Source organism: Rhizophagus irregularis, chromosome 12 (genome assembly GCF_026210795.1).
Source record: "Rhizophagus irregularis chromosome 12, complete sequence".
Classification (NCBI taxonomy): domain Eukaryota; kingdom Fungi; phylum Glomeromycota; class Glomeromycetes; order Glomerales; family Glomeraceae; genus Rhizophagus; species Rhizophagus irregularis.
Window position 1 is genome coordinate 451747 of NC_089440.1, and position 121896 is coordinate 573642.

General features: G+C 25.7%; 15 protein-coding genes across 15 annotated transcripts; 7 read left to right on the forward strand and 8 right to left on the reverse strand.

The window, feature by feature from the left end:
- Positions 1-4794: 4794 nt before the first annotated feature.
- Positions 4795-5328, reverse strand: OCT59_003690 (uncharacterized protein; the record flags this gene model as incomplete). The annotated part of the gene is made up of 1 exon (XM_025315311.2): positions 4795-5328. The coding sequence occupies one exon, from the start codon at positions 5326-5328 to the stop codon at positions 4963-4965; it is 366 nt and encodes a 121-aa protein (XP_025183081.1). The 3' UTR covers positions 4795-4962.
- Positions 5329-24387: 19059 nt separating this feature from the next.
- Positions 24388-24624, reverse strand: OCT59_003691 (uncharacterized protein; the record flags this gene model as incomplete). Its single annotated transcript, XM_025331748.2, has 1 exon — positions 24388-24624. The coding sequence occupies one exon, from the start codon at positions 24622-24624 to the stop codon at positions 24388-24390; it is 237 nt and encodes a 78-aa protein (XP_025183079.2).
- A 2675-nt stretch (positions 24625-27299) lies between these two features.
- Positions 27300-27518, forward strand: OCT59_003692 (uncharacterized protein; the record flags this gene model as incomplete). Its single annotated transcript, XM_025315310.2, has 1 exon — positions 27300-27518. The coding sequence occupies one exon, from the start codon at positions 27300-27302 to the stop codon at positions 27516-27518; it is 219 nt and encodes a 72-aa protein (XP_025183078.2).
- A 31126-nt stretch (positions 27519-58644) lies between these two features.
- Positions 58645-59479, forward strand: OCT59_003693 (uncharacterized protein; the record flags this gene model as incomplete). Its single annotated transcript, XM_025310364.1, has 3 exons — positions 58645-58755; positions 58908-59142; positions 59226-59479. The coding sequence occupies 3 exons, from the start codon at positions 58645-58647 to the stop codon at positions 59477-59479; spliced, it is 600 nt and encodes a 199-aa protein (XP_025183073.1).
- An 8430-nt stretch (positions 59480-67909) lies between these two features.
- On the forward strand, positions 67910-68958 carry OCT59_003694 (uncharacterized protein). The gene is made up of 2 exons (XM_025315308.2): positions 67910-68254; positions 68332-68958. Exons 1-2 carry the CDS (start codon positions 67914-67916, stop codon positions 68828-68830), a joined length of 840 nt encoding a protein of 279 aa, XP_025183071.1. The 5' UTR covers positions 67910-67913; the 3' UTR covers positions 68831-68958.
- A 454-nt stretch (positions 68959-69412) lies between these two features.
- OCT59_003695 (uncharacterized protein) lies at positions 69413-71265 on the forward strand. The gene is made up of 3 exons (XM_025315307.2): positions 69413-69697; positions 69767-70757; positions 70825-71265. The coding sequence occupies exons 1-3, from the start codon at positions 69444-69446 to the stop codon at positions 71005-71007; spliced, it is 1428 nt and encodes a 475-aa protein (XP_025183070.2). The 5' UTR covers positions 69413-69443; the 3' UTR covers positions 71008-71265.
- Positions 71266-71798: 533 nt separating this feature from the next.
- OCT59_003696 (uncharacterized protein) lies at positions 71799-73656 on the reverse strand (the record flags this gene model as incomplete). The annotated part of the gene is made up of 2 exons (XM_025325044.2): positions 71799-73373; positions 73539-73656. 2 exons carry the CDS (start codon positions 73654-73656, stop codon positions 72772-72774), a joined length of 720 nt encoding a protein of 239 aa, XP_025183068.2. The 3' UTR covers positions 71799-72771.
- Positions 73657-73815: 159 nt separating this feature from the next.
- OCT59_003697 (uncharacterized protein) lies at positions 73816-74058 on the reverse strand (the record flags this gene model as incomplete). Its single annotated transcript, XM_066147813.1, has 1 exon — positions 73816-74058. The coding sequence occupies one exon, from the start codon at positions 74056-74058 to the stop codon at positions 73816-73818; it is 243 nt and encodes an 80-aa protein (XP_065996480.1).
- A 754-nt stretch (positions 74059-74812) lies between these two features.
- On the forward strand, positions 74813-76123 carry OCT59_003698 (uncharacterized protein; the record flags this gene model as incomplete). The annotated part of the gene is made up of 3 exons (XM_066147814.1): positions 74813-75358; positions 75432-75670; positions 75748-76123. 3 exons carry the CDS (start codon positions 74813-74815, stop codon positions 76121-76123), a joined length of 1161 nt encoding a protein of 386 aa, XP_065996481.1.
- A 603-nt stretch (positions 76124-76726) lies between these two features.
- OCT59_003699 (uncharacterized protein) lies at positions 76727-79367 on the reverse strand (the record flags this gene model as incomplete). Its single annotated transcript, XM_066147815.1, has 8 exons — positions 76727-76752; positions 76843-76937; positions 77008-77062; positions 77151-77462; positions 77553-77770; positions 77835-78037; positions 78121-78746; positions 78911-79367. The coding sequence occupies 8 exons, from the start codon at positions 79365-79367 to the stop codon at positions 76727-76729; spliced, it is 1992 nt and encodes a 663-aa protein (XP_065996482.1).
- Positions 79368-88773: 9406 nt separating this feature from the next.
- Positions 88774-91247, reverse strand: OCT59_003700 (uncharacterized protein; the record flags this gene model as incomplete). Its single annotated transcript, XM_066147816.1, has 6 exons — positions 88774-88799; positions 88880-88977; positions 89045-89099; positions 89175-89800; positions 89866-90071; positions 90159-91247. The coding sequence occupies 6 exons, from the start codon at positions 91245-91247 to the stop codon at positions 88774-88776; spliced, it is 2100 nt and encodes a 699-aa protein (XP_065996483.1).
- Positions 91248-95953: 4706 nt separating this feature from the next.
- On the reverse strand, positions 95954-98430 carry OCT59_003701 (uncharacterized protein; the record flags this gene model as incomplete). Its single annotated transcript, XM_066147817.1, has 7 exons — positions 95954-95979; positions 96060-96154; positions 96220-96274; positions 96347-96652; positions 96866-96978; positions 97045-97262; positions 97351-98430. 7 exons carry the CDS (start codon positions 98428-98430, stop codon positions 95954-95956), a joined length of 1893 nt encoding a protein of 630 aa, XP_065996484.1.
- A 4638-nt stretch (positions 98431-103068) lies between these two features.
- Positions 103069-104959, forward strand: OCT59_003702 (uncharacterized protein). The gene has a single exon (XM_025315304.2). It carries the CDS (start codon positions 103086-103088, stop codon positions 104823-104825), a length of 1740 nt encoding a protein of 579 aa, XP_025183062.1. The 5' UTR covers positions 103069-103085; the 3' UTR covers positions 104826-104959.
- Positions 104960-109521: 4562 nt separating this feature from the next.
- Positions 109522-110599, forward strand: OCT59_003703 (uncharacterized protein; the record flags this gene model as incomplete). Its single annotated transcript, XM_066147820.1, has 5 exons — positions 109522-109552; positions 110124-110225; positions 110289-110330; positions 110405-110455; positions 110538-110599. The coding sequence occupies 5 exons, from the start codon at positions 109522-109524 to the stop codon at positions 110597-110599; spliced, it is 288 nt and encodes a 95-aa protein (XP_065996485.1).
- A 7174-nt stretch (positions 110600-117773) lies between these two features.
- OCT59_003704 (uncharacterized protein) lies at positions 117774-118085 on the reverse strand (the record flags this gene model as incomplete). Its single annotated transcript, XM_066147821.1, has 2 exons — positions 117774-117999; positions 118069-118085. The coding sequence occupies 2 exons, from the start codon at positions 118083-118085 to the stop codon at positions 117774-117776; spliced, it is 243 nt and encodes an 80-aa protein (XP_065996486.1).
- Positions 118086-121896: the final 3811 nt, after the last annotated feature.

Genomic DNA, 121896 nt, shown 5'->3' on the forward strand with positions numbered 1-121896 from the left:
TAAAGAAAGAAATCGGTTTAAAAAAAGGGAAATTTCCGAAAAAAAAAGGAATCCGAAAAAAAATAAGTGCCGAAAAAAATTCCGAAAAAAAGGACAATAATTCGGTCCAAAAAGAGTGAAAAAAAATTTTTAAAAAAAATAACAATACGGTCTAAAGAAAAAAGATCGAAAAAAATAATATAAAAAATTAATAATCAAAAAAAAAAAAATTCCGATTAAGGTAAAATTCATTAACCGAAATTGGATTAGTTGATTGGAATGCGAATAGTTTTTGACCATAAATGAATGTCAAGGTTTTAATTATATGGCGGGATTTCAAGTTACACGATTCAAATTATTTATACGGGTAATCCAAACGTCAGATAGTTATATTGATGTAAGAGAATTGATTATTAGGTTCTAAAAATTTGTTCTGATTGACTGATTTAATTGGTCAAAATACAATTTAGATCAACGTTCAATTGATCACATGTTAATCAATCATATGATTAAGCAAAGTAAGTTTGACCAGCACTATAATAATTTCGACCATGCTAGCGTTAAGTTAATCGATCAAAATTTATAACTATGATTGATCAATTTATCTACAAAATGCTCAACTTTATCTTGCTCAATGCTAGTAGTTTATCACTTTATTATTATATGTTGGACTTGAACATTGACTTGAACCAATCGATGATCTTATCATATTTAATTCACTTGTGCAAACATAGCCAGTATTCTGAAATTATATTTAAACCGATATTAGTGGTGATTATGTAACTAGAAATTCCAATAATCTAGTGATTTTTCCAGAATATATTGTTGCATAAACTGTTAATGTACTGTATAAAAAATAATAGAAAAAAAAAATATTAAAAAATAAAGATTGAATTGATGATATACAATATTAGAAAGTTTTAATTAATTTTTAGGCATTTTTAACTAAAAATCCCAATAATATTAACGATAATATCTCCTCTATGTTGGTGGCTAAATTGATCTCAATACTTCAAAATAACTTTTACGTAAATAGGTTTGTAACAATATCAAAACTGTTTATTATTTTTTTTACGACAGCAGCAAGGCATGACAGCAAAATATAACCTCTTACAAAATCGTTAGTTCTGTTGAACGAAGCTTTTAATATAAAAGTAAAGATTATATCTTACTTAACTACAATTCATTGTGAGTAAAAGGAAAATATAATGAGTGTATATGTTGTACCTCAAGCGTCGGTTCTTCAGGTGGTACTAACTGACGTGTATCAGATATAAATTGATACCTGACGCGTTGGGGTGCGCTGTTAACTATGTAAATCAAAACTATATCAAGTTATATAATAAAATTATTAATTAAGGATTTTTTATAATAATAACAATGAGTTAAAAATTTTAATGTTACAATAATGAAGCAATATCAGGCCCAAATAGCTGAGGCTGTATTTTCTGAAGTGACTCATTTTTTTGTTTTTGCACTTCCTTTAACTTTCCAAATTTTCTTTTGAAATTTTAACATACGACAAACAGAGTTTTGACTGTTTCGTTCCTTTAATTGAAAACAATGTATGATTTGCAAGTACACATTATATTATATTTCACATCCAATTAGATGTGTGGCTTTAACTATTCTGTACTTTGAGAAAAAAAGCATATTAAGATTAAGAACATGACTTTATTAGCAAAGTTACGAGGCCATTTTGTGTGTTAATAATAAAATACTTAAAAAAAATCAGACCTCAAAAAAGAAAAACTACTTAAAATTCCAATTGAAAAATAATTTGCTAGTAAATGTAAAAAATAGCTTCGTAATTTTGTAAAGATAGTTTGAAGAAGCTAATAAATGGTAAAATATTTGAGAAAGAAGAAATTGTTCGATCTGTGCATCTAAAAAAAAATGTGCTGTTTTTTATAGTAATTTATTATTAAAATTTCGTCTATCAAATTTAGACTCTAAAATATTAACTATATAAAAATCATAGGCGACTTGATATAGTTTTGATTTACATAGTTAACAGCGCACCGTGTCAACTTGTCATCTATTCTTAATTAATTTTATTATTAAATAAATGTTATTTATCGTATTAGAAAATATGTAATCTAAAATAAATCAGATTGATTAGACTCTAGCTTATGGAAAACCACTTCATAATTTATAATATATGAATTCATATAAATCAATAAGTATAAAATTTTCATAATATGTATAATTAATAGTGCTATACAAATTTATTTATAGAAAAAAAGTAATTCCATTAATAAATAAAAAGTACTATTTAATGTAGAGGACTTGATTGTGCGATACAGCTGACACGCATCGTATCAATTTACATTTGTCGCAATGTCAGTTATCATCCGACATGAAACATATATATTTATTACATGCATTCAAATTCTTTAATTTTTCATTTTAAATATTTCATGCATTAAATATGAAAAATAATTTTGCGTTAAAATAAATTCATTCTAGTTATATAAATATGAAATTTAAATAAATGACGCTTAAGCGTCCCTCTTAACTACTTAATCGATGGTAGTAATGTTGAAAAACTCATTGACTGGTTCATCTAAAGTTTGTCTAAACGGAAAGCCTACTGATATTTTTTGGACCCAGCAACCTTGTAAATATACTAAGAGATAATTACCTCTTTGAAAACTTGCAATTTATCAAGTTACTAGTTCTCAATCATTAGTGAGTGTTTTATGCAAAAATCTGTATTTATTCATTAAAAAATATATTCGTAAAAAAAAATAAGTTTCATTCTATCTAAAACATAAAAATAATGAATTATGTAGTTTCAAAGGTACTGAACTTATTGCACTATTCATTTTAATAACTATATCATTCCTAATATTGAATTATAATGTAAAAATAAATAAATAAATAAATAAACAATGGATGTTAATCTAGTTATTTTTTAACAATTTGAAAAACTTCAAAGTCATCAGCTTTAAATTTTGCTGGTATACCAATTTCAGGATAAGAAGAGTCAGAAAAATTTGTAATTGTACTGCTATACCACTCATTATTATTATTAAAATATAAATCATGACCACCGCCAAATGCTGGACCGTAAGTTGAATTATACACAGAATATTGATTGCCATTACTATAACTTACTTTCGCACTTAGAAGGTTATTTGTATCTGTAAATGAGAATAAAAAGCTATCATAAGTAGTGTTCCATCCACCAACCGAATTCCAATAAAATGGATTATATCCTCCAACTATTTGTTCTGAATTTGTGATTTTTACTAGAACAATTGTAGCACCTTTATTATCACATTTAGTATGAAATGCTGCAGGTGTATTACCATCCCTACTAGCACGATAAAGTAAATTAAAATTATAAGGAATATTTTTTTCATTATAATAAAAATGATTTTTCTTTTCAATCCAACTAGAAAAAATAGCAAAATGTTTGTCATTTACGATAATAGTATCATAAATACATTTTGGTTTCCTAGGGGGTTGTATATCAATTAATTGATTATCTGGAGTCATATGAAAAACAAGTATATTATCAATTAAATCCTCTGGCATTACTTTTTTAAAAGGATATACTTTAGCAATAAAGTCAGCAGAAGGAATATGATAAAATCTTATCAATGGAATAAATCTATGAATAGTTCTCTCCATAATTACAATTTCTTCTTTATTCCATTTCTTAACATCTTTCTGAATAGAAGGATGTTGAGAAAAACACCATTTGATTAAGTTATCCCAAATAACAATTTCATCCAATGACAAATCATCTCGTTTTAAAAGTAATTCTAATAAAGGTGCTTTTAAATTGATAAATTTATCAGATTTAAATAATGTATCTGGTTTAGCACAAATTTCTTCAAGACAATAATTCCATAATTCAGTGAAGACTTCGTGTTGATAGACTGTTTCAAGAATTTCCATAGGATTTTGTTGTAAAAATTGATGTTGATGTTTGGTCAAATATTCTTGAATACAAAGGATTAATGATTGTATTTTAAATTCATCTACTGCTATCAAAAGCTTTAGAATATCAGGTCCTTTTAAGTTCTCCAAATTAATCTTTCCACAATAAATAAACCTAAATGTTAAAAAAATATTATACTTAATTACTGCGGCGGCAATTTTGTACAAATATATGTATGCTTATTATTTATTTTTTATCATTACCTTAGAATAATTTTAAAAAATTGAGGAGAAATATTAGGGAAATTAAAAATAAATTTTCCATCTTTCTTCTTGGTCGATTCATTAGAAAATGCCGTTCGAAAATATTGAGACCTGATACGTAAAATATTTGAATGTGCATGTATTTCTTTTACTTCTTCACCTTCACCGGCATAGATAATAACATTATATTCTTCATCCGATTCAAGTAATTTTTCATAATCTTTAGTAACTTCCTGAGAATAATCAAAAGACATGACTTTTTTCTTGCAAAAGTAATATTTTTTCTTTAAGAACAAAAAGAGAACTTGTATTACACAACGTTTGATCGACGAGGAGTCGTTTTATTTTTATAATGAAAATCACATGAAAAATCACATGATTATGCAATGTTGTTATTCACGTGTTTAAATCAACTTATTCCATAGGTTGTAGGTTGTAAAAATGGTTATTTGTAATATACCAGAAATAATGCTTAACCGCAGAAAATCTTGGCACCATTTTCCAAAAATGTATTTACTTTGATGAAAGTAAAATTAAAAGTATTTATAAAAATCCATAATATGTTAATAGAAATTTAACATAAAACTTACAAACAAAAAAATATATATAATTTTCTTAATTATTTCCAGAGTTATTAAAAAATCATTTTTTACTTAATTTAGAGAAATCACAAATAATAAAAATGTATATTAAATTTTTTTATTAAATAATATAATTTGGTCTGTAGTCCGTACATACTGCTACATAATTAGCGTTATTAATTATTATAAAATGTTAAACAAAGAATAAAATTACTTAAAAACATGATAAATTATATAATAAAATAATTTAAAATTTAATTAATTGGTAAGTAGGAGACCTAGTTTTATAAGAATTATATTCAATAGCATCACTACTAAAATTCAAATATACTCTTCTAGCATCATCAGATAATTCATTCCACTTTTCAGTTGCAAGCTTGGAAATAGTTGATTTAAGAAAGGCATGTTTATGAAGTGCTTCATATTCTCTTTTAAAAACAAAACAAGCAAATCTTGACCTTGAAAATGTAAGTTTTGGACCGAAACTGTTGAATGAGAATTTAATTGGATGATTTACTGTTTGAATATTCTTATAAATAATTTTATGTTTATTATTAGCTAGTTCGACTGCAGAAGTTGCAGAAGTTGAAATTATATTCTTTTCTTGCGACATATTTTTTTAAAAAAAAATGTTAAAATTTCTTGAAGGAAAATAAATTATTGTGCACGTACGGACTAAAAATTCCTATTGTTAATCCTTTATATTATGTGTGAGTTACACAGAAAAGTGTTTCACCTTGGTTACTCAGGTTACTCAAGTGAAATTGATGATCCAAATTCAAAGAACAAGTAAAAATTGTAACTTTGAAAATCTTAAAATTTTTATCCTTTTATATTGACAAATAACAAAAAAAAAAATTATTTCCTACAAATAACAAAAATATTGATAAAAAATTTTTATTAACCATTTCAATATGTTTAAACTTACGTACATAATTTTAATCCTATATTTATTTCTAATATGTTGATAAATAACAACGAAATTATATTATCATTAAGCGTCCACTTATCGTTAAATTGTCTCCGCAGTAAAATCTCAATTCTCGTGGCTTAGACCAAATTTATTTATAATAATAGACAAGATGGATAGTCGATCTACAATCTCTTTTTCTTTTAAAAAAAACATTTTTATTCTTTTATGACCGAATTTTAATTAAATTTTCATTCCTTATTCAACTTTAAAAATATTTTATTAAATAAAATCAAAATAATCATATAATATTCTCAACACCTAAATTCAAAAAATATATTTTGGCCTTTCTGAGACAAAATAAAAACAATTATGATTTATTTATCACAAACTTGATTCAGGCAAACATATCCCATTTTTATATAATATATTCTATAAATATTTTACATATTAACATGATTTCGTATTTAACACTTACATCATTATATTACTACATCAACTCCTTATCATACACATAGAAACTTTTTAAATTTTACCCTTATTACTCCAATTAACATAGTACAATATTTACAAAAATGATATAAAATGAGTAAACAATTTACAAAATGAAATCTCTTTAATCAAAAACTAAATCGATCTCATATTACCATCATCATCTTGCGGACAAATGATCCTAATAATAACAGCACTGAGATGGCATTGAGCAAGGTGAATCTATTACGCATTACTAATTACGGCATGTATTTTATGACCTATATTTTCGCTATAAAAAATGGGATGCCTATGAAGAAATCAACATAAAGCTTGTAATACATCTATTAGTTCTTCAATTCTAATAAATTCTGAAAAGCAATATTGATAATGTTACGAAAGTTTCTGACAACATAATTCGATCACATAGAAACTACATCTCATTTCACGTTACTTTTGACTCGAGTATGCAAATAGAAATTTTTGAAAAGAAAATCCTAGCCCTAGAATGCTTAATAAAAGTTATAAAGATAGAAAGGAATGGTACGAATAACAAAATTTTCTATAGTATATAATCACGTTAAAGTGAATTTTTTATTTTTTTTCCTCTTTCATTCAATTTTATTTAATTTACTAATGTATGGACTATTGAACTCAGTATTCATCTTGTTCACAAGATCAGATTACATTACTACCGATTTATAACATAGTATAAACATTAATTGGTTCGAGAAATCCTTTAGCTTTTAGTTATTCAATAGTCCCTTACCGATACCCTTATAATTTTCACAATTCGCCCTTCGTCACCTTCCCTTGTACTGTTTTTAAATAAAGTTGGATAAGCCACGCCATTTTAATTATATATTTTTATCAATAATATAGTTTTCCAATTCAAATTTATATATTCATTTCCAATTACTTACTGATTTTGATAGTATTGATGCTGGGCCAATGTTATTAATCCCGTCAATTCTTTGAGCGCCACATTAATTGCCAATAATAATTGATGCAAAACCGCGAAAACCAAGCTGCTCAAGTGTGGAGTTATTTCATAGTCGTGCCACTTGATTTCCTTCCAATTTTCATCTTCATTTCATTCATCAATGTTCATCCAAAAACCGGTGGCAACACTAACAATATCTAAAAATTTAATAATATATTTGGATATAATATGGAATATAATAATTCAACATTCTATTCACCTTAATAAACTATTTTTTTAATTATTCCATAATGTTGAAACACTATTTATGATTCACCAATACAAATTCACAATTGTCATCTTATGATTTAATTTTAATAAATGATTTAAATTCAATGGGACACAATTTATACGGAGATATTAATATACGCACTCGGCTTTGTTTTCTTATCGAACGATTCAACAACAAACCATGAGATTTGAACCATTTTATCTCACCTATGGAAAAGAAGCGATTGAATTACGATTATTATATCCGTCTGACCGTAGTGATAATACTGACTCCATAAAAAATTTGGATATGCCGAGGAGATTAAAAATCAGCCAGGCAATAAACAAGAATGTAAAAAAAATACAGAAATCTATTATGACACATACAGAACAAATTAAGAGTATACAATATAATAATGAGCAATTTCAACTCCATTGCTTATAATCAACTGCAGCTGAATCTAATGAAAATCTCATTTATTGGAGGAGGATAACAATTCGTCATCGGAAAATAATAATCTTTCAAAATCAGAAAATTAAAGTTTATAAAATAATAAACTTTGTATTCCAATTTCTAAATACCTACAAATTTTAATAATATTTATTCAATAGATCTTAATAGAAGCAAAGCAATAATGACATTTATAGACGGATTTTGTAATCTGTTTATTTATTCACATTTTATTTTAAATTGGGTAACAACACTTAGAAATGACTTTTGAAACTCCAAAAAAAAAATCAATAACAGTAATTATAATGACATTATATAATAGTGTTTTTTATACATAATTTTCACCAAATTCTAAAGAGAAATTATGTGATAAACATCAATATTTCTTATTAGTAAATTTTAATATTGCACTTTTTTTTAATATTAACTATGATATGTAAAAAAGTCATTATGGTGTGAAAAAAGAAAAATACTATCTCACCCATATGAATTTATCATTGTAATTATGGGCAAGCGTGTATATATATACATAATCAGTCAGCAAATTAATAATCATCATTACCCATCGCTCTGAAAAGAAACATCTTAACGTCGATAATTTATCTCGGATAAAAACCTAATTATATATATATATATATTTTTACTATCACTATTCATCGCTGGATTACTCTTTTGATTATAACTCAACAATATGGATTTAGATACATACTTTGATATTTTACACAATTACCTCCACTTGAAAGAATTCATAAACAAGGATAAGATAATTCTGTAATCGTTTAAATATAATATTTATTCCTATAGATTTATTATTAATTAAATTAAACCTTAAATTTTTGGAAATTAATAATTTATTGAAAGATAACCTTGGAATTAAAATTTTATCAGATATCATACATATATCACATTAATGACATAAATTGTTTTAGAATTTTTACCAGAAAAATTTATAAAAAAACAACATATTTATTCATTTGGCCAAGGAATATCATACATGTATTATTTATAATATACATAGTATTCAAATTATATATTAGAACTTAGTAGTGAATATCACTATTGGTGATGGCTAATAAGAAAACTAGTAAAAATTTATGAAATAAAGCATATTTTTATTAAAAATTTTATTTAATACTTTATATTAATAACAAATAAATAAAATTCACTTAGAAAATTTATACTAAAAAAAAATTTATTTTAATTTTATGTAATTTTAATTAATATGTATTATTGATTTAAGCATATAGAATGTTATATTTACTTTTTGAATTACTGAAATTTTTTTAGTTAAGATGTAGCTTACAGTAAAAGATTTCCTTATTCAACCATCCTCATAATACAAAATTAAATGTTATAAAAGTGGTTTTAAATGTAAAATTTTAATAAAAAAAAATTTGTGGTTGCAGAGTAATTTTATCATCAAGATCCGAAGTATTTGATAGGTTACTTTATAATGGAATGAAAGAAAAAAACTTATTCATCTAAAAGTGAAATTATATTAAAATATATTTATAACGAATCAGTTAAAAAAGAACCTTTAACAAAAGAAAATATAATTGAAGCTTTTTATGTAGATTATTTTCAATTACCACATTTTCAGAATTTTATTATGAAAAAATTATTAAAGATATTTTGTTTGTAATAAGACGATAAAATATTATCCATCATTTGGTAAATGCACAAAAGTTTGATATACCTAAATAATTAATATCGATATTTATGACCTTAAATTCGTAATTTGCATAATTTGCATAGTAATAGTAATATCATTAGTTCTTATACTCCCTCTAAAAAATTTTTATCCAAATATTTCCATTATTTCTCTGACTTTCATAAAAATTCCGTGAAAATGATACATTCACAGATATTCGTGTTAGAGAGATGAAAATATTCATGATTTAAGGCTATAAATTTCATGAAAATGATACATTCACGGAAAAATCATGGAAATATAAACATGGATTGAATCTGATGATAGAACATATATAAAAATTAGATGAAGTTATTAAAGATTCTATTTAAATATTATGTCCTGTATATGATGTTCCTTTTTTGTCTTAACTGAGTTGTTAATAAAATTGTTAAATTACTGTACTCGGATTTCCTAATTTTTTTTGAAATTATTTGATTAAATAAATTTTCTTAATGATTTAATATACATATGAATAAGAATTGCTAATTCTTTTAGAGCTTTGAACCGGATAACCCTAATGCTGTTATGGGGTTATCCGTTTCAAAAAAATTGTATCCGAATACCCTGTGTCAGTTAGTAACAGATAAATCCGAATGAAAATTATAAGATATTCGGATTATCCTAAGCTTACAGGCGCAGCAATTATCCACACATATTTATTTATTATAATTAATTCAAATAAATTTATATTTATTACATTTTCGCTCGATTTAATTTTACTTAATCAATTAAACATCATATCAACCATGTTACCATTTCTTTTAAGAAGTATTAATGCTTCAAACAAGTCTTCTTTCATTGAAGTTCTTTTAGCTGTCATTATCAAGCCTGCATCTCTAAATACATGTTCACTTGCGCCTGACGTTGCTTGAATTTGATAAATATTTTCTAGCAATTTGGCTAAAATTGGAAACTGTCTTTGATTTGCATTCCACCATTTTAGAGAATCTTGGTCCCTAGGAATCTGAGCTATTGCAAGATATTGTTCAACCTCATCATCTCCATTTTCTTTCTCAGATAGTTCCTTTTCATATTGTATTATTTATATTATTTTGTGCTAGTGTAGTTTCTTTATTATTATCACTAGTAGCCATTTTTAGAAGAGTTAAAAGCTTAAAAATAACAATTAAGCTATAAACTATTATTAAACCTGGGATATCCGAAAGTATAATCCGGATAATCCTATATAAAAAAAAATCAATATTCGGATACTCTATAAAAACAATCCGGATATATAGGCTAATAGGATAAATCCTAGAGTATTCTAGTTACATTACCCGTTAAGGAAAGCTCTAAATTCTTTTTAATTTCAATTAACTATAATATTTTGCATATAATTCACGCTTTAGATGAATTCCAATATCCAGTACTTCTAATAAACCGAAATCAAACATCAATTAATAAAAAAATAATTTCCTTAATTCTTTAAATTACGATTCAATGAAAAAAACTACTCTAGCATTAGCCTCCAAAAAATGATTAGAAATCTCGTACATTGTTTATAATGAAATATTATATGGAAAAGAAAGATTATGGTGAATAACAAAGGATAATTAGGATCACCGTACAGTCTGTACTCTGTACACCATCTTTGTGTGACCAATTATTAATAAGCCCATAAGCCATAATTAAAAATAAGAAATTTCATTATAAATCATTTTCCTTTGACTTTACTTGCATATAGCTCAATATAAGATATCAAATTTATTTTTTTTTTATTAATCACATGCTTCTGGCCAGCATTATAACGTATATTAAGGGATTTGCGCAGATAGATGGTATGGCTGAAAATTTTTGAAGAATAGATCCGAAATTAAGCCTCAAAGTAGGCTTATCTGGATGAATACTAAATAATTTTTATCCAGAGTGGCTGTAAAAATCCGCATTAGATCCGAATGGTTCTTTATAAATAGGATTAAGGATCAATTCTTTTTTTTGATTCAATTAATAATTTGTGTAAAAAAATTTTTTTTACCAAATTTCAATAATCTTATTACCATATATTAAATATATTAAAATATTATGAAATAACCTATTTTTTAGAATACTTTTAAAAAGTGATAGTAACAACTTGATTTCATCTTATAAATAAATTATATTCCTATAAATTTAAATATTCATGTGACTTAAGAAAATTTTTTTCTCTTAATTATTGTTGAAAGATTATTTGAATCCAAATTATTCTTAAATAATGAAAAAATTATATGTTTTTATTTTTTAAAAATAGTGGTGGAAATATTGTCTCAGTGTAATTAAATGATTCACGCAGTATAAAGATGATGTTATATTCACATCAGATTGGAAGGACCAACAGGATAATGACCAATGCAAAAACAACATGAAATAGCTATTATTCCCTTGAGGAAGGAAGGGATGATCCTGAAATTTTATGCTTTCCATGTTAACTTCTTGATTTATACTTGTTTTGTGTTAGTTTTTCTTCAATTAGATATGAAAAACAAAACTGTATATTTGTGTTGACTTCAGCTTTTGTCTCTTTTCCAAATGTTACTTGCTAATATTTTTTAAGATGATCATATGATAATTTAACACATTCATGATTCAGAATAAAGCATACAAAGTATGATAATTGTTGTATATGAAATCAGATTAAGAGAATATTTTAATATAATAAAGGAAAGAAGACAACAATATATTTCATTATAGATTTTGAATAGATAAAGAAGATCAGAGCAATTTAATAATAAAGTTTAAATTATATATTACAAACAAATCAGATACAATATACAGAACTAGATTAGAATGATTATAATTCTTGCTTTTCATCTTATTCTTCTTATTCACACATTTACATTTTCTTTTGACAAATATGGTCATAAAGATTTATTACAACCACAATACTGCTCTACCTGCTGTTGCTATTGTCTTCTTCTTTTATCATTGCTAAGAAAAAAAGAAATGCAGAAAATCAAAATATCTTATGATTTTATGATAATACTACATGACCAAGAAATTAATGGATATAGTTTATTAATTGACAAAGTCATAAAATGGTTTAAGAAAGTCCTAGATTTACCAAGGAGTTCAAAATAGATGATGATCATACAAAAACAAGAAATTAAAGGCATTTATAAATGGAACATAGGACCAAATGGTACAAGATGAATAATAAAGGAAAAATTAAGCATTCCTGTTTAAAATAGTCTTTCAAGCATTTTCATGGAAATAATTTTCTAATTAAACAAATTAAATATCAAATAAAATTAATAAAATTGCACATAACTCATGCAAAGGAAATCACATGATATATATATATACTAGGAATATAGATAATTATATAGGTAATTAGAGTAACATTACAAAGATATGGAAAAAATAAAAAGTTGTTTATATCACCAAACCTTCATTATAGTTGTATATAAATAATAATATTGCCATTTACTGAAAATGAAATTAAATCCAATTTTTTGGAAAGAAAGGATGGACATTATATTCTTCACAGAAGATTTCTAAATTTATTATTATTAGGACCATATGATAATATTCAAGATTATTCCATCAAAAATGTGGCCAAGATTTGAAGACTACAAAACATTTTTGGAAAGGTAGCCAGATATTACAAATAAAAACTCAATATACAAATAAGTAATATTAAAAGAAGCAGTAATTGAAGCAAATTATATACTCAAGCAATACCAAAAGTTCCATTGTCATAGAATGATACTGGAGTTTGTCAAATGGGAAACAAGATGGATATGCAGTATTTGAATATGAAGTAATGATATTTCATCATTACATTATATATGAAATGAAAATGACATAAAAAGGTTTTATACTGCTGACTGCTCCTTTGTATTTTAACAAAAATCTAAGAATTGCTTTAAAGTTTTGAAGGCAAGAAATATGTTTGTTTAATGGAGGATATCCATAATAAAAACCTTGAGTGGATAAAAAAAATTATAAAATTCTTTTTTGATTTGTGCAGAAGAATACAAGCAGAAAAACAAGTACAATCTAATTAGTAAATAGTAGTATTATGCATATTAAGTTTACAGATTATACACTTGAAGCATTATTCTTAAGTGTTATAATCTAAGAAAGTTTAATTCTGCCAAAAAGTGATTGACTTATTTTCAATTATATGTAAAACCTTAACTGTTAATAAATATAATTGAACACTTATATATGGCTATATCTGGAGTATTAATTAATAAAGACTTTGAATTGGCCCTAGAGAAATATTTAAAATTAAGAAAATTTTTTTAAGACATATTCCTCTCAACAACTCACTTATCTGCAATGCTCTTTACATTAATACATGTTTACAAAAGTAGATGATAAAGAAGCAGTTATGTCAAATCCTCCTTCATGTCAATCATCATATTAGGGACAGACAAAGTTCCTAATTTAAACCTGACAGCAAAGATGTTATATATTTCTTACTATGAAAGCAAGAAAGAGTCAAAAACAAGTCAAAGAAACTGTAACAGGCATTCTGGTGGACGAAATATACTCCAATAATTTATATTTTATTCACAGAGATAATTCAATGATTTATTCATTACAAAAAGACAAAATGGTTTTACTACATATAATGATTTTCTGTACATATTGAATTGAAAATATTAGCAATGCTAAAATCATTGCCAATAAAATTAAAAAATAATTAACATGTATATTAGCAACACTAAAAAGTGTTGCTAGTAAAAATTAAAAAATTCCTAATTCCTTTAGTATTTAACATCCAAATTTGCAAAATCAGTTATATTTTAGATAGATTATTAATTTTAATAATTCAGAATAATATATATGAGAGCTTCAGGATTTCTTAAAACCATTAATTCATATCTATTCCTTTAAGTTCTTAATCTGACAGTCCCTGAAAAGTCACCAGATTATCTTTTATTCTTTTATTTTAGCATCTATTAATTTTTGAAAAAATTATTAGTATTTTATTTTCAAATAATTAAATTATAGTTGACTAATTTGTAGAATTAAAAATAATTAGCATGAAATATTAGTAACACTAAAAAGTGTTACTAATAATTAATATTTAACATAAAATCCAAAAATTAGTCAAATTTAAGATAGATTACAAATTTGATAATTCTATAAGATAGAGAGCTCCCTCTCCAACAAGTTTAAATTCTAAAAAGATGAATTTACCAACACGTTATAAATGTGGCTGTTGTAAAGGGCTTGGACATAATGTTAGGACTTGTAGGACTTGTAACAATAATATAAAACCATGGTTTTGTGATATAGAATGATAAATTTAAAATGTTGTGTTTTTGGTTTGTGACACAGAATGACAAAAATAACTTGTAAGTTATAACACAGCTGTAGTTTGTAGATTAAATATAATTGGTTATATTAAAAAAAAAATTGATCTTTGTTCTGTTTGGGTAATTTAGGAACACTTGTAACACATGTTGGTTATATAATAATTATGTAAACCTAAAGCATCTTAATAAGATTGAAATTAAAAATAATAACATTTCGGAACTAGAGAAAAATTATTAAAAAGTTTCTAATTATATGATAAAATCATAGGAAAACTTTCAACATGGGCCAAATATTGCTTGAAGTAATGCATATCTATTAATCAGACTAATTAATCAAATTATATTGGCTAATTTATAGAATTAAAAATAATTAGTATAAAATATTAGCAACACTAAAATGTGTTATTAATAAAAATTAAAAAATTCCTAATTCCTTTATTATTTAACAATAATCAGTTGAACTTTAAATAGGTTATGTTATAAATTTTAATAATTCAGAATAATATATATGAGAGAGGATTTTTTTCCAAATAATTAAATTATAGTTGGCTAATTTGTAGAATTGAAAATAATTAGCATGAAATATTAGTTACACTAAAAAGTGTCATTAATAAAAATTAAAAAATGCCTAATTACTTTAGTATTTAACATCAAATTTGCAGAATCAGTTAAATTTTAAATAGGTTATATTATAAATTTTAATAATTCAGAATGATATATATGAGAGAGCTTTAGGATTTCTTGAAACTATTAATGCATATCTATCCCTTTAATTTCTCAATCTGGCAGTCCCTGAAAAAGTCACCAGATTATCTTTTATTCTTTTATTTTAGTACCTATTAATTTTTTTTAAAATCATTATTTAGTATTTTTTTCCAAATAATCAAATTATATTAGCTAATTTGTGGAATTAGAAATAATTGACAACGGAAGAAAGAAATATGGTTAATTGGTACCTATTCAACAAAAATTGGAACAAGTACAACCTGCAACTTCAGTAAGACCTATGAAAACTTCATCATTTTTACAAAAGTAAATCAACAAGGAATGTGCAAGTTGTAGATGATGAAGTTACTAAATATTGGAATTCTAATGATGCTGAAGAAAGTATAAAACCATTAGAATGGTGGAAAATGGAAATATGGATAATATTAAATAAAGAGGAAAAGGAGAAGAATGAAATAAGGATCACAGCTAAAAATGGTTACTAATAATGAAAATGAATATAGGGTTTTATTGAGCAGTTTAATTATAGGAGAGATATTATTCTAGGGATGAATCAAAATATTATAAAAGTTTTGAGAGAATTTATAAACAATCTAAGTAATAAAAGGAGATTAGATAATGCATTTTATATAGAACTTATATTCATAGAAATTTTTATGAAAAAGATGAAAATGAAGATAATGGAGTATATCGATAGACAATTAAAAATTCAAGAATAAAGAAGAACTGAGATGAGGAAATCGCAAGTTTTGATGCATGAAAATAATTGGGAAAAACGAGAATTTGAAATAGTAGAAGTAGGCTTATTATAACGGAATACAATTATATTGGAAAAGAAATTTAATTAAAGTAGATTATAAAGAATGGTGGTAAAAATGTACTGAAGAAATGAGATTCTTAATAGTAGAAAAATAGAAGACTTATTTTTTTATAATCATAAGAATGAATTTGAACTTTAAAAATAATTAGTAATAGGAATAAGTTTTCTTTTTGGCAGCATGCAGAGGAAGTTACAAGAGATTGAGCGTACAAGATTAAGAATTTAATAAAAGAACTGCCAACATATAGTGCTATATGAAAGAAATGCTAACAGTATAGATGATAAAATATACCATCTTTACCATTTCCAAAGTTTAAGGCCACTCCAATTCAATAGTTTGTTTAACGTACCCCACCCCCTTGTTTTTGAAAAATTTTTAAAGATAAACAAACATATGTTATATCACATGATTTATAACAATATTGCCGATCTGTACAATGTTTAAAAGAATTTCTTTGAATCTCCCGAATCTATGTTTTCATAATAAAAATAAATAAAAATAAATAAAAAAATTTCTTTGCATCTGAATCTATATTTCTAGTGGTACAATTAATAATAGTAATATACATAAACTTATCAATTGCACTATCTGTAATAAACCAAGATATATTTTTAGTAAAATTGCAGAGTGATAAAGAAAAAACTAATTTAGAAATTTTATTAAATAATGTGATTTATATTTGTGGATTTCCTATAACTCCTGAAATACATAATCTTTACAAAAAAGTTTATGTTAGACAAAAAATATATTGTAGTAGTCCAATTGAAGCTGTATATTATTCATGTCATCATTAAATTATTTGTTTTTATTGTAGGGAAAAAAATGAGTTATTAGAGTCAGATGATAGCTTGAAGAAAAATTTACTACTATATATTCATTTTGCCAAACTTGTAAAAGTAAAGGTTATTAATTTATATATTTATTTTTAAATGTTTACTTAATTTGACCCCCTCCCATCCTCAATTTTTATATAAAGTTAGGACGTTAAACAAACTATTAAATTGGAGTGGCCTTAATCGATGATTGCAACAAATATATGGGCAGCATTGGTATAGCTGACCAGTTGCGAAGCTATTACTCAACTCAATTAATTGTTTATCATACTTCTATTATAAATTCTTATTTAATTGGCAAAAAGTTAGATATAATAAAGGATCATAAGAGTTTTAGATTGAATTTAATTCATGCAAGATGTATAAAAGAAAAAGATGATTATAAAGAAATATTAGAACAATTGATTTATGAATACAAAGAAAAATTGATTGATGAAAACAAAAATGAAGATTTGAAAATTTTGGGAGATTTCAATATAGCATTTATTCAGATCTTATAAGAAGATTCAAGGTCTTATTAAGATATAAAAGAAAATGGGAATTACTAAGGGGTGTTTATAATAATAATTTCAATTACATCTTGAATAAAAAAGAATATAAAACTCTAGATCATTTTGTTTAGTATAGATTATGTTTAGTTATAGGAAATAATGTGAAATTTTATTTTATATTATTTTCTAGGTATTTATAATAATTATGTAACCAATTTTATTAATTCCTTAATAAATAAATACGTTACTAAATTTTTTTTAAAAAAAAAAAAATGATTGATATCACAATGTGAAATTTTTCTGCGGGATACTGGGGAAGTTGAGCATGTAATGATTCACAGATTTAACAATATACAGTACATGATTTTTTTATATATTGCAAAAAAAATAAATCCTGAAAATAAAATTTTTTTAAATATATTATATTTTTTACAAATCAGGGTTAAAGTTTAGGAGGAAATTTAATTAAAACATTTAAAATTATGATTAGTAAATGCCACATGTCTCCAAGGTAAAGTTCGCCAATAAAAAATTGTATGCTTGATGGCTTAGGAAATAAAGTATGACGTATATTGCTTGATTGCTTGTTGTATGTAATTTTCTCTAGTTGACTCGCGAATCGTCAATTAATGAATAATTGTATATAAACCTACAAAATCTCTGTAATCGATTTAATTTAACACCCCTAAATTGATATAAAGTTTAATTATCATTCACAATACATTTTATTATTATTAAATCTTGCCACTTTTTGCCATCATTCTTCTATTTTCTAGTGTCAGTGGTTTGAAATTTTAGAATATTTTTTAATTATAAATGGTTTTTTGGTAATTCTTCTAACAACTCTTTGGGCCTTAAATGTAATTAGAATTTAATAAAGATTAAAATACGATTAGAACCACACACAAAATTCAAATATATACTGTATAAAATTATAAGTAATTTGTCCAAGATTCCATGTATATAAGTAGATCTGCTCATAAATATCTCTCTCTTCATCACTTTCAATAAATATAATCATTTTTACGCTCAACATTTGAATCTCTTATTTTGCGATTTTAAGAATTCTCCAACCGCTGAAGCAAAATACATTTACCAATAAGATGAAACTAATAGAATTAAATAAATAACTTATAACTTACAATCTATTTAAATAAAGAATTTAGTTAGTTTAAATTATGTGTAAATATTATATAAGTAAGTAATCATAGAATTAAATAAATAATTTACTCCCTATATTATTAAATAATTTTTTTAAATAAAGGATTTAGTTAGTTAAATTATAAATAATTTCATTGTACCTGATATCACCCTCTGAGATAGATGCGATTATGTAACGAGCAACTTCACTTTCTTTGACGATCCACCTTTATTAAAAAAAAATCAAGAAAAGATGAAAATTTAATACAAAGATTCATCTTTAGCTTTTCTTTTCTCCTTTGTAAGACACTTCTATTATTTAAGGAAATTAAGAAGTTATATATATATGGCTTCAGTGATATTACTATAGCTAATTATCCTTTCTGGATCAAGCTTTTATTTATTGAGCGAACTGTTTTAGTTCATTTCGGCATTTAAGCGCTTTTTTTAAAGCAATACTATTTACATTTAGACATTATTTGTACTTTATTTTGTTAGTTTGCCATTATGGCGTAGTGAAAAAGTAAAGGGAAGAGACAAACAAGACTTAATTGATGTACTACAACAATACAAAAAAAGGAAAGTTTGCGTAGAATGAACCAGAATAATGTGTAGATCCTTCCTTTTTTGGATAATTCTACGGCAGTAAATAAGTGCCGATTTCTTGTTACCCATTTATATATTGTCAGACAAATACTGTATAATTCCGCATTCTGATAATGGTGTAACCATGTTATTTGTTATATATACCCACTTGCCACACTGCAAAAAAAAAAATTTCATTATGGAAATGTCGATCAAATATTCTCAAGAACTTATAAATGATTATGAAAAATTATTTAAAACTGATAAAGGATATGATGTTATTATTTATGCTGGTGAAGATGAAGTTGAAATTCATGCACATTCACTTATTTTATGTACTAGGTCTCAATATTTTCGTGCAGCATTCTCTAATGAATGGGCAAATAAAAAAGATGGAAATTTTATACTTAATAAACCCAATATTTCCCCTCAAGTATTAAAAATTATTTTAAGGTACAGTATAAGAAAAGAATAAAGGAGATTTTTTTATATAAAATTGAATATAACAATAATTTTATGATTGTTAATGTAATATTTGATATTTAGATTTATTTATTGTGCAAAGATCGATTTGACGGAATTACAAGGTCCAGAAATTCTAAATCTTTTAATAGCTGTGGATGAACTTAATGTTCAAACATTAATTCAATGTATTAGGGAGTATTTGATTAAACACCAATGCGACTTTTTACAACAAAATGCCATAGAAATTTTTGAAACTGCTTATCAAAATGAAGCTTTCACTGATATATGGAATTATTGTTTTGATAAAATTTGTGAAAAACCAGCTGTATTATTGGATAAATTTATCAATTTAAAAGAACCTTTATTAGAATTACTTTTGAAACGGGATGATTTATTATTAGATGAAGTTGTTGTATGGGATAATCTGATTAAATGGAGTTTCGCTCAACATCCTTCTATTCAACAAAATGTGAAGAAATGGAATAAAGAGGAAATTACAATTATGAGAAGAACCCTTCACAAATTTATTCCTTTAATTAGATTTTATCACATAACTTCAGAGGATTTTATTTCAAAGGTAGATCCTTTTAAAGCGTTGCTTCCTGAAGATACAATAGATAATTTACTTGCATTTCATATGAATTCAAATAAGGAATTAAATATTGATTTACATCCTCCTAGAATGCCTAAATATGATTCTATTATAATTAATGGTAGTTATTTTGCTATCCTTGCTAGTTGGATTGAAAAGAAAAATCATTTTTATTATAATGAAAGAAATATTCCATATAATTTTAATTTACTTTATCGTGCTAGTAGGGATGGTGATACGCATGCAGACTTTCATATTAAATGTGATAAAAAAGGAGCTACTATGGTTGTGATAAAAATCACGGATTCGGAGCAAATAGTTGGAGGATATAATCCATTGGATTGGAATTCAAGTAACTTATGGGTGTCTGCGAAAGATAGCTTTTTATTCTCATTTACAGAAAAAAATAACTTTCAAAGTGCAAAAGTAGGTTATAGTAATAATAATAAGTATTCTATAGGTTACTTTTCAGATCATGGCGTGGTCTTTGGTACTGATTTATATTTTTATGAAGGGATTTGGCATAGCCAGAAATATAATACTCATTCTTATCCCGAAATTGGTATACCAAGAAAGATTTTTGAAGCGGATGACTATGAAATTTTTCAAGTTGTTAAGAAATAACTAGTTTTGCTATTCAATTTTGATGTATATATTTATATAATTCTTTATATAAAATGTCGTCTAAATGTTCTTATATATATATATATATATATTATATGGTATATTTCTAATCTATGTTAGGTTACTAAAAAAGATTCAACACAGTACATGGAGTATTTTAATGCCTCTTAAAATGTTAGAGTTTTTGATCTTTTGAAATTGATATACTTAGATTTTTTTACATTGTTTCTAAAACGGACTTTTATTTTACAGTACGATTACAACTAATTAGTGTATGGTGTATTTTATGGTATGTATCAGTATGGACATAGGGATGGGAAAGTAACGGTTAATTATAAATTTGGTTAATTAACTGGTTAATTAACGGTTAATTAACGGTTAATTAACCTATAGTTAACTAAAATATTAATTTTTTATAAATAATAAAATAAAACAATGAAATTTATTTATTTATTAAAATGATTATAATAAATCTTATATATTTTATTTATTCTTCATCATCTAAACTTATTACATTTGATTCAAATTCAAGTATAGTACTATTATCAGTCAGTACCACGTTCAAAAGTTTTGGAGCAATAATTACAAGTTACAGAAGGATGTTTTTTATTATTACTTTCTGTTTCAGTAACTTTCCAATGCTTCCAAACTTTTCCTTTTTTTTTCCCATAATTGCAAGAATTTTTTTTAAAAATTATGTAAAAAAAATGTATTAAAGAAAAAGAAAAAAAAGATCATAAAAAAAAGATTATCAAGTTATACAAGATATAAATTATAAAATAAATCTATACCATTTTTTACCAATAATTATCAAATTATAATTAAAATCACATGACTTAAATTCTGCATTTTTATTGGTTGATTTAAAGTAACGGTTAATTAACCATTTTAAACTAATTATAAGTAACATAATTAACGGTTAATTAACCATGGTTAATTAACGCCCATCTCTATTAATGGACAGTATGAAAGTAGAAGTTATTTTGAAAATTTTACATTTGTATATATATTATATTTGTCAGAATTATATTTATATAATAAATAATCTATACTGACTATTTAATATTACTAAGAATGAAAATTTAAATTTAAACAATTTATGCATTAATAATTTCCTTTTTAATAAAATTTTCGACATAAATTAATAAAAATAAGGCTTTGGTTCTATTTAAAATTTTTGAAAGTGTTATCTAAGGATTATGAAAATTTTGTTAAACAGAAATTGAACATGATATTATTATTTATGCAGTAGAATAACAAAATGTTAAAGGGATTCATGTCTGCTTATTCAAATATTTATTGTACTAGGACTCAATATTTTGTTCTGCATTTTCTAACGAATGGTTGAACAAAGGGACGGTCCATTTATCGTATAATATAATCACAAGAATCAGATGTATTAAAATTATTGATAATTATAGGTTAGATTAATATTCACTCATTGAATTCCTGCATTTAATAAATTTTAATTGATCATCGAACTGAATTATTGTGCAAAATCCAGTTGGAATTCTTATAATTGTTTATCAACATTTAGGAGAATCTATTGGGGTAGCGTTATACTTACAAAATTAACGTACAGATTCATTAACTAAATTGGTGGGTAATTTTTAAATTTAATAAATTTAATATGATTCATGGTTAGTGAATCATTCTTATTTCTAATGACATGAAATTATCAACCATAAAAATTTTATATACAATTTTGTTAATAATAACGTTTAATCTCAATATTTAATTTGATTGTCATTATTATTAAATTTCACTTTCTGCTGCATTATAATTATCAATGATCATACAAATTGTAATTTTTCTTTTTTTACTTTTAATCATTTAATTCATATCATTTAGTAAACTAATTCATATCAAAATTGTAAAAATTCTGCATTGGAATTTTATCTAATTTATTCATATTTTTCTTTTATCATAAAATGATTATTATCCCATAGAAAACAATAAACTATAAAATGCGGCTTTAAAATTCTACAATTTCGTATTCTAATATTATTTACTTGGTCAATTTTTACACGTAAGTCTTATTTACCGTTAATAATATTATAGCTTTTATCTCTCAACTTAAATATAATTTGCTGAAAACATAGTATTTGATAGTTACAAAAAAAAAACATGGGAAAGGGACTTGTGCGTATGCTAATCTAATTAGGAATATATACTACGTGAGAGTACATAAATATTTAAGCTCTCTTTCTTTAAAGTCGGTATTATGCAATTATGCAATTTTAAAATTAACTCATTACCTTACAGTTAATCTGTATTCTATATTAACAATTATCAAAGTGAAATTATGGTTATTGTATGTTTTCAATACTCATTTTTATTAAATAAAAAAAAATAATAATTTTTTTTTATTATTTATAAATCGTTTAATATTGACTCATCATAATAGTCATCGCATGCGTGTAATATTTAATTATTCATAAAAATATTAATTGTCTTATAATATGTATTCTTAGTTAATTAACTAATATGATCAAAATTTCAATTAATTCTCTTAGAGCTTCGATTCTGGTTTATATAACACGCCCAACTTTTTTTTTTTTTTTGAGATTAATAACGCATTCTTTATTAATTAAATCAATTTAACATAGATTTACATTGATTTTAGAAATACATAGAGGTAAACAATTAAAATTTATTAACCCTATAACTAACTAATCTATTCTAAAATAAATTTTGTATTATAAACATGTAATAAAAATGTCACATGTTACATATGTAAAACTTAATAAATCATTTTAATATTCAATAACCCCAAATTTGATAAGTTTATTAATTTATGCATGATATTAGGCTTAAACAGATAAAATTCAGTTAGTAATTCTTTAGAGATTTTGGATTTCATTTTATTATGAGTAAGCAAAGATTTAACTTAAAACAGATTCATTTGTTACACAAATTAACAGAAATACTAGTAATGCTATCATACTGTCATTTTTATATCCTAATAAAGAAATAAATCCCTACAAATAAATTATTTTGCCTAATTCGCTAATTTGAACATTAAGACATCTGAAACTACAAATTAAACAATGTAGATTATTGTAGAGTTAAAATAAAATTAAAATCTGTAAATACAATAGTACACCAACTGTTTTTATTAAAGAATGAATACAAATTAAAATTATAAATAAATCATAATTAACATAAAACATTTAGTACCTGAATTAAATTGAAATGGTGAAAATCTGAAAAATTTATTAGTTCTGGAAGATTTTTAAAATTTAAAAATCTACTGATATAAATTGCTCGGGTATGAGTTTTAATACCTTCAGACTTATTTCCATTTGATCTATTTTTCAATTTTCTTTTTCTAGTTTTATCATATTCTTCAATTTGAGAACGGATTTATCATCTTTATGTTCTTTTTCTTCCCATTTCTTTAATTTATGGTATAACTCTTTAGAATTTGGTCTATTTTTTTGCTTCAGCATCCCAAAATTTCATAATTAAATCCACAAGAAATGCTGGAATATCTTCAGAAATTTTCAGTCTAAATCCTTTCTTTACATACTTAACAGCTAAAGTATAATCATGAGGAATATTATTAAAAGGAATTTCTTCAGAAAGAGACTCATTCATAATTATTCCAAATGAATAAATATCAGCTGCTTTTGTATATTGATATCCACGTAAAACTTCTGGTGCCATATAAGGTAATACTTCATAAACTCCTTTTTTATCTAATCTTTTTTCGTTATTTGCTAGCTACACATTCCTAAATCACTTATGAATATAGCTGACATGTTAAATAAATAATAACTGAATGAAAGTCTTTATAAACATTTTCAGCATTATGGATATCTAACAGTCCGCTTGCAATTTTTATAATTTCTTAATTTTGTTGTTAATATCATTTTCAGGCTTATTTAAATAGAAATTTCTTAAATTTCCATCTTCACATTAATTTAAAACCATCATATAATCTTTGGTATTTGGATCTTGAGTTACTCCATAACAGAAAACAATATCCCACAAATAAATCTGTAGGTGAAATTTGATCTAATTTTAAAAATTTTTTTAAAGGAAATAAAATTTATTAAAAAATAAAATAATCCAATTGCAAAATAAATTAAATTTTTTATTTAATTACCTCATTATTTAAAAAATCTGTACTAATATCCAAAGAATTACCCAAACTTTTTAATGCAACTTTTTGTTCTGTAAATCTGTACCATTTTTGATTTTCATTATTCCAATAACTAGTAAATCCTCAGCTGAATAAATTTTATCACATTTGTAATATTTTGAAATTTCTCAAAAGGTATCCATTCAAGACATTTTGTATGATGTAGAGCATTAAGTTGTGAATGTTGTATTAATTCATCAATATCTTTATTTCTACTAGTCCAATTTTTAATATTTTCTTTAAATCTTTTTGCAATACAAAGTTGACACCAATATCTTTCTGTGTTAATTACATTCTCCACATATACCATATATTTTTTTTTCTTTTTTCCAAGTCTCCCATATAAATTACTTTATCATCAATCTCTTCTGATAGGGTACTATTTGAATCAACAGAAGAAATTTTAACATGTACATTTGAATAAAAGAACAAAAATATATTCTTTATTTACTAAACAGTTAAATCATATTATTTGTAATAAATTATAAAGTAAAATTACATTTACCTGATATCTATAAAGATTGACATTTTTCAATAAGTCTTTCTTCAGATAATTTATTAACACTACTAGTGTCTCTTGATCTGAATATTTTTTTCAACAATTCCATACTAAAATCTTGAAATAGATTGTTTAATCAACTACTAATAATAATAATTTTAAATATATAATATATACTATATTATAATATATACCTTAGAATTTATGGCTAATAGAACGTGCTATAAAATTTGCTTTTATTAATGAAATTCACGGAAATAAATTATGTAAATCCCATGTTACAATTCACGCCAACAATGATTTAAAATTTTCTGTTAGAAAAAGCAATAATGTGGCGTGTGAAGTACAGTGGCGTTGTATAATAAAATTATTTACAATATTTAAACTTAATATAATAAAATGTATATAAAATTTCCAGATTATTGCGCATATAATTTTTGCTATTTTATATATTTTAGGTTGCTTCGTGCAAATAATTTAATTTATTATTATTATTAAGTTCCGAATAGCGGTTATCCGATTTGAATAAATATAGTAACATTAATTTTTTTTAAAAAAAAAATGAACTTAAAAACTATATAAAAACATAAAATAATTCCTTTATTATTGATCATAATTTGAAAATGTGACTCTTCCGAATGTCATAGATATTTAAATAATACGGGTAATACTAATACGGTATACAAAATATTTTGTATATTTAATACAATACAAGTTAGTAATAACGGGTTCTAAATAAAGAAATAATGATTATCAAAAGATTATAATAGGACCCCGAAATATACATAAAAGGGTCAGGTCAGAGTTTGCGTATAATGAGTCAAAAAAATCATGTAGATCATTCCTTTTATGGATAATCCCAGCCAAAATAATATTTCCTAATTTAGATAATGGCTGAAATTATCGTAATTCCGGCCCTGAAAGAATGCGTATTTTGGACCACTTCTGGACCTGACCTCTACATATATATTTCGGGGTCCTATTATAATCAAAGATAAATATAAAATTTGTTTATCAAACCTCAAAGGCATAATGTAAAATAGATATCTATTGTATGTACAACAATAATCGATGTCAAATATCTAAATTATAAACAAACGAACAGTTAACGATTTGGATCTATATCGGAAAAAGCACATGCAATTCTTTTAAAATTACTTCACTATCAAATGATCAAATGATGAAAATCATACATCGGAATCTCAAATTGTGATTATGATCAATAGATAGGCTTGTGTTTAATACTTTATGCGCGCCACGACCATAACAATAACTCAAAACAAATTTTCGCATGAAATATTTTCTATAAAAGTATAAATAATCATTTTTTCCTTTTTCCTACACAAAATTTCTTTCTTTTACACGTATTTTTTTTAAAATACTTATAGTTTTTTATCTTAGTCTCTAACATTTATTAATAATTTGTAGCTTTTTCTTATTAACTCTCCGTTTAGAAATATAAGTATCTTATACTTTCGGCTACTCCTAGTCAAGCTATTTTTGCCTACTAATTTCTATTTAGAGATAAAAATTATTAAAATAAATATCCTAAGCAACTTCTAGTTAAAAGTGTTGTGAGTTGTGGATAGTTACGGACGGTTATTCAGCATATTTTTTTTTTTCTAAAAACCGAAATAAAGTCAAGCCTGAATAGTAGTTATTTTTATTATTCTGGTAAGTGGAAATGGCTAAGCTGGGATGTATAAGGGACAAGTGCACCTAGAGTGTTTTGGTTATCCTCCTCTTCTAGAAGTTTGGTTACCTTCAATGAGAATAAAAATATCTCAAGCTATGTCGCAGACTTCTGTATGTGGGGCCCGTCCCTTTGGTGGTGGGTCTCATGTCTTATTATCAAGCAATATGACAGTACCTCTGCACGAGTTTGATCACTCACGATATATCGTTAATGTCAGTTGATAGTAGGCATGGGGGCTTGAATCTGTCTTTTCTACAAAGCTTACTTAGAGTACTCGAGTCTTCTAACCTATTTTATTATATACTATATATTTTTAGATTTCATTCTCTCCTGTTGGATTCAGCCTTCACTAGTAAGAATTGATATATTGTAAGACTTTTTTGTAATGATAGTAAAATCCAAACTGTTTATTATTATAATGGTATTTGCTTATACATTGTTAGACTTAATTTAAAAAAAAAAATTGTGATAAAATAGGTATAATGTTGTTTGATTGAAATTATTATAAGTTTACTGAATTTTATATACATGAATATTTATTATATTCCTCACACATGATTATACATAAACTCAATTTTTATATGTATTATATACATAATTAATTATTAATAATAATCTTAATTAAAACAAGAATTTAATTCTTTAATGATTTAATTTATTTTTCTGAAAAAAAAAAAGAAATTTGTCTCATTTCAACAAAATTTATATTTTAATATTGTATTGTTGAATTGCTTGTTTAATATATTCTAATTATTTTTATTAATCAAAGATGAAGTAAATATTGTAATATAATTATCTAAAAAAATTTAGAAATTGCAATTGCTATTTCATATTTTTTGAGAGGATATTCCTTATGAAATGAACAGTGGCCATGTCGGGAAATCGGCAGAGATATATAATATAAATTGTTGATATGTAAAATTCAATTTGGCTAAAATTAATTAAATTAATTTACCGGTTAAAAATTCCTAAATTATAATTCTGGCCAAAATTTTCTTAACTCTGGCCAAATTTATAATGCCGGCCCAAATTTGGTAAAAATCGAAATTTTCAGGTTAAAGGAATCACATCGACAAAACGTGACATACTTTTTCATAATATAATAAACTGTTCTTATTTTTATAAACTTGAAAAATTATGAACTTTGCTTCATTCGGTTACATCTGGCCAAAGAAGATTGTTAAAAAAATATGCTATTTTATAAAAACATTTTGAACTTTTTACCTTACTTATTTTTTTGAAAAATACTTTGTGTAAACATTTATTTTAACGCTATTTACATGTAGAAAGAATATTTATTCTGTTTAATCAATTTATTAATTCAGACTTTGACATTTTATCATTATATTTGAATTTTGATAATTTATTTATTAAATTAAGCTTTGACACCAAATTTAAACTCTAGCATTTTATACTAAATTCAAACATCAATGACTACCATTATAATCACTATAATATTAGGAAATTTATCATATTTAACTAGTAGCTTTTCAATTAAAAAAAGCAAATTTACAACCTCAAAAATATATCTAAATAATATTAATTGGTAATAAAAAAAAGATTCTTTAGGGTTTAATCAAAAAATTTTAACAAAAATTTTAAGAATACAAAAAAATTTATTTGGATAATTAATATAAGGGTTTAAAATTTGTGCGCACCTGCGCATGTGCGCACCCCATGGATATATTATATATAAAAGTCAAAAATGACATTCTAAACCCTTCATGGCTCATTAAGTAAAGTTGTAGAATAGGCAAAAATACGCATAGTAAATAAATTTTTAAGGCTCTATAATATGTACGTGAGAGTTGCGGCATGAATATTTAAAAAAATCGGGATTTTACTAAAATCACGTGATAATTAATGATCGACAAATTTACTATATAAAAATTACCAAAAATGGAGGGGTGCGCACATGCGCGGGTGCGCACAAATTTTATTTCCTTAATAAAATTGTTTATCCTGCCAATTTACATCTATCCCTGTAAAAAATCTGATCCGTGTTTTATCTTTCCATGTTTTTTCCGTGAATGTATCAATTTAATGGATAAATCATGGAAATTTTTCTAACGGTTTTGGTACGAAATCTTGAAAATCATTTGAACGATATAATGACTTGTCGGGATTTTGGATTGTCGAGATTTTGATTGTCGAGACTTTGTTGTCGGTCTTGTGTTAGTCGTGCAAGTGACTGTCGAGATTTTGAATGTAAATTTACGTATAATTTATTTATACTAGATAAATAAACATTATACAAATATTTTTATATACTAATTAAATATATATAAAATTCTTTACTTCATATAAATTTGTATAGATTTATGTATTTTATTTAATTTAAATAAGTGTAAAAATGCTGCTTAGATATAAACTTCGCATTTAACATATTTGTATATTTTTAGTTAGACAATTTTATATAAAGTATACATTAAAATACTTTTAAATTAAAAAAAAAAATTATAAAAATTCCATTAAGAGAAACAAATAGATATTTGTATATTAAATTGCATGATATATCAATTTCAATAATTTTGATCAAAAAAAAAAATCCAATAACTAAAGAAAGAACAAAAAGTCGTTGTTAAAAAAATTCTAAGAAAATAATCAATGATAAAAATTAGCAAATTGATGTTCAACTAAATCAATAACTGAAATACCGCAATACATTTCATCAAGTATACGAATTTGCTAAATTAATCCAAATTAGAGTTTGCTGATGGTACATCCGGTTTACAAATGGTTTTTGATGATTCGGTTTAACCCAGATTCATATTACGAAAACCGGTTTGCGTTTAAAGCGGGTGCAACCGAATACTCAACCCGGTTTGATATTGAAACTTTCTACTGGCCCGAATTACGAAATTTAAATAATTTAAATCACGTGACCACGGCCAAAATAGTAATTATAACTTGGCCAGATTTATGCCGATCACATTTAATTCAGGCCAGAATTATCAAATATAAACCAGAAGCGCAAATCGGTTATTCGGATTTTGCCAAACCGGTTTGAAATAGATTGAACCAGTTGCACCCGTTTTAAATTCGGTTTTCGAAAATAGAACCGGTTCCAACCTCTACGGCTACTTCATTTCTTATTCCAAATCGTTATCATTAAAATTCTTCGTTATCTAACATGCTGTCATCGGTAGGGTATATACAGTATAATAACACCGTCTGGAGTTAGGCTCTTTGGATTCGCTGCTAAATTTTCGTGATTGATCAAGCGTAGACTGTCAAGGAATGAAATGCGTTATTTAGATCGAGTATCTGTCTGATAAGTAGGTTAGGGTCCACACGGTTTTTAGATGCAAAAACGCAAAAAGACAAAAAAAAAAATTGCATAACTGCGGAGCATGTGATGAAATCACTGATCAAAGTGGTATGGTTTCCACTATGATTGAAACTTGTCCAGTTTGCATAATATTTCCATAACATTTCCAGAAACTTCATTGAAATCTGGCCTAAACCATGGAAATTGGACAGGTTTCCACCAAATTTTAATAGTATAAACTTCATGCAAACCATATCTCTTCGACCTGTGAATGTAGCTAGTTGACGAGAGAAAGCCATTTTCGTTAGTTGTGGAGTTATGAAGTGTCGCTTGACGCAGAGACGCGCTTAGTGTCGTAAGTTTTATGTATATAGTTAGATTATATTGTTTTGTTTTCTTTTCTATTTTGTATTTAGATAGATACTTTATTGACTTTTACGAATAAGGTTTGAAATCAAAAAAAAAAAAAATCTGAATTCACTATTTTTTCATCTAAACTTACTTTTTTTTAACGATATTCTCAGAATGCTAAAAATAAATATCTTTTTTTTAGCTTTATTATTTTATTACTTAAGATTATTTAAGGAGTATATTCGTAAATATTATTTGCGATTGAAAGCTTAATTTACGGATAAATTATCAAAACATTAACAGTTAATAAATTATGACGCAATTCGTCAGTCTAATGGTCGAATATCCAACCCAATGTGTGGCTGAGATTTATGGCATGTGATTGACATACTGCATATAAATATTTATTCATGTGATTTTCCAATTATATTTCATCGTAATTGATTGTGTAATACAAATTAGTTTCTCGAAAACTTTCTTTTTTTTTTAAAAAAAAAAACGACATGTCTTTTGAACAGTCTCAAGAAGTTATTAACGATTATGAAAAATTACTTGAATCTGATGAAGAATATAATGTTATTATTCATGCGGGCGAAAATGAAAATGTAGAAATAATACACGGACATTCAAATATTTTACGTATTAGATCTCAATATTTTCGTACGGCATTTTCTAATGAATTAACTGAGAAAAAGGATGGAAACTTTATTTTTATTATTCCTAACATTTCTCCTCAATTTTTTAAAATTATTTTAAGGTAAATTTTAAATAAATCGTGTATACATATATATGAAATTAATTGTCAATTATAACTAAATATTTTTTTTTTTTAATACTTAAGGTTTATTTATTGTGGAAAAATTGATTTGACGAAATTACAAATATTGGAGGTTTTAAAACTTTTGATAGCAGTAGATGAACTCAAAATTCAAACATTGATTCTTTATATTAATGAATATTTGATTCAACATCGTGAATTTTTAAAACAAAATCCTATAGAAATACTTGATACCGTTTATCAAGTTATTCAGAATGATATTTTCTCAGATTTATGTGATTATTGTCTTGAAGAAATTTGTGCTAAACCAGAAGAATTATTTAAATCTGATAAAATTTTAACTTTAAAAATGCCTTTATTAGAATTACTTTTAAAAAGGGATCATTTGTTTTTGGATGAAATTGTTATATGGGAAAGTTTGATTAAATGGTGCTTGGCTCAACATTCTAATATTTCAAAAGATCCTACACAGTGGAATAAAGAAGAATTAATGACCATGGAAAGAATTATTCATAGATTTATTCCATTAATAAGATTTTATCATATCCCTTCAGCAGATTTTATTACAAAAGTATACCCTTTTAAAAAAATAATACCAGAAGATTTAATTGATAATGTACTTGTATTTCACATGGCATCAAGTGAACGATTAAATGTTGATATACAACCTCCTAGGAAACCAAAAATTATTTATGATTCTATAATTAATAAGAAAAAATTTGCTATTATTTCTAGTTGGATAGAAAAGAAAAATCAGTATTATTATAATGAAAAAAATATTCCTTATGATTTTAATTTAATTTACCGTGCCAGTAGGGATGGTTATACAAATACTGCATTTCATGAAAAATGTGATAATAAAGGAGCTACTATAGTTGTGATAAAAATCGCAAATTCGGAGAAAATAGTTGGAGGATACAATCCACTTTTTTGGGATTCAAGTAACACATTTAAATCTACTTATGATAGTTTCTTATTCTCATTTACAAATAAAGATAACCATAAAAGTGCAAAATTATTATTCTCACTTTTAAATAAGGATAACCTTCAAAGCGCAAAAGTAGGTTATAGTAACGGTAATACATATTCTATAAGTTGTAATTCAAGTTATGGACCAGCATTTGGTGGAGGTAATGATTTATGTTTTGGTAGTGGGACGTATTATAATAATGCATTTGGTGGAGGTGGTTATTTTAATGGGACGTGGTATAGTAATACAAATGTTAATTACTTGAAAAACTTCAAAATTATCTGCTTTAAAATTTGCTGGTATACCAATATTAGGATAAGAGTTATTAAGAGTTATAAATATGATGAAATTATTAAAAAGAGATTAATGCGCAATGTTATATTTTACTTTGTTTACTTTGTCATATTATTCACCGTTTTAGTAATTTCGATAAATTTTTTGAATAAGTTTAATATATACTAGCTGTAGCATGTTGCGTTGCGACAGGACTAAATAAGTTAAAATCAATATAACAATAAAATCTTTGTTTTATATTTAAATAAATTAGATCTTATATAATATTAACACGTTTTTATTTTAATTATATCGTTGATCAGGTGAAAGAGCGAAAAAAAGAAAAATAGAAAAAAATTAGTAAAATAAAAAAATTATTAAAAAAATAAAAAAATAATGCTTACTGTAAGACGATCTAGGATAGTAGTATCCAGATCTAAAGCCTAAAAGACGAAATAAATAATAACTGATAACGATAATATACCTGGTATACATATATAAATTATGGCGTGGCGGCCAGGATTCTCATAATTCTGGCCAAAATTGCACAATTCTGATAATTCTGGCCAGGGTTGCTTATTTTCGGGGTGCTTGCTAACCGCAAAATACGGTAATAAAAAAAATATGTATAAAAAATAAATAAAAAAAAATAAAAAAAATATTTAGTATAAAAAACCGGAATGTATTAAAATTTCGGTTAAAAGATCCGGTCTAATAAAAGAACGACCGAAAAAAAGATTTTAAAATCTGGATGATGCGATCGGCCGCAGCCCATCGGAACGTACACAACTACACATATGCAAACCATAATAATCCTCGGAATAGATCAAGAAAGGCCTAGCCCGATCTATAGCAAACGAGGTGTGTCAGGTGTGTCGATTGATTAGCATTCCAAAAATCGGCCCATACGCACAGACGAATCACAATTCAATAATATTTATGCAAGTTAATCTAAACATTATCGGTTACACAAGAAAATTTTTCAACTATATATATGTTGTGCCTCAGATTGATTCTTGCCTCAGATTAAAACTCACGCTGCGTGAGATCAACACCAGATCACGTGCATTACATATATGGTAATTTTACTATGTAGATCATCACGTGTATATACATAATTCGTCACATCCTATTGGTAGTTTTAATCTGAGGCAAGAATCAATCTGAGGCACAACATATATATTAAATAAAATTAATACATATTTCGCGTTGCAATCTTGTTGAAAAAGTAGCATATACGAAATATAATTAAATCAATTAATCATAGGGTCTTCGAAGAGACAATTAAAATTCTACCGCAGTAATGTGTTTAAGTAAAATGCTCAAAAATTGTTATCGAATATCCCATATATTGTAAATCTAATTAAGTTGATTACATGGAACGATTACTGAACGTATTTTAACTTTTCCCAACATCAACTTAACATATTCGTATGTCACGAGCTGTGGTAAAACCGATTTATCTGGAAACTTTATATGGTAACATCTGAAACACTATATTAGAATTTGAAGTAGTGTAACATTTATATTTCAGAACTTTCTACTCTTTTAGCTTTTTTTTTTTCGTAAATAATAAATAAACAAAAGATTTTTAATATTTATTTTTACAATATAAATTTCTCGAAATTTTATTTATATAATTACGTTTACAAACAAACTTTTACATTTTTTTTTTCTCACCCTAACCTTAATTTTTCTATCCTTAAATAAATTAGGAAAATAAAATAAGAAACCGGTTTTTTATCATTATGATGTAATTGGCACTTTGTATTGCCGATCATTTAAACTCAAATTACTATTGTCAAGAAAAATTTTTGGACTATTAAACCGACAACATAAAAAAATTATTCTTTTCTTCGAATAATCTGGCGATAAACTTTCGCGATTTATTGGATATAATTATTAATTATAAAAAAAAATCTATTTTTATACCTCATAGATGCCAACGAAATTATAATTACGGTTGCTAAACTATAAACGAAATAAAATTAAGATTATATTTTACCTATTGTAATCTATCACATGAGATATTGTATAACAAATGATGGTCCCGTTGTACGATGAGAAGGGTACTAGATCGTGTATAACAAAAAATCACTTAAAAAGTTCGACATTACAAATTATAATGAAAACTATTGGATATGGTGATTTATTATTATAAATAAATTATAATAATAATAAACAAATGATCGTGACACAATATTATGTAGTAGGGGGACTAATTTTGGCGAATAAAAAATGAAAAAAAAAGAAAATAAAATAATAATAAATTTATCAAAAAACATGAATAACAATAAATTGTACTAAAAAAAACATGAACAAATTATAAATTGATTTCAGAATTTAATTAACTGATAAGTAGGAGTTCTAATTCTATAATCATGATATTCACGAGCATCATCACAAAAATTTTTATATCTTTGTCTAATATCATCAGGTAATTCCAACCACTTTTGAGATGCGAATTTTGATAAATCTCTTATTTTATAAATTTTATATTTAAAAAGTGTAAGAAGTAATTCTCTTCTAAAGATAATAAAGGCATTTGGAATCCTCCAAGTTCGATTTCTATATCTTCCATTTCTTGAATGATTACTTTGATAAAGATCGTTAAATGATAATTTATTTGGAAAATTTACTTGAATATTTCTATATATCTCTTCATATTGATTATTGGTTAATTCAATTGAGTTTATATTCCCCTCTTGAGACATGAAAAAAATTTTATTTTTGAAGGAATAAATTTACGGACCAAATCCGATTAATAACCCTTTTATATACACAAGTTACACGGAAGATCGTTTTACCTGGGTTACTCAAATGGAGATGATGATCCAAAAGAATTGAATTGCGAAGATATTATTATATGACATATGACATGTAACTTTATGAAACCTTAAATTTGTTTCTTAAACCTTTTTGCAACAATATTCTATTTTTATTATTATTTTTATTATTATCTTCTTAAAAGATATTAATATGTTTAATATTGCATGAAAAGATTCAAATTCAAAACGGATCTATTACTACGACTAGTAAAGATCTGAAATCCCGACTCGAAAGTCATTATCCCAAATTTGATTAAAAATTTATGCGAATCAGTGATGCGGCAATTGCGGAATCTTACTTTATATAGCCTAAAAAATTTTGGACTAAATTTTGGGGTATTTCATTAAAGCCAATTGTAATAATATTGTTACACAGACAACAATATCAGTAGATATGATTAATTGAATCATCGCCGCAGTAAAATCTCTAATTCCCGCAACAGGTAAAGTAGGAGGCTTAGACAAGATTTATTTATTAATTTATTTATAATAAGCCATATTAATCCTTTAACTCGAGATCCAGATAGATAATTTGATCGATAATCTCTTTTTTTTTTAATAAAAATCTTTTTTCATATTTTTTTTTAGATGTATCGAAACTTTTAAAAAGACCAAATTTTTAAAATTTTATTTCTATTTCACAAATATTTAAATAACGATATCTTAAAATATTAAAAAGTCAACAACTATAAATCATTGATATTTCAACTTATTTTATATTAAAATCTCGCAAAACTTTAATCTATTATTAACAATGAAAACGAAAATAGCGAAAATTATAAATACATATTTACAATCTAATTTTTTTACGTGTATTACGAATCTTGTCAACTTATCAATAAAATAAATTTATTACATTATCTCAAAAATTTAACATTAGTTATAAATATTTTTATTCAATCAATATTTTTATGCATAAACTTTTTCTACTTCAATATTATAGACTTATATATCAATATACTACTACATCAACTCCTTATTATATAACAATAAAATTTAAATAAATATAACTAATCGATAACATGAAGTATATGTATTAATTTTATTATTATTTACCATTATTACTTTTAAAATTTCCAATACATTCATCAATTACTGCCATTATTAATTTAATATTTTCAAATAATTCATACTTCAAATACTAAAATATTGAACAATTTACACAATTAAATCACGAGGTCGCCATTATTATGTTGCATTATTTATTCAACAATTCAATATTGTTTATCACAAACCAATAGAAAACTGGTGGTAACAATATGATTCTAACAATATGACTCTTGAAAACGAAAAATGTAAAGTTTATATACTGTTAAAAGATCTATGATGCATGGACCATGTTGAATAATTATACCAAATTTTCCATGGAAAATGTATTGATCAACAACTAGTCTTTCAAGAAGAATTTCAGTACAATTTGATGCATCATGTTGAAATGACTTGATATTTGATCTCATGACATTGATTGAAATTATGATCCAACAACATATTGAATGATGATATGAATTAAATACATACTAGAAAACAATTCAACATCCTATTCACCTTAATAATCTATATTTTGATTCATCAACGCGGTGGAATTCTTCAAATATTGTCTTATAAATGACTATTGAAACTCTAAAAAAAATATAAAATTATTTAACAAGAATTACATTGGATAAATTCATCAACAGCAACTAAAGTTATTAATGGATTCTCTTCTGAAAAGGAATTTACAAACTAAAGACAGACATGAAATAATTTTAAACACTTAACATGTCATGTAACTATTTAAACAACATCCTATGGTATAAGAAATTCATAATAAGAACATCACTACATTTTTGATATAACAACAAATCCTAATAATACCTATTATTTAACAATGTTTCCCTAAATAAGGATGAAAAGCTATCATTAATCAACTTTCAAATATCAAAATGTGATAAAAGAAAAAATATTCTAATATTGACCTAATATATTTTATATGGAGCAAGCATATGTCTATGCATATTTACCAAATAATAATATTGATTATCTCAATCTAAATCAATCATACTCTATATTAGATTTTAACTTGAAATTGATCGGGGCACAGCCATATTCCTTTTATTATAGTGTATATACTACGTCCTACTTATATATCACATTCAACTTGCTACTTCAACTCAAATAAATTTCTTTGACTCATTGATAAACATCACATTGTTGTGTATAATTCTTAATACCAACTTTCAGAATTGAATGTCATCATAACAACTTTTACACCTATTATACATCTATGTCTGGTTTTAATAATTACCGTTAGGCAAGTCAAACAACAATGACCTTGAAATCACGACTTAAATGAAATGGATGAAGTGATGAGTTTGAACTTGGGTATATAAAACCACTAATTTATCAAGGATATTATGCAAATAATGAGCCTCACCCTAAAATTTCATTTAGAAAATTCATTTACACGCTCCATCTTCTTCTTCACAGCTATCTATCCCATCTCACCTTTATGGATGATTCAACACTAGTCTCAGATTAACAACGAGGCCTTGAACACCTACTTGGCATTGCGGAAGAATTCTATTTTCTTAATAACACCTCTGCCAACCACTCGAAATATGTTTTATTATCATCCTCTTCGTCTCGAACTTAAAGTAACTCTTAAATGTAACTTTTAATTAGTTATATATTAAGCATATCTTCAATCTTATTTTTATTTAATATACTTCTAATTATTAATTAAATTTAATATAGTTGGGAATATATATCTCTTATGAGAGGTGATTAAGAATCTTCTAAAATTTTTTAATTAGATTACTTTTAAACCATCTTGTGCACAGCCAACCAAAAATTTGGGGACAATTTTATCAATTATATTGTACACTCTGAATTAATTACTTGATTTAATAGTAATCAATTTACTGGATTACCTATTATTAACGATGAAAATTATAACAAAAGAAAAAAGAAATAATTGTGAATTCTTTTTCAAAATCTATTAAAACCTATGATAGGTTAACATTAATACCGAAGAATAATTATACAAATATCTCCTTTAAATACATTAAAATCTATTAAACCCTATTATATGTTAATACAAATATTTCCTTCAAATACCATACTATATTACCATTATTTATTACCATAATTTAATTCATGAATCAAGAAACAGCCTTATAATATCAAATTGTAGATGAATATAATCTTCTAAAAGTATAATCTAAAATAACTAAATTACTTCACCTTTATATTATCCCTTAACAAATATGCATAATTGAGTCAAAAATCTCAGATATAAATTATCTTACTGTATTAATCATAATGCTCATATTAGAAATAACAAATTACAAATCTCGTAGAGAAATGTGGAGATTGCAGCAGGAAGGGTGAATTGACGAATGTCACAAACGCCAACTTACGAATTCAAGGAGAGTGGAAATATACTCACAGATTCAGATCCATCCATGATTCGATCGATCAGGAGATTTATCATGATACCCAGCATCTTCCATATTGATTTGAACTTTCGAAAAAAAAACTTAAGGGAAAACTAGGAATTAGGTTCGAGGAATTTCGCCATAAGTTCTATACACAATATCACTTATATAATAGAATCAAAGAAAATTTAAAATGTTGATGTTTATTCAGTTAATAGATTAAAAAATTTAATATTTTTGAAAAACTACTAGTTAAAGTTAAATGAATTAGGTAGAAGATGATCAAAATAATATAATTTATATACCTAACTTATTCTTATATACAAACAATTAAAGTAGTTAGAACTCTTCTCTCTCTCTCTCTCTTTCTGTCTCTCTCTGACAGGAATATTAATAACCACAGCATCAAATTTTCGGTAAGCGATTCTTAAACAGAAATGAATTACAGATAAATTTAATATATACTAGTTACAATCTTTAGACCTTACATGTTAGAAATTAATTGCTAAATTTACAAAAGCTGTAGATCAATCAAAGATCATTTATTAGATCTGATTTAGGCTCATCAGAATCTAGTTTCATTTATTCTATATAAAAAGCATTCCAATTCGATAGAAGATCCTCTTTTCTTTTGGATCATAGAATGAAAACAATAATGGAGATCACAAAAGAAATGTAAAATGAAAATTTTATAGAAAATTTATCTAAAGTATTAATTCACACAAATTATTAAGCCATATAAAAGATTTTAAAGAATTTGATATATTCAAGCTTTAACAGCGGCTGTACAAGCACAAACTGGACAGATGACAGCGCCTAATCTCAGCAATGCTATGAATACCTTAAACGCCACGGTTACTGCCAACAATAACGCCTTACAAGCCCGCGGCCATAACATCGCACAAGTACCTTTATTTAATGGAGATAATCAGGATTCAATTACATGGTTAAATGAATGATGACAAATACCTTTACTCTTTTTTACCTTAAATTGTTAATTTTAAAGTTCATAATATATACTACTACAATCTAAAAAAAATAATATAATATTCATATTTTAAAAATTTTATATATCAAATAGAATGATGCAAAAATTATAATATTTATTTATTTAAACTTTTTTCAATTAAAAGAAAAACTTTTTAATGTTTTCCAATATAATAATGGCATTTAATAATATAAAAAAAAAATTGTTCAACATTTATATTAATAATAATCATAAATTCTTATATCCTATTTTTATATAATTAAATATTTATTTTAAACTTATTTTTTATATTTAATACAATAATTCATTTAACACCTTATTTAAAAACACATAAATATTACAACTTTTTAGCTAAAAATTAGATTTTTATCCTAAAACACCCATTAGAAAATTGAAAACTGATTTAACAGAAAATATTCTGGTCAAATTCAATATTATTTTGAGTATATAATTAGAACTTCTAATAAGATTAAAGCTCATCAATTTTTCATTTCAGAGATCAATTACACGATCCTGAAACTTCTTCCTCATGAATTCATCAATTTTATTCTAAAGATTTTTACTCCTAATGATGAGTTTCATATAAATTCTCCATCATTCTTCCTATCCCCAAATCCAATAATTTAATTATAACATGGAAATTATTAGATAAAATTAGCATATATCAAATGGTATAAGCCAGCACCAAACCAGTATAAACATCTAATCTAGTTACTTATGATGCATAATTTCATTCTTTTATCAATGAATGGAAAGAATATACAACTGAAGAATCATGAAAAGCCCATGTTTCTCAATACCATATTCATTGGTCTGAAATATACTAGTTGCATTATATTACTCCTATATGCTTTGCATGATTCCATGCATTGCTTTTTCTTATAGTTGCTATTTTATTATACCTATTTTTGCTTGAGTTGAATATAAAAATAATAAGCTAGAAAGAATAGAGAATAAAGATAAGAATTGAATGAAGAACGAATATTGATAAAAGAGATGAAATAGATTGAAAGGTTTTATCAGTTGGATTTTATTCAAAATTAAATACACGTTAAAAATGGCAGATTAAATAATTATACTTGCTCAAAAACCAACAATGACCCTCTCACTTCAACAATTCAATATTTTTATTTTCATAATTTTTCTAATACCACTTATACATTCATTCCAATTAATGATCAGTTTAGAAAAAATTTTACACCAATTTTTCAACTTACTAATAAACAGAGAAACTTCATATGTAAAAACTTACATAGCCAAAATGGATATGTTGATACATTGAATATATCTGACGAAACTTGGACCAGATGACTAGTTACAGGTTATACATGCTAATCATTTTGTGGAAGATATTATTACTTTATGACTTTGTGACCGAAATTATTCTAGACCAATTCAGTATTTTTTATAAATAAATATTATTATATACTCACAAATTATTGAATTCTATTGATTAGCATATATTAAAATAGGCATATGAATTTACTTATGAATATATCAGACAAATATTTAAATATAGTTTATTATACTTAGATTTAAATTAAATATTATTAATATAGTTAAAGAAAAATATAAAATCTAATAATAGATTCATGTTAAGAATGAAAAATATCTGAAAATATGAAATTGAATGAAATGCTATACCAACAATTGGATTACCAATGTTAAATACAGCTGAGTCATTTATTCTCTGGATTGGAAAAAATCGGATACACGAAAAAGTTTCACAAGCACGTGAATTCTTTTTATATTGGTGCTACTGATCCTTGATTACTTCTAATTTATACAAGCTGTGCAGCTGGTGCACTGCCACTGGGGCTTAAACATGTTAATCAAGGGAGGTTGTTATAGTACATTATTTAATAACTTATAATAAATCACCTGATAATTACAGAAAAAATTACAAACAGCATTATTTTATGGCAAAAAGAATCCTATTCATCAATATATAAAATAGATCATTGCAAAATTAGCTTTTTATTAATATCATCAAATATTGTAGATACTAATAGTTCTTATTTCTTACATTTAAATATATGCATTATGGATTGTTTTTACATGTTGATTTAATAATGATAAAGTAGAACAAATATGTAATATTATAACTATAAAAAAAAATAATCTGTTTTTAGTCAGAATCTTTTTTAAAATCAAACAAATTATAAGTGAGAGAATTTAATATCAGCCACATAATTAATATTATATACAAGAAATTAAACTACTATATTTGAGATAATATTAAAATTTATAAATTGGGCAAGGAAGTAATTGATTTAAAGAAACAAACTGTTTTTTTTAAATATCAGATTTCCTTCAGTTGTTGTAAAGTAAGTTTCATTACTATTCATATATTTTTAATAATTTTTACTATACTAACAATTTGCATGGTTTTTTGCGGAAAACTACACTTTAGAAACTTCCAAGACAAGAAATTTCTTGAATGAAAAACTTTAGAAGTATATTCCAAACTGGTGTTGTTAGTAATTCTGATTCATACCCTTGATTTAGTACTAACAAATGATTTGAACTTGACTTTAGATGATAATCATATTGATTTCTTATAATTACTTATATAAATTATTATTGAATTATTGTTTAGAAAAAGTAATAAGATGGGCTCATTATTATCATGGGCTGTGTACCTGGCTAAGTAATAAATAAAGTCTAGTTGTTATAGTATTACAAAAAGTTTTTTCGCCAACTTCCTAATTTGATTATTTATAAAAAAACAATGTGAAAGTTCAGGTGTTGATGTGGCTTTTAATGTGACTTTGACAATTTTTCTATAGTATGCACAGCCTTCTATCTTTAATATATAATAGGAACTGAAGAATATTTTTTTATAAATTTACCATGTTTTTCTTTTTTTTTTATTTTTCCATCCATAAAACTTGTTAAATAAACATTTTTTTGTTTAAAATGAAAAATTTGTGTAATAACTATATTTAAATTTAAAATAAATTCATTAAAGTTTTGCAATAATTTTTGTTTCAAGAATTCACTATCCTTTGAATGTATAATACAAATAACAGTTGATTTTTTAATAAGCAATGCCAGGAGTTGAGAATAACAATTAGCAAACTGATGCAGGAGAAAAATTTGGATTAATTAACTAAATTAGAGTTAAAGTTGATGGGCCTTCTATCTATAGTATCTATAATATATAATATAAACTAAAGAATATTTTTTATAAATTTACCATGTTTGGCTTTCTTTTATTTATCCATCTATGAAACTTGTTAATTAGGCACTTTCTTATTTAGAATAAAAATTGATGTAGCAACTATATTTAAATTTAAAATAAATTCATTAAAGTTTCACAATAATCTTTGTTTCAAAAATTTTATTATCCTTTAAATATATATAGCCAATTTTTCATGTAGAAGAGTAATGCCAGAAGTTGAAAACAACAATTAGTTAACTGATGCAGAAGAAAAATTTGTTGAAAGAGGGTAATGCTTCTTGGTGAAGGTATTTTCAAACAAATGGTGATTGAAAGTTGATAGATAATAGAGAACAACTTTTGTTTTATTATCATTTTTTTCTGTTAAAATGATTGGAAAGTATCCAAAGCAAGGAACTTGATGCATATCACATGAATGTGAAGAAAGTCAAAGCATGAATGAACATACTCACGATGATGATGTATCAACAGGTCTGTATCATGTATAATAACAAAAAACTTTCATAATTTAATCAGTAAACTATCTTTGAGAGGTGGTGGACAAACATAAGGAATTCAAAAAATAGTGGACGGATTAAATTTTATAAATCCTTTTAGGAGTATAAAGAGGAAAAGAAAATCGAATTAGAATTGCAAGATTGTAATGATATTATAGTATTTTGTTTTATATATAATTGACATTCACTTGTTTAGAACAAAGATTGGTGTAATACCTGTACATAAAAACCAGTGCATTAATTTAAAACATGGGTAACACAGTTCTTATCAAGAAATACATTGCCTTAAATGTTCATCCATAGGTGGTGTGATAAAAGAATTCTAAAAAAATTGCCTTGTTGGATTAAAGTTTTAATATATTTTATATTTTAAAAATTTAAGTTCTTTTGAATTGGAAACCACTATACAATTATTGCAATATTATGGAAGAAAATTGATATAGTAGCAATCAGAAATAATTTAATGCTTTAATAAATTATTAGGCTTCAAGATCTTATCAAGCAGAAGTTGACCATATAGTAAAGAATCAAACCAAATTAAACTTCAAAATTTAAGCAATAGAAGTCAACTTGAGATATATTAAATATATCAGCACAAAATATTATTCAAATACCATCAAATTGATACCATACGTGTTCTATTAGATATATTTGATACTTTTACTTGTAAATTGGATAATTTAATATACCACAAATGTTATACATTCTAAAACATTTTGCAAAGTAATTAAAAATCATGATCTTATATTATAAGATGCCTACAAATTTTAGTATAAGAATATTTTTTTTACTATAACTCTTTACAAAATAATTTGCAAAACTTATGTTTAGATAAAGTAACACAATTCTATACAGGAAGTGTGGCTGTAATAACTAACTTCCCACTGGAATATATTGCTACTTTCTCTGTAGTCCATCAAGCTATGAAGGACAATCCATGGATTGAACAGGATATTTTAAGAAAATAGTAAATGGCGCCATTTCTTTAGCAAAAAATGAATATTCCCAAAGTAGCATTACTCTACATTCACTTCTTCACTATATTTTTTTACTTTCATAACTTTTCAAAAATTCTTATTTTATTATTGTTGCACATCGCTCAGCTATATCCAAAAGAATAACTCAGCTCTATATTCAGTTGATATGGATAACAAAATGAAAATTCAAGTTATTTATAAATGTTTATTACATAAGCAAAGAATACAATAGTTCAAGAATCAGGCTTATTGCTGGTATTTTTAGAAATAGTTAAAGATTTCAATGATAGTTTATATTATAGCTGTGTTGTAGATTGTTAATCATTGAATGAAAAGCAGCTGACTATTCTCAAGCGAATAGAGTTCCATTGCAGTACATTATTATCAAATCCCTGAGTTGAACCACTTAGATTTTTCATTAGGGAAACTGCCAGTACAGGTATTAACATTGAAATGAATGATAAAAAATTGCATACATTGGCTATATAGAAACTACCATTTTTACTATCACACCACTTTATTAAGCACACTAAACATTAATAATGAAACATATATGATTTGTGTGTTACTTATTTATATAAGTAATTAATTGAGTATAATGTAGAAATGGAAGAAAATTTTAGAACAATCATAATTGACTACAAAAACATAATATTTATTATAAAAATATTGTCAACAAATTTTTTATTATTCTTGATACAAAAAATTTTATCTTTTGACCATTGGTCTAATGATACAAAGCAAAATGCATAGTTCACAGCATCATGATCTTTGCATATTTTTGATTTCCACCCCTTATTATATTAGAAATATTTCTTATAAAAAAAAAAATTTCAGACAATGGTCAATATTTCCTTTGTCTTTAAAATCATCATCATTGATATAAATCATTTCATCTACCTGGATCAAATAATGAACTTGAAAGAATGAATCTGGCTAGGCAAGAAATATGTTTGCAAATTTTGTTTAGATATGAAGGAAAGTGAAATGGTCCTAGTAGAGATTTCATGACTATTTTCTCAACAAGATAAAAAGTCGCAGACTAGAAAAAGTTGATCGATATAATATTGGATTTTTCATCATTAACCTAATAATTAATATTTCATATTACACTCATTTTATTTATCTTGACTAGCAAATATGTGGGTTATAATTGTTTTCTTTTGGAAATCACTGTATTAAAGAAGATAAAATTATAGTATAAGATTAATTACTAAATGAAAATTAGAAAATACATATCCAATCACATAGAGCTATTGAAAAGAAACATATATCTTTCATCTTGCATATAAAAAAAACCAAAACGAAATAATAAAAAATTTAATACCTCAAAGCACACTTCAAAAAAGATGAGGGGGATGTAAAATTAATTACCTGATTTGACTTAACCCACATCCCTTATCCCCTCTTCTTATCCTTTATTTAAGAATAAATAAAGCAAGAAAAGGGATTTTTTAAAAAGAAAGATATACTTTATTTATATTTTATTTTTAATATATGAATATAAAATCAGGTTATAAAGTCAATTTAATATAATCTGGCAAAAGTAATTGGAAAAAGAAATGGAAAATAGCCAGGAATATATGGAAACTTATGTTAATTAAATTAAGTAATATACGAATTGTTCAGAATTAATTGAGCAATTAAAACATTTTTCTTAATACTTATTCTTTTTCAAAGTAAAAGAAAATAATACAAAATTTATTTAATAAGTATAATATAATATCCAACAGTTACCAGCTTGTATATAACAGGGTTAACAACATACAGTATATGAGGAAACTGAATAGAAGACAGGTAGACGAGATGGTGCAAAGTTTACATGAATATTTTATGAACTACTCTAACTATATCATTATTATTTATCACTTAAAACAGAGGAATAGTACTATACCAGACTAATCTTGTAATATAGGACAAAAATTTCAGCTGCTCAAAACACATGGCCTGAAATAAAATTTATACAAATTGCATAATTGAGCAAAATGATATTAAGTACAAAATTTTCATATATTATGGCATTTTATTGGAAATTTATAAAACACTTCAAAAAACTCCATTGTATTTAATAGATTTTAGGGATAAATTTATATTAATATTGGTGATTTCTTTTAATTTCTGATGAGACTTCTTCAGGCACAGCAGACAATTATGCAGTAAAGTTATTTGAGAAAGATAATGATGAATGAAATTCATTAATTTGATTTATTATTATTGAATCATATTTGTATTTCTACTTAATAATTCAGTTCATAAATTAATTATTCTAAATAGAGTATGAAATTGAGGTGAAGATATCATTTGAACCTTTTGAACTTCCTTCATCTTATCTCCTCCTTTTCTAGGTGCTCCTCTCAAGAAGATAACAATCAATTCAAAAATTTCTAATTTAAGTTCCAATCCATATGACTATCCCAGCTTTATAGTAAGATGTTTTAACCAGATGGAACTCAACATATGAAATGATAGAAGTAGAACTTAGATTAAGCAAATTTATGGTTTTATTATAATTTATATTTTTTTAATCTCATTAGTATTATTTTGGGTATTTAATAGAATTCAGATCAAAAATCTCAAAACAAAGGTTGATAAACAAGGCAATTCAATGTTTGATGTATTAGTATTATATTAAGGTTCAATATAAAAAGCCTAAAATTTTTAAAGTATCTGAAAGATCTAATTTTATTTGACAAATAATTCTTCTAGCAAAACAATATACTTTAAATACTGTATGATTGAAAAAGCACCAATCCCATTCTCTAAGGTACCAACAGTTGATGTTTATCCATTAATTCATACTTTAATGATGTTAAGATATGCAGTCACAAGTACAATATATAAAATAATGCATTCTCAGAGTTCAGAAGATGAATATAATAGTGGTGGCGATATTTTATCTTTGGATTAGTAATTATAAAAAATGAAAATCTTAGAATTTATACAAAAATACAAAACATAAGTGAATAATGGAAGCACTTTTGATAATGAGATGAAGCTATGAATAGCTGATACACATCTCATTAAGAAAAATTTAGAAGGCATTGATTTGGCACTTTATGGCAAAACCCAGAAGCAAATACTGTTTTTAGTGGTTGAATTTCAATCAGTACAAGTTTAAACCTTAATATAATAGAATTGATCTGACAAAAAATGTCAAAATTGATAAAGTTGAGGATACAAGTTTATTTCGTCTAACTTTTCAAAGGCAGAAAGTTGTAAACGAAGAAAGCTATCAGTAGAGTAGTAATTAATTACAATTTAATTTGGGTATTCATTATGAACGAAGAAGATATATTCAAATTTTGTTTTTCATTAATAATTTAAAAGATATTTAACCACATTATAGTTTGTATGAAAAATTTACTTAATACTCTTATAAGGTGGAGGGTATCAAGAAGATGGAATGACTAAAAATATTCTATGGAATATTAGTCTTAAAGTATATTACTTTATTAGCATGAATTGAGATGTTTATCCTACTCAAATCCCAAGAAATACATTAATAGCATATCTTACTACACCATAATAATTACAAAGCAGAAGAGTGGACTTTATGGATAACCTTATATTCTCTACCTTTATTAAAAGATCATTTGCAAGTAAAATATCTTAAAAGCTGATCTCTATTTATTAAGACTGTTAATAGATCACCACTTGACTACACTTTTAGAAATGCTAGAAAAAGCAATAGTAAGAATTCTCAGCAATAAACAATTAATTACCTTGATGAAATTTTTGTTCAACATAAAGTTCTTAAAAGCCAGCTAGACTCAGAATTCATATCAACCAATATGCATAATTAATGAAATTGTGAAAGATACAAAAGAAAATACAATGTAAAAAATTGGAGTAGAATAACATATGAAGTGAGAAGTAGTAAAAGTAAAATTCCAAATTGGTTTACACAAACAGAAAATAAGTTGATTAAAGACATAGACACGGAAGAGGAAATTACCATCAATTGCGGAAAAATTTGAGAGATGTTTATAGTTGTTATGAGGTATATGAAGGTCATTATATAAAGAAATGTATTTTTCTTTATTTTTTTTTAAAAAATAATCTTGAGGAATGAGGGAATAGTTAAAAGTTATTTGGAAGATTTAGAAAACATATTTAAAGAAACAAATTTAGAACATTTATTAGAAATCGATAATAGGTTTGACATAATTAAAAAAGTGTTCATGAAATTTAAAAGATAGTTTAAATTAGAAGAGGACTTTATAAAAAGTTTAGAATATAGTGAGAATGAAATTTACATATTTACAATAATGCGAGTAAAAAAGATAATAAGTGTAGTATTGAATAGGTTAAGCTTGATGCTATAGGGAAAGTATTAGATAAGAATTATTTAATAGTAATGAATAATTTTGACATGGTTGAGTTAGAATTAATGGCAATATTACAGCTTTAATAACAGTTAAATTTAATAATAGAATCGAAATTTATACAGATAATCTGGGAATTAATAATATATGGAACTGAGGAATTAATATGAACAACAAATGTTAATTCAGTTTCATTATGGAAAATGGTCTATAATTTTGTAAAGAAAAATAATTTAATTGTTCAATAAATAAGGTTAAATCTCATTTAAAAAATTTTGGAAATGATATAGCAGATTGATTGTGCAAAGTGGGTTTACTTGAATATAATAATAATCATAAAATATTTATTAATATCAATGATAATGTACCATTATACCATGGAAGTATATGGTATATTGGAGAGGATTAATGGTTAAAGCAGATATAGATATTGTCACATGATTGATGATCTTGTCAATTTTGTAGAACAATGTAGATCTATGTCACCAATGTCGGGAAAAAAAAAAACTCTTTCCCCTTTCCGTTTTTTTTTTGTTAAAATTCCGCAGTAACCTATTTTCTCACGAATAAAAAATTTTTTTCAAGAGGAGAGGACCACGGGGTGGCCTCCACGGAAAGGCTTCCTCTTATCTCAACCGTCCCTTGAAAGAGTCAGAGATGGAATATAACACTATCTCTAAAGAATATATGCCACTAGAGGCTATTTCTTTCCCTACTTCACAAAATATTTTTCAAAAACCCACTTCTCACATTGAATATAGCTTCCTTATTTCGGTGAAAAAATTTCACGTGAATATTAATAATCGTACCGGTTATAACAAGATTTATGAATTTAGACGCTCAAAAAGTTACTTTTTTGAGCTGGCCGATCAATTTTCAGGCACCAATGATATTCACCTCATCATACATACAAATGATTACATCATGCAGACTAAACCGATTCGGTATACCTCAACGAGTCCATTCCCCAACAACAAATACCAAATTAGTAAAATGCTCACGCACTTCTTTTCCTTACAACGAGTCATACCACGACGTATACAACAAAGATATTTTAACCTTATCCGCCGCAAGCTATTGGATCAGTTTAATATTATCCGATCACGTGCAGGCAGTATTCTCTTACCCGATAATGAAGATCACCCTCACCCTGGAAGTCAACATAACAAATCTTCCAAAACTTTCTTCAATTTCTCGTACAAGAGATATCGTTTTCACTTCGGCTGTTATATACCTTGCCAACATTTAATGACTTTGAAAAAGTCCAAAGACCTATCTCTTTGCCATATACCTAGTCCTTTTGTCATGACTAATAATCGTCATGCTTGTGTCGATCATCAACAAGAGTTCTTCCGAACTCGACTTTTCCATTTTACTAAACACAATAGTCTACAAGATCAAGTTTTGCTTAATTCCAAAACTTCCCATGCTACACACCTCTACCATAGATGGAATGAAGGCACTGAAAAACAAATTTTTTCTCGACGCCTCGGCATTGAATACTCTATGAAATACCTGGCCGCCAGCAATAAAAACATCATACGCTCTCGTCACCGTAACATGTACCTTAAACGGTTATATAATTTCAAATTTATACCCTCTCCTAACTCAAAGACTAAAAGGAATCAACAGAAGCGTTTCGATAGAATTTGCAACAGAGTTTTTAATACCCGTTATGATTCAGCATGTATTGGTTTCGAAGTGAAACTTAAAGCTGCTCGAAAAAATCATTTTCTTTTTCACAAAAGTCAAACTATTCACAAAACCCTCTCACATCTTACTTACTCACGGAAATCAGCAATTCCTGATGCTGATGCTTACCCATTTTACATTCCGTTTTACGAACCGATTGGTGGACCTCCGGCCCCTAAAGAAGACCTCTTATTAGACGAACCCAAGATTGCGTTCTCCAGCGTATTCCACGTTGATGTTCCTATAAATGCACCCCAACTTAAATTAAATTCATCAGAAATCTCGATGAATGATTTTAACTTCAACAACTCTACAGACAATTTGACGTCAAACGATACTATTACTTTTTCACCACATCCTGCGCACGAGATGATTGCGACAGTGGAAAATTACAACCCGTTTGGAAAGTCCTTAGGTGATCAATTTACACCTTTCGTCCCTAGATCTCCCATCTACGATGTATACGGACGTTATTTACCACCTGATTCTGATGGATGGTTACGAGTTGTTAAAGACTCCTACGTATCAAGACAACAACCCGACCATGTGGCCGAGTTACTGGAATTACAGTCTAATAGGCGTACTAAACTCAAGCCTAAAGAATTTCAACGTCGGCTAACTAAGGCCAAACGTGATGCAACTTTACACCTTTATCACGGCACTAGCACCAAACACCTTCAACGTCGTCTAGACACTACGACCCACCTTACCAAACTACAAACAGTGCATGACCGGTTCATGAACTATGCAACCGGCAACTGTTCAAACAATCGTTATCAGCGTGAACAAAGACGTTACGTTACTTATTTTGACTCCCTCCCAAAAAGATACATGCTCCCACACCTCGAGGACATCGCTTATAATGACACTTCTGACGATACCAAAAGCCTCGAAGTTCGTCCCAAGAAACGGGACACACTTACTAACATCTACGATCATTATCTTCACAGAGACCAAATTAAACGTCTACGACTGGATATGGGTTACCCTATTGACTCCCCTGTTTCTAGTTTGAACAAATCTTAGATTTTGTTAATTTTAACCTATTTTATGTAAACATTTGTAATGAGTCCAAAACTTTAATAGTCCTTTTTCCTTCATTTTACACTAATCAACCTTACCCCTTATTAGCGTAAAAAGAAGTTTAACTAATTTAGAACAATTAAAAATAGTGTGAACCATTCCACCTCTGACAGTATTTACAGGTGGTCACCCTGGTGGGTGAAAAGAAAAATACGGGCTGTTTCTTTTTTATGTTTCGGTTGTTTTAGACTCCAGGTTATGCTTGATTGTTCTATAGAATAATGGGCAAGACGACCCCTTCGGGCTTCTCCTGAGAGGTTGGGTAAAACACTAGCTTAGAATTTATTGATCTTTTAGACCATGTTTATTCCTATTTAGCGTTCGACTCCAGTCGAGTCTATATCTTAAAAATAAAAATAAAAATAAAAATATGTCACCAATGTCACGAATGTTAATGTTTATTTTATTTGTTATGATATTTTTGTTATATTAAAATATGTAATAGATTTATTATAAATAACGCTCTGCTTCATTGCAGTGTTTGTGAGCATTCATTCTTGGTTTTAATATAAGAAATACTTGGTTTGTATATAATTCTTTATTCGTGTCTGATTGTACAGTACGCAGAAATAAATCACCGGCCACATGATACTGATCGATTTTAATGCAAAGTTTTAAATTTAAATAATGTGATAATTACTGCACCAAGTTTAATAATTTTATTTTTTATTTAAAAGATAAAGGCTACAACTTTTAACTAATATTTCATTGGATGACTTTAGCTTTTTATAACAGCAGCAATTTGATGGGCATACTATTAACAAGATTTTGATATTTATCAATATCTATATTTAACCATTCTTCTTGAAGTATTTCCCATAAATCTTCCTCATTTTTTAGTAATGGGATGTGTGCCCAAACCCATCTCTCTAGTTCGTCCAATTGTGCTCAGATCTGGACTCTGTATAGGCCAAGGAATACTATCAACCTCATTTTCTTCTTTCCAGCTTTTAACTATTCTTGCAGTGTGCATAGGCACATTGTCTTCTTGAAATAAATAGTTTTCCTGGTCATCCAAGTCATCTAGAAATGGTAAAAAGTAATTTTTCAATATATCTACATACACTGTGACTATTACTTTTCCATCTAATTTTCTGATGGACCAAGGTTATATTTTGTGAAGCATCACTCCTTATTGACCTGACTTTACAGTAGGAATTAAACAATTCACATCATACTTTTCATGAGGCTGCCTCCAAACCAATCTTTTGCCATTTCATCTGAACAATTTAAACTTGGATTCATCACTTCAGATCACACTTTCCCATTCACCTGTCCATTCTCTTTGATCTCTACCCCAGATAAGCCTTTTTATCCTATTTTCTCACTTGCAAATGGCTTTTTAACACCAACTCGACTATAGAAACCTTGCTTGTTCATGAAGGTACTTACTTAAAGTTTTTTTACAGACATTTTTTGTAGTTGAATTAACAAAATCTTCACGTAGTTCTCCAAAGTTTACTTTTCTATCTCTTTTAAGAATGTTTGTTAAATGCTGAATGTCTCTTTCAGTCAAAATTGGTGGTCTGCTAGGTCTAGGTGGAACTTTATATCCATGCTTTCTGTAACCAGAAATAACATCATGAACAGTAGTTCAGGAATGGTCTAAAGCTTCAGCAATCTTTCTCTCGCTAAAACTACATTTCCAGGCTCCAACAACTTTCCATGTTCAAAAGTATAAAGTTCTCTTTTTTTAATCAATCGGAAGAGTCTTGGCAATACGTGGCAAAAACTAGGGGTAAATTGATAATAAAATGATTGACTTATTATGTTTTTATTTATTTTATTTCAAAAGAAGGATAATTAACAAATAAAAGTATTTAGCACCATAGTACAAAAGGAAACAGTCTAAATGTGTAAATCTCTAACTAAAATTATAGCTAAAAAAAGAAACAATTAATCATCTGACATTTGAATTTGAAAAAAAATGAAAATATTTTTGGGTAAAATATCCCTAATTTACATTCTCTAAAGTCATAAAAACATAATTTTTTTGTAACATGTGAATAGTCACCATCATTAAAATAATGATTAATTTTTGAACGTCTTTTCTTGGACGAAGTTCCAAAGTTTTAGACTTTTAGTATTATTGGAAGTCTCTCCCATATTATTGGGAATAAATTCTAACTTGCGATTATTCCAAATCAGATGGGTAGATTTCACGGGATGATGTTAGTCCTTGAATTTATCAGGAAAGGTATTTGTGAAAAGATTGAAATCCTCTATAAATTCTTCTAGATCCTTATCATAGAAAATACCATTGTCTGTACTAAAGCGGTACCAAAAAAAGTCTTGTGGTAATATTTATTAAAATCCATATAATAACGTATCAATTCCTGTCGACGAGAATAATATTGTATTGACGTATTTGTGTCACAAGCCTGACTTATGTAATCATTATAAGTTTCCTGATCGATAATAGCTAATCGATCATGCTATAAAGTTGAACGTTTATACTTTTTCCCCAAAGTGGTCACCCTTAATTTGGGTGATTCTGATGATAAAGCCTGTTGAATATTCGATTCATTCGCAAGAGGTGTCATAGATATTGCCATAGGATTATGTACAGTCAACCCTTGTTATAACGAACCCTAAGTTCCAGACCTCAACTTCGCTATAGGGCTATAGTGAAGATTTTAAGAGATTTGATTGGTTAATTCGTTATAGCAAGGGGAAATTTATTATAGTTGTCTGAAAAATTCACTATATCAAGGGTTCGTTATATCAAGGTTTGACTGTAATTTGCTAATCTGATCATATGGAAAACGGAATAGAGGAACTGTAGGTACAGGTTTGATTAGAGAACTATTAAAACTTAAATGTTGAATCCTAGAGCGTAAATGCATGTCAATGTAGTAAGAAATCTATATCAAATTGACATGAATCTTCATTGAGGAATGCTTTTGTTTATTATAGATCTGCCAAGTGGCTCATTGAAATCGAGTCAGTTGTCTTGAAGAGGTTTGAGAATTGAAACTTAGATTCATTGTAAACTCACTATATTTTTTCATATACATATTTCCTTTAAACTCATTTGGAGTTATGATTGATGAAAGGTCACATGTGATGATGCGTGAATTATAATGAACACTCAATCTATTCAAAAAAATATGTTTTTTTGTCATTTTGATGTAAGATTCATGAGTGATATTAGCATGAATGCTTTTGTGAGATGTGACTTGAAGAGGGACACGGTGATGCCGATTGTATTCAGAAGCGGGATCCAAATTATGGATTATTTGTGAGTGATGTTGTATACAAGTATGTCTATTATAATTTCTGACAAAAAGATAAGAAATAGCACATCTGTGATTCTTCACTTAAGGAAAGCTGTCCAAGCATGGGTGATTACATGCAACATAGATACCAAAATGAAATCTGTATCTTTTGTAAGAGAAATTAAAAAAAGTCTTTGTTGTGTTGTTAGAGAAAATGATTTTTTGATCACGTGATGTGATATAATTAATTCTATCCAATAATTTGGTGCGTATTAAATTAAAATATTTATTCTGAATACACCAAGGAATGACTTTTTGTTTCAAAAAAAAGTGCGTGAGGCATTTCGATATTTGAAATCAATGATTAGGTAATTTGCTTGTTGAATAGTACCAAATCGGAGTAGTTAACAACTTAACATATAATAATCATTCGTGTAAATCTTGAGATGAATTTCATTGGCGTCTGGAATTTGATTGACAACCTCAAAAAAGAAACTTTTTGAACGCCTAAATTCATAGATCTTGTTATAACCTGCTTTGGATGCAGCGGTCATGTGAAATTTTTCAAAAAAGACCAAGAAAGAAAATGAAGTTAAAGGTGGAGGTAGTGGTAAAGGAGTGTTGACTGTAGTAGTCGATAATATATTATCCTGTGGTTGTGTATTTGTATCCAAAACTATATTTTCAGCAAGTCCGTCTTCGCTAGTATATATGATATCGGATGGAGAGTCCAACTATCTATATGGTTTAAAAGATTCGTATAAAACTGAGAAAAAATCTATTTTGATGTGGTTTGAAGAAGTCATATCCCTAGTGTATGGGTTAGAATAAGAACAAAAACCTAGTATTGTGACTAAGGGCCTCTTCCCCTTTGAAGTTTTCTTAAAAAACTATAAAAAATTACTGTGTGCTATTTACTGCAGAAAACTAACAAAAATAAAAAAAGGGGAAAGAGTTTCCCTAAATATTATGATGTAGTATAAAGTATAATAAATTTAATTAAAGTATATCCAACCTGTGAACATGATTACATTATCAGTTATATATATATATATGTCACATGTTATATATCTTTTCTAATAACCTGACTAGCCGACCTGACAATCCTAACAATAACAATTTTCAAGTGTCCACTATATTTTGTAATAGATGTCTTAACCACTTAACCATCTTAACCGGTTAATTAACTGGTTAACCTTAACAGGTTCCAAACTCCATTTGCCTTCAATAAAGTACTCCTAAATTTAAAATGAACTTTCTAAATTCTGTAATATTTCTGTGTCACTTACAGAAGTTCTATCTTTTCAAACTGTATCATTCAGATATAAATAAAAATATAAAAATAAAAAGTATAATAATATAAATAAAATACATTTTTAAAATTTCCAAATTTATTATTGTTATCGATTCTTAATTAATTAATATAATATAATGGAACTTGTAAATACAAATAATGAAAAATTTTTTGACCTAACACCAATATTAAAATCTAGTCCAATACCAATTAAGGGACAAATCGCCACTCAACCAGAGAATTTTAATAATGCCGATTTACGCAAATTATCGCTAAAAATGGCTAATACTCCTTTTTTACCGGATTGTCATATCATCATGTGATATGATACACAAATTTTAAAGACGGTAATTTATAGTGACAATCCTAGCTAAGCCACTTGCAAAGTTTGAAATCGCTAGAGTTTCACATCTTTGACTTTTCTATGTAGGAACGCAAGATTCCGACGGTAAATTTCCTATTAACCCAAATATTGGATGAAAAATTTTTGAACATTTTTCACTATAACTAAGCTATATTTGGTTTTTTATTTAGTTTTTAAATCTTTATTTAGCTTTATTTGAATCTTTTTAATATTCACATTCTTTGTTAAACTTGTACAGTTTCTACTAAAACTACATATGTATACCTATAGTGCAATATTTTTTTTGGACATGAAAGTTATTGTATACTGTTTTTTTTCACTTATTGGAAAAAATTTATAGTAAAGAACAAGAAATTCCAAAAAATTTTTTTTTATTAATTACAAAGCCCATAAAATTAATTATAGAATGTCGATCATTTTCTCCTGTTGAATGACGATCTGTCTCTTAAATTTATTTCTTTTAATGAATTTGATACAAATTGTATTTATTGTGAAGAAAAATACTTCTTTGTCATAATCAAAAATATTGCAAAAAATGTTTATCATGTTATATTAATGATATAACTGATAATAATATATATACTTGGACATATATTACACAATAGTTTTTGGATGTAATGAATATGAGATAAGTAATATAAAAGTACCACAATGCATTCTATTGAATTTTAAATATTTCGTGTACATTTCTTATGTTTATTCAAATAGAAGGATATTTATATAAATACTCTATTAATAAAATAAGGTGATTTAAATCTGAATATAAGTCACATTCACATGATATTGCAACAATTTAAACCTACAGACATAACTTTTTGAATAATTTAATAAGGTGTATCCTAATAATGTTTTCATTGATAAGTATGTTTTACCATAACATTTTATGATTAAAATACATATATTGAAAATATTTTAGTTAAGCGTGTTAGAATCGAAGTTCTAAGAGAAATTAATCAAAGTAATAAAATATCATATGTTGCATTCTATATAAAAATATAATTTTATTTTTATGCTGATCATTCAATATTACTATTTACTAATAATCAATTTAGAAATAAATCTGTATTAACCTTAAATTCCTTAAATTTGATGAGTTTATCAATTTATGCATGATATTAGGCTTAAACAAGATAAAATTTGGTTAGTAATTCTTAGAGATTTTGGATTCATTTCATTATGGACTCATTTTATTACACAAATTTACAGAAATAGTAATGACTTATTGTATTTGTAGAGTATGACTCATTATTACTAATAGTGATTTATTGATATCTATTGTTTGATCATAATACAAGCATGTAAGAATAGAAATATCAATAACTTCTGATGTAAACCATAATATCCTGTAATTAATAATGCTATTATGACTAATAAATATTAGTATTTATTAAATTTTGTATAACAGTTAAAATTATATGCATAAATGATACAATTTTAGCTGGTCTTTAAAATTTTTATAGATGAGTTTGAACTGGATTCAAGTTGATTTGAAACCTGAACTGAGCCACTTGAGTAATCTTATACAATATTTTAACTTTATGTTCTTTATGTTTCTAATACAATTATTCATATTCTTATTAAAATAAATCTGTTAATTTTAATAATAATTAATATTGATACAATATTGCAGTATCTTACACAATTTGCATAAAAGTTTGTGTAAGGGAAAATATATAAAAAGTCTGATTAAGGCCCAATTTCCTAATCAATCTACTGATAAAATTTTTAATAAATCATCAGAATCTTTACCTTTTTTCCTTTTCTTCATTACTGCCTTTCCTTCATTACTATTTCACATTGCTTGTCTACAAGCAACACAAAATTCAAAATTTGTAATCATGGTTGATATTTCGCTAAAACAACTTTATGATGAAAAATATATTGAACAAGGGAATATATTGTTATACAATAGAATTTATAAAGATGTAAAGTTTACATATGAGTGCAAAGTTTGTATTATTTATTTACTGCTATTATTGTAAACCATTATGACAAGCTTTTCTAGAATGCAAAGTTTGTATTATTTATTTACTGCTATTATTGTAAACCATTATGACAAGCTTTTCTAGATTTTGCTGAATATAATTTTTTTTTGGGTTAGATTAAAGATATCTACGAAAAGAAGTTTCTTGTTGTTCTCACTTCTGCTGAAAATATGGAAATGTTATGCAATAGTTTAATTGATCTTGAACTGTATATTCTCCATTCAGATATCCACTTTAAAGATATTTTGCTGTCTACTGAAAATCCTTATGATTGGTTTTCTATCAAAGATAAGGATGTAATTAAAGGAAGCATTACTGAGTTAAAAAACCAGTATGTAAAAGACAACACAGGTTAGTATTTTAAAATATTTGAAATATTAACAAATAAAATTATCTTCATTAACACATTATAATACATATTAAAAACAATGAAGCAAAAGAACTTGGTAGACGCAAATTATACCCAATATTAGATCCTTACCGCTCCAAATTTTTTGACAAGGTTAAAAATAATTTTCGGATGCAATTTAAGAAATTTTCTTTTTCATATGTGTGTGAGGCATTGGTAGATGATAAAGAAGCTATAATTGTCTTTATGGATCAACTGGAAGAAGCTTCTGTACATTTACCAGCAAAATTTGAAGGCTTTCTTGTATTTATTTCTTATGAAGTTTTTCAACTACATTAACTGCTCATTCTATAAAGTACTTTTACCTAATGAATAAATTATTCTTAATTGTATCTAGTGATGTGGGTGAAACCCTAAATATTTAGTCATTTTATGAAATTGAAACTAATTTAGTCATTCATAATTAAAAGATAAAATGCCAAAACTAATTTTTTATGGATTTTAACTTTAATATATATTATATAATTTGATTATTAATAACAATGAATAATCATTTATAGTAACATATTCTTGAAGTAAACTTGCAGAGCAGGCAAAAATACATCTATTATATTATTTTTTAATATTATATATTCACTCCTATGTGACTTATTTATATTCCAATTTGATAATCTCTTAATTCTTTCTATTGGGTTATTTATTATTACAAATTTAAACTAAAAATATTTTTTAATTATATAATAAATTTCATTTGTATTTCATAATTAAAAAATATTTTATAGTTTAAATTTGTAATAATAAATAACCCAATAGAAAGAATTAAGAGATTATCAAATTGGAATATAAATAAGTCCCATAGGACAGCATACTGACAGTACATTTTTCTAATAAGAAAAGCAGGATTATTTTTATATACAAGTTAATTATACTTCATACACTTTCTTGGTTGGCTATTAATAGATCTAATCTGTCTGCATCCATTTTTTTTGATTATGATGTCTACTTTGGGACATAAATTGAATGTACTCTTGAGTACTTAAACGGGCTAGTTTTATTTACAAAAGAATCTTTTGTCTATCAATACATCTTAAATAATTATAGTTTACATATCAACTGATTATAAAACTATAAACATAAATATCTGATGTCATTAAGTCCTAAAATAGGTACAAATTATATAGACATACATTTCTATTTATTCAAAGATAAAAGAAGTTGTAAATGACTTTTTGGATAGATGTTATTTGAATAAATATTTGGCATTATATTTGTAACATAACTAGACCTCAATAACATGAAATTATTAGTTAAATATTATTCAAATTTGATAATATTTACTATTTTACTATAATTTACTTTCATAATTAAATATGAAAAGAAAGAAAAGTAGATAATTTTTATTAAATTTAAAACAAATTTTTTTAAAAAAAATATTTTATAATAAGATTTATTTTTAATATTTTTGAAAATCTTTATACAAATGTTTAATTAAAAGGTATTGACAAGATATAAATGATACTTGCCAACTATAAATGGTTGGATTAGATTTCACATAATTAAATTCATTTGATTTTATAAAATCTTTTAATTATTTTTAAAAATGCCAAATTTTATATAAAAATAAAATTAAAATATCAACAATTTGTAAATGTATAATACTTAATTAAAATACATATCAAATAGTTAGTTATATATTACAGAAAAAAGTATCATGCTTTATTTATTTTTAAATATTAAACACCCACCTTATCTGAGTATATATCCTATTCCTATTATCATTTTCAAGAATATTTTAGAATTTATTATTAGAAATTATTAATAAAGACTACATGCACATTAACATATACTGCAAATGATTTCAAGGCATGTCCAATGAATTTGAGATTGCATATATAGTCTGCATAAAATAATTTAATTATAAAAAGAATAGATATATATAATAATAAGATATTCATCATATATTGAAATATAATACATAATTATTAGTATCAACTTATAAGCTTAATAAGCTAATTTATAATAATTTATGATATTAGTTATTGTTTTAATTATTTATATTTATGATCTGAGAATTATTATTAATATCAGATTAAAAAATTTTTAATAAATACAAATATCAAAAAGAAATGTTGCAATAATTATCTATTCTGATGCAACAAATTTCAATTAGTTAGGTGAGTCAAGTGAGCATTCAGTTTACTTGACAAATACAAGTATATAGAAGGAGTAACATATTTGAAAGTCAAATTTATGAACTATTAGTATCTTTCGTGAATCATATGACTAAATAATGAAAAGGTACATTATCATAATGTAAATAATCACTATTTTACAAACCCATACCTGACTTTACATGATGAGAGGTTCCATCAGGAACTCTCAGACGAGTTTTGGCAAACTCATTACAGTTTTATTAATAATCAAAACTTTACCAGTAGCCCATATATTAGAGCTAAATTTTAATTATAATGATTGGTTATTAAAATGTTTAGAATTTATGTGTATTCTGAAATATTTATAGCCAGAAATTGATGATTAGTGTAACTCAGAAAACGTGATTCAGAGATATAACTAAATGACAAATATTTATTATGCTCACTATAGTCTAAGAAAATCATTGATTATGAAAGGAAAATCAGTAATATAGCAGGTAGAAGAGTACAATAGTTCCAAAAACTTGTAATATGGTGATACTAGTATTTTTTTTTGAATGCAGGCATTTATGATAGCCTAATGAGCCATTTATATTTTATTCTATATTCTTAATTAGCAATATACTAATAATGATATTCAAAAAATTATTTTATGCATCTTTACAAAATAACTACAATTAACATTATTCAGTTTAATAATAATAAAACTTTAATTATTTATGAAAAAGTACACTAAAATAAGTCATAATAAAATTTATTATTTAAACATTATTTAGTAGCAAGATATGTGAAAACAATTCCAGAACCTCAAAAATATTCAACATTCAAGTTGACCATTATTTGTACTGATGATTCTGATGCACTTTTACTTTGATTTTAACATTAGTACTGATACTTGCAATTTTTTTGAGTTTATTGAATTGTCATTAAAGTAAATGATGGAAAGTCTTTTAGTCCATTTGTTATCTATCCAATTAGTGATTCAGCTTTAATAAGCTATTCATAAATATAGAAGAAATAAACTAGCTTCAAACCAAAGGTTTCATTAGTACGTAGTCTCCAGATTGTCCATATTCACAAGAAAATTGAGTTATGCATAATTGTTTGTATTGATTTTTAAAGACCAATTCCAATGACTTAAAATGATTTTTATTACATATATATGTTGTGCGTCAGATGCCAATTTGCATCAGATGACGCTGGCCTACATTATCGGCCCAATATCGTCCAATATTATAATGCCTTAAGTGGGTTGGCCAGCATTAATAGGCCAGCCATCACCTGATGTACATCAGCTGTCAGCTGACGCAAATCGGCATCTGATGCACAACATATATACAGGTAATATGTTACCAAAATAACTTTATTGATTTTGACTTCAAATTTTATAAAATCATACCACCATTACCATCAAGATCACTAATATTTTAAGTAATGTATTAGTATTCAATGGTATGGAATGAATTTAAAAATGTAAATGGAGTAATGGTTACCATCACGATTTAATAATGATGTTATTTACCAATGCAATATTAAAAACTTAGAATGAAACTAAACTAACAAGTCAAAAAGAAATCAGGAATTTTAAAATAAATAGAATAGGTCTGGCATGAAAAGAAAAATTTAAGAATAAATACATTTATAAACATTATCTTTTCAAATAAAAATTTACATACTGTAGATCAATACAGTAATGCATAAACTGTTAAGATTGAGTGTAAAATAAATCAAATGGTCCTTCTATTTATTAAACACTAGGAAATGGAATGATCAGGGACATTTTTCCAATCAGAAATGACGCAGCGTAACAAATGAAAAGACTCACATGACTGATCGATTTTTTAACCTAATTCCTAAAGTATAATTTCCTACACTTCACTTTGGATAATTAACTATATAATGGAACTTTCATCTCAAATGTTTATTAAATAAATATCAATGTGAGCAAGTGAAGTGGCTTACTGTGCACTACTAGCCGTTGTCAGCAATGAATTTTCAAATTATTTTATATAGATTTACCTTGATCGATTTGGTTGCATATCCAAGGAAGCGATCCACACAGATTTATTTCTGACTGCTAATCTTATTATTGATAAATCTAATAAGTTATGTGCTTGAACCTTGAATCCAGTGATCAATACCTTCGTGAAAAAAATTCCTGATCAAGAATGTTAGCAATAAAATAATAAAGAAAAGGCAATAGCAATTCTTTCCCAATGTTTGATACTCATCATGCTAAGATACAATCTCTTTACATTTATAAAATTTCCCTACACTTAGTACCTAGCAAGAAAATGTTTTCTTACCCATAATGATTTGTGTCCCATTTATAATACCAAGATCAAACATGTGCTAAGCTTTCCTTAGAAAATTTCTTTAACTATTTTGGAAAAAAAGAGTGGAAACATAAAAGCTGGCTCTCAAAAATGTGCAAATCTGCTGGAGACGTACTCACGGACAGCTGATCAAATGATCAGTACAAATGACGAATGCTTGCAGTTTGCATAGACACTTAGTCTTGCGTCAATTGACTATAGTGAAAACCAGACAACAGAACACGAATGCGCTGGAAACGTACCCACGGACAGCGGATCAAATGATCAATACAAATGACGAACTGCCTGCATAGACATGTAGCACGTCGTTCATGTGCGAAAAGGAAATAAAGTTATCATGAATTTTTTCATTTTAAATCTATATTTGATAACAGTTATATGAGATATAGACTAGGTAACAAAAACTGTTGGAGCTTCTGAAGCGTTATAAATAACCACATCATTAATGTACAATAAAAAGTATTAACACGCGTGCATGATGTAAACAAAATCACATAATATGATACTTATTGTCACACAATATATTGGTATTTAAATGAGTGCGGACAAACAAAAATCCAAAATTGGACATAAGTGTCCTACGCTTACGACTATGATGTCTATCTAAAATATATTATACTTTGTATGTATCAAGTGGAAATTACAATATAAGTAATCTTAGTTTAATTTGTTTTAGAATTTGTTTAAAAGTTAGAAATTATAAAAATAATATTGACTAGGAAAACGGAAACCGTTATTAAGTCCGAAGTAGTGGTTAAATTACAAAATCTGTTATCTAAGGAACATAGGTTCAGTTTCTGGGATGAGCAGAATAATTGGACATCCGACATGACGCCATCAAACGTAGAATTCGGAAGAAAATTAATCACGTGCGAATTTCCACATTTTTATCATGTGATTTGTCATTGTAAGAGTATATATAGGTCGATCAAATTTTGTGAGTACAATTGTTGTAATACAAATTTCTTTTTCTTAAAAAATGGCTTTCGAATATTCTCAAGAAATAGCCAATGAGTTGGAAAAATTACTTGAAGCTGAAGAAGAATATAATGTTATTATCTATGCTGGTGAAAATGAAAATATGAAAGAAATTCATGCACATTCAATTTTATTACGTATCAGGTCTCAATATTTTCGTACGGCATTTTCTAAGGAGTGGTCTGAGAAGAAGGATGGAAAATATGTTTTTAATTTTCCTAATATTTCTCCTCAATTTTTTAAAATTATTTTAAGGTAATGGAAAAATAAATATTGAAATACTAGTTATTGGATAGGGATGTTAGAATATCATCCGAACTGCGCATTATAAAATCACTTTCACGATAACTTATACTGTTGTATTTTTTTTTTTTTAATATTAGATTTATTTATTGTGGAAAGATCGATTTGGAGAAATTACAGGGGCAAGATATCCTAAAACTTTTGATAACGGTGGATGAACTTAAAATCCAATCATTAAATCATTGTATTCAAGAATACTTGGTTAAGCATCAACACGAGTTTTTACAACAAAACCCTTTAGAAATTCTTGAAATTGTCTACCAACATGAAAGCTTCTCAAATTTATGGAATTATTATCTTGAAGAAATTTGTGCTAAACCAGATACGTTGTTTAAATCTGACAAGTTTACTAATTTAAAAGCACCTTTATTAGAATTACTTTTAAAAAGGGATGATTTATCATTGGACGAAATTGATATATGGGATAGCTTGATCAAATGGAGTTTGGCTCAGCATCCTTCTATTCAGCAAGATATTAAGACATGGAATAAAGATGAAATCACAATTATGGAAAGAACTCTTCATAAATTTATTCCTTTAATTAGATTTTACTATATAGAATCGGAAGATTTTTTCTTAAAAGTATATCCTTTTAAAATATTAATACCTGAGGATATACTTGATAATATATTTGCATTTTATATGGCGCCAAGTAAGAAATCTAGTCTTAATATTCAGCCTCCTAGAAAGTCAAAAAATGTATATGGTTCTGTTATAATTGGAGCTCAACATTTTGCTATTTTTTCTAGTTGGATTGAAAAAAAAGATGCTTCTTATTATAATGAAAGAAACATTCCTTATAATTTCAATTTACTTTATCGTGCTATTAGAGATGGTAATACACCAGCAGACTTTCATGCTAGATGTGATAATAAAGGAGCTACTATTGTTATATTAAAAATTCCAAATTCGGAACAAATTTTGGGAGGTTATAATCCACTTCAATGGGATTCAAGTGATACATGGAAGTCTACAGGAGATAGTTTTTTATTTTCATTTACAAATAAAAATGATTTTAACACTGCAAAAGTGGGTTATATTCTAGAAGGCCGTGATAAAGTTGCTATATATTGTGTTCAAAATTATGGACCAACGTTCGGCAACGGTCATGATTTATTTCGAGATAGTGATGGTAACTGGAAAAACTATCCAGGCTTTTATGCTTATTCTAAAGTTGATATACCACAAATTTATAATTCGGGTATTTATAATATTTTTGGCGTAGAGGATTATGAAGTTTTTCAAGTTATTAAAAAATGAATAATTTGATTATTGAATTTTTGTTCAACCATTTTATAGAGGAATGTTTTTCTTTTGTTTAAATAAATATAAAAAACTATAAATTTTATCATGTGAATTGTGTTAACTTGTTAATGATGCAAGTTAAAATCGCAAGTTCTCATTATTACAGTATAATTTTATATTTGAATTTAACTATATATTATTATTGTTATTCAGTATCATGATGCCGTGAATGCTAATTTAATTTTTTTTTCTTTTGTTAGAGAACAGACCAGGAGTAATTCAATCACTAATCATTATAAATCATACTGCTTACAAAGCATTTTCATTTGAATTCTGTTAAAAAGAATCACATTTTTGATAAAACTATAATAAAATTACTTTATATAACGTAAATTCCTACTAAAATAATTTTAAGGCAATGGACTTGAAGAAAATCGAAAAGAAGTATCAAAAGTCTAAATGTAAAAGTCATAATATCTGGCTCGATCGCGTGAACATTAGAAAAGTTTCTTTGACTATTTATCATCAATGTTATATGATCGTTTAAATTGGTAGGCCGTCACTCGATGGTAAAAATTGAATTTAGCTTTCTTTTTCTTTAATGAGCGCTTATCCAACTTTTCAAACTTTATTTAAATCTTTTTTCATTGACTTTGTCATTTTCCTTTAATCCTTTATCCTTTTCATTTTGAATATGCAATCACTATTTGTTTTTTGTTAACTTTAATGAAAAATTCCATTCTGTATTTAGGGCGCCATCTTAATGTTTAATTTATTTTTATCTTTCTAACAATTAATAAAATAGACTCCATTATCATTCTACATAGAATTACATTTCATTGTATCTACTCAAATATATCAGATATGTAAAATCATCATATTTGAGCCGTAAAACTACTTCAACTTTGGGATTAATTTCGCCCTTAAAGTTCGATATTTTATCATAAAATTTATAATTCCGATACGATTTCAATGTTCTTCTGTGTATCATAAAATAATGTATCACGTATTTATATGTAACGCTTGTCATTATATTTTTATCATAGTTGTACAGTTGATCTTTATTGAGCAATCGATAATCTCATGTTTTATATTTCTTTTTCGATATACGTTCCCGTTTTGCAGATCTTTATATAATGATCTACTTCTGACTTTTCTAAATCTTACCGTAAACTTCCTATTTTTGGTTAATCGATTTGTTCCTTTTGTGTTCACTTCCCTTTTTTCTTAAAATAAATCTACCTCATGTTGTGCTGCGCTAAATGCGCTTGTTGCAACCAATTCTGAAGATCAGAATTTTTTCTTATAGTTGGAAGGTTTTTCCCGATATAAATCATATGCTATTTCCTCACTAACTTTTAACAATCTGCATTTAATCTGATATTTCGACTTATGTCCTAAAAAATTCCGGTATTTCTCCGAAAATTCGTCTATTTCTCAATCCTTTTATCTTTAAAAATTTTGGTCAAGTGATCGATTCCTATTTAAACTAAATTTTTAACTAGTTATGAGAATCATTCTATTTTTACTTTTTTGTTACAAACAAATTACATAAATTCGATGACCTAACCGCTAATGTTTCATCATTTTGCAGATCATGCCATGAAAAAAAATTTTTATGTGCGGAATGAAAAAATCCGATAAATGATCATCATTGGCGTTTTCCTAATAGAAATCGTATTACTAAGCAAAATAATATTGTTTGACGAAAATATAAAGTATAAATAAAGACAGAATAAAAAATAAAAAAGTTTAAATATGTTAACCATAATAAATCTTCCTCCTGAACTTTTTGCAAAATTTTGTACTTTTTTATCACCAGCTGATTTACTCTCACTCTCTCAAGTATGTCGTAAATTTCGTGGATATTTATGTGCTCCAAACTCTTCTACTACTCAACAAATATGGAAGGAATCTCGTTTACAATTTATATCAAAAGAAGATATGCCTCCCCCGGAAGGAATGAACGAAGAAAAATATGTTTTATTATTAATGACAGAAAGAGGTTGTCAAATTTGTAAGAAGAATAAAGAATGTAAAATTTATTGGGAATTTGAAGTTAGATGCTGTAAAAGTTGTTTTACAGTAAATACAATTTCGTAAGTTTTAAAATAATATTTTAATATTCATTATAATTTTATTTATTATATAACTAATAACTTCTATTTTTAATTAGAAAAGATATTATCAAAACTAAATATTCACAAGAATTCCTTGATATTATACCCTACCGCCATCATGTTGGTTTTTTTGATAATGAAATACTTTATTGGGAAAAACAAATTGATCTTATATATTCAAAATATTGTAATTTACCAAAAGAAAATTTACAATCTTGGTTAAATGATAGAAAACATACATTCAATTCCATAATGGAATATAGTAAACAACGTATTTCAAAAGATAAAGCGGATACACCATATGTACCATCATTGAATTTTTGGCCACCAATATCAATGCTAGAACCAGTAGAACTACCATCTCTATCATTTATTCCTCAATTTATTCCCATCCGGCGTAATAATACCAGTATTCAAAGTCCTGATGAGCCAAAAAGAAATCAATTCATTAAATCTGAAAAGAAAAAGAGTACAATAAAATTTCATGATAATTATACTTCGTCTCATATGAAAGGAAAAAATTTTAAAAATAAATTCGTTCATAGATATGGTTAATTAAGTTAATGTAGATCCCATAATATTTTTTTTTGGGAATTTTACAAATTCATTTGTAATTTTTTTTTATTGGTAGACTTTAAATTATGTATTAAATATTGACAATAAATTTATTTTTTGTAAACAAAGTAAACATTAAAATGTACTGTAATAAATTTGGCTAAGATTTTAATCCTAAAAATCTAAAAACATTTATTCGTTATTTTTTTTTTTTATTGATCGAGTTCCACGAGTCTTGCAGTTTTTTATACAAATTTTGAATATAACAATATTTTGCACGATTGAAAAATTTTAATTGATAACATAAAAATCTTTGATTTACAAATATAGTTACCTTTAAACCATTTATGGTTAGTAAATAAATTATAAAAAAAAGAAATTATCTTATAACACCACCCTGTGATGTCTAACCGTGATTGCCGTGTTCATATTTATTTGTCACATCCCGTAAATATCACCTGCATTACATAAACATAAAGATTATTATTTACGGAAAATCTTTTCCAATGTCAGTTAAATTTGTGTACATCATTACATCATTATAATGCCATTGTCTCAATTTTTCAATTTTTTTTTTTCTTCATTACAATTATTACAATTGTAATTTTAGAAAATGGATTATATATTATTACAAAAATTATCACAAAATTTACTTGAAATTTTGGATGATGACGAATATTACGATATTACTATTGAAGTTGGTAATGATCCTTACGTAAAAATATTTCGTTCACATATAGTTATTTTAAATTATCGTTCTTCTTATTTGAGAAGAATTTTGTCAACTAATAAAAAGAAAAATGATGGAACTTTGGTACACATTAAATTACCAAATATTTCACCAGAAATTTTTCAATTAATTTTATGGTAAGAAAGAATTGAAATTTATTAAATAAATAAATTTTTATTATTTTAATTTTTATCTTTTTTATTTAGGTATATTTATGGAGGGAAACTATCTTTGATAGATTATGATAATTTGGATATTATTAAAATCCTGGTTGCTGCCAATGAACTAAACCTTCAAGAATTAATTACCCATATACAATCCTTTTTGATTCAAAATAAAACTAAGTGGATGGAACAAAATTTTAATTTAATATATCAAACAAGTTTTGAAAATAATTCTTTTTTGGAACTTCAAAAGTATTGTACTGATTTAATGTCCAAATATCCAGATAAAATACTTAAATCATTAGATTTCTCTTCAGTTCCAGAAAAAATTTTGATCTCACTTATTCAAAGCGATAATCTTCAAATGAATGAAATTCAAGTATGGGAGAATGTTCTTAAATGGGGTCTTGCGCAAAATCCCGGTCTCCCTTCAAATCCATCTAATTATTCAAAAGTTGAATTTAATTCTTTAAAGAATACTTTACAATCATGTATTCCTTTTATTAGATTCTACAATTTAACTTCTCAAGAATTTTCGGATCATATTCTACCTTATAAGGAAGTTCTACCAGAGGAATTATATATGGATTTATTAAAAACCTTTTTAAGTTTAAATCCTAATAGCACGCCAGGTCACAAATCAAATCCTCGCATGACTAAAGAAATAACTCCTCCACCTCCTCTTAGAAAAAGAACCGCTCCACCTCCTTCTAGGAAGAAATCTATAAATTCGATTGACTCTCTTGAAACAACTTTCAACAATTTGGATATACAATCGCGTAAAGAAATAATTCCTCCACCTCCTCTTAGAAAAAGAACCGCTCCACCTCCTTCTAGAAAGAAATCTATAAATTCGATTGACTCTCTTGAAACAACTTTCAACAATTTGGATATACAATCGCGTAAAGAAATAATTCCTCCACCTCCTCTTAGAAAAAGAACCGCTCCACCTCCTTTTAGAAATAAATCTATAAATTCGATTAACTCTCTTGAAACAACTTTCAACAATTTGGATTACAGTGAGGACTACCAGGTATCAATAAATTATCTTATGTTAAATTTTGTACATTATTTTTATTTGAAATTTTTATTTTATGAAGGGAATCCAAAATGTTCAAAGATCATTACCTGCTGAATTAGGTCAAGTAATTTCAGTACAGTATCAAGAAATATTAAGCATTTTTGAAAAAATGGGATTTAATAATAAAGAGGAAAATCTTAAGGCTTTGAAAGAATTTGATGGAGATATGGAAAAGGTTCTTAGTTTTTTATTAAAAGAGTAAACTACGTATTTTATTTATGCCTACTTTACTATCAATGTAGACTTTTTTGATAACCATATAAAAACCCTATTATAAGTATGTTACAAAATTCATGAGCGTCAACCTGCTATTATAGTGGTAAATATATTAAAACACTATGTCATATATGTATTGTGACATAATTTTACAAATATGTTAATATAGTTATTTATATGATTATGACATTGCATTACAATAGATATGTTGTACACAATTGCAATATCAATATTTTATACTTATAACATATATACGTATATGTATTATAACATGAATTTTACATATATGTTAATATAGTTTTTTATTTACTTTATTTTACATTACAATAGATATATTATAAATAATTATAATATCAATGTTCTATATTAATAACATACATATTATTATTAATATTATAATATATATCATATTAATAAAATAATCTTGCCACAATAATTACATAATTAAATAATAAAATTCGTTCAAAATATACTCCATATTAGTTTTATTATGTACAGATGGTGATCAAAAGTATACGGACATTTTAATTTGCCAAAATTATGCCGATCATCACGTGATGACGTAATATAAACAATACGTCATTTAACGCCTTATATCATAATAAAAACCTCCCCAATGTTTTTTTTTTAGTAAACATTCACCAAATATGAAGCCACTCACCCCAAAAACCCGATATGCGATTATTTATGGTTATAATTGTGGACAATCGGGCCGTTTAATTGCAGAACACTTGGGGTGTAGTAAAACTGCTGTTTATGATGTACTTAAACATTTTCGTGAAACTGGCTCTTTCACACCAAAAAAAAATCAGGTCGCCCTCCACTCTTTGACTCACCAGCACGACAAGAACTCAAAGCTTTTGTTAAAGAAAATGGTGAAAATCGTCGACTTTGTTCAAAAAAGCTTGCAACTGTTTGGACAGCTCGTAAAAAGCAACCTATTTCTGTGTGTACCATACGCCGAAACCTCAAAAAGGTTGGACTTAGTGCCTGTATTCCCCGTCATAAACCTGCAATGACAGAAGCACATCGTCAGGCTCGTCTTGAATGGGCTCTTGCACACAGAGATTGGACAACAAGAAAATGGAGAAGAGTGCTTTTTTCAGATGAAAGCACTTTTACACAATTTCAGAAAGGTCGTCAGGGAAGGGTTTGGCGTGAACCAGGAGAAGAATTGAATCCTGATTGTATTGCAGTTACCGTTAAACACAGTCCTAGCAGAATGTTTTGGGGTTGTTTCTCCTGGCGTGGGCTTGGACCAATTGTTCCGTTAAAAGGCTCAGTTACAGGTCAAACTCATGCTAAAATTATTCAAAACTATGTTGTACCTACTTTGGATGAGCATTTTCCACAGGGTAATGGAATTTTTCAAGAAGACAATGCTCCACCACATCGTTCAAAAGTCGCTATGGCCACCCGTGAAGATGCCAAAATTGTGGTGCTTCAATGGCCAGCACAAAGCCCCGATTTGAACCCCATAGAGAACATGTGGGCAGAAATGAAAGCAATGGTGCATCGACGTGACCCACCACCATCTAATATCAAAGTACTTGAGAAATATGTTAAAGATGCGTGGGATGATATTCCTCCAGAATATTATAAAAAATTAATTGATAGCATGCCACAGAGAATTGAGGCAGTTATTGCTGCAAATGGATATAGTATTAATTATTAATATATAATTTTTTTTTACATAAAATTAATAAAGGACAATCAGATTAATATATTTACTTAATAAATTTTATTTTTATTATATTATTTTATATGAAATTTTTATTTTAAAAAATGTCCGCATACTTTTGATCACCATCTGTAATCCTTCTGAACAAAGACCTGTACATCTGTGTACGAAGTGTACTCTGGGTTGCTGATCAACAATTATTAACGGGTGAAGATGAAACCATAAATTATCATCACTTTCTTGCAAGCAGTAAATGGGAAGGCCTGTTGCAGGATCAACATTACCATTTTTATAGAACCAATTGACTAGGAGAAAGGGATTAATACGTCCATAATCATCTTTATGAGTTATAATTGCTCTGATTAATGCATAAGATCGTTCACCAAGACTATCAATATCTTCTACATCAATTGCTTCACCAACTCGCAATATAATATTAGTATAGCTATCAGTTTTTGAACGTACAATGAATTGAATAGAATCATAATAGTTAATATGACGCTGAATAATAATACCATTATTATTATATAATTCCTTATAAACTCGTGTGAATTCAGTCAATAAATTTTCGGCTGAAAGAGTGGCTGATAAACCTTGATTTTGAATTTTAGATGATTTCCATAATCCACGAACTTGAATATTTTGAAAATTAGAATGATTAGATGAAATTTCTAAATTATATTAAATATAAGAATTTTTGTAAATTTTTTTGAACTACTGCGATAAGAATTTAATTATAGTATTATTAATATTATCAAATACAGAAATATTAATATTTTCTTCCTTGGTATTAACAGAAGTTCCGATATACCAGCCATCAAATAATTTATACAAACTCGTATCATATGCAATGTTAGTGAATAAATTATTAACTTCATTGTACCTTGAATCTAAACCACCATCCAATAGATATCTCACAGTTTGAAGAGTATTGTCCCGTCTTGAAAGATCCATTGAAATGTCTTTTTTATTAGTATGTAAAATTACTCTCTTATTTGTATTAATTAATGTTCCAAAATTGATCGCAATTTCAGGTAAATGGCGAAGAATATGAAGATTTGGTAAGCTCAAAATGTTTCCAAAAACCTAGTGTCAAGTAAAAAACAAATAATATTATAAGTTCAAATAAAATATAAATTCAGTTGGAGTTGTATCAATATTTTGTGGAGTTAAATTAATATTTGTAGAATTAATTTGTCTGAATCCTTGATTTAAGAAAAATTTATTTATATTTATATAAGGATTAGAATAATTTTTAGCAAGAGGTTGTCTGAGATTGACTTTCTTGCTAATATTTAGACGTGTTGCTTGTCGCAAGGTTGCTCCTTGATTTATTTTACGCGTAACTTTGACCATTTTTTTTTTAACAAAAAAATTCTTTTAAAAAGAAAAGTATTATTTCAATAAATTTTTTTTACAAGATACAATAAGTTTAATTTTAACAAATTATTTTTTCGTATAAAAAATTTTTTCATTTGTTTTACAAAATAGGTTATCATATTTTTAACTTCTTTTATATTAATTAGCCTATTTACTATTAGTCTATTTATAATTCAGACATATTTTTCGTGTAAAAAAATTTTTTTCGTTTGTTTTACAAAATAAGTATAACTTTTTTTATATTAATTAGCCTATTTACTATTAGCCTATTTATAATTCAGACATTTTTTTTTCGTGTAAAAAAGTTTTTTTCATTTGTTTTATAAAATAGGTTATCATATTTTTGACTTCTATCTTTTATATTAATTAGCCTATTTACTATTAGTCTATTTAATAATACATAACTATTCATTGGTCTTGCTATTTATATATAAAGTATTGCTATTATACAAATAATTCTTTTTTTAACTTAAATTTTATAAGATTCCACCAAGAAAGAAACAAGTATCAACATCTAATAAAGTAACTAATGCAACACCTAGGATTACCCGAAATAAAAGAAAAGCTGCTGGTGATTTTTTTTTTTTGTATAATTAAAATTTATTAAAAATTACATTTAAAAAAATTAATTTATAAATATCTTAATTATTATAATAAAGCTATAAAATCGGGTATTATTCAAGATAATAGTAATGAAAAAGAACAAGTTTTAACATCCAAAGAAAATTTCATGAATATTTCTCAGGTCCAAGAGATTTCTGATAATGATGATGATAGTATACTTATCAATCATGATAAAGTTCCAGAATCTCAACAACAAAATAATTCGGATGATGATCTTGAATCTGCTCTTATGTCATTACTCTCTAAAAAGAACAAAAACAATGATTTAAAAAGTGCACTTAAATCATTACTTTCAAAAGAAAAAATTAAAGACCATATACAAAATAATCCAACTGATCAACCCAAGAAGGACTATTTTCGCTTAGATTTATCATCTATTGAAAAAGAACAACAAGATCCAAATTTTAAATCATCATCTAACAGTACTAAGCAACCTTTCAATGGTTATTATGATCCAATTGATTTAACTGTTAATAATCAGGTACATTTAAATAAATCTGAAAATTATCAAGGAATTAAACGTCATTATGATGACAGTCAAAAGGATAACATCACTTGGCAGAGAAATAAAGATTATAGATTCTCGCCTAAAATTTCAACAGTAGAACCAATAGCAAGTGAATATTCAGCTAGTAATAAAGAAACTATTGAAGTAGGTTATAATATTTGCATATTTATATATGTTTTGTAATTATTAGTTGTATTAATTAAATAATTTTATATAGGTTTCTAGTGAGAATGTTTCTGATATGTGTGATGAAATGAAGATAATGTTCCTTAGAAGTCGTAATCCTGGGTCAGCTGCAGTTGCGGCTGTTGCAAAAATTCTACTACCTGAACGAGGAAAAAACAACCAAAACATAAAATTCTTAAAAGCACGTGGTTTAGAATATATGGCTCAACACCATTCACGTTTTAATAATGATCTTAGTTTCTATGCAGAAGAATATATGAAAATCAAAAAGTAAGTTTGTTTTGGATATTATGTAAATTTACATTATTATTCATATTAAGTTAATTGACCAATTTTTATCTAAATAGCATTTCAAGCCCTAATGAGATAAATGAAGATGAAATAACTTCATATATTTCTGATGCTTTTTTTAGAGACATTTTTTTTACGCAATTTGCCATTATTAGAGATGATGAATTATTTGACGATCAAACTATTTTTAACTCTTTAAAGATGTTTTTAAAGGAGGCATTTACATTACACTTGAAACTTGAAATATCACGTTTAAATAATCCTAAAATTGATAATCACTATACGTTGCAGCAAATAAAAGAATTGGATTATTTAACCAGTAGTTTGATCATTCCGAATTTAACTCAAAAAAATGCTGCGAATCAGATTAACTTCATGGAACTATATATCGAAATTTCCAGATGTCCTTTCACAAAATCGTCGTACACGTAGATCACGTAGATAAAATGTTACTTATTATAATATGGTTTATTATAATGCTTATATTATGGATGTTTACTAATATTAGTATATTAATATTGACATGAATTTAATATATTTAGTACAATGCTTCTATCATGCATTATTTATTTAATTTTATATATTTAATGTAATGCTTATATAATGCATTAAAACATCATTTAGCCTGATATGAATGTTAGTATTTATACCAACATATATAATAAAATGATTATTTATTTAATAAAAAAAAAATTGATTGCATAAGGCCTAATAATTATCATTTTGTAAGGATATATAATATTAATATTACAAGTTAGATTTATCACAACCCTTTTAATATTTATGTTGGCATCCATGGTAACATGTATAATTATATTAAAACCCTATTAAAATGCATGTTATAAGGGTTGTAAATTACTGACATAAAAATCTATTCTGATAGCAAAGTATTATCTTTTTTTTCTTGTTTAGATTACATATTTCATTTAAAACAAAAATAAATAATGCTTATTATGAATACGTAAAAAATTAATATAATAACATGCTAAAAAAAAAAAATTAACTTCTGTAGATAATCCTATGCCCATAATTGGTTTAACTAATTTTAATACGTTTTCCTACTTTAAACATTTTAAATTTGATTAAAATAATATTAACATTAATAAAAAAAAAAATAAAAATAATCATCGTCGAGCCAAATAAACACTTACCAATATTTTCTTGGGTTTCAAGATTTAATTCTTCCTGGTTTCGCTTTTTTAAAGAGGTTGAGGAATTTTGAATTGTTATATTTTGTGATGATAAACTAAATTACAAGTTAATATCAATTAGTACATAATTAGTAATTAATTATTTAAAAATATAATTTTAAATACCCTTTAATATCTATATCAAGCTCTTTTTCTTTCGAAATATAATTGTAATTATAATCTAAAGAAAATAATATGTATTGTAAAGATTATTTTATACTATTTTCTAATTACAGTTAACTTTTGTATAGTAATACCTTGTTTCTTACCGAATGAAATTGTTGATGATGAATTTGTGGATAAACATTTAGAAATTAAAGCACTTAATGGCCTACTTGTATAAATAGCTTCTGGGTGACATTTTTCAGCAAATTCAGGACCAATCTTCTTTGATTCTATCAGTCTTTTTCTTTTTGCTTCAGCTTGTTCAAATTCTGTTTCATTTATACCTTCACGAAACCAAGAATTAAGAGCTAAATAAATTTCTTTTATTGGTGGTCTTTTTTGGGGATCAGGATCCCAACAACTTTTCATTAAATTAGCATAACATTCTGGTGTATCTTCTGTAATATTAGGACGTTCTCCATCAAGAATTTTATAAATAAGATGAATATCATGCTTAACATTAGCAAAAGGTTTACAACCTGCTGTAATTTCCCACATGATCATACCCAAACTATATATATCAGCTTCTTTAGAAAATGCAGACCCTTTAAATATTTCTGGTGCAATATAAGGTATAACTCCATATATTTCATTATTTGATGATTCACTATTTTCAGATTGTGATAATCCCAGATCCCCAATTTTCCATTGAAATACATCTAATAATATATTTCCGCTATGGAAATCTCTGCGTATAAATTTATTATCATGAATATTATCAAGTCTAAATAAACCAAAAGTTAGTAACTTAATTTAAGAACATAATAATGTATTTAAAATATAAGTACCCTGCTGAAATAAGTCGTAAAATACGTAATTTATGATTTTTCCATGTAATATTTGTAAAATTATTTTGTAAATACTTATGTAAATCTCCTTTTGACGCATATTCCATAATTAATATATAATCTTCTAATTCAGGATCTTTTGTAAAGCCATAAATTTGAATTATATAATTATTAACTTTGTCAATAAGTTGATTTGATTTTAGCTATTAAAATATAAAATTTAATTAAGTATTAAAGACTAAATTATTTAGTAAAAACACTTATGAAAATATTTAAAAATATTCACCTCATTCAAGAAATATTTATTATTATTCTTAGAATTTTCAAATCTTTTTAAAATGACAGTTTCATTATTAATTAACCAAGTTGCTTTATATATAATACCATATCCTCCTTTTGTCATTTCTTTTACATCTGTAAATTGAGAATATGGTATCCACCTAATTGAGTTACTATTTTTTCCCTTAAAAATAGAATATAATAAAGTTGATGGCTTAAAATATTTATCAGTGGTTTTTACAATATTTGCAAGCTTATCTAAATTTAATTTTTCATATATAGATGATATAATATAATAATTAAAAGGGAAATCATCAGGATTTCTGTTGTCTATAAGTGATATTCTTTTACATTTTTTACACTGAGATTGACTCGTAAGTCCAAAAATAATGTTTGTTGTTAAACAATAACTGCATCCGGTATAAAATATGAGACAATTTTTACAATACTTTTGACATTCTGATGTAAATATTAATTTTGACGAACAATTTTTACAATATATACTGTTGTACCACCATGGTAAGTAAAAAATTGGAATTCTCTTTTTGGCGAAGGTTGATTCTATCCACTCAAATGAAATTAGATAACAATCTGAGCATAGTCTTAATTGCATTATAACAGCAGTACGTTCATCTAGTGACTTTCCACATATGATAATTGACAATGTTTTTCATCTTTAATCACCTTATTGTATAATATGTTGGTATAATTGTTATTAGTAGGGTATTTATTAAAAAATCCTATTATTTGTTTAAAACATAAAATTCTTATACAATTTCTACAGCATTCTTGAATACTTTGTGGTACTTTTCTTATCTCATGTTCATTACATTCCAATTCTATTGTGTAATTATTGTATAATATGTTGGTATAATTGTTATTAGTAGGGTATTCATTACTAAAAGATCCTTTTGTATGTTTAAAACATAAAATTCTTATACAATTTTTACAGAATTCTTGAATACTTTGTGGTACTTTTGTCTTACTTATCTCATGTTCATTACATTCCAATTCCATTGTGTAATGTATGTCCAAGTATATATTATTATCAGTTATATCATTAATATAACGCGATAAACATTTTTTGCAATATTTTTGGTCATGACAAAGAAGTGTCTCGATATATTTTTCTCCACAATAAATACAAATTGTATTAAATCTATTAAAAGAAATAAACTTAATTGGTATAGGGCTAGATTTTAATCTTGGTGTTGGATCAAAAAATTTTTCATCATTTGTATTTACAAGTTTCATTTTATTATACTAACGACTAAATGTTATAAATGAGTATTGATAACAATAATGAATTTGGAATTTTGAACGTATTTCATTTATATTTCAATTATTTATATTTATATTTTTATATTTTTATTTATATCTCAATGATACAGTTGACAAGATAGAACTTTCTGTTAATGATACAGAAAATATTACAGAATTTAGAAAATTCGTTTTAAAATTTAGAAGTACTTTATCGAAGGGCAAATGGAGTTTGAAACCTGTTAGGATTAACCAGTTAATTAACCGGTTAATTTACAGTATTTGGTTAAAATGCAAATCATGCAGATTATGGCCATTTAACATTAAGGTAAAATTGTTAACAAAAAAAAAGTTATTTATATAATCAACGGTTTACATATTTTTTACAATAAAATTACACTTCAAAAAGTGCTAAAGAAAATTTATTAACAATAAATTGGAGCTTAATTCTGGCTAGAATTAAGATTTAAAATTTGCGTAATGTATTAACTCCGGTCAAATTTTAATGCCGGTCAGAATTAAGTTTTAACCGGCGGTTAATAACCGGTTAAGGTTTTTTCTAACGGGTTTATTATATTACGAGATGCATGTGATCAACCAGCGGAAGTATCTATTAAGTATTAGCGTAATTATTAAATATTTCTAGAAGATAATGATGGAAACAAAAAAATGGTACACAAATTAAGAAAGGAAATGAATGAAAAGCGATTGAGATTGATACGATAATTTGAACAATGATGGATAAAAGAATTTTCTGTTTTATCTAAATATGAAAAATTTTGTACGACCAATTGGCATTCAAAAAAGCATGTCATAATAAATGATATTATAAATTGAATCAATTAAACACTGTAAAAATTTTGTAAGTTACCAATCATATACTATCAGAATTTTTATAATTTTTACTATAGCAACAAATATCATTCAAGGTATTTCCTTCAAATGATCATTTGTACTATCACTAATATAGCTGTAGTCTGTTGCATTGCAACAGGATTAATGAGTTTAAATCAATATGACGAATTTCCGATATATTCAGGAAAATTAATTATTACATATAAAATAAAAATTGATTTAAAATTTTACTATATCTATATCTAGACTAACCTGTATAAATATTTTTGTATTGTGTTATCTGTGTTGCCTGTTGTTATTAATGTGGCATATATATCTACATAGCAACGTTGACGGCTTGTTAATGAATAACTAGTGTACTTTTGGATATAGTGAGTGAGTTTTATACTAATACTACTAATAAATTAATAAAAGATTTTTTTATAACAATAGATTGTGTTTAGTGAGATTTATAAAAAATTTAATGAGATTTCTTTTTAGTAATAGTTTGGTATAAAAAAATTTTCTGGGATTTTTTTTTAATAACAATATGTTGATAGTAGACAATTAACTTGTTAATAATTGTTTTTTAGTAAGATTTTTTTATAGTTCACAGTAACACTAATATTACTAGTAAGTAATATAAATGAAAGATTTTTATAACAATAGATTACATTTAATAAGGTTAATAAAAAAATTTTCTGAGATTTATTTTAATAACAATAGGTATGATAAATTTTTGGTGATTATTTTTTTTAGTAACAATAGATTGGTAATAGACAATAAAAAATGTTGTGAAAACATTAAAAACTGAACTGATAATGAATTGGTAAATCAGATCAGTTTTGGTCACAGTAATAATTGTCTATTACCAATCTATTGCTACTAAAAAAAAATCACCAAAAATTTTATCATATCTATTGTTATTTAAATAAATCCCAGAAAATTTTATATATTGTACTATACTAATTTGTCATAAAAAAATTCCAGAAACTGATCTATTATATTAATAAAAAATCTAAAAAATTTTTTATATCTCTCCATTATAATATAGTACTGATCTGTTGTTATCAAAAAAATTTTTTATATTGATTTATTGACTCTATTGTTAAAAAAAAATTCAGAAAATATTTATATCAATCTATTATTAAAAAAAAAGTTAAAATTTTTTTATATCTATTCATTGTACTATACCAATCTATTGTTATTAAAAAAAGTCTCAGTAAATTTTTTGTATTGATCTATTGTTATTAAAAAAAATCTCCCAAAATTTTTTTTATATGTCATTAAATATAATCTATTTATAAAAAATCTTTTATTAACTCATTAAACTAACTATTAATACCTATTAGTAGTAGTATTACTGGAAAAAATCTTACTAAAAAACAATTATTAATTGAACAAATTAATAATCAGTTGTCTATTACCAATCTATTGTTATTAAAAAAAATCACAAAAAAATTTATTAAATTAGTCCATTGTACTATACCTATCTATTGTTATTAAAATAATCCCATATCTAGTAACTATTGTACTATACCAATCTAGTATTGTTATTAAAAAAAAATCCTTAAAATTTTTTATTTCTATCCATTATACCATACTGATCTATTGTTATTAAAAAAAATCCAGAAAATTTTATACTGATATAATGACTTATTGCTAAAAAAAATCCCAGAAAATATATTCATATCAATCTATTATTAAAAAAAGAATTCAGAAATATTTTTTTATATCTATACATTGTATTATACCAATCTGTTATTATTAAAATAGATCCCAGAAAATTTTATTATATCTATCTATTGTACTATACCATTCTATTATATCTCAAAAAATTTTTTTATTAACCTTACTAAATGTAATTAAAATCTTTTATTATCATTACTTATTAGTAATATTAGTGTTACTATGTTGAAGATAGGGCCATCTGGCTAAGATAACGCATTACAAATGTTGTCTACCTACTGAGTCTAACGATCACTTGACAGTGCACACGTGGGGTACTATACATATGACGAGTGGTTTGTAGTTTAATTATATTAGAGTAGCTTTTAGAATCATACTATGTATACATATTCTTTTATTTTTCTACTTTAATAAAACTGCAAATGCGCTGCGATTAAAAAAAAAAAAAGTAATATTAGTGTTACTGTGAACTGTAAAAAAATTATTAACTTCCGTTAATAAGTTACCAATCTATTGTAATTAAAAATAAATCACAGAAAATTTTTATTATATCTATCTATTGTGCTATACCAATATATTGTTATTAAGGAAGAATTCCAAAAAAAATTTATTATATCATCTATTATATGATACCAATTTACTGCTGTTATTAAAAAAAAATTCCAAAAAATTTATTACATCTATTTATTGTATAGTTAACCCTATTGTACTATTACTACTATGCTGATATATCGTTATTAAAAAAAAATTCTAGAAAATTTTTTATACAAAGCTATTCTTATTAAAAAAATTTCATAAAATTTTTTCATAAATCTCACTAAACACAATCTATTGTTATAAAAAAATCTTTTATTAATTTATTAGTAGTACAGTCGCCACTGGTTATAACGAACCTGTTTGTACCAAAAACTTGTTTTATTGAACCAAGTTTCACAGAACCGATTTTTTTATAATTAATTGCACTGGATATAACGAAATCACATAATAAATTACTATATACCGCATCCGAACTTATTTTAGCCAGCCCAAGTATATCAGTTACATATTTAGTATACCGAACTATCACGTGACTTTAATTAGTAATATAAAAGAATGGACTACCGGAAAAATTATTTCTGCTAGTATCAGATAAAATTTTCATTTGAATAGCTGGTAAATACTTAAAAAATTGATGAACACATAAATTTTAAATAAAACATAGTGTTATCTGTTATAGTAAGTCATGTAATCATCCGAACTTTAAATATTACAGTATATGCTGCTATAATTTAATTGGATAAAATTCATATACCGAACAGTTCGGTATATAATATGAATATCATATATCGAATTCACCATATACCGAACCAAAACGCTTGGAACGGCAGGTTCGTTATATCCAGTGGCGACTGTATTAGTATGCTTTTAAAATAAACTCACCCATTATATCCAAAAGTACACTAATATAATTAAAAAAAAATCATTTTTTTTTTAATTTTTAATAACAAAAACGTCAAGTCTGACGTTTTTAATTAAAAAAATATTTTTTTTTGATTTTTAATAACAAAAAACGTCAAGTCTGACGTTTTTAATTAAAAAAATATTTTTTTTTGATTTTTAATAACAAAAAACGTCAAGTCTGACGTTTTCAATTAAAAAAAATATTTTTTTTGATTTTTAATAACAAAAAACGTCAAGTCTGACGTTTTCAATTAAAAAAAATATTTTTTTTGATTTTTAATAACAAAAAACGTCAAGTCTGACGTTTATAATTAAAAAAAATATTTTTTTTGATTTTTAGTAACAAAAAACGTCAAGTCTGACGTTTTTAATTAAAAAAATCACTTTTTTTTGATTTTTAGTAACAAAAAACGTCAAGTCTGACGTTTTTAATTAAAAAAAATCACTTTTTTTTGATTTTTAGTAACAAAAAACGTCAAGTCTGACGTTTTTAATTAAAAAAATCACTTTTTTTTGATTTTTAATAACAAAAAACGTCAAGTCTGACGTTTTTAATTAAAAAAATCACTTTTTTTTTGATTTTTAATAACAAAAAACGTCAAGTCTGACGTTTTTAATTAAAAAAATCACTTTTTTTTTATTTTTAATAACAAAAAACGTCAAGTCTGACGTTTTTAATTAAAAAAATCACTTTTTTTTTGATTTTTAATAACAAAAAACGTCAAGTCTGATGTTTTTAATTAAAAAAAATATTTTTTTTTGATTTTTAATAACAAAAAACGTCAAGTCTGACGTTTTTAATTAAAAAAAATATTTTTTTTGATTTTTAATAACAAAAAACGTCAAGTCTGACGTTTATAATTAAAAAAAATATTTTTTTTTGATTTTTAATAACAAAAAACGTCAAGTCTGACGTTTTTAATTAAAAAATATATATATTTTTTTGATTTTTAATAACAAAAAACGTCAAGTCTGACGTTTTTAATTAAAAAAAAATCATTTTTTTTGATTTTAATAACAAAAAACGTCAAGTCTGACATTTTTGATTAATAAAATCATTTTTTTTTTGATTTTTAATAACAAAAAATGTCAAGTCTGACTTTTTTAATTAAAAAATTTAATTTTTTTTTGTTTTTTAATCAAGTTTTTGACATTTTTAATCAAAAAAAAAAATTCTCACATTTTAATAAAAAATGATCAACATACTATTTCATGATCTGTCAAGTTAACATTCTTTTTGAGCAGCACAGTTAAACTCAGCGCAAAAAGTTTCCATAGTGAATGTTCACTTTCTCTGTACATGTACATGTACATGTTCATGTTCTTGCTCTTGTACTTGTACATGTACATGTACAGTACTGTACTAATATTTAAGATTAAACCGAGAGTTTTTTACGAAAAAGGCAATTTTTTTTGTATCCATGGCAACTATGCATGTGGATGATTTTCAAAAACGGAATAGAAAATTTTGGTGAAAATCTGACCGAAATGAAATGATCAACCAAAATTTTTGCCTTTTAAAGTAAAAAATCGCCTTAAAATCCTACTTGGGTGTTAAAATAAATTATAATAATTAATAATAAAAAAGAAATATTAAAATAATATTGATAATATTAAAACATTATATAGTCTAAAAATTTATTAATTTTTTAAAAATTATTTATCTCGATTTTATCGCAGCACTGACCTGATCCAAACTTAAAAGGTAAAAAAACAAAAAAGCATTATGAAAAATGAAAATATTAGTAAAAAAAATAACAAAAAAAAAATTGGACGATCCGATCACTGATCTAACCCAAGGTGAAAGAACGAAAAAAAACAATTAGGAAAAAAAGTATTACTATATAGATTATAAAGGAAAAAAAATAAATAAACGCAATGTTTTTTAATAAATTTTCAAAAAAAAGAAAGTCAAAATACTGAAAAAAATTTCAGTTTAAAAAAAAAAAATTCAGTTTAAAATTTTTTTTCTGCTGCGGCTGATCGCATCAATGAAAACTTTTTTCAACATAATATAATAAAGAATCTGCTAAGAGATTTATGTACCTTAAAAAATGGAATTCTAGAGTATTCTCATAATGTGTTTACCAAATTTTTTTTTTTTTACGAATTAAGGTCGTTTACTTCAAATAGCTGACTAATGGAGCTTCCAAGAATACTGCGACTGATTTTACAAAATTAACAAATCTGACTAATTGATTTTTTAATAATAAAAAAATAATTGGTATTATAAAAGTAATTAAAGTAAAAAATTGTTTTGGCTAACTATTCTTATGTTAGATACTTTGCCATGAATAAATTATTTGACGTAATATCATTAGGCGACACAAAGTGGTAAAAATGGTTTTCATAGTCCGGCCGGGTCAGTTTTGTTAAGTCTTAAAAAAAAAATTTTTTTATATAATTACTATGCCGGGTGAGAATTTTTTAAAAATTGAAAAAAAAATTCGCATATAAAATTTTTGAAAAAAAAATTAAAAGCCGGGTTGCCGGGTTATTGATGAAATTTTTATATTATGGAAAACCATAAAATCAAGTTTGTATGGACTTATTGGAACAAAAAAATTTTTCTGTTTTGGGCCAAAATATTTTGACCGAAATTTATTATTTTTTTATTTCTTAAACAGAAATATTTTTTTCGGTTTAAGAAAAAAAAGAATTTAAGTGTTTTGAACCGAAATATTATTTTTAAAAAAAAATAATTTCCTTTTTGATTTTTCAAAATTTTTTTTCTTTATATTTATTATTTTTTTTCTCGAAAAAAATTTAGTTTTATTAAAAAGGCTTTAGGTTCAGTCATCCACTGCACCAAGGTAGAATTTTTTATTATTTTTTGCTGATAAAATTTTTTTACTAACAAATAGGAATCTGGATGGATACTTAGATATGGATCGGGTACCAAACTGCGCCAATCTGGTAAATTGACGTAATTTAATATTGTATCATTACTTAATTAATAATTAATTAATCACTAAAATGCTTATTTTTCACTGACTGAATAGGAATTCGGATGGGTACTTAGCTTGAAATGGGTGGGTTGAGCGTTGTGATAATTCAGATAGACCAATATCAAATACACTTATTGCTGACTAGTAGCAACTTTTTCGATTATTAATCAGTTTTCTAGGCTATTTATCAATTTATTTTAAACAAACTTACTTTTTCTGATTTTTAATCAATTTTTAAGTGGATTTTACAGATTTTCTAGGCGATTTTGTTATTACTCTAAATTAAACTGTGGTGCTTTAATTTACCATATAATTTTATGAATAAATTTAATGGAAACGATAAAGTGATTCAAGTTCTAGGTATTTTTACGGGAAACAAATAATGAAAATAATTGAGTCAATATTTTCCTATAAAATAAAAAATGTTCGAAACATGTAAATTTATATGGAGAATATGCAATTTTTTGTATTGTCGTACTATATAATTTATTATCTGTTATGGCTAATTGTCCCGCTTATCGACCAAATTAGATTTTGTATTTAGTTTGCGTTTTTCATATATATGTCACGTGATGTAATAAATTGATTATGCTCCACCTGAACGGTTTGCGTTCCCTAAACAGTTAAAAAACTTTTATTATCTTTTGCATTTGGATATTTATAATACTATTTGGAAAACACGCGAAACAATCAAATTCTATTAATCAAAAATCTTTCAAAACTTATCGTCAGAACAACGATACAGCATCCCGTCGAAATTCTCGAACTCACCCTCGAAACAATAAAGATAGTTCATGGATTTATTCCAACCCATATAATGATTTCCGGAAACTGCCGGACGACAATAATTTTATAGATCCGCTTTACGTCTTATAACTTTTTGCATAATGTACCTTGGTACCACAATATCTGATATAGATTTTACTTCTGATTGTAATTTTAATTTTAATGTCTCTGTATTTTATTCTTCATTCATTTTTTTTCTAATTCCCCGTCGTGAGTAGCCTTAGCGGCGTAGTTTCATTGACGATAGCTATTCCTCTTTTTTTTTCTTTTCCTTTTTCTCACTAAGGGTGATTCCTCTATGTGTGGAACGCGTCTGTTAACTTACTTTAGTTAGTTTTTCCTTACTATGTTTTTTTGCTTTTAGTGGTTATTCTACACAAAGTTAGTCCAGCACTCATCCTTGAAGAATAAAATAATACAAAATTTGCGTTCCCTAGTTTATGCTAAGTTCAGTGTGATAATATAAGTATATCAGTTGTAAAGCAACTATTATCGCATGGCCCTATAGGATCATGCTGATTTATATTTATCAAATTGATTAAATTATTAGTAATTTCTAAGTTTGTAATATTTGTATAAATAATTCTAAGGATCGTCAAGTATTTCTTTTAAATCATTCGTTCCATACGTTTTTAATACTTCATGAATATTTCTAACCTTCATTAGCTGTAGAAATCCCTTATTCTTTTTTTGTACTATCAAATATATTAACATCTGATTCTACTAAGCGAAAAATTATATATTTTTTTTTATTAACAAAATGATGATACATAAATACCTCATTAATACAATGAAAATACTTAATCTCTATAACTTTCAAATTTTAATGAACCTAATCTAATTAGTATTATAAAAACAGATCATTTCATTTCCATGTTACGTATCAAATTATTGTACAGAGAGTAATCTAAATATCGTCAAATTTTTTTAATTATATAGATTGTAAATCAATCATAGGTTTACTAAACACATTCTTCTTTGCAGTCCATTCGGACGTGAGTGTACTTTTAAAGTATTTGAAGTATGAGCACGTAAAATCACCAAATGTGTTTGAAGTTCTATCCAACGTTAATATTAAAGAGAATCTTATGAAGACAGAAATGAAATATAAAAGTCATTAGCCGAAAAGAGGATAAAATTTCAATGTAGACCATATCATATAAATGGAAACAATCGTCATCAAGTGGTTAGTATTCTATCTGTTACGTGTTCATTCTTTCCCATTCTAACTATATATTTGCTCGCTAATTTAACAATGTCAATAATTATGGATGCTGTTTTTAAGAGCGGAATATATTATATTTCGATATCATTAATTTGAATCCTATAATACTATTTTTCAACAATTACCTGCTTTAAAGTTCAAAAATAATTTACATAGATCATATTATCATTAAGATTTATGGCACTCGTTATATTTTTACAAGTTTGATAAGAATTTAATTTTATTGGACTTAAATTTATGAAATGTTTATTTCATTTAAAGCAAAAATTGTTTTTCTTAAAATAAAAATAAATGATATTTATTATAAACTGAATAAGTAAAAAATCAATGTAATTTTACTATAACGAATATTTAAAAGTATAATTTATGATAGTATATATGGAAATGATGTATGGATATTGATAAATTTTAGAAACACGGCATTCAATATACTGTATATCTTGCGTGCGTATTCCAACTACTAGATGTCGTTTAATAGCTAACTAGTTTTAATACGTTTTCCTACTTTTAAATATTTTAAATTTGATTAAAATAATATTAAAAGAAAATATAAATAAATATGATTAAAGCAAATGAATATTTACCACCACTATTATCTTGGGTTTCAAGATTTAATTCTTCATTGTTTCGCTTTTTTAATGAGGTTGAAGAATTTTGAATTGTTATATTTTGTGATGATAAACTAAATTACAATTAAAATCAATTAATTAGTACACAATATAATACATTCAAAATATAATTGCAAATACCTTTCAACGTCTATGTCAAGCTCTTTTTCTTTCGAAATATAATTATAATTATAATCTAAGTAAATAATATTCATTTAAAGATTACTGTATATAATAATTTTTAATTGCAATTAACTCTTTTTAGTAATACCTTCTTTATCGCCAAATGAAATTGTTGAGGATGAATTAATGGATGAACATTTAGAAATTATATCACTTAATGGTCTACTTGTATAAATGGCTTCCGGGTGACATTTTTCAGCAAATTCAGGACCAATCATCTTTGATTCTATCAGTCTGTTTCTTTTTACTTCAGCTTGTTCAAATTCTGCTGCGTATTTATAAGGCCACTTACGTAAATTTGAATAAAATTCTTTTATAGAAGGTCTTTTTTTTGGATCAGGGTCCCAACAACTTTTCATTAAATTGGCATAACATTCTGGTGTATCTTCTGTAATTTTGGGTCGTTCTCCATCGAGAATTTTATAAATGAGATTATGGTCATGTTCAACATTAGCAAAAGGTTTACAACCTGTTGTAAGTTCCCACATAACCATGCCAAAACTATAAATATCAGTTTCTTTAGAAAATGCAGACCCTTTAAATATTTCTGGTGCAATATAAGGCATAACACCATATATTTCATTATTTGAAGATTCGTCATTTATAGATTGTGATAATCCTAGATCCCCAATTTTCCATTGAACTATATCAAGTAATATATTTCCGCTATGGAAATCTCGATGTACAAATGTATTTTTGTGAATATATTCAAGTCTAAATAAAAAAGAAGTTAAAACTTAAATTTCAATAATATAAAAATTATATTTAAATATAATTACCCTTCTGTAATTTGCAATAAAATAATTAGTTTTTGATTATTCCATGTAATATTTGTAAAATTCTTTTGTAAATACTTATGTAAATCTCCTTCTGACGCATACTTCATAATTAATGTATAATCTTCTAATTCAGGATCTTTTGTAAAGCCATAATTTTTAATTATATAATTATCAAATTTATTAAAACACTGTTGATTTGATCTTAACTATAAAATTTTAAGAATTAATAGTCAAAGATTAAAGACTAAATTAATTAATAAAAAATCATTCACAAAAATATTAAAAATATTCACCTCATTTAAGAAATATTTATTATTAATTTTAGAATTTTCGAATTTTTTTAAAATGACAGTTTTATTATTACTTAACCAAGTTGCTTTATATATAATACCATATCCCCCTTTTGTCATTTCTTTTACATCTTTAAATTGAGAATATGATATCCGCCTAACTGGGATCATTTTTTTAAAAATAGAAGTTAATAGAATTGATGGTTCAAAATATTTATCAATGGTTTTTATAATATTTGTAATCTCTAAATTTAAGTTGTCATATGAATTATCATTAAGAAGGAAATCATCAAATACATTTCTGTCTATAATAAGTGATATTCTTTTACATTTTTTACATTGGGTTTGATCTGTAAGTCCAAAAATAATGTTTGTTGTTAAACAATATCTGCATCCGGTATAAAATATAAGGCAATTTGCACAATACTTTTGACAATCCGTTGTAAATGTTAAATCTGAGTAACATACGTCACAATGAGAATTATCATACCACCATGGTAAGTAAAGAAGTGAAATTTGCTTTTTAGACAAGGTTGATTCTGTCCATTCAAATGAAATTAGATAACAATTTGAGCATAATATAGGTCGCCATACATTTCTTTTACATATTATAGTAGGTTGCCATATATGTGTACTTTGAAATAGTGACTTTCCACATAATTGACAATGTTTTTTACTTTTAATCACCTTAGTGTATATGTTGGAACTATTGCTATCATGATAATAATATTCATATAAATATCCTTCTATTTGGCTAAAACATAAAATTCTTACACAATTTCTACAACATTTTTGAATACATTGTGATACCTTTGTCTTACTTATTTCATGTTCATTACTACATTTCAAGTACATTGTACAATATATGTCCAAGTATATATTATTATCAGTTATATCATCAATATAAAGCGATAAACATTTTTTGCAATATTTTTGATTATGACAAAGAAGTGTCTCGATATATTTTTCTCCACAATAAATGCAATTTAAATCAAATCTATTAAAAGAAATAAATTTAATTGGTATAGGACTAGATTTTAATCTTGGTGTTGGGTCAAAAAATTTTTCATTATTTTTATTTACAAGCTCCATTATATTATATTAAGTATCGATAACAATAATGAATTTGGAAATTTTGAACGTATTTTATTTATATTTATTATACTTTTATTTATTATATCTGAATGAAACAGTTTAAAAAAGATAGAACTTTCTGTTAGTGATACAGAAAGTATTACGGAATTTAGAAAGTTCGTTTTAAATTTAGAAGTACTTTATCGAAGGGTAAATGGAGTTTGAAACCGGTTAAGGATAACCAGTTAATTAACCGGTTAAGATGGTCAAGTGGTTAAGGATTTATTAACTGGTTAAAAATGGTTAATTTAACCGGTTAAATTAACCGGTTAATTTTTTTTTTTGATAACACATTATAGTGTTACAAAGAAAACACAAATATAAATTTGGCAATTGATCGGCAAAGATTAGTTTGTCATTATTAGGACAGGGACAGAACTCTTTAAACCACAATTTTGTGATTTAGAGCTTCCTGTGGTACTTTTATGTTATATTAAGTTTAACCATCAAATCGTAGGTTTTTTGGTAGAATTTAATTTTGTTGATCATTTACAAAAAAATATTTTTTTTTTCAAACGCATAAACACAAAAAAAAATTTTTTTTTTTTTTCATAAAAAACTTTTTTAATTTATTAAAGTTTGATTTTTTAAATTCATAAATTTAAATATGAATTTTACAAAATTAATAAAATTTTACCAACTTTAAATTAAATAATGATTTCAATAGCATGTTACAAAACTCAAAGCAAATACTATGAATACTCGGTACAAAATTAATAATGAAACAGTAAAATAATGATGTTTATTGAATTTAAATATATATATATTTTTTTATTAAAGTGGTAAAAAAGAAAATTAGCAAATCTGTAGTAGTGCCGCAACATTTTTTGTATAATATTATATTTAAAAAATTCAGTGAAAACGTTTTTTCATAATAAAATATCAAAAAACTGGTGCGAAACTTTTTTTGATATATTATTATGAAAAAACGTTACTGACCAGGGGTAGGTCATGAATTTGATAATCTGACCCGTAAGTTATTAAGAAAATATTTTGATGATATAAAAATGCCGAAACTTTTTATATTCAAATTATTAAGAAAAAAACAAAAAAAAAACGTTTTTTATTTTTTTTTAATGAAAAAAAATGTTTATTTTTCCATTTCTTTTAATGAAAAAACGTCCGGTTCGACGTTTTTTAATTAAAAAATGTTTTTTATTTCTTCTAGTGAAAAAACATTGGGTTCGATAAAAAAAATATTTTTTTTTTATTTCTTTTAATGAAAAAATGTTATGTTCGACGTTTTTTATTTTTTTAAGAATAAAAAAAGTCAAACCTGACGTTTCTTATTCTTTTTTAATGGAAAAATGTTGAACCAACATTTTTTTTATTAAAAAAACTTTTTTTAGTTTTATTTAATGAAAAAATGTCAGATTTGACATTTTTTATTTTTTTTTCAATGAAAAAACGTCATATTTGGCATTTTTTATTTTACACTAACTCAACTCCTCTCTAAACATGCATGAACTCTTGTTGGTTATATATAACAACATTAAAGTAAATTTTTTTAATTAAATTCTTAATTATTAATAAATAAGCCATATACACTATGCGTTGTGGTCACGGCTGACTTGTTTCATCAAATGTATAATCTAGTACAAAGATAGATTGTTCCACGTTGCACGATCAATAAACTATTTCTCGAGGAATTCCAGTAGTACCGAATGTCGGCAGACTGGAAGGAGATGTCATCATTAATTAAAATAGCTCGAGTGATTGCCCGTAAAGGAAAAATGTCGTTGTATTAGGCCAAGCAAAAAAAAAATTTAGATTCTCGTGACCCGGCCGGGTCATTTTTAAAATTTTATGTCACGAGAATCTAAAAATTTTTTTTGCCCGGCCTTACCGCAAAACAAAAATCATAGAGAAAAATGCGTGATTGGAATAGTATTAATAATATTAATTCTGTGTAACCGTAATTATTCTCTATTCACAGTATACGTAATGATATACATTGTACTTCAGGCGTTTAGCTATTCGTAAAAGACAGGCCGTGTTGTGTAATTTTAATATTGATTGTCCTAAGAGTCCTGCTTGATTGTTGTGCTGTAAAATGTGGTGTTTGGATAGAAGATTGTTAAGTCTTTTACTCATAATGGATACCATAATCTTTCTTAGGGTTTCCAGTAGAGTAATAGGGCGTGTATTGTTACAAATTCGATTTTCTGATTTTATATTATTATTTGAGAATGTCAAAAAATCACACCCAACGTTTTTGATTGGTTACGCGTTTACGTCATCATCAATAAATGTTTATTTATTTATTATTTCTAGTACTTTTCCAACTTTAAACCCTTCGCTCAGCTGGTATGTTTTTCTTTTTTTTCTTTTTTGTTTTTTATATTTTATTTCTTGCTAACTTTATTTTATTCTCTTTAAGTTCTTACTCCTTTGCTTTTTGCAATTAAGGAGTGTTCAGTATAACATAGTCACTGTTTTTTGAAGTTTTTATTTTTTTTATTTTGTCTCATACACTTCGTTTCTTATATTTTGTTCCTTACATTTCCTTCCTAACTTTATTTTATTTTTTTTAGGTCCTTAGTTCTTCTCGGTATGTTCTTTTTTTTATTTTTTTTTATTTTGTCTATTATATTTCGTTTCTTATTTTATGGTTTTTACTTGGTCGGTTTGTTTCCTTCATTTTTTTATTCCCTACTGTTCTTTTATCTCTTGTTTCCATTGTTACTTTCATTTCCTTATTTTATCATTTCTTTTTCACTCCACTTCATTTTTTTCATTACTTTTCACTCATCCTTCATTTCTTTCACTCCTTTTCACTTCCCGCCCGTGTTTTACGATAATTCTTGAAGTCTTGTTATTAAATTAAAATGCAAATTATGGTCATTAACATTAAGGTAAAATTGTTAACAATAAAAAGTTATTTATATTATTATCGATTTACATATTTTTTACTATAAAATTACACTTCAAAAAATGTTGAAGAAAATTTATTATGCTAGAATTAAGATTTAAAATTTGAGTAATGTATTAACTCCGGTCAAATTTTAATGCCGGTCAGAATAAGTTTTAACCGGTTAATAACCGGTTAAGGTTTTTTGAAGCTCTACTGCGGCTTTATTATATTACAGATCAACCAGCGGAAGTACTAATTACTAAATATTTCTAGAAGATAATGATGGAAACAAAAGATGATACACAAATTAAGAAAGGAAATGAATGAGAAGCGATTGATACGATAATTTGAACAATTATGGATACAAGAATTTTCTATTTTATCTAAGGCCGGGCAAAAAAAATTTTTAGATTCTCGTGACATAAAATTTTAAAAATGACCCGGCCGGCCGGCATTTTTTTTTATATTTGTAAAATTTTTTCATATGTAAAATTTTTTTACGCCACATTGTCCAACTTAAAATCACGTGATAAAAATTTTTTACTATAAAAAAAAAAATTTCCATTTTTCGAAAAACTGACCCGGCCGGGTCACGAGAATCTAAATTTTTTTTTTGCTTGGCCTAAATATGAAATAAGGTTAAAAAATAATTTTGTACGATTAATTGGCATTCAAAAAGATGATATTATAAATTGAATCAATTAAACACTGTTAAATTTGTAAGTTATTAATCATATACTATCAGAATTTTAAAAATTTTTCCAAAGCAACAAATATTATTCAATGCATTGCAACAGGATTAATGAGTTTAATTTAATATGATGAATTTCTGATATAGAAAATTAATTATTGCATATGAATTATAATGTGAGTGAAAAATAAAAATTGAAAATTTTACTATATCTGTATATTATATCTAGACTAACCTGTATAAATATTTTTGTATTGTATTACCCGTGTTACCTGTTACATAGCGCGTTATTAATGTGGCTTAGCTAAGTCCCGCTTTTTTTACATGTAACGACCGACATTTGAGTTATGTGTATAGGCTAGTTAACGAATAATATAAATTATAATACTTAATAATAAAAAAGAACAATATTAAAATAAGTATTGATTATACTAATTATTTAAAAAAATTATATAATCTAAAAAATTTTTAATTTTTTTTTTGGCTGCATAGTATTTTCTAAAAAATCATATCTATTCAAATCATATAAAATATATTTATTCTAATGAAAACAAAATACTTATTTCGATTTTATCGCAACACTAACCTGATCCAAACTTAAAAGGCTAAAGAACAAAAAAGCGTTAGGAAAGAAGAAAATATTAGTTAAAAAAAATACCAAGAAAAAGAATTCGGAAAAAATTCAAAAAAAAAATCAAATACTGAAAAAAGTTTCAGTTTTTTTTTAAAAAAATTCAGTTTAAATTTTTTTTTTTCTGCTTTGCTCGCTAATTTAACAATGTCAAAGATTATGGATGCTGATTTTAAGAGCAAAAAACATTCTACTTTTGTACCATTTATTGAAATCCTATAATATACTATTTTACAACAATTGCATGCTTTAAAATTGAAATTTTTAGAAAATAATAAAAAAAAATGTCAAAAAAAGTAATTTATATATTAAAGTTTATGGTTCTCGATATATTTTACAAGTTTGATAAGAATTTAATTTTATTGAGATAATTTAGATTATATATTTCATTTAAAATACACAAATAGATGATGCTTATTATGAATACGTAAAAAATAAATTTTTAAAAAAAATAACTTCTGCAGATAACCCTAAGTCTATAATTTAGTTTAACTAGTTTTAATACGTTTTCCTACTTCAAATATTTTAAAATTTGAATAATATTAGCATTAATAAAAAATAAAATAAACATCATCAAGCTAAATAAACATTTACCACTATCGTCTTGGGGTTCAAGATTTAATTCTTCCTGGTTTCGCTTTATTAAAGAGGTTGAGAATTTTTGAATTGTTATATTTTGTGATGATAAACTAAATTTCAAGTTAATATCAATTAGTAGTACATAATTTAGTTATAAAAATATAATTTAAAATACCTTTTAATATCTATATCAAGCTCTTTTTCTTTTGAAATATAGTTATAAGTATAATCTAAAGAAAATGCATTTTAAAGATTACTATAAATAATAATTTTAATTACAATTAAATTTTTTGTAGTAGTACCTTGGTTATTACCAAATGAAATTGTTGATGATGAATTTGTGGATAAACATTTAGAAATTAAAGCACTTAATGGCCTACTTGTATAAATTGCCTCCGGGTGGCAATTTCCAGCAAATTCAGGACCAATTTTCTTTGATCCTATCAGTTTCTTTCTTATTGCTTCAGCTTGTTCAAATTCTACTTTATTTTCATTTGTAAAATACCAAATATCAATTATGAAAAAAATTTTTCCTATAGAAGGTCTTTTTTTTGGATCAGGATCCCAACAACTTTTCATTAAATCAGCATAACATTTTGGTGTATCCTCTGTAATATTGGGTCGTTCTCCATCAAGAATTTTATAAATAAGATGAATATCATGTTCAACATTAGCAAAAGGTTTACAACCTGTTGTAAGTTCCCACATAATCATACCGAAACTATAGATATCAGCCTCTTTAGAAAACGCAGCCCCTTTAAATATCTCTGGTGCAATGTAAGGTATAACTCCATATATTTCATTGTTTAATGATTTACTACTTTCAGACTGCGATAATCCCAGATCCCCAATTTTCCATTGAAATACATCTAATAATATATTTCCGCTATGAAAATCTCGATGTATAAATTTATTCTTATGAATATATTCAAGTCTAAATAAAAAAAAGTTAATTACTGAAATTTTAAGAATATAATGAGCACATTTAAAATATAAATACCCCTTTGAAATTTCCTGTAAAATATGTAGTTTTTGATTATAACGATTACTCCACGCAATACTTGTAAAATTCTTTTGTAAATATTTATGTAAGTCTCCTTCTGACGCATATTCCATAACTAAAATATAATCATCTGATTCAGGTTCTTTTGTGTAACCATAAACTTCAATTATATAATTATGAAGTGGTTTATTTTTACAATGTTGATTTGATATTAACTATTAAATTTAAAGATTTAATTAAGGCAGGATTAAAGACTAAATTATTTAGTAAAAATCACTTACGAAAATATTTAGAAATACTCACTTCGTTTAAGAAATATTTAATATTATTTTTAGAACGTTCAAATCTTTTTAAAATGATTTCTCTATCTAAATCATCATGTGCTGGCCAAATTGCTTTATATATAATACCATATCCCCCTTTTGTTATTTCTTTTACATTTTTAAATTGAGAATATGGTATCCACTTAACTAATTTTACAATACGTACGTTTTTAAAAATAGAATTTAATAGAGTTTCTGGTACAAAATATTTATCAATTGAGTTTGCAATATCATGACCAAAATCTAAATTGTAATATATCATATTATTAAGAAAGAAATCAATAAGATAACAATCTGCATTACTACACAAAGTGAGTGATATTCTTTTGCATCTTCTACATTGAGTTTTGCCTGTAATTCCAAAAATAATGTTTGTTGTTAAACAATATCTGCATCCGATATAAAATACAAGACAATTTTTACAATACTTTTGACATTCTGATATAAATATTAATCTTGACGAACAATTTATACAATATAAATTGTTGTGCCACCATGGTAAGTAAAGAATTGAAACTTGCTTTTTAAACATGGTTGATTCTACACATTCAAAAGAAATTAGATAACAATCTGAGCATAGTCTTAATTGCTTTACAGTAGTACGTTCATCTAGTGACTTTCCACATAATTTACAATGTTTTTCACTTTCAATCACCTTATTGTATAATATGTTGATAACATTGTTATTAGTAGGGTATTCATTAAAAGATCCTATTATTTGTTTAAAATATAAAATTCTTATACAATTTCTATAATTTCTACAACATTTTTGTGGTACTTTTGTCTTACTTATCTCATGATGTACACTATATTCCAAGACCATTGTGTAATATATGTCCAAATATATATTATCATCAGTTATATCATTAATATAACGCGATAAACATTTTTTGCAATATTTTTGATCATGACAAAGAAGCGTCTCGATATATTTTTCTCCACAATAAATACAATTTAAATCAAATTTATTAAAAGAAATAAATTTAATTGGTATAGGACTAGATTTTAATCTTGGTGTTGGGTCAAAAAATTTTTCATTTTTTGTATTTGCAAGTTCCATTTTGTTATATTAATTTAATTAAGTATCGATAAAATAATGAATTTGGAAATTTTGAAAATTTTGAACGTATATTTATTTATAATTTCAGCTTGAACTTTCTGTTAGTGATACAGAAAGTATTTCTAGATTTCTCATGGAATTCTAAATTATTATGGAAAGTTTGTTTTAAATTTGGAAGTACTTTATCGAAGAGCAAATGCATAATAGTAATACAATTTCTTTATTATATTTATTTATTTAGTTAAAAAGTATTTTTAGTGTAATTATTAAATATTTCTAGAAGATAATGATGGAAACAAAAAATGATAAACAAATTAAGGAAATGTTTAGAAAATCAATACTTGAACAATGATAATTAAAAAAGAAATTTCTGTTTAAATAAGGTCGAAAAATAATTTTGTACGACCAATTGGGCGTGTATCACGTCATAATAAATGATGATAAAATTAAATCAATTTAATACTATAAAATCTTAAAGTAAATCGATCGTATATAAAATCATTATAATATTTGAGCTTTTACGTGATGTTTCTACTAAAACTAAGAAACAGGAACCGTTATAAAGTTCTTTCTGTCCGTTTACTTAGCTAGAAATGTATCAATAGCGTTAACTTTGTAAAATATGTATCGCATATGTCTGCGTGAGTTGATATTTTATTTGATAATGAATAACGTAACTTTTTTAAAAAATTATAAGAAAGCGAATAATATTAATGTTACTTTGTTTTTATAAAATTAAAACCAATCTATCTAATTTTTTATCGAGGAAAATATTATTGAGTTATAATCAAGAGGGTAACCCTTTTTTTAGATAGGAGAGAATTGAAGACTATAAAGTATAAACAAATGTTCATGATGTCACGTCTGCGGTCATCCAGTAATCACTCGTGTAAAATGTATGCTCGGTAAATCAAGCTTTTGACGTTAATCTTATACAGGATATTCAATTGTGAAACATACTGTACGTTTCGCCGTACTTTTCATTTTTCGCTAAAATATTTAGCGTTAGCTATTAATTATCGCACCCTATAGGATCATGCTGATTTTATTTGCGTGACGTTAATCATATTTTCCAAAAACTTTATATGCTAATTATGATACATATATAATTTATACAGTACAAGTATTTTAAAAGATGAGTATTTCCTTATCAAAAGATTTATCCTTATTTGTTTGATCATTTCCTATCCCTTCATTACTTAAATTTAATAAAATATGATTAAATTTAGTATTTTTTAAAGTATTCTTCTTTACCTTTTTTATAACTTGAAAAACTTCATAATCAACCACATTAAATTTTGAAGATATACCTATACTAGGATATGAATAAGGATTACTCGTCCAAGAATTACTATAATAAGAATAAACTAAATCATTTCCACCACCAAATCTTGGACCATCGAATGGAAAACATCCTATAGAATAATCATCTCCATTACTATAACCTATTTTTATACTTTCAAGATCATCATTTTTATCTGTTAATGAAAATATAAAACTATCTTTAGTTGACATCCAAGATTTATTTGAATCCCAATAAAGTGGATTATAACCTCCAACTATTTGTTCCGAATCTTTAATTTTTGCTATAATTATAGTAGCACCTTTATTATCACATTTTTCATGAAATGCTGTTGCTGTATAACCATCTCTACTAGCTCTATATAAAAGATTAAAATCATAAGGAATAGCTTTAATATACTTTGAATTCTCTTCTTTTTTATCAATCCAATTTGTAAGTAAAATGATATGATTTTGATTAATTATAAAAGAGTCAATAACACTTTTTGAATATCTTGGCTTATTATCAAACGTTAATTCAGAAGTTGTATAAAATTTTAAAATTTTTTCTTGTAATTCTTTTGGTAAAATTTCTTCATAAGGTTTGACTTTGATTAAATAATTATCATGAGAAATCTCATTAAATCTAACCAATGGTATAAATTTATGAAGAATTCTTTTAAAGACATCAAATTTTTCATGAAAATCTTTTCCAATATTATCATCATTAAGAATTGGATCTTGAGCTAATCCCCATTTAATAAGATTTTCCCAAATTTCAATTTCATCCAAATTCAAATCATCACGTTTTAGAATAATTTCTAATATAGGAGCAGGTAAATAAATAAATTTAGAAGAATTAAATAAAATTTCAGGATCATAACAGATCATTTCTAAACAAAATTCTTGCAAATTATTAAATTCTTGACGATAAAAAATGGTTTGTAAAATTCCAATTGGATCATCTCGTAAGAATTGATGATGATTTTCAATAAGGAAATCTTCGATGGGTTTAATTAATTGATTCAACTTTAAATCATCAGAGGCGATCATAATATTTAAAATCTCAATTCCGGTTTTTTTTGTAATATCAGCGTGTCCCGTATAAAGATATCTAAAAAAGAAATACGGTTCATATTAAAAAAAAATATGTATATATTTTTTTAACATTGAAATATTTTTCAAACTTACTTGATAATAACCTCAAAAGTTTGAGGAGTAATATTTGTTTCTTTAATTATATATTTTCCATCTTTTTTATCAATATCATTTGAAGAAAGGATTTTGTTAAAATATTCGGATCTACAACTCAAGATATTGGAGTGAGCACGAAATTCCTTAAAGTCACCAACGTAAATGATGACATCATAATTGGTTTCTGTTTTGAGTAATCTTTCAAGATTTTTTACAACTTCAGATTCATGGTTACATGACATGTTTTAGAATGTTTTTATTAAATATAATATTTCGAATGATAAGAAAAAAAAATAACAAAATGAGCATAAAAGGAAAAAAAAATGAAAAATGAAAATTACTTACACTATGTATTTATTGTTCCGTATATTTCCGCCAAAATAATCATAATGTGGGCTTCTTACAGTAATTTTACTAATTTGGGAAATAATTGATGACTTCAGAGAAAGATAGAAAAACTAGTTTCATCACAGGTTATATTAGTTTTTTAAATAACGTCATTTGTTTATAATTATGTGATATTGTCATACAGCACTTGGCTGGATGCAAATGTACTACAATAACAAAGATGACCAACAACATAAAATTCATGTGAATTCAGATATTCATTGATAAAGCATATGATTTCATACCAATCATAATCTCTTTAACGAGAATAAATAAATTTTATTCGTTAAAAATATACATTATCAAATATTTTAAGTTACTTTGTTTTCAACTCAGAATAAGCAAGTTAATTAATCATTCTTTTAATTCTTATTATGGTTACCCGATCCTTGTGTCATGAATTTTATTAATTGGTCAAAAAATTGTATGTATTGTATGTACAAAATTTTATATACTTTAAAAATTAATTATTAAAACATGATTCCCCTTAAAAAATTATTTATATATAAAATATTTTATCCGACAAACCGACATCATGTTAATTCGGATGATAAAAGTTAACGAACTCCGGCTCAACAAATGTTGATTACGTATTAAAATTTTCAATATTGTTATAATAAATGGAGATTCGTTATATTAAATTTTGACCATATTTCATAGTTGGTCTCATATTATTATTAACTTCATATCTTTAAAAGAAACAAAAAAAAAAATACAAATAAAAAGGGATGATCCTTTTCATTTAATTAATTTATTTGTTTACGCTGTTATTTTTTATTTATGTTTTTATTTTATTTTATTTTATTATTTTTTTGAGAAAAAAATTTTTGAAAAAAAATCAAATTTGAATGTTGAAAAGAAATAATACTTACATCTTCTTGATTTAATGAAATGTGAATGATGATACTATCATTACGACGTTACGTGCTTAATCAATATGATATTAACGTTCTTACAAATTATTTGAAAAGATTATAAAAATATTCTCTTAAATTATATAAACCCTCAGGAAATTTTTCAAATTTTTTTCAATTACCAAAATTTTTTTGATGATTTTTAATCATCGAGATCCCAAGGATAAGTGCGTAACGTAAAAATTAGTCACGAAAACGAAAACGTAAAGAATAAAGTTTCATTTATCTTTCCTTATATAGAAATCACATGACTTACAGACTATCATTAAAGTTTTTACGCTTAAAAGTATCAATGTTTATCTAGTTGTTTATTATTTATCGCATATCGTCATTCGTCACACGAATTATTTCAATTAATATGGGAATTTTATAACAAAATTTGAGTAACGCTTAAAAAAAATAATAAGTAGTTTCATTATTCATAATTTTTTTTTTATTTCTATTTTTACTTTAATGATGAAAAATATAAAATACTTTAATATATATAATATATATAATTTTGTTTTAAATTAGAATTTTTTTTTTTAATTTAGAATTTTTCTGTTCTTATTTCTTAAAAAAAAACTATCCGCCTATTCTAAAAATAGTGGTGATATACTTACTGCACTTACTGTAAATGAAATGTGATATTTACTATATATAGAATGAACTTCCTTTTTCTAAATCAAGTTACCTTACTTATAAATAATGTCACTTGATAAATATAAAAAACTGGTATCCGTACGTACGCCAAAGTTTGTCAAGTTTGTTCATCCCTTATTCACATGTATTAATTTGGAAGTTCATTCAATTGTTCCAAGTTAATTTAAATAATTTTTAAACCCTTAAAAGATTAAAAATAATAAAAATAATTTTTTTTTTCAGCGTTAAAAAAAAAAAATGTCCACGTTCAAGAGATTCTCCTCGAAAAGAAATTCGGAAAATGAAAGTTCTAATACATCATCCACCAATTCTGTTTCTACTTCACTTGCATCTGATTTAAATAATCTAAACCTTACTGAAGAACGTCTGAAACGTTATGCTGATGAGGCAAATACCCTATCTTCTGATACAACATGTATTGAAGGTGAAACCAAATTAAGGGCCAGGGCTATATTTTTACGAGAAAAGGCTGTATCTAAAACTCTTAATAACATCAAACTTTCAATGAAAGTTGATCTTTGCTTTGTTTTAGACTGTTCTGGATCTATGGCACCTTTTATTGATGCTGCTAAAGATTGTATTTTACAAGTTTCAAATTATGTTAAAAATACAAATCCAAATATTAAACTTCGAGTTGGATTTTGTGGATATCGTGATTATTATAATAAAGATAAACACCTACAAGTTTTTGATTTTACCGACAATTATGAAAATTTTACAAAATATCTACATAATCATGTGTTGGCCATTTCTAATGATGATGATCCAGAGGATGTTCTTGGAGGTCTTAATGCAGCAGTAAATCTATTGAATTGGATTAGTACCACTCGAGTTCTTCTTCATATTGGTGATTTTCCACCACATGGTCGTCGTTTCACAAATTTAAGAGATAAATATCCAGATGGTGATCCAAGTGGTCTAACTCCAGAAACTATATTAAAAGAAATGCAATCAAAAAATATTCTTTACTTCTTTGGAAAAGTTACGGATCATACAGAAAAAATGCTTCAAGTATTTCGTGGTATAATCGGTGAATTTCCAGTGTTTGATATTGTGGGAGGTGATCCAATTGAATTAATTGAAAAACTTGTTAAGGCTACATCATCATCTATTACTCTTGCTGTTTCTTTAACTAGTACAGTTGGAAATGGTTCCAAAGATATATATTCTTTACAACAAAAAAAACTTGACATGAATCCAAATGAACCAGATTGGAAAATTCTTTCATTACAAAAAGGAGTTGTAATGTGGTATCAAATTCCTAAATATTTGAATGAAATTAAAGATCAAAAATATTTTAATAAATCGGAATTATTTTCTAAAAGTTTCTCATTCAAGATTGCCTCTCAACCATTTTCTGCAGGTATTGAAAAGTGTGCATATTATGCTCTTGATGATCAAAATAATCCATTGGTTATAAAGGAATATCATTGCGTTGGAAGAACGAATCCTTTTGAAAAATATCTCGAAGCGATAGAAATATCTACTGTAGCATCTTTTCTTTCTAGAGAATTTAATTTAATTACAAAAGGAAAAGAGATTCATAAAGTAAACTATCTTGATGTGAGTCTTTTACGTACCGGTACCGTTGATCTTCATACTCGATATTATACTATAGAACCAAGACTTCAAAATTCTGGGTATAAAAGATTTAATGCAAATACTGGTATTATTACAGAACTTCATCATACACTTGAGGCATTTGCTCATTTTACATATAAGTATACCAATGGTTATTTAGTTGTTTGTGATCTTCAAGGAATTGAACTTGATGGTGAATTCTTGTTAACAGATCCTGCGATACATTGTGTTGATACCTTAAGATTTGGAAGAACAAATTTTGGTAAAGAAGGAATTAAACAATGTTTCTTAGCAAATCATAAATGTAATGAAATTTGTGAAAAATTGAGATTAAGTTCCAATTCTAAATTTAGATTAAACCTTGAAAAGTTAAACCTTTTTAAGGGATGTTTTTAGTTTTGTATATATAAAAGTTATATGTAGTAAATATTTGATATTTCAGAAATGTATATTCGATAATTCTTGTATAAATTATTTCCCAAATTTTTATTCCCAAATTTTTTATCGAAATAAATAAAAATCGTTAACGTAAAAATTTAAAAGTATCATGTACACATGCTTGATGTTAATATAGTTAATATAAAAATTTTAAATTATATTTTAACTTGATTTAATTATAATAATTGTTCACGCTCAATAAAAAATATTTAATATAATATTTAATATAGAAGAATTTGTCTGAGCCTTATTTGACTTTTTTTTAATGATCTAAAATAAGTGTCGTATTTATCCAATGAGATCTGCGAAAAAAACATTATTTGGTAAAGCAGTGACGTACATTAGCTAATATTAGTTTCATAAGATCTTTTTTAACCAATAATATTTAATTGTATATATAATATTAATTTAACCAATAAAAATGTTTAATTTTGTGTCGCTTAAGATTCTCCTAAAATATTGGCTAATTTCTGATATATGTCATGGCCCTAAATCATCTGCCGGTAAATTAAGCGTACGTGAATTTTGTCGATCTAATTATTTGTAAGAAATAAGAAATGAAATATAAAACAACAAAGCAACTATTTTCATCTTTTTTGTATTAATTATGTACGAAATTATCTCTGCGTTGAAGTATTAAAATTTTTTATGAACTTTTTTTTTGTTATACTTTTTGTTTGCATATTAACGCTAATATTTTTACGATTTATTTTTTTTTTACATTTTATTATATTTTGTTTTTGATGATTAAATTTTCGTAAGATTTTCGTAAAATTTTTGTTTAATTTTAAAAAGAATTTTAAATTATTCGTTAAGTTATTGAAACATATTAAATGTACATCAGATTTTAATATATCAGACCATCTTATTTTTAATAGAGATAATTTATATTTTTTATTGAAAATAAAAAACGCGTAGTTATCACATTGTTTCTCTCAAATTCTATGCTATATTGGAGTTTTGCCGGAGCAATTTTTAAACCTTAAACCATATGAATTGAAAAAAAACCCGATTAAAAATTCGTTGAATTGTTATCACGTGATTAGCGTAGCACATAATTAAATGTGCGAGCGCGAACATTTGATAAAATTTTGCTTAAATTGTTTACTTTATTTCAATTTGCAATTTATACAATATAATAATAATATAATAATAATAAACAGCCTATAATAATAATATAATATAATAATATAATATCATAATAATACAAATGAAGCGAAACCCTAATATTCTTTAACAACATGAAAAACTTCATAATCTTCTACATTAAAATTTTTTGGTATATTAATATCAGGATAAGTATATGAAAGACTCATCCATTTACCATCATTTAAACAAATTAAATCACAACCGCCACCAAATGCTGGACCATAACCTGGTTCACTATATATTGAATGATTTTTAAATTTACTATAACCTACTTTTCCACTTTGAAGATCATTCATATCAGTAAATGAGAATATAAAACTATCTTTTGTTGATTGAAATTTTTCACAATTTTCCCAAGAAAGAGGATTATAACCTCCAACTATTTTATTAGAATCTACAAGTTTTGCTACAACAATCATATTACTCTTATTATCACATTTTTCATGAAATATTGAGGGAGCATTTCCATATTTACTAGCACGATAAATTAATTCAAATTCATAAGGATTATTGATTGCAGTATAATATGAATCATTTTTCTTTTCAATCCAATTAGAAAAAATAGAAAAATGTTCATCATTAATAATAGTACTAGTTGTCAATCTTGATGGTAAAAAGAAATCTTCATTTGTTTCTTTTGATAATAAATAATATTGCATTATTTTATTTTTATAATCATCCGGTAATATATTTTCATAAGGATAGATCTTATCATAAAATTCTTCAGAACCAATATCTTGAAATCTAATCAATGGTATCAAATCATGTAAAGTATTTTTCATCATCTTAATATCTTGTTGAGTCCATTTACTAAGATCAGAATCAATATTAGGATTTTGTGCATATGCCCATTTGATTAAATTATTCCAAATTTCAATTTCATCCAATAAAATATTTTTTTGATTTAAAATAATCAAAAGAATTTTTGATGATAATGTTAAGAAAAATTCTTTTTCAAATAAAAGGTTTGGATTTTTACAAATTATTTTTAAACAAGATTTTTGTAAAATTTCAAATGATTCATCATCATTATTATTACAAAGTTCAAATAATTCTATTAAATTATTTTGAACAAATTCTTTTTGATTATTATTTAAATATTCTTGAATATAATCTGATAAAGTTTGTAATTCTAATTCTTTTACGGATATTAATAATTTTATAATATCGGTTCCATTTTCTGTAGTTAAATCAATTTGTCCACAATATAAAAATCTATATAATTAAATAAAAAAAATAATTTATTAATATTTTTATTTTTTTATTATTATTAAAGTCAAATAATTTAATCTTATAATTTACCTGATAATCTTGTTTAAATTTTCTAATGTAACGTTAGGTATCTTTAAAAAATATTTTTCATTCTCTTTTTTCACCAAATTATTTGAAAAAGCGGTTCGAAAATAATTTGAATGACAACAAAGAATTATAGAATGAACGTGTATTTCTTGAATATTTAATTCCTCCCCTGAATAAATTATCATATCATAATTTTCTTTGGATTCTAATAAATTTTCGAGATTTTTCACTCGTTCTGATAAAATTTTTTTTTCCATTTTTTCTTCCATTTTTTTTAAAAAAAAATAAAAAATAAAAAATAAAAATAAAAAAATAAAAAAGGATTTAGAGGAAAAAAAATTCGAAAATTTATAAGAATTTATAAAATTTATAAATTTTATTTTTATTATTAATCGTTATCGCGTGATCATGTGATCATGTGAATACAATATGACAAATGATTAATTACAAATGACTGTAGTACTTGTCAACATTATTGATAATTCTCGTTAATTAATTGGGTAAAAAAAAAAAATCTATATCGGTCATCGTTAAAAGTTAATTATTTTATTGTTTTTTATTCTTTGATTTTTTACCCAATAAATAATTAATATTCTTTTTAATAAATTTTAAAAATCAACTAAAATTGGTGAAATCTCATTGAATTGAATTGCAATGCTCAATTTGTAATACAAACATTTTTTTTTTTGTACAATGCCTGTAAATCTATTTGAAATTTGTGAATCATTCGAAAGTTCCAACGTATTTTGGTCATTTGACATAAACAAAACATAATATGTGTAACCGCGGACATAAATATTTGTTACAATAAATAAAACTATATCTGATTTATATATTTTTACTGCGCAATATATAAAATCAATTCAATAAGGTCGAAGCGAAGGAAATTATATTTTAGAAGTTTGAATGAAAATTTATATCACTTAATGATGATTTTCATTTATCACATCGCGTCTCCACAATTTTTTTTAAAAAAATCTTCTAATCGAATTACGGTCCTCACTCGCTAAATATTAAAAAAAAAAATTTCGACATCTTGTTTTACAGGATTTGTTTATTGTTGTCATGTTCTACTACAAGTTTTATGGACTAGTTTATTTAAAGAAACTTTACATATTTCATATTCATTTTTAAATTTATATTAGACAGATTTTTGCGTGAATAAAGTTATGTGTAATAGTTATTTCAACGGGGAGTCAATGGAGTCATGAATATCAATGATTTTCAAAGCTGCGCCGTGAAAATCATGGTATTTATGCGACACGTGAAATAACTCTTTTATTTCACGTCCAGTGATGGGAAAAGGTGGGAAAAACTATAAAAACACGCAATATCATCAGGAAAATTATAGGCATGAATTATATCATCAAAAAAATCACTGGAGACCAATTAGTAAACATGATTATTTATTATCAGTTATAATATTATAGTGTACGGTACATATAAACTAACTAAACAGTGCAGTATTGAACTATTGCTGTGAACCATCTTCAGTAAACTGCAAATCCTACCCACTCTCTAGTCTATAAATTTACAACACACAAGCAACGGAGACATATAAAGAAATTTGTTGTCATATTAGTAAGCTTGAATAAGCATTTATCACGTTCACTGGTTTCTTTTAAAAATATATTATGCACTATGTTTAAAATTTTATTCTTTGTAAACAAATTGTTTTAAATACCTCGTACTAACAGTTATAATAAATATTTTAAAAAAAGTATGTTTTGATCAAAATTCGAAATATATAATTACCAAACAAAATTTGGATGTTTATAACAATTTATATCATTTTTTAACAACTTGAAATACTTCGTAATTCTCTATATCAAAACATTTATAATTACCTTCTGAAGTATAATTTGCCGGCACGTCAATTTTAGAATAAGAAATTGGATTGTTCATTGCCCAAGTATAATTATTACCATTATAATTATCATGGAGAAACAAATCATAACCATTACCAAATATTGGTCCACAATCTGGTTTATTATACAGTGACACCTCTATAAGTGCACCCTCTATAAGTGCACGCACTATATAAATTCTCTTTAAGTGCACGGTGGGCCTGATCCCACCCTATAAGAAATATGTATACGGAAAGGATACGTTTTGTATACATTTTATGTACGTTTCTATAGATTCCGTATACAAATTCCGTATATTTAATAAGCAATTCATTTTTGAACATTTTTTAAAAAAACTAATGTATACGGAAAAAATTAATCATACGGAATGTATACGGAATTTTTAAACTTAATATTTTTAGAAAATAATTTTCACAAAAATCTCGTATCAATGTATCATAACACGAGATCACGTGATTGTTTATTGTTTTGTTATGATACGTTTTTTGTTTTTTATATAAACCTCCGATCTTCCTTTCTGTCTTTCCTTTTCTTCTCTTTTCTCTTGTCTTATTTTTGTTATTTTTTCTAAATTTTTCTTCTTTTTTCGTCACCCCCCTTAAAAAAAAATTTTTTTTTTCGTACCTCACTTTAAAAATTTTTCTTTTTCATCACTCCTTTAAAAAAAAATTTTTTTTCGTACTCCCTTAAAAAAAAAAAAAAATTTTTTTGATTTTATTCTTTTATTCCCACTCTTCTAAAAATTTTCTTCTTTCTATTTCTATTTCCTCTTTATAAAAAATTTTTTATTTTTCTAACTTTGACGTCCTCCCTTTAAAAAAAAAATTTTTTTTAACTCTCCTAACTTCGTTACCCTCTTTTTAAAAAAATATTTTTTTTTGATTTATTCTTTATTCCCCTTTCTTTTTTATTTATATATATCCCTTTTTTTATTTCATAGGCCAGCAGATTTTTTTTTGTGAGAAGATTCAGTTTTTTTGTAGATCAGTTTGGGAGTCCTTTCCTTTTTGTAGGATTGTTCAGGATTTTTTTCTTTTTTTAGGTCAGTTCAAATTTTCTTTTTTTTTTTTTTGTAAGTTGGGTTCAGATTCTTTTCTTTTTGTAGGTTGTTTCAGTTTTGTTGCTTCAGAGTCTTCTTTTTTTGTAGGTCAGTTTTGGATTTATTTTGTTGTTTTGGTTTCTTTTTCATCAGATGTTTCATAATTCTTTTCATTTATGTAGGTCAGACATTCTGGAGTTCTCTTTCTTTTTTTGTAGGAATGCTGACCTTTGGTGACTTGGACGATTGCAGATACTATATGAAAGGGGGGTTTTGTTTCCAATTAAGTTAGACGTTCTTTTTTGTTTTTTTTAGGTTGTTTGACTCCAAATGAACCTGAACTTCTAGATAATTTTGGTTGCAATAGGTGGCCTTAATAAGGAGGGAATTTTCATAATGTATTTGTATTTTGTTTATTTTTTATTTTTTATTTAATTTAATAAAGTAAAATTAGATTTATGTAAATATAATTATAGTAAACTGTAATACAAATAGTAAATTCAGTGACCAAATCGTATAAATTTCGTGATAAAATCAGTGATCAAATCATGTAAATTCCATATGAATTCCGTGCAAATTCCGTATCCAAACCATATTTTTAGTGATATGGAATTGTGCATTTTTCCGTATCCTATTATGATACGTTATTTCTAAGGAAAAAAAATCGTATAAAAACTTTATAAAAAACGTATCCAATTTTTTTATAGGGCCAACTTATAAGAGCTCTTAATATTTTACTCTCTATAAATGCACACCCTCTCTAAGTGCACATTCTACTATTTTTTTACTATGGTCCCAAGGAGGGTGCACTTAGAGAGGTGTCACTGTATATAGCATCGCCATAGTACCCATCATTAATATAACCTACTTTTGCAGTTTGAAGGTTATTTCTATCCGTAAATGAGAATATAAAGCTGTCTTTTGCAGTACTCCATCCACCAGTTAATGGATTATATCCTCCAACTATTTGTTCTAAATTTTGAATTTTTACTACAACTATAGTAGCTCCTTTGTTATCACATTTAGCATGAAAAGCTGCTGCTGTATTACCATCCCTATTAGCACGGTAAAGTAAATTGAACCTATAAGGAATATAATGTGTATATTCCCTTTTGTCAATCTAACCCGCAAATATAGCAATATGTTTAGGCTGTATAATAGCAGAATCTATTTTAAGTTGTCTAGGAGGAGGTATATTAACGTTTGTTCGCCTACTTAATGTAATATGAAACGTCAAGAGATCATTAAGTAAATCCCTTGGCAGTAATCCTTTTAAAGGAAATATTTTATCAAGAAAATCTTCTGGAGACATATAATGAAACCGAACTAAAGGAATAAATTCACGAAGAGTTCTTTCCATAATTCTAATTTCTTCATCATTCCATCTAGTGTTATCTTGCAAAATAATAGGCGAAAGAATAGGAAATCTTCCAAATAGACTTCTTGTACTTCTTGTTGCACTTCTTGCACTTGCATTTTGTGCAAGTCCCCACTTCAATTAGGGATGGGGTCGGTTCGATTACGTAATTTTGAGCGGTTTTTGGAACCGATCAAAATCTCGAGAGTTTCGAACTTATATGAGCCAAAAATCTTATTGGGAATAGAGAAACACTAATATTTTTACAATAAATAAAAAAAAAGAAAATTTATAAGTTAAAACAATTTTTAATAGCTTTTAAAAATTGAACTGAACCGGTTCCGAACCGGTTCTAAAAACCGGTTCAAAATATGATCAACATCAAAATTATGATGATCATGAACCAACTATTGATTGTTAACCAATCAAAATTTTTTTAATTCATAATCAATATATGTTCGACTTGTGTCTTTAATTTGACACATGTAGCTCATATTTTTCTTAATGGGAACCGACGTGGAACCGACGGGGAACCGAAATGGAACCGAACGAACCGTCCCCATCCCTAACTTCAATAAACTATTCCAAACATCAATTTCTTCCAAAATCAAATCATCCCTTTTTATAATCGACTTTAATAATGGTTCTTCTAAATTAATGAATCTATCAGAATTAAATAGCATTATAACAATTTTATCTAAATTTAAATCATTCTGCTTAAATAATAATTTTGCCAATGGCTCTTTTAATTTTCTAAATTTATTAAAATCAGATAATATTTCGATAACTTCATCTAAATTTAGTTTCAAACAATATTTTGGGTTTTTTATAAATTTGTTCAAAACAACAATTCCATAATTTTGTGAATGATTTACTTTGATAAATTGTTTCAAGAATTTCTATAGCATTTTGATGTAAGTATGTTGATTGATTTTTAATTAATTAATCTTCAATTTGAGAAATAAAGTACGAATATTAAGGTAATCTACTGCCATCGTGAGTTTTAATAATTCAGATCCGTCTAATGTGGTTAAATTAATCTTTCCACAATAAATAAAACTGTAATGTAAGAGAATTAATTATATAAATGTTATTTTACACGATTCGAATAAATTAATTAATATCAAGAAGTAGCTAGGGAAATGTATGAAAATTTTAAAAATAAGATGGTAACGATTTAATTTTATACTTGCCTTAAAATCATTTTAAATAATTTAGAAGAAATATTAGGTCTTTTAATAATAATTTTTCCATCCCTTCTTTCAACATTTTCTTCAAATAATTTTGTACAAAAATATTGAGACCTGGTACTTAAAACGAGTGAATGTGCACGAATTTCCTCATTTTCATCGACGCAAATAATAACATCGTAACCTCTTCCATTTTCAAGTAATTTTTCGTAATCATTAATGACTTCTTGCCAACATTCAATAGACATTGTTTTTTATTTATTTTATTTATTTTGCAAAGGTTGAAAAGAATTCTGAAATTCAAAAATTTTTTGAGGATTTTTATATTTTTACGTGTTCATTGAATGACAATTTCGAGTACTAGCTGGTGTTACGTTGTTTGTTGTCGATCTTTTAGCGTTTTAGGATGAATATGAATTTTCCCGAAACCGCTTGAACTGATCTCTTTAAAATTATAAAATATTCATATTTGTAGTATTTAGAAATAGATTCCTCAGCCAATTATTCCATTCGTTTGAATTCAATGTCTTGATTTTCAAAATCATTTTTTTTTAAAAAAAAAAGTGTTAATAGTTTATCCGGATTGAATTTCGCTAGAATTTCATTAATCGATTAAATTGATTAGTTAAACCCACAATCTTACCGTATAAGTATTAGTTATCACCTGATCGGCACCATTTATATGCAAATCGTTCCTAGGAGATTTTGCAGTAAAAAATTAACTATTATTAAACTATAATAAGAATAGACGGCTTTGAAAGTTTGTGCAATTCAGAAAGATTTACATTTCCAAATAAGAAAAATTTTTCTTTTATCTGTAATATCAATATTTTTCAAGTGTAATTAGAGATGGGCACTGGGTGCATGATACCATGCTATACACGCATCATGCAAGTGCATGACTGCGCATCAAAATGTACACAAAATAGACTTTATAGTTTATACTATTTTTATTAACTTTATTTTAAACTTTGCAATATACTATAAATTAATGATACACGATAAAATTACAATTTACTTCGGAACCTTTCTTTTCACTTAATTTTCTTTAAATTAATAAGCTATAAGTTCTTACTAAATGGATAGGGAAATAAATAATGAAGAAATTGATAGTGAAGATGAATAAATAAATCAAATAAAATCATATGTAAATTTGTTATTATTGCAACTTTATGTAATACATATTAATTATCACGCACTGCTTAATCGTGTATATTATGCAGTGTGCATGGCATCACGTACATGAAACCACCAAAAATGCATTTTGTCCGTCTCTAAGTGTAATGATAGTAATAATTCTGAAAGCCTCTATTCATTTGTTAAAATTTCTTTAGGATAGAAAGATAAAAAAAATGAGAGAAAGAAAATATAAAATATACTACATTTGTAATATTCACAGTTTCACACCCACTGAGCAGAATATTGTATACTATAAACCACTTTGCTATTGTGTAAATGGCAGGGGATAACTTATAATGATGAGAATAACGGCAGTTAACAGATTATTAATTATATAAGATAACCTGCATCATGAAGTAAAAGATTAATGCATAAATAGGGGAAATAAAGAGAAAATAAAGTGGAGTATTTAGTTTTAGAATCAGATCTAGGAATGAATGGTCGGTCGTGGTCGGTCATTGGTCGGTCATAACCAGTCAAGAATCTTTGACCAACCGCTGACTGTTTTGGTTGACCATTTCTGTCCCATAATTATCGTCTGTAAAAAGATTTTGAACGCTACATAAAAAGTTATAAACATTTAAATATAGTGTTGACCGACAATTTGACCGACTAGACTAACGTTCTTACCGAAAATAAGTTAACTGAATTAAAATATTTTATTGTTTACATTTAAGAAATTGTAACTTAAATTACAATTTATAATAAATTGCTTAAAAATGATCGGTTAAATGGTTAGGCAGAAGTCTTTGAACGAACTGATCTTTATACTTATTTCTTTATTCCTTTTTTTATTATATTCCAAACATTTATTATTGAACACAATCATAATTTTCAATTATTCATACGCTTATTATTTGCATATACTACTGTACATTCATTTCTTAATTTTTTATTATTAAAAGATTAATAAAAATTTGTCACACTAAATAGTTTGACTAGAATTTTGGTTGAATAATTTAATCGATTAACCAGCTTCAGTTATGAGAAGATACCTTAACCGTTAAACCATCTTAATTGGTCAATTATTAATATTAATCGATTCAAACATCTAATTATTAAATGATTTTATAATAAGAACAAATGAACCACAAACTATACTCATTATTTTGGAGGAATTTCTAGCATTGACATTTGAAATTTAAATAAAAATTTATTTAAATATAAACAATATAAAATTTAATAATAAAAGTACTAATCTGAATAACCTATTTTTTAATAACTTGATATACTTCATAATTCTCTGTTCGGAAATTTCCTGCTATATCAATTTTAGAATAAGAAGATTGATTACTGTTACTATTCTGATTAATAGGATGAATTATTAAATCATGACCATTACCAAAAGTTGGGCCATTACTTTGATGGCAATATATAGCATTACTATAGTGCCCATGATTAATATAACCTACTTTTGCAGTTTGAAGGTCATTTCTATCCGTAAATGAAAATATAAAACTGTCTTTTGTAGTTCTATAAGCACCATTTGAATCCCAATGCAATGGATTATATCCTCCAACTATAAGTTCCGAATTTTGAATTTTTGCTACAACTATGGTAGCTCCTTTGTTATCACATTTAGCATGAAAAGCTGCTGTATTACCATCCCTATTAGCACGGTAAAGTAAATTGAACCTATAAGGAATATAATGTGTATATTCCCTTTTGTCAATCCAACCTGCAAATATAGCAATATTTTTAGGCTTTATAATAGCAGAATCTACTTTAAGTTGTCTAGAAGGAGGTATATTAACGTTTGCTCGCCTACTTGGTGTAATATGAAACGTCAAGAGGTTATTAAGTAAATCCTTTGGCAGCAATTCTTTTAAAGGAAATATCTTATCAAGAAAATCTTCTGGAGACATATAATAAAATCGAACCAAAGGAATAAATCCATGAAGAGTTCTTTCTATAATTTTAATTTCTTCATCATTCCATTTAGTGCTATCTTGCGAAATAGTAGGATTTTGTGCAAGACCCCATTTCAATAAACTATTCCAAACATCAATTTCTTCCAAAATTAAATCATCCCTTTCTATAATCAATTTCAATAATGGTGCTTTTAAATTAATAAATTTGTCAGAATTAAATAACATTATAACAATTTTATCTAAATCTAAATCATTTCTTTTAAATAACAATTCTGTTAATGGTTCTTTTAATTTATTAAATTTATCATAATTAGATAATATTCCGATAATTTCATCTAATTTTAAATCATTCCGTTTAAATACTGATTCTACTAATGGTGCTTTTAAGTTGACAAATTTATCGGTTTCAAATAACATTTTAGGTTCTTTATAAATTTTTTCGAGACAAAAATTCCATAATTTTGTAAATGATTCACGTTGATAAATTGTTTCAAGAATTTCTATAGTATTTTGGTATAAGAAAGTTGATTGATTTTTAATTAAATAATCTTCAATTTGAGGAAATAAAGTACGAATATTAAGATCATCTACTTCTATTGAGAGTTTTATTAATTCAAACCCTTCTATTGCAGTAAAATCAATCCTTCCACAATAGATAAATCTGAAATATTAGCGAATTATTTGAATATTAGTATACAGTTTGAATATCAATGAGAGAAGAGCATAAAATTTATAAAACTTATAAAATTTTCAAAAATAAGGCCATAATGATTTATATTTTATATTTACCTTAAAATCATATTAAATAATTTAGAGGAAATATCAGGTCTTTTAATAATGATTTTTCCATCCCTTCTTTCAACATTTTCTTCAGATAATTTTGTACAAAAATATTGAGACCTGGTACTTAAAACAAGCGAATGCGCACGAATTTCCTCATTTCCATCAACACAAATAATAACATCATAACCTCTTTCATTTTCAAGTAATTTCTCATAATCATTAATAACTTCTTGCCAACATTCAAGAGACATCTTTTGATTATTTATTATTTTACAAAGTTTAAAAAAAGAATTCTGAAATTTAAAAAAACTCCGAGAAATTTTATATTTTTCACATGTTCATTAAATGCCAATTTTGTGTTGTACTACAGGTGTTACGTTTCTCAAATACCTTGGCGGTGTCGATCTTTTAGATTGATAATTATGGATGGGTATCACAAGACTAAAGCTTTTGTGATTACACTTCAAATAATGCATGATATAGCAAAGCATGCGAAATAAATTATCTAAATGCTTGAAGGTAGCTAAGGTAGACTAGTTAAGAGTTAAGACATAAAATTAAAGGTTGATTTTAGGAGACTAATTTTGGTCCCATTCATAAATATTAACAAGTTTGTAAAAAGACTAGTCGGATCGGATATTCAGCTTAAGTTTTTTGATGAGAATTTTCTTTATAAGCGAAATTACTAATTTTTTTTGTTTTTGTTAGTAACGCGCACTTTCTTTTATTATATTAGAAACTAAATTACATATATTAAAAAGAAATACAATAGACATAGCCGTACCAAGATACTAGTTATCTACCTACTAACTGAACGGAAGCAGGCGTCTAAACCCACTTGCTAAAACTAATCTAAGGACTATATATAATCTAATTTCTATTGAAACTAGGCAAATCTATGACATAATACAGTATATTTATATTCAGTATGTAAGAATTTGAAACAAAATTGGAATAAAGTCCACAAAAATTATTAGAAAGTTAGAAAAATTTAAAAAATATTCTTTTTATTTAATGATTGCAGTTCGTTCGAACATGAACGAGTCGAATGTTCGAGTCGACCCCGCAATTCTAAGAACAATCTTGTCTTCACTTTTTCGTAGTTCCTTAATTTTTGTTGTAATGTTGCCGTAAGCTTAATCACTGTCATTATCATGACTACCCTGTGTCATCATGATGCGTTTTTGTTTACATTCATAATTCCGTTTTTCGTATCTGTTTCAACTTCTTTGCCTTTCCCTTTTGTTCCTGATCCTTCCGCACTTCCACTTATTATTTGTATTCTGCCAATAAATTCTTGTTTAAGTTTATTAAAATCATGTAGGACTTCGTTGGTCTGAGTTGTTGAAACTGTTGGGTTTTCCATCGCTTTGAAAAATTGTTCGTCCTCCGAAGAACTAGTGGTTTTTAGAATTACCTTCTGGCTTTTCAAACTGTTACCCTATAAAATAAAATTCTGGAAAAACCTCAGATAAATGATCATTTTTTTAGTTTTTATTCAGAAGAAAATCAGACACGTGATCATTTTTCCGAAAAATTTTTTTATAGGGTTAACAAAGCCTCCTTTGCCGATCAGTTCATCTTGATCTTTAATTTGTATTTCTTTTCCAATTCTTCGCCTATTGCAGAATCGTAGACCGCCTTCATTAGGTCATTTTCATTGTTGAAATATATCAATATGTATTTTTCTTGACAATTTCTCGAAATGGCCTCCATATTTTTCTTTGAATGCTTTTAATAATTAGATGATCAGCTATACTGCTATACTTTTCCGGATCCAGTTTTTAACACCTTGCCAACTGTATCTTCGTTTTATTAGTAGTTCTTTTGGGGATAATTTAGAGTCAAACATTCTACAGAAATAAGTCTGATTGTTTTTTGCGATAGCTATATTTGATCTACCATTTTTATATATTGTTTCATATGCTTTGGTGAAACAAATCGTTGCTCTAACGGTTTTGTATTTATATTAACATTTGACGGAAAGTTTTTCTACGTGTCCCACTTTTTTTAGGCTTTCATATATTTCCAGTACCACGGAAAGATGGAAAGTCATAGAATATCATATCACGTGAGACGTCGGCAAAAATTACATCCAGAAAACCTGCATAGGAAGTTATTTTAACCGGTACCTTAACGATCTTTCCATTCTTTGGTGTTTGTGCCACCGATCTTTTCCGATTGCTGCGTTTCTTACGATGAGCATCAAATTCTTAAATTCGGAATATGTGAGTGTTGGAGGATCATCATGAATCACAGATGATAATGCTGGCCAAAATTGAATCATAATGCCGGCTGACATTATCAAACTCTAGATGCACCAGGTTTTATGCGAATTTTTGATTTCTGAAATCTGGACATGGTTCGCTCTCAGTTTAAGAATGGTAAAATCCAATAAAAACTGATGATTGTTGATATTATAAAGTGTAAGTTTCCACATTTTGCATTATTCTGTCTAAATTATTAGTGCAATAAAAAAGAATCAAAAAAATAAGAGAGGGTTATGGGAATAAAATGACCTAATTATGAGTTTTACAATTCATAATTATATAATTTAATAATTAGTTTATTTTTTTTATTAATTTATTGAAAAAATCTAAATTTTTTATTATTAATATATGTTTTCAAAGTGATTACTTTCATTTTATTGTAAATATGTATTTTAGATGTCGTTTACTGCTGACATTCGGTGAAAACATTAAAAAAGTAAGTATAGATCAAAAATTCAAAAATATATGCATATCAACCAACTTTGGATGTTTTAAAATAAAATGTAAATTATTTTCTAACAACTTGAAATACTTCATAATTCTCCATATTAAAAATTTTATAGCTACTATTTATATTATATTCTTCTGGCGTATCAATTTTAGAATAAGAATATGGATTGTTAATTCCCCAAGTATTATTATTATTATTTAAATTGTTAAATTGCCACAGATCATGTCCGCCGCCAAATCTTGGACCATAATTTTGACTGGAATATACAGCATTTTCATATCGTCCATCTTTAATATAACCTACTTTTGCAGTTTGAAGGTTATTTCTATCCGTAAATGAGAATATGAAACTATCTTTTGTTGATTTATTAGAATTACTTGAATCCCAAAAAAGTGGATTATATCCTCCAACCATGTGTTCTGAATTTTGAATTTTTACTACAATTATAGTAGCTCCTTTGTTATCACATTTAGCATGAAAACCTTCTGGCGTATTACCATCCCTATTAGCACGGTAAAGTAAATTGAACTTATAAGGAGTATTCATTACATTATAATGGAAATTTCCTTTTTTATCAATCCAACTTGCAAATATAGAAAGATGTTTAGGCTGAATAATAACAGAATCAAATTTCGGTTTTCTAGAAGGATGTAGATCAATATTTGATCTTCTATCTGGCATAATATGAAAAGTCAAAAGACTATTAACTAAGTCTATTGGCAGTAAGTGTTTCAAAGGATATATCTTATCAAGAAAATCTCCTGGTGGCATATCATAAAATCGAACTAAAGGAATAAATCTATGGATAGTTCTTTCCATTATTTTAATTTCTTCTTCATTCCATCTAGTGCTATCTTGTGATATAGAAGAATTTTGTGCAAGACCCCATTTTAATAAACTATTCCAAACAATAATTTCTTCCAAAATTAAATCATCCCTTTTTAAAATCAATTCTAATAATGGCGCTTTTAATTTAATAAATTTATCAGAATTAAATAACATTATAACAATTTTATCTAAATTTAAATCATTTCGTTTAAATAACGATTCTGATAATGGTTCTTTTAATTTATCAAATTTATCATAATTAGATAATATTTCGATAATTTCATCTAAATTTAAATCAGTTTGTTGAAATACCAATTCTACTAATGGTACTTTTAAGTTTGCGAATCTATCAGCTTCAAATAATATTTTAGGTTCTTTATAAACTTTATCAAGACAAAAATTCCATAATTTTGTGAATGATTCACGTTGATAAATTGTTTCAAGAATTTCTATAGCATTTTGATGTAAGTATGTTGACTTATTTTTAAACAAATAATCTTCAATTTGAGGAAATAAAGTACGAATATTAAGATCATCTACTGCTATCGAGAGTTTTAATAATTCAGGCCCTTCTAATGTGGTTAAATTAATCCTTCCACAATAAATGAAACTGGAATATAAGAGAATTAATTAATTTAGTTTACATGATTCGAATAAATTAATTGATATCAAAAGGAATTAGGAAAATATATGAAAATTTCAAAAAATTAAGATAATTTTTTTAATTTTATACATGCCTTAAAATCATCTTAAATAGTTTAGAAGAAACATCAGGTTTTTTAAAAATGATTTTTCCATCTTTTTTTTCAACATTTTCTTTAGATAATTCAGTACAAAAATATTGAGACCTGGTACTTAAAACAAGTGAATGAGCACGAATTTCTTCATTTTCACTTGCATAAATGATAACGTCGTATCCTTTTCCATCTTGAAGCAATTTTTCATAGTCATTAGCAACTTCTTGTAAACATTCAAGAGACATTTTTCTTTTTCGTTTGCATAAAATAAATGAAATTATAAATTCGAAAGAAGGATAAAGAATTTTTTATACTTTTACGTATCCATTGAGTGCCTATTTTGTGATTTACTAGTATGGTGTTACGTTGCTCAAGTTCTAACTCTAAATCACTTATGTAAGCATTACGTAATGAAATGTCGATCATATCACAAAAATTGTTCGAATCAAATATTTTGTTTTGTGCTAAATTTTTTATAGCTTTTTATGCAAATTTTTTTTTTTAAATATTTAAGCAATAAATAAACTTATTCAATATTTCAATTTTCAAAGCTAAATAGATTTTTATTTAAGGTTGGGAGCTGCCGATCTTTTAGTGTGATCCGGTGATAACAAAAATATTTATATTTTAGATTCTCAAATGTCACAAAATTAAACTTTGTGATGTTCATAATTTTTTTGTATAAAAGAATCGGTATATAAATAAATATAAGATCATTGTCTATTTGAAAATTTTGCATAACCCAATTTTATATGCGATTTTATATACGATGGAAAAGTGATTATTCAAAATAGCTTAACCAGAAAACTTCAGAGATGATTACAAAGTTTGTATAAAAATTTATCATGATATACACGGTAAAATAGTTTATCACTCACTATATTGCTAACAATGATAACCGTATTATCGTACGTAATTACAAAAATTATGGGAGCGAATAATTACAATAATAAAATTTATTAATGTTTAAATGGGATGAAATATTAAAATTCTTGGAAAATTAAATTT

What these genes read in the sequence shown, in the direction of transcription:
- OCT59_003702 (XM_025315304.2), top strand. Translation starts at nt 103,086, where the DNA reads ATGTCCACGTTCAAGAGATTCTCCTCGAAAAGAAATTCGGAAAATGAA.
- OCT59_003694 (XM_025315308.2), top strand. Translation starts at nt 67,914, where the DNA reads ATGTTAACCATAATAAATCTTCCTCCTGAACTTTTTGCAAAATTTTGT. An exon ending in TTTACAGTAAATACAATTTC is followed by an intron (nt 68,255 to 68,331) that starts GTAAGTTTTAAA and finishes ATTTTTAATTAG; the next exon opens with AAAAGATATTATCAAAACTA.
- OCT59_003695 (XM_025315307.2), top strand. Translation starts at nt 69,444, where the DNA reads ATGGATTATATATTATTACAAAAATTATCACAAAATTTACTTGAAATT. An exon ending in ATTTTTCAATTAATTTTATG is followed by an intron (nt 69,698 to 69,766) that starts GTAAGAAAGAAT and finishes TTTTTTATTTAG; the next exon opens with GTATATTTATGGAGGGAAAC. An exon ending in ATTACAGTGAGGACTACCAG is followed by an intron (nt 70,758 to 70,824) that starts GTATCAATAAAT and finishes TATTTTATGAAG; the next exon opens with GGAATCCAAAATGTTCAAAG.